Source organism: Dendropsophus ebraccatus, chromosome 1 (genome assembly GCF_027789765.1).
Source record: "Dendropsophus ebraccatus isolate aDenEbr1 chromosome 1, aDenEbr1.pat, whole genome shotgun sequence".
In the NCBI taxonomy this organism is placed as follows: domain Eukaryota; kingdom Metazoa; phylum Chordata; class Amphibia; order Anura; family Hylidae; genus Dendropsophus; species Dendropsophus ebraccatus.
In genome coordinates, this window is record NC_091454.1 from 203,148,426 (window position 1) to 203,257,521 (window position 109,096).

The following is a 109,096-nucleotide window of genomic DNA, read 5'->3' on the forward strand; positions in this document are numbered from 1 at the left end:
GGCGGAGCTCTCTGCTGCAGGAGCCCTCCTACCTCAGTGTCAAACAGTGTCCCTATGAAAGGGCTCAAGCGTCTCTGCTTCCTCCGCTCTCCGCTTAAAGAATTGGCATGTCACCACTTTTGCTCAGTGTGATCATACCCTTAGGTGTCTATTACACATTTCCTACCATTTTCTTCCTACAGCTCCTATGCAGCACTATGTGTCTCCATGGTAACAGACAACAAACAAGCTCTGTGTAGTCTGTTCCTACAGCTGTACTCACGTCTATCTGTCCACAGCTCCAGGCCAACCTACCAAATGCATATTACTGCTATAATAAGGGGCAAATGGAAGAAAGTGGAAAATGGAAACACAGAAACTGTTGTCTGTTACCATGGAGATGCATAGGTTAGCATAGGAGCTGTTTAAAACCTATGTATATTTTAGATTATATTAGGGCATTAAAAAGTTAGTCGAGTGGACAGTCCTCAGATGCTGAATCAGCAGATCTTCCACACTCCACATAATAAATGCCACGACCACCACCACCACCATGCACGCCTGATGCTATGAGTTCCTACTGCAAAATGTTGTGTTTGCTTTATACCAGACATAATGGGATCTGTGTTACTGACTCATCTGTCCATACAGTTATGTAAAACAGCTGGAGATCATTTAGGCATATGGGTCCACCACGGAAATTTGAGTTTTGTTTTTTTTTTTTATTATTTTATCTAAGCAGCCGGGTTACAGGCCATGATGGCAGAGGTTACAGTACATAAAGTAGTTTTTTTTTTTATTGAATTCAGCCAGTGATCAGGTTATGAACATTCACCGATCAGTTGTGATCACCAGAGGAAACTCTTAGCTCTAGCTAGACATAGTTTTCTCTGACAGCGGCCACTACAGGAGAGATGTGGTATTACACAGTGACCATTCACTGTTTGCAGGATACTACCTCTTTAAGACATTCGGATTTCCTACATTATTATCACAGCTTGACTGTAAAGACAAACACATACCAGTCATGCTTATGGCGTAGTATTGTTTTCTTTTCATCATGGCTTCTGTACAGATTTCCCGCTGAGTAATTTATATTAATTATTTGTTGGCAGTGGGGGTGATTGGGGGGTTACCCGGCGAGGGTTGGGGTCATCCATTTTTTATTTTGCAATGCTATTTTTCCTACTTAGTATTAATCCTGTAAATTATGAAATAAATGGGGGAGTAATACATGTTAGGTCCGAATTACGGTCATCCAGGCCAGACTGCAGTCCGGCTGTGGCTTATAGCTGTAATATGGATATAAAAATGCAGTGTTATTACTATGGTTAACATAAAAACCTCTATTTGTAGCAACCTGGGTAAATATGTGTTAAGCAGGGGACACACCTTCAAAAACTGACAGCCGATCAATTGTTCAGCCATCAGTTTTCTTTTCTGTCCGGCCCCCATCCTTTCAATACACAGCATGCTGAGCGTTCATGGGCTCCCTGACGGCAGTGCTGTGATAGCACACAGGTGTGATGTTAGTACTTGTTTGGTATATGGCCGGTTTATGTCCCCAAATGGTCGGTAACCACCGGGCTTGTTGTGGGTCCCTTGGGCTCTTGGAGTGGTGGTTGACCCACCTGGGATGTTGCTACCACCACCCACAGGGAGGGGAAAAATAACCCAAGGTGTACGGTGGTGTGTGTATAGGTGTGTGAGTCCCATGCGTTTTGTAAAAATATAACAGTTTACTGTAGAACTTTGGAAATTGACAGTACACGCTCTGTAGTGCAAATCTTGACACAGACTCAAGTGCTGACTTAGTGTTTTAGAAGTAGGTGCTTGGAAAGAGTGAGAGCTTTGGTAGAAGTAGTAGTAGTGCTTCTTAGAGTAAGAGAGAAGAGAAGAGGAGTTTGCCAGAGGGGCCCTCGCCCAATGTAGATACTGTACTCTGCCGGAACTGGAGTGTCGATATATAGGGGTAGATAAGTAATACTCGTAATGACGTTTAGACAATATCTTACCGCCTTCTGCCCCCTGGTATCGTAGAATCTGTCCCAGATGGGTAGCACAAGCCCCAGTCGTCGGTTATCTGGATGTCGCAGACTTCCAAGGTTACCCGGTTGTCTTGCACTGCGCAGTAGGATACCTAGACCTATTCTGGTAGCTTTGTCTTACTGGGGTCGATTCCTCCTATTTTCAGGAGATCGCCCTGCACGTTTTTGAGAAGTTCCTGGTGTGGACTAAGTGGCTGCTCTCCCCTACTGTAGCTTAGCACTGCATGGTAAAAGTAATAGCTTGGGTGAAAGTTACCTCCGTTAGAGCTGGTCTCTTACACATCTGTCCCCTTGGACCTTCAACAACTAACTTCCCATACATTCTCCCACATGGAGTTAACTCCTCCTACAGGGCTGAGTGTTTGTAAGAGAGGACAGATAGGATAGGACAGAGAGAAAGAGAACCTACTAGTGGTCTACACATAAACACATAACATAAAGCAGTTAACCCATTACTTCAGCTGTGTATAGGAAAGACATATAAACAGTGGAGACATCTAGTGGGAAAACTAAATACTTCATCACTCTCTTTAACCTGGGTGAGAACTTTAGGACAGGTGCACCAGAAAAACACCAGTGGTGGGATACCACACTCCTCATCGTAGCCTATAGTGGTGCACAGCTGGACAGCTTTAGTACCTTTCTCTATCTCCAGTAACTTGGTTCTAACCAGGACGGTATAGAGAACTAGACCAGAGAGTTACTTTCCTCTCCTTATTCTAGGGAAATCTAGATATCTACTCATCACATAGGGTTACATACTGGTCAATACGAAAGACCTCTTGATTGTCTACAGGTCATAAAATGCATCTGTGCAATACATCTTGTTCGGCACAATGACCCTCTACCGTAATCTGATCCCTACCCCTTTTTCAACAATCTACTTAATATAAACATTTCTTCCAAATTTCGGGTGGAGCCTTACATTGCATCATCCTTTCCTGCTTATCAGAATGTTTTATTACTTTAAGACGTTGACACAGTAGGTGGCCAGTGAGAAGAATACACTGGGTACATGTCGCTGTAGCCAATGACAGAGGCTTTTTATAACCTCTTTCAAAATTCCATAGTCATAAAGAAAATTTCCTTCTAAAGTAAAATTGGTCTGGGCCTAGTGAGATTAGGAAGAACAAAACTGAGCAGCAATACCATATACAGCCTAGTGAGGAGAGTGGCACTGTTTCTAAAAAAGTACTATATGGAGCCATCGTGTAGGTATATTATGTCTGTTGTATTCCTATCACAGTATGGCGGTATTATTTCAGAAGTGTGAGACCCAGCACAAGTTACCAATTCTTATTCATGAATATATATTTGGTTTCTTGTCATATATACGGCTAAGACTATCCAGCAGCAAACTAAATATATTTTTCCTTTCTGTTTCTCATGGCTTCCGGTGTCCTATACTCCCTTCGCTTGCATTATGTCATCGGTCAGAGTTTCTACATTTCTGCAGGATTCTTGCTCGCTGCTCATGGTGACATCATCTGAAAGGTCAGACTCTATCCCCCATCTATCTGTTTCCTCCCTGGTGTGACGCAGCTCTCTGGGTCACTGTATGACAGTGGATGATGCCATGGACTGGGCATATAGGGATCCACCCTATGCATCATTCATACTTCCAGGGAAATCAGGAAATAGTGGTTTGATAGTTGGTATGGTACACATAAACTATTGTTCAGCACCATGTAAGAACAGCTTCCGCCTCTTCTACTGTTTTACGTGTTCCTGTTCTCTTAGTCTGCTTAATGTTTTATTAGTGAGAAGCAGAAGTTTGACCTTCAGAGCTGCTCTTCCTGTTGGAAGTTGGGTCAGGGAGTCAAACCGCAGTTTTGAAGGCCTGTGGGGGCTATTATTAGTCACCTGGTCACCCACCTGTATACAGAGCATACATATATGGTGTCCCACCATGGGTGTTTCTTGTCTTTACACCACACACAAAAGTCTGTACTCCAAAGTAAAAGTGGTAATGAAGTAGTACTTAAGTTTTGCCACTAGATGTCACTAGTATGTATATTGTGTACCTAAGTGTTGCACAGCTGTATGCAACTAAAGGGTTATTGTTTTTAGGATGTGTGCACCAATGGGAGTTCTTTTTCTTTTCTACCTTTCTCTGCCCTTCACTTTCTTTTGCACTCTCTTCCCACCCACTCACAGCACACCTTACAAATGCTGTAGAAGGAAGTCACATGGGGAGAGGAAGCATAGCCATACCTTAGGGAGTCTTGCTTTGGAAGAGGAAGGACGCAAGGCACAACGGTCCCTGTAATAGCCAAAGGAGGGCCCTGGCTTATGCCAGGTCCCCTGTGGACAGTGTTCTGGTTGGTCTCTGTAGAGAAAGGACGCACATGAGACACCTTAGCACTTGGTCCTTGAAAGCAGCGCTTCTACACACTGTGCAGTGCTAAACACCTACTTAGAGAGGACAAGTCAGGGATCACCCCAACCTACGCCGAGAACCAGTCTAAAAGTGCAGGACAGTATCCAACAGAAGAAAGGAACTGATCCGAATAGAGCAAATTTGCTAGAAGCCTACGTACTCTATCTCGCAGCGCAGGTGTCATCAGAGAAATCTGACCACTCTGCTCATCCCAGGTAACAAGGTCTGGGTCTTGTGTCACCCTTTAGGACGGGTTGCCCGACACTGGTGGGCAATATGTGGTGCAAAAACCAAAGAGTCAAAACACGGGCACAAGTATTCTCTCTACTCTCAAGTTTTCTACTTATTCTCCTTCTAAAGTTCCGGCAGAGCACACTTCTAACCTGGGTTCGGACTCTCTCGACATCCTCCTCTATGCTACTCTGAACCTCTTCTACCTCTCAGCACGATTATACCTCCCTCTAAACTCCCAGCACAGATCGGGTTGCTAAAGATTCAAGGACATTATCAGGCCAAGATCCTACTGTATATCACTGTATTTATACTTTCTGCAGTAAAGGAGAAGTTTTATTTATTTTTATTGGACTCAGTGGTTATTCCCTAAACACCTACACAGCCATTGCATCCTCCTTGGGTCATCATCCCTTTCTGAGGGTGGCAGTACTAATAGTCCGGATGGGTCATAACTCCACTTCAGACCACCGTGATAAGCACCCAAGGGACCCCCTCGTATCCCGGCAGGTTACTGACCACAGGGAAAAGGGTATAGCCAGCCTACTTAAACTAAAAGCAGGTGTGCCACCATACCTGTTTGACCAACCGGCACTGGCGTCACAACAACCTAAGATCTGGCTGAGCTATATTCCGAGCAACCACCATAGAAGTGGCGTCACACGTTACCAGCTAGCAAGTGACCGATCGAGCGTACACCACACATAGACTCTGCACTTATGTTATTTTGCATAGGTTTCTGTAGTCACACTGTCCTGCCTGCTTGGAATAACACATGCTGCCAAGAGTCACGATTCTGGTGGGAGAGGGAATAAGGAGAGGTTTATGGTAACCCTTCTCAAAAGTGGGTATTTTGTGGGTGTTCCCAACACTCTCATAGACAATACATAGAGTGGTAGGTCGCTTACCCACTCATCGCTCCATTCAGACATGAACTTCGTGGCGTCCTGTAGTCATGATTGCTGGGATCCCAGTGGTCATACGCTTATCCCCTATCCTGTTAGAGCCCTATTACATGGGGCTATTATTGGCCAAACAGTCACCCTGTGCAATAGACCCAGCCATCAGCCGACTAACAGTGAAATACTTCCCCATTAGTGTTGAGCGAACTGTTGGGGTTGGTCAACATTCTCCGAACTCAAACACTCGGCATTTGTCTCCCTGGGCCTAGGGCAGTTGGATGCCGCCCTATGGAGTATCCAACTTCTCCAGTTCCTGGACGCAAATGTCGAGTGTTTGGGTTCAGAGAACATTGCTGAACCCAAACAGTTCAGCAAGTTCACTCTACACTATGGTGCATTATCCTGTCTCAGGGTTTCAACGTGTTTTCGCTGTGTAATAGTGGACGTGCCATAAACAAATGATAGAAGTTAAAGGCTATATGAATAATCCAGTGATCGTCTATGTAGCTTTGCCCACACAATGACCAGGCCAGATAACAAACTCTTAATCAAGTGCTGATCTAGTTGATCAGTGCCCACATTAAGAAGAAATATTACCACTTAATACCACTCTAAGTGTTCATGGTGGAGAAGACCCATTAAAGAGTTTTTTCGTTTACAATTAACTTTTAATATCTTGAAACCTATCAATAGCCTATTGTTACCCTTCCACGCTCCCCTGGTGTCCTCTTACAGGTCTTCCGGTCCTAGCTAATTGATCCCGCCTCCACTTCCTTAACAGGCTCGTCTCGGTAGTGACAGCCCGCTCAGCCAATCACTGTCTGCTGCGCTGTCCTGTCTCGTCAGTGACTGGCTGAGTGGGCTGTCACTGCCAGACGAGTCTATCTCTGAAGTGACATGAAGATAACATAGGAGGACACAGAGGGAGCGTGAAAAGGTAAAAATTGGCTGATGTGTTGTGCTCTTACCAAGGGCAGTACCATAAAAAAATTTGAGTGTGATTCCTTCTTTAAAATTCTGAATTCACTAATTGTAGTGGGAGTGTCTGACTACGTAATGGGTATGGTTATAGTTATGGGGAGAAGAAGGATTGGGCATATTGGACATTGCTAGAAGGGTTTGCCAGTGCCTCGTGCCATTCTGTCTAATGAACTATACACATATACTTGATCAACAGCTAGGAATGACCATGGTGGAGTTGATGGGAATGGCAATTAAATAAATTGAAAATAAAACTACAGCCTATCCCTCAAGAAGGGAGTGTGAAAATCTTACACAAACTGCAAAGTGCACCAGGAAATCTTCATCATTGCTTTCTTCTTAGTCCCCAATTCCTTAAAAGGTCAATAAATATAAAAACATGACTGCTTTCTACTAGAAACAGCGCCATCACTGTCCCCAGTTTGTATTTAGAATTGCAACTTGTCTCTATTAAAGGGGTAGTGAATCAAAAAAGTTTTTCTTTCAAATCAACTGGTGCCAGAAAGTGCCAGAGATTCGTAATTTACTTCTATTAATAAATCTCAAGCCTTCCAGTACTTATTAGTTGCTGTATGTCCTGCAGGAAGTGGTATTATTTCCAGTCTGGAGAGCAGGAGAGGTTTTCTATGGGGATTTGCTACTTCTAACAGTCTCTGACATAGACAGAGGTGGCAGCAGAGAGCACTGTGTCAGACTGCAAAGAATGCACCATTTCCTGCAGGACGCACAGCAGCTGATAAGCACTGGAAGACTTGAGATTTTTTAATAGAAGTAAATTACATATCTATATAACTTTTTTTTTTTTGCTGAACTACCCCTTTAAGCAGAAGGGACACTTTAATTCCACATACAACCTGTGGACTAGAAGGCAGCCATTTTTTTCTGATTCTGGAAAACTTTGTTTGATCTTCATGTCTCATTATATAGAACTGTTGCTTTAGCTGGCTGGGGGATAGAAAAGCAGATTTCTTGTAAAAAGTTGCATAAGGAAAATTTCCCCTGAAAGCACCATGACACCTGCCCTGGGGGCCCACATTCACTTGGTTTCCCTGGCTAAGCTTCATTTGTTTTCCCAAAACGCGTCGGTTAACTGTTCAGTTGCCATGATGACAAGTTATTCAGTAAGACCCAGGGGGCCGGGGAGGTCAGCAATGGATTCGGTCATCGTCTGCTTGCAGGAAGGTGGAGTGCGGTGACATTGCTGATAGATGAGATGATTTCTTATGTGGTTTCATTCTGCCTAAATGGGAGAGAGACACAAAGTTGATGAATATTGCTGCGCAGGGTTAAAGGGGTTATCCAGCGCTACAAAAACACGGCCACTTTTCCCCCTTCTGTTGTCTCCAGTTCAGGTGTGGTTTGCAATTAAGCTCCATTTACTTCAATGGAACTGATTTTCAAAACCCCACCCAAACTGGAGACAACAGTTGGGGGAAAGTGGCCATGTTTTTGTAGCGCTGGATAACCCCTTTAAAACTGTGTTACCATGACTGATCTGCCACCATAGTACTTTCTTAAAGGGGAAATAGAGCCACAATTATTGTACACATTGGGGGAGATTTATCTAACATGGTGTAAAGTAAAACTGGCTCAGTTGCCCCTAGCAACCAATCAGATTCCACCTTTCATTTTCCAAAGAGTCTGTGAGGAATAAAAGGTGGAATCTGATTGGTTGCTAGGGGCAACTGAGCCAGTTTCACTTTACACCATGTTTAATAAATCTCCCCTGTTATTCACATACCTGATCGTCTTGAATGCAACCCTCCACGCATCATACATGTATATGATTTGATGGGAAAGGGGTCAGTAGCGAATTTTGGCACCGTATATGCAGTGGCCAAAAATAGCTGACCATGTAAAACAGGGATGGGAACCTTCGGCCCTCCAGCTGTTGCAAAACTACGATTCCCATCATGCCTGGACAGCAAAAGCTAAAGTTTTTGCTGTCCAGGCATGATGGGAATTGTAGTTTTGCAACAGCTGAAGGGCCGAAGTTTACCATCCCTGATGTAACACATGAATGGTCCTGCTTCGCTGTCATTTTAGGGACGAACTTGCTGCATGGTGACCACATGGATGTATAGGCCTTATAGAAAGTGTTGCCCCTTTAAAAGTTTGTATGTGTCTGATTGGATGAGGACTAATCACTGGTACCACCATCAATCTTCTCCATTTAAGGGGTATGCTAAAGAAAAGAAAAAATAGTGTCAGAAAATGATACAGATTTGTTAATTACGTCTATTAAAAAAATTCAAGTCTTGCAGTACTTATCAGCTCCTGTATGTCCTGCAGGAAGTGGTGTATTCTTTTCAGTCTGACACAGTGCTTTCTGCTGCCACCTTTGTCCATGTCAGGAAGAGGTTTTTGTATGAGGATTTGCTACTGCACTAGACAATTCCTGACATGGACAGAGGTGGCAGCAGAGAGCACTGTGTCAGCCTGAAAAGAATACACCACTTCCTGCAGGACATACAGCAGCTGATAAGTACTGTAAGACTTGAGATTTTTTAATAGAAGTAACTAACAAATCTGTATAATTTTCTGACACCAGTTGATTTGAATAAAAAATTTTTTCCTCCAGAGTATCCCTTTAACTCTCTATATGACTGATGGAAATAGCTGAATACAGAGCTCAGATGACCGACACAGGGAAATAAGGGTCCTCCATTCTCCTCATCAGCTGGACCTCTACTAATAAGATACTTATAGGTGACAGGTGATAAGTCGTAAGGATCTTAAGGATTAGGGTGACAAGCACTTTCGTTTTCACCACAAATACAATCCTAGGTTGTCACCGCCACACTCATGCCTGTTTTTTTCAGGGTCAGATGGCAGGGGATTAGGACAATGGTAAAGGAAGTGACTCATATTGGGTTAGTTTTTAGATACTTTACCAACTCCACCCAAAACCATGTTATCACTAAGGTGGATATAGTGGTATTTGTAACATACATTGACATGGTACTCATCATAGTCGCCCTGCCCTCCCCCAGTCATGAAATAAAAGAAATACTCAGGCAGGGACTATTATGTGTTACAGATGTGCACAGGACTTATCATATCTTTAGTGTTATTATTATTATTATTACTCATACTACTGCAGAAATGGCTTTTAAAGTGAAGCCCCACGTTAGTAGAAAATATTCAGAAAATCTTTAAAGGGGTACTCCAGCCCGGGGGTATTTTTAAGCTATGGCCGGGGAGGGGGTGGTTATGGACGGCTGAGGTCACTTGCCTCCCCGGTTCCAGCGCCGGGTCCCGCATCACGCCGCCCGGTACACCCGTCCTGCTTCGGTTGCTAAATGGCTGAGCTGCCTTGAGACATCAAGTCGCATGCAGCAGCTCAAACCAGGAAGCAGCCGCGGGATGGGTGTACCGGGCGACGCGACCCGGCGTTGGAACCGGGGAGGTAAGTGACCTCCGCCGTCCATAACCACCCCCTCCCCGGCCATAGCTTAAAAATACCCCTAGGCCGTAGTACCCCTTTAAGTAGCAGATCACCCAGTATGACGTTATAGTGCAACACTTCAGATTGCGGATTAAGACTTCTCTATTAAAGTTAATGGGGAAAACCCGCACTAACCTGTAGTGGGTTAGCACAACATAAATAGATGGGCTGCAGATTTTAAACCAGTTTTAAATCATCGCTGTCATTTGACACAACTCCCTTCCATGTGATGTAATTCCTACCATTTATATTACTTTACTAGTCAAAAAAAATTATTTCTTTCCACAGAAAAAAATGCTATCATCTTGGCCACTAGGTGTCTCCCTTCTCTGCAGTCTGTTGTCCACTGCCACTTGTTAAGCTCAGTCTGTCTCTAGTAACGGGTATCCCAGGACAGGACATCGGAAGTGGGGTTAGGGCTTAGCATGAGCTTTGTGCAGGACAGAGCCTGAGAAAGCCTGGGCTGGGTACCTGCAGAACTAAGCAAATTGACAGCCTGATTTGCACAATCATATCACCATAATAAAATATTCTAGTTGACCACACTCTGCAGGCACAGCCTATAGAAAATACTGTCGCTGTTTCTAGAAAAAAACAAGCATGTTTAAAGGGGTTATTAAAGGTTAGAAAAACATGGCTGTGTTTGTCCAAAAAGAGCTCCACCCCTGTCTTCAGGTTGTGTGTGGTATTACACCTCAGCTCCACTTCACTTCAATGGAGTTTAGCTGCAATACCTCTTCAAAACTAAGGATAAGAGTGGCGCTGTATCTGGAAGAAGGCTGCTATGTTTTTCTAATCGATGACATCCCTTTTTAATACAACCTCTTAAAGGGGTACTCCAGCAAAAAAAATATATATATATATATATATCAAATCAACTGGTGTCAGAAAGTTTTATGTAATTTACTTCTATTTAAAAATCTCTAGTCTTCCAGTACTTACCAGCTGCTGTATATCCTGCAGGAAGTGGGGTATTCTTTCCAGTCTGACACAGTGCTCTCTGCTGCCACCTCTGGCCATGGCAAGTATGGAAAGTAAATTACAAATCTATATAACTTTCTGAAACCAGTTGATTGATACTGTTAGGGTACGTTCACACTTACCGCAGCTGATTTTCTGCTGCGGATCCGCAGCATATCTCATTTAAATAACTGAACACAGCATGAAATCTGCACCATCAAATCTGCTGCGGATCCTGTAGGTGTGAACGCACCCTGAATGTAGTCACTGACTATTAGTTTTCTCTTACAGTAAGTAATTGAAGACTCCTTGTGAGATCATCTGGAAGGCCCGGATGACATAATACAGTCAGGTGCCTCACGGCTGAGCGCTCTGAGCGGCTGTATGTTACTAGGTGGCACGGCCTGGCATGATGTGGGAGAGGATGACAGGAAGGGATTCTTAGGATTCCTGGCATACACTCATCCGAGCGAGAGATACCATCTGCAGCCCTGTAATATCCTGCTGCTGGATACAGAACAGGTTAGGTCATCTGTGCGGAGCAGATAAACCATAGTGATGACCTAAGGATCATAAATTATCCCACACCACCATATTGTGGGAAAACGGTACCCTAAAACTGATGTGTCATAGAGAAAGGGGAGGGTCGCAGCAGGTGTCAGTCCTGGCTAATGGCTGCGGCTGATGGCAGTAAGGGAGGTAGCGATGGTCTTATAGAAAGTGGGGCCATCTGTTTTAGGAAGATGTTGTGTTATAACTATATTGAGAAGACCACCATTGCACTAAAAAAAAAAGTGGTGTTCTATGGGGTGGTTTAAAAAAAAAAAAAAAGGTTCTCTTGTTATTTAAAGTGGTTATCCAGTGAAAATCTTTTTTCTTTCAAATCAACTGGTTTAAAAAAAATTATATAGATTTGTAATTTACTTCTATTTAAAAATCTCAAGTCTTCCCATACTTATCAACTGCTGTATGTCCTGCACAAAGTTTTGTATTCTTTCCAGTCTGACACAGTGCTCTCTGCTGCCACCTTTGTCTGTGTCAGGAACTGTCCAGAGCAGTAGCGGTTTTCTATGGGTATTTGCTGCTGCTCTGGACAATTCCTGACATGGACAGAGGTGGCAGCAGAGAGCATTGTGTCAGACTGGAGAAAATACGGCACTTCCTGCAGGACATGCAGCATCTGATAAGTATGGAAAAACTAGAGATTTTTAAATAGAAGTAAATTACAAATTGGTATAACTTTCTGAAACCAATTGATGTGAAAGAAAAAGATTTTTCTGGGGTACCCCTTTAATAACTCCAGTATACTCTGTGGGCCCCTTAGTAGGAGTGATTTGAAGCTTTCCTAACTCTTAAAGCCACACCTTACTTTCCATGTAACAGCAAACACACTGAAACAATTATAGGATGCCAGGCCATCTATTTATGTAATCTACCAGCATGAGGGGCCTGAATTCTGGGAAAGCTCCCATTCCAAATGACAGGGTTCAGGCGGCAGAAACAGAGAACAGCACCGTCCTGGAAAACCGTGACACACGGTCGACTGCGCAGAACCGTAGGATGACTTGTTCTGATAGGATACGGATAAAAAAGGCCATCGTATGTGACCATGACTAAATGGTCAGCTCTGTAATAGTTTCCCCATATTTATTTTTAACCGGGCAGATAAGGGGGCAGAAATCCAGAGCTTTGATGTTCAGATTCCAGGACAACATAGTCTCTAACCTGCTGTTATGTTTCCATTGCATCAGGGACACTCAGAATTTCTTACCTTCATCCTCAGCACTGTTTTAGCTAACTCTTAACTTTAGGTAATATGCAAATTAGACAGCTTGGTGCACTGGGGGCGGGACTACCTTAGTTAGTGCACCAATATGCTCGCCAGCTGCCTCCCCTTGAATATTTATCTGGTACTCTGTAGTGATGAGCCCTGGAATAACGTATGAATATTCATGAAAAGGCATCAGTGCATCAGAGGGTGGCAGTTGCCTTAGCCCTGTTCTGAGCTGCTGCTTTCTGCTGAAAACACAAAAATCTGTGTGTGAGCTTTTCTCTATCTTTCTCCCCCCTCTTCCCACCTCCCTTCTGAGACAGCTGTTGTAAACAAGTCCCTGGCAGGCTTTATCTGTAACTTTGTAGCTTCTTTGTAATTCTGGGAGGATTATTCACAGTGAGTTCATTAACCCCTTAAGGACAGAGCCAATTTCGATTTTTGCGTTTTCGTTTTTTCCTCCTTGTGCATCAAAGGCCATAGCACTTGCATTTTTCCACCTAGAAACCTACATGACCCCTTATTTTTTGCGTCACTAATTGTACTTTGCAATGACAGGCTGAATTTTTGCATAAAGTACACTGCGAAACCAGAAAAAAATTCAAAGTGTGGTGAAATTGGAAAAAAAAAAGCATTTTGTTTATTTGGGGGAAATGTGTTTTTACGCCATTCGCCCTGGGGTAAAATTGACTTGTTATGCATGTTACACAAGTCGTTACGATTAAAACGATATATAACATGTATAACTTATACTGTATCGGATGGCCTGTAAAAAATTCAAACCATTGTCAACAAATATACGTCACTTAAAACCGCTCCATTCCCAGGCTTATAGCGCTTTTATTCTTGGGTCTATGGGGCTGTGTCAGGTGTCATTCTTTGCGCCATGATGTGATCTTTCTATCGGTACCTTGATTGCGCATATACGACTTTTTGATCGCTCTTTATTACAATTTTTCTGGATTTGATGCGACCAAAAATGCGCAATTTTGCACTTTGGGATTTTTTTGCGCTTACGCCATTTACCGTGCGAGATCAGGAATGTGATTAATTAATAGTTCGGGCGATTACGGACGCGGCGATAGCAAACATGTTTGTTTATTTATTTATTTACTTTATTTATAACCTGGGAAAAGGGGGGTGATTCAGACTTTTATTAGGGGAGGGGGCTTTTTATTGACAACAACACTATATATATTTTTTTTACACATATACTAGAAGCCCCCCTGGGGGACTTCTAGTATATATACTTTGATCTGTCATTGAGATCTCTGCAGCATAGATATGCTGCAGAGATCCATGAGATAGGCACTCGTTTACTTCCGGCTGTGGCAGCCGGAAGTAAACGAGTGTCGAGCCGGGGACGGCGCCATCTTGGACGAGTCCCCGGCTGGCATCAGACAGGGAGATCGCTCCTCCGGGATAACATCCCGGAGGAGCGATCTCCGCCACTAGACACCAGGGAGACGCTGGATACGGTAATCGGATGCAGCTGTCATGTTTGACAGCTGCATCTGATTACTGTATTAGCAGGCACGGCGATCGGACCGTGCCCGCTAATACCTACGGTCCCGGGCTACAAGCGGCACCCGGGACTGCCGCGGTTCAGAGCGGGGTCGCCGTGCGGCCCCACTCTGAACGCCCTTACTGGCAATAGGGCGTACCTATACACCCTTTGTCGTTAAGGGGTTAAAGGGGTACTCCAGCATGGGGGCTATTTTTGAATCTGGCCGGGGAGGAGGTGGCTGAGAGAAAAGACGTCCACTCACCTCTCCAGTTCCAGCGGTGGGTCCCGTATCGCGGTGCTCCGGTCCCCGGTTCCCGGCCGCTTTCTGGTGTCTGATGCGGGCTCGAGATGTGAAGTCTCAAGTCTGCTCAGCCAGTCAGTGGCAGAGGCGGATCTGAACGGACTTGAAACGGATGCCGCCTCTGTCACTGACTGGCTGAGCGGACTTGAGATGTCGCGTCTCGGGGCCGCGTCAGACACCAGGAAGCAGCCGGGAAGCGGAGACCGGAGCACCGCGATACAGGACGCGCCGCTGGAACCGGGGAGGTGAATGGATGTCTTTTCTCTCAGCCACCTCCTCCCCGGCCAGATCCAAAAATAGCCCCCGGACGGGATCCCATTCATCAATAGGCATTGTTCCTCTCTGCGGCGAGAACTACGGCCATATTTTTACGTAGTGTGAACGTAGCCTAAAAATAAAGAAGTAACAAACAAGTAAAAGGATACATAGATAAACAAAACCAAGGTCCATGTCCATGGGAGGACAGACACAATAGGTATTTTGTATAGACATCCATTTAGAAGAGGGATAAAGCAGCATTAGCCAGAATCTGATCCAACATATATATACAGTATAAAGTGCCCAGTGATGTGACCAGAGGAGCTAGCGGAGTCAGCGGCAGTGACCTCCAGAGAACAGGTGCAGCACTAGAGAAGTTCTATGGAAGGAAGCGATAGGGTGCAATACAGGATTAAAAAATGTCCTCTATTCATACAACGCTGGTGCCAAAGCAAATAATGACAGCAACAGTCACACTAACATAATAAAACGTCATCCTGGTTGTTGTAGTAGCTGACGTCACCCATTGAATCTGCTACTAGAGACAACATTGCTCAAACCTGGAGGACCCCCTTTAAGTGACAAAATGTGAGAATTGTGTCATCTGGGCAAAGTCCGGAGATTCTACGGGGGGTTAATTATTTGTCTCATTTATAGATCACATCCACAGTAATGTTTTCCATTGCGTTTCTTCATTGCTGTTTACACAGATGACGGCGTCCGTGATTTCCTTTGACGTCCAATGTTTATTTATCTGATTTCATGATGTCCACTATATTTCTTGTTCTCTATCCCTCTGTGATTACTCTCGTGATTTATACACATGCAGCAGATTTCTATTTAGCTGTTTATGCATACCATCCGGGTTATATAAGTAATAGATGACCTTAATCGTGACTTTTCTTCCTTTGTTTTTAAACTCCTTGCCTGCTTGTTGAGGGTTTTTATGTTGCAATAATTGTTTTGTTTTGTTACAATGCACAGGGAATACAGAGCTGAATATTACCTAAAAGTGGTAAAAAAACAGACAAACTGGTAATAAAAGTAAGAGTACATTACATATGAGCTTTCATGAGCTGGTAATACCTAGCCCTTTAATGATAGGCCTAGAAAGTAATACTGGCCCATAGCAGTGTAGCGTCCTATGGCCATAACCTTCGATTATACCTGTTACTCTTTAAGGCTATGTTCACACACAGTAAGAGACCGGTTGTTCCGCGACCCCATCCGGGTCACGGAACGGACGGTCTCTGCCTGGATCATCACCGGATGATCTGTCCGGCCGCAGAGCTCTGATGCGAGCGCATCAGTGTGCGCCCGCATCAAAGCTTCCCCCTGCACACAATGCTCCGGCCACTCGCTTCATAGTGTGAACTGACAGGGTTTCCCACGGCATGTCAGTTATTTGCGGGGCCGCACGGGATCCCGGCCGGAGCGTATACGATGTGTATATGCTCCGGCCGGGATCCCATTCAAACTAAGGCATTGTTCCACTACGGTCGTAGTTTTACATAGTGTGAACATAGCCTAAGGCCGCGCACAAAGACAGGCCTTTGTGTGTGCAGACACCATAGCCATTAGGCTCTACCCACTATCTCTTGAGGAACTAAAAAATTACTGATTTAACTTGCAGAACAGAAATCTGCAGAAAAAAGCCATATACAGTGGTACCTTGGTGTGAGAGTAACTTGGATTAAGAGCATTGCTTTGGTTTAAGAGCTCCCTGTACTGGACGGGGGGCGAGTGGAAGAGGGCAATGGTCTGCATTGCAGGGTTTACAGCCCTGTACTCTCACCAAGGAAGTCTCCTTCACCTTCCAAATCATAGCAGAGCCACTTCAGGCTGTGGCTTGCATCAGGGGATAGGACTGTGGAGGTAATCTCTGTAACCCCTCTCTGCCCGGACAGAGAGCACTGCATTTATGTGCCCACATATACCCTGCTCATTCCTTCATGCTCCCTGCTATCTCTGTCAGCCCTTGTGTTTTCCACCCTCTTTACTCCTGCCATAATCTGCCTGCACTCACACTCAGCTACACACTGCTGCTATAATGTGCCTTCACTTACAATCAGCTGTTTACACTGCTGCTATAATGTGCCTGCACTTACACTCAGCCATTCACACTGCTGTATAGAAAAGTTTCTGTCACTGTCCTCCTGCACAGCTCTGTGATTTTCACTTCCTGATTGGTCCATGCTGAACACACCCCCTTTCCCATTGCTGTCATGTGACCACACAGACCTCTGACAGCAGCCCTGCTTCTCTATTCTATCCTGTTGTACTACACTACTGCATTATGTGGATCTGCAGTTCCATCCTGTATCTACAAACTGCTGCTGTGTTTGCAGGTTTATGCACTTACTATACATTATACTCCACATGCTGATTGTTATACTGTACAGTAACTTATAATATCACATATTCTGCTGTTTCTGAATGTTTGTTTCATTTGTTCTTCATTTTATTCAGAATAATAAATCATTATTTTTGGGGTGTGGAACTAATTGTCTGCATTTCAGTGATTTCTTATGGGAAAATTTGCTTTGGTTTAAGAGTGGATTTGAATTACAAGCACAGTCCTGGAACAAATTATGCTCCTAATCCAAGGCACCACTGGATACGATAAATCCTGAAAAGTCAGCTAAAATGACAACTACATTACTCTAGTTCTTTAGCTTTTGTTCTTGGTTCCTGAAACATTTCTTGGTTCTTCTTTGTGTAATCTCGGTATTTCCTTCTGGAAGTTTCTGCAGTTTTGCTCCGTTTTTCTGGTTACAAGTTTCAGGTTTTTACTCGACTTTGTTTCTCTGGGTCCTAGAGACTTGTTTCTGTTTCCGCCGGGCAGAGTTAGTCCAGCATTTCATAGGAATATATAGGGAGGTACATTTTTTCTGGATATAGGTTAGAGTTCAGGGAATAGATATAGGAAAAGATTAGGGACAGCTAGCTAGGGTTAGCCCTTTGTGTCTCTCCTGTTTTGTCTTCTGCTTCATTCCTGCCCTCATCCTCTTTCATCTATTCCACCATCTATTGTTCTTGTTACCTATAGGGGTATGTCAGTGAAAAAAATTTTTCTTTCAAATCAACTGGTCCAAGAAAGTTTTAGAGATTTGTAATTTACTTCTAGTAAAATATCAAGTCTGCCAGTACTTATCAGCTGCTTTATGTCCTCCAGGAAGTGGTCTGACACAATGCTCTCTTCTGCCATCTCTGGAACTGTCCAGAGCAGTAGTAACTACCCATAGAAAACCTCTCCTGATGTCCAGACTGGAAAGAATACACTACTTCCCGCAGGACATACAGCAGCTGATAAGTACCGGAAGACTGAAGATTTTTTAAGCAAAGTAAATTACAAATCTCTGACACTTTCTGGCCCCAGTTGATGTGAATTTGTTTTCTGCTGGATTACCCCTTGTTTTTGTGACTTTTCTTCTGTAAATCCTGGGGTTATCTGAGATCCAGGAGTAACAGTGAGATTACTACAGACGAAGCTCAGTTATATATTCATTACAAATTTATATTTCGTGTGCATTTCTTTACACGGCTTTGGAATATGGGCACGAGCTGTGATTTATGGAGTTGTGCTGAATAATTACAAGAAAACGCTCAGTTTCTTCTTCAAGGACGCTGCTGATACAAGTAGCATTGTGTATGCGGCCACAAGGAGAAGAGGAATTTATCATTTGTGGAGATGATCAAGAACAAAGAAGGAAAGCGATCTCACTGAGTATACCAGCTGCTATAGAACTCGCATAATGGGTTCTGACTAGAGATGAGCGAACCTGGAGCATGCTCGAGTCGATCCGAACCCGATCATCCGGCATTTGATTAGCAGTGGCTGCTGAAGTTGGATAAAGCCCTAAGGCTATGTGGAAAACATGGATATAGTCATTGGCTGTATCCATGTTTTCCAGACAACCTTAGGGCTTTATCCAAGTTCAGCAGCCCCAGCTAATCAAATGCCGATCGTTAGGGTTCGGATGGACTCGAACCTGAATCCGGTTCGCTCATCTCTAGTTCTGACTGATAAATCGGGACTATGAGGCTGGGAATTATTTTAGAGGGGAATTCCACATAATACACAAAGCTCAAATGACAGCAGTACATGACATATGCTTTAATGTTCTAGTATAGATAACAGTGTCAGTCACGATTGTTCTCAGGCTCCCCCCCCCCCTCCTATACACACCAACAACCAGGCTACAATATATGTCTCAATAATACAAACTGCCCTGTACCATGAATAACACACAATGAAGGTAAGGAAAAAAACAGGAAAATGCACAGACATTACAATCTACGGCTATAATAACAATGGGGGCAGCAGAACAACAATGGCATTGGGTAGAAAAACACTAGAGAAATAGGCATGCTGGTCAATAGCAGTGATTGCAATAAGGCATTAAAGGGGTTCTCCAGTTATTTTTTTTTTTCTTTTGAATCAACTAGTGTAAAAAAGTTTAAGTGTAACTTGGTTTAAGAGCGTTTTGGTTTAAGAGCTCACAGTTTTTCAAAATTGTGACTTTGTTTAAGAGCATTGCTTTCGTTTAAGAACTTCCTGTATTGGATGGGAGCACGAGTTGAGGAGGGGCATGGTCTGCATATCAGGGTCTACAGCACTGTACTCTGACCCAGGAAGTCTCCCTCACCTTCCAAATCATAGCAGATCCACTTCAGGCTGGGGCTTGCATCAGGGGACAGGACTGTGGAGGTAATCTCTCCATAGCTGTAACCCCTCTCTCCCCGGACAGAGCACTGCATGTATGTGCCCACCAATGGCGGATTATAATGTAGGCGGTTTGGGCGGCCGCCCGGGGCCCGAGGCTCCGGGGGGGCCCATGCCTTGCCGCCCACATTATAATGCCGCCCGGGAGGCCCCCTCGCCACTGCACTCTTGTGACCGCAAGCATTGTTTCGCTTGCGGTCACAAGAGTCTCCAGCTGCCTCCGTCTGATGCGCGGCTGCCGGGGGTGTCCGGTCCTCTTCCCGGCAGCGCGCGCATCACACAGCTCCTAGTGCCGCCTGGGGCCCTGACTTCCGGTACTTGGAGCGCACGTACCGGAAGTCAGGGCCCAGGCGGCACTAGGAGCTGTGTGATGCGCGCGCTGCCGGGGAGAGGACCGGACACCCCCGGCAGCCGCGCATCAGACGGAGGCAGCCGGAGAGAGGATCGACGGGGGAACGCAGGGTAGGTGAGTTATATTTTGTTATTTTTGTGTTATTTACTCACCGGGGGGGCATCTATAAAGGGGGGGGGGGGGGGGGGAGAGGGGGACCATCTATAAGGAGGGGGGGGGGGAAAGGAGGACCAGCTATAAGGGGGGGGGGAAGAGGGGGACCATCTATAAGGGGGGAAAGAGGGGGACCATCTATAAGGGGGGGAAAGGAGGACCAGCTATAAGGGGGGAGAGGGAATAGGGGGACCAGCTATAAGGGGGGAGAGGGAAGAGGGGGACCAGCTATAAGGGGGGAGAGGGAAGAGGGGGACCAGCTATAAGGGGGGGGGGGGAAGAGGACCAGCTATAGAGGGGGAAAGGGAAGAGGGGGACCATCTATAGAGGGGGAAAGAGGGGGACCATCTATAGAGGGGGAAAGAGGGGGACCAGCTATAAAGAGGGAAAGAGGGGGACCATCTATAAGGGGGGAAGAGGGGGACCATCTATAAGGGGGGAAGAGGGGGAACATCTATAAAGGGGGAAAGAGGGGGACCATCTATAAGGGGGGAAAGAGGGGGACCATCTATAAGGGGGGAAAGGAGGACCAGCTATAAGGGGGGAGAGGGAATAGGGGGACCAGCTATAAGGGGGGAGAGGGAAGAGGGGGACCAGCTATAAGGGGGGGGGAGAGGGAAGAGGGGGACCAGCTATAAGGGGGGGTGGGAAAGAGGACCAGCTATAAGGGGGGAGAGGGAAGAGGTGGACCATCTATAGAGGGGGAAAGAGGGGGACCATCTATAGAGGGGGAAAGAGGGGGACCATCTATAAGGGGGGAAAGGAGGACCAGCTATAAGGGGGGAGAGGGAATAGGGGGACCAGCTATAAGGGGGGAGAGGGAAGAGGGGGACCAGCTATAAGGGGGGGGAGAGGGAAGAGGGGGACCAGCCATAAGGGGGGGTGGGAAAGAGGACCAGCTATAAGGGGGGAGAGGGAAGAGGGGGACCATCTATAGAGGGGGAAAGAGGGGGACCATCTATAGAGGGGGAAAGAGGGGGACCATCTATAGAGGGGGAAAGAGGGGGACCAGCTATAGAGGGGGAAAGAGGGGGACCAGCTATAAAGAGGGAAAGAGGGGGACCATCTATAGAAGGGGAAAGAGGGGGACCATCTATAAGGGGGGAAGAGGGGGACCATCTATAAGGGGGGAAAGAGGGGTCCATCTATAAGGGGGGAAAGAGGGGGACCATCTATAAGGGGGGAAAGAGGGGGACCATCTATAAGGGGGGAAAGAGGGGGGACCATCTATAGAGGGGGGAAGAGGGGGGACCATCTATAGAGGGGGAAAGAGGGAGACCATCTATAAAGGGGGACTATTTCCTATAGGATTAGCACCCTCCTCTCCTGACATCCTCTGTGCTGCTGGGACCTCCCCTATAGATCAACACCCTCCTCTCCTGACATCCTCTGTGCTGCTCGGTCCTCTCCTATAAGATCAGCACCCTCCTCTCCTGACATCCTCTGTGCTGCTGTGACCTTGGGGGGGGGCAACATCAGGGGACCAGGTGAGGTGGCAATATGTTTTTTGGGGGCAGTGGAGGTGGGGTGGGCAATGCTTACTGGGGGGTAGCAGCAAGGGACCAAACATTATGTTTATTGGGGCCAGCAGGGAGGGGAGGCAGGCAGTGTTTATTGGGGACAGTGGGGGGGGGGGGGGGGGGGTCGCAGTAGCAGATTATAATGTGGGCGAATTGACTGGGGGGGGGGGGCCCAGGTTGGGTGGACAGCCCGGGGCCCAGAGTACATTTAATCCGCCACTGGTGCCCACATCTGCCCTGCTCATTCCTTCATGCTCCCTGCAGTCTCTGTCCACCCTTGTGTTTCCCATCCTGTCCATTACTGTACAGTAACTTATAATATCACATATTCTGCTGTTTCTGAATGTTTGTTTCATCTGTTCTACATGTTATTCAGAATAATAAATCATTATTTTTGGGGTGTGGAACCAATTGTCTGCATTTCTATGATTTCTAATGGGAAAATTTGCTTTGGTATAAGAGCGGATTTGGATTACAAGCGCGGTCCCGGAACAAATTATCCTCATAATCCAAGGCACCACTGTATTTGTAATTTACTTCACTTTCACTACTTATCACTTCACTTATTTACTTCACTTTCACTACTTATCAGCTGCTGTATGTCCTGCAGAAAGTGGTGTATTCTTTCCAGTATGACACAGTGCTCTCTGCTGCCACCTCTGTCCATGTCAGGAACTGTCCAGAACAGTACAAAATCCCCATAGAAAACCTCTCTTGCTCTGGACAGTTCCTGACATGGACAGAGGTGGCAGTAGAGAGCACTGTGTCAGAATGGAAAGAAAACAACATTTCCTGCAGGATATACAGCAGCTGGTAAATACTGGAAGACTGGAGATTTTTGTAAACAGAAGTAAATTACAAATCTATGTAGCTTTCTGACACCAGTTGATTTGAAAGACATGTTTTTTTTTGTTTGTTTTTTATGCTGTTGTACTCCTTTAATGACATGGGTAGAGAAGAGGGTTGAGGAGGATTTGCACCAAACTTTCTGAAACTTTTCTGGGCATCCTTTATGTTTACAGACGGGCTATGCATGTCCACTTTTACCTGCATTATATACTTTTTATAGTCTTTACACACACAGGGGGGGATTTATCAAACATGGTGTAGTGTGAAACCGGCTCTGGTTGCCCGTAGCAACCAATCAGATTCCACCTTTCATTTTCCAAAGAGTCTGTGAGGAATGAAAGGTGGAATCTGATTGGTTGCTAGGGGCAACTGAGCCAGGTTCACTTTACACCATGTTTGATAAATCTCCCCCTGTGTGTATGAGCAATAGGATCCAACAGCTTATATATGAACAACTCCATATGAAATAAGTCCTATTGGGTAATTTTCCAATGGGGTTGTATTCGGCTGGACCAATAAGGCCCATGGAGTGGATTAGACGCCCAAACCCATCTGTACATAAGTGCCGATCTAGCTGATCGTTTACAGGGACTTCACAGTCGATCACTGGATGGGTCCATGAGCCATTACAACTATTACACACGGAGAGGCTGACTGACTCTGGGCCTGGTCAACCCTGGTCTGTTATATCCGCTAATGTAGGGAATGGGGAAAAATTCATTGACATATTCTTACCTATAGATGAGTACATGGCCCATCCATATGTGTGAGACATGCAGAACTTCATACTCAACATACTACCCAACATCAGCATGTAGGATTGATATTGCATCTGTTATTCAGGTTCCAAACTGCTGACCCTGTTAGATAGCTGTATGGTACCTGTCATATATCCATCTGTACTTCCATAGCATAGCAGAATTATACATACAGCTCTGGAATATAAACCAGACTCTACTCTGCATTAGAACAAAATACATAATATAACACAAACTTAAAGCCAATCTGTAACCAACCACTCCCAAAACCATTGTTTCCTGCTGTCGGGCTCAAATTGGTCCTGGTGCCTTCTTTGGGGTAAAAAAACACATTTGCAATCCAGGGGAGCAGTGTCAATGTGGCGGAGTCTAGAGAGTCCATGCCCCTTGTCCTCAGCAACACCCCCAGGCGGGATTTCTCCTCTGAGGAGCTGATCACTGTGGACAAGTGGGGTGGAGAGGAAGACGGAAGAGGCGTTGCAGGCCTAGGACACCGATGCTTTAGGCCCTGTCTCATTGTCCCCGCTTCTCCGGATTACAAATGTATTTTTTACCCCAAAAAAGACACCAGGACCAGTTTGAACCCTGCGACGGGACAGCAGTAAAGGGGTAGTCCAGATTCAGACATTTTTTTTCAGAAAAGCCAGGGAGGAGGTGGCTGAACATATTACAACATGCATCTACCTCCCCGACTCCAGTACTCCGCTCCAGTTTCTGGTCCTTCAGCCACTTCCTGGTCTAAGCAGGGACTCGGGTTGTCACTTGTCAGTCCCGCTCAGCCAGTCATCAGCCGTAGTCAGGGCCGCCGATAGGGCAGTACAACCGGTACTGCCGTATGGGGCCCGGACCCTGAGAGACATGGGGGGGGGCCCGGCGGGCCCGCCGGCCGCCGCCCCCCCGACCGCCGCCGCCGCCGCCGCCCCCCCCGACCGCTACGCTAGGGGGGCCCGCACGGCCCCCCTTGCCACCTGGGGGGGGGGGGGGTTGTGCCGCTTCGGTCCGGTGAGCTTCCGGCACACGCTGCCTCTATCACTGGCCGGAAGCTCACAGCTGCAGCCCTGCGGTCCTTCTCTCCTGCTCGGCAGCGGCGCACGTGACGTCATCGCGCCGAGCAGGAGAGAAGTTCCTGGACCGCGGGGCTGCAGCTGTGAGCTTCCGGCCAGTGATAGAGGCAGAGTGTGCCGGAAGCTCACCGGACCAAAGCTGCATGGGAAGGGGGGACCTGCCTCACCTGCCTCACCTGCCTCACCTGCCTCACCTGCCTCACCTGCCTCTGCACCCCCGGCCGCTCCCTCTTCCCCCAGCCTCTCCTTCTGTACCCCCCCCTCCAGTCTCTCCTCCTGTACCCCCCCAGCCTCTCCTCCTGTACCCCCCTCCAGCCTCTCCTTCTGTACCCCCCCCCTCCAGCCTCTCCCTCTGTACCCCCCCTCCAGCCTCTCCTCCTGTACCCCCCCCCTCCAGCCTCTACTCCTGTACCCCCCCCTCCAGCCTCTCCTCCTGTACCCCCCCTCCAGTCTCTCCTCCTGTACCCCCCCAGCCTCTCCTCCTGTACCCCCCTCCAGCCTCTCCTCCTGTACCCCCCCTCAGCCTCTCCTCCTGTACCCCCCCTCAGCCTCTCCTCCTGTACCCCCCCCTCCAGCCTCTCCTTCTGTACCCCCCCCTCCAGCCTCTCCTTCTGTACCCCCCCTCCAGCCTCTCCTCCTGTACCCCCCCCCTCCAGCCTCTACTCCTGTACCCCCCCCTCCAGCCTCTCCTCCTGTACCCCCCCTCCAGCCTCTCCTCCTGTACCCCCCCCTCCAGCCTCTCCTCCTGTACCCCCCCCTCCAGCCTCTCCTCCTGTACCCCCCTCCAGCCTCTCCTCCTGCACCCCACAGCCTCTCCCACAGCCTCTTCTCCTGCACCCCCAGCCTCTCCTCCAGTCTTTCCTCCTGCACCCCACAGCCTCTCCTCCTGCACCCCAAAGCCTCTCCTCCTGCACCCCACAACCTCTCCCCCTAGCCTATCCTCCTGCAACCCCAGCCTCTCCCCCAGCCTCTCTGTCAGCACCCCCCCAGCCTCTCTGTCAGCACCCCCCAGCCTCTCCACCAGCACCCCCAGCTGCTCTCCCTGCCCCTCAGCTGCTCCTCCTGCCCCCCATCTTCTCCCCCTGCCCCATCTGCTCCTCCGCCTGTCCCCCATCTTCTCCCCCTGCCACCCCAGCTGCCCAATCTTCTCCCTGCCACCCTAGCTGCCCCCTATCTGCTCCCCCTGCCTGCCACCCCAGCTGCTCCTCCTGCCCCCCATCTACTCCCCCTGCCACCCCAGCTGCTGCCCCCGAGCTGATCCCTCTGCCCTCCCCAGCTGCTCCCCCTGCCCCTCTCACCCCAGCTGCTCCCCCTGCCCCCATCTACTACCCCTGCCCCTCTCACCCCAGCTGCTCCCCCTGCCCCCCATCTGCTCCTCCTCTTGCCCCCATCTACTCCCCTGCCCCCAGCTGCTCCCTCTGCCTCCCCAGATTCTCCCCCTGCCACCCCTAGCTGCTCCCCCTTCCCGTCACCCCAGCTGCTCTCCTTCCCCCTGTCACCCCAGCTTCTCCCCTTCACCCCAGCGGCTTCCCCTGCCACCCCCAGCTGCCTCCCTTCCCCAGTCACCCCCAGCTGCCTGCTTGCAGACTAGTTGTGGTCGGAGAAGTCTTCTTCGCCAGATGGAGAAGAAAGCAAGAAGCGACGGCAATCGGAGAAGACGTCACCTGTGAGTCATTAGTAACTGCACTGTAATCACTTCTATAGTGTGCAGAGCCTGTGTACCATTGGGGTCTAAATGGGTCAGTGTATTGTTTGCGGTAGTGTACTGACACAGCCCCGCGGTCACTACAGTACACTAGCGCAAACTTTTAAACTAGGACCCAACTACAACAGCCGCAGGCACTACAACTCCCAGCATATGCTGAGGGCTGCAGACTGTCAGTACATGCTGGGAGTTGTAGTGCCTGCAGCTATTGTAGTTGGGTCCTAGGTGCATTATACACTGGAGGCTTTGTGGCATATAAGAATACAGAGATCTGTGGGGGCTCAGTGTAGGGAAGTGACCCCAGAACATCACTAATAGGGGATAGGGGGAGATGTTTTGTTCTATCCCCTATTAGTGATGTTCTGGGGTCACTTCCCTGCACTGAGCCCCCACAGATCTTTGTATTCTTGTATGCCACAAAGCATCCAGTGTATAGGACCCAACTACAACAGCTGCAGGCACTACAACTCCCAGCATGTACTGACAGTCTGCAGCCCTCAGAGTATGCTGGGAGTTGTAGTAAAGCGTAGACAGATGTATTGCTGGACCTTTAGGGCTGATGGTTGTCACCCACAGATTGCAGCCACCAGGAGCCTCTGCACACAGTGATTTATTACAGGGTTGTCCTCTCAGAGACTACAACTCCCAGCATACCCTGAGAGCTGTATAAATGTAGGGATTTGTCACAAATACAGATGAATTCAGGAAAGGAGCGGGTCAGCATGTCGTGTCTCACTGGTTGTATATTGGTGGCCCCAGGTGCCCCAGTCCGACACTGGACAGAAGCGGCCCCCAAACTAAGACGTCCCCGGCCTCCTTCCTTCCTCCATCACATTTGTTTGATGAGAACAGCGGGCATCAAGCAGAGCGACACCCAAGTGCCAGGGTATATACCATGCATGTACAGCAACGTGGGGGGGGGGGGGGCGCCGCAGCGTGCAAAGTGCCTAGGGCAGCATAAACTCTAAATACAGGCCTGGCTGCCGGCACTTCATACCAGCAGCCTATTGGAGGCCGGGCCGTGACCTCTCCGGCAGGCGTGATCATGTGACGTCATCACGCCTGCCGGAAGTCCCGTCCCTGCGGCTCGCAAGATGGAGCCCGAAGAGGAGGAAGAGCTGCTGCCTGCAGCTACACAGCGCGGATTAGGTGAGTAGGATGTTTGTTTTTTTAGGGGCACCTCTGGGGGCATTATTAGTTCATGAGGGCACCTCTGGGGGCATTATTAGTGTATGGGGGCACCTCTGGGGGCATTATTAGTATATGGGGGCACCTCTGGGGGCATTATTAGCATATGGGGGCACCTCTGGGGGCATTATTAGTTCATGGGGGGCACCTCTGGGGCCATTATTAGTATATGGGGGCACCTCTGGGGGCATTATTAGTATATGGGGGCACCTCTGGGGGCATTATTAGTTCATGGGGGGCACCTCTGGGGGCATTATTAGTATATGGGGGCACCTCTGGGGGCATTATTAGTATATGGGGGCACCTCTGGGGGCATTATTAGTATATGGGGGCACCTCTGGGGGCATTATTAGCTCATGGGGGCACCTCTGGGGGCATTATTAGCTCATGGGGGCACCTCTGGGGGCATTATTACTGTATGGGGGCACCTCTGGGGGCATTATTAGTATATGGGGGCACCTCTGGGGGCATTATTAGTATATGGGGGCACCTCTGGGGGCATTATTAGTTCATGGGGGCACCTCTGGGGGCATTATTAGTATATGGGGGCACCTCTGGGGGCATTATTAGTATATGGGGGCACCTCTGGGGGCATTATTAGTATATGGGGGCACCTCTGGGGGCATTATTAGCTCATGGGGGCACCTCTGGGGGCATTATTAGCTCATGGGGGCACCTCTGGGGGCATTATTAGTGTATGGGGGCACCTCTGGGGGCATTATTAGTGTATGGGGGCACCTCTGGGGGCATTATTAGTATATGGGGGCACCTCTGGGGGCATTATTAGTATATGGGGGCACCTCTGGGGGCATTATTAGCTCATGGGGGCACCTCTGGGGGCATTATTAGTATATGGGGGCACCTCTGGGGGCATTATTAGTTCATGGGGGCACCTCTGGGGGCATTATTAACTCATGGGGGCATCTCTGGGGGCATTATTAGTTCATGGGGGCCACCTCTGGGGGCATTATTAGTTCATGGGGGCACCTCTGGGGGCATTATTAGCTCATGGGGGCCACCTCTAGGGGCATTATTAGCTCATGGGGGCACAGCAGGGAATCCTACATACAGGGGGCACAGCAGGGGATCCTACATACAGGGGGCACAGCAGGGGATCCTACATACAGGGGGCACAGCAGGGAATCCTACATACAGGGGGCACAGCAGGGGATCCTACATACAGGGGGCATCCCACACAGCGCAGTTACTATGGAGCCTACAGGGGGGAGAAAGGGAAGGAAGTTGCTAGAAATGTGCGGAGCCTAAATTTTTTGTCTCGCAGGTTCTGAAAAGATGAAACATATCTGGAAGGAATCATCCTGGAGGTCTGGGCCGGATGGAGAGGAAAAGGGAAAGTGACGCCTCAGATCAAAGAAGACGTCACCTGTGAGTCACTGTATGACACTTTTCTTATTTTGTAGAACATCATTTAGTAGGGGCGCCCCGAGGTGACAGCTACTACATTATCTGTACTCAGAGATATCACTGTGTTATCTGTGCTGTTACATAGGACTGCAGGTGACAGCTACTACATTATCTGTACTCAGAGATATCACTGTGTAATCTGTGGTGTTACATAGGACTGCAGGTGAAATCTACTACATTATCTGTACTCAGAGATACCACTGTGTTATGTGGTGTTACATAGGACTGCAGGTGATATCAGGTGATTTCTCCAGGTTGCAGAAGTTCAAACTTTATTGTGCCCTGGTGTGCTGGTGTCTGTATACATGTGTGCTGGTGTCTGTATGTGTGTATACATGTGTGCTGGTGTCTGTATACATGTGTGCTGGTGTCTGTGTGTGAGATCAATTCTAGAGAACTGGCTCATATACCCCATTTTCCCCAGTGGCTTAAAATGTAACCTCTGTTATACAGTTATAAAATTGTAGAACCTAAATGTGAACAAGGTGCAATTCAAATAGACACTTGCTTGTATAGCTGCCTCTTGTGCTCTGTATGCAGTGCATTATATTCACCCCTGCAACGTACAATTTATAGCGTGTCTACAAGCCCAGCGGGGCTCATTATGATGGAGACTAAAACTTATACAGGAGTGGGGTAGGGGTTCCCCTGTATTCAGAATGCTGGTGAGTGCTAGGCAATGCCCCGTCTGGGATTATTGAATTTCGAGGGTCTATGCAGAGCAGGATAAAGGCACCTCTGCTGCACAAACAGGATCTCCTAGAAAGCGTTCTCACCGCCATGTATTCGCTATCACTGGCTTGGGTGAGCTAAACTAGTCTGCCTGGGGGGGTGTGATTTGTATATGCTCACTAACATGGAACAGCCTCATTATATTAGCCTTATCAACATATTCTATGTTAGTGAGCATACCGGGGGGGGGGGGGATATTGGTAAACATATACAAATCAAACAGCCCCCCAGACCCTCGAAATTCAATAATCCCAGACGGGGCATTGCCTAGTGCTCAACAGCATTCTGAATACAGGGGAACCCCTACCCCACTCTTGTATAAGTTTTAGTCTCCATCATAATGAGCCCCGCTGGGCTTGTAGACACGCTATAAATTGTACGTTGCAAGGGTGAATATAATGCACTGCATACAGAGCACAAGAGGCAGCTATACAAGTAAGTGTCTGTATGGTGACATTTACATTGCACCTTGTTCACATTTAGTTTCTACAATTTTATAACTGTATAACAGGTTACATTTTAAGCCACTGGGGAAAATGGAGAATATGAGCCAGTTCTCTAGAATTGATCGGAAACCAAATTATACCTCCCAGCAAGGCGTGGGTCGAACACACAATTTTTTTTTTTTATTAATGTGGGGGGCCCAGACACTTTGGTTGTATGGGGCCCCGAAATTCCTGATGGCGGCCCTGGCCGTAGTGGCGTCCTGCCTCGGCCGCTGACTGGCTGAGTGGGGCTGACACCCAGGTCCCTGCTCAAACCAGGAAGCAGTCAAGGGACCCGGAACAGGAGCAGGGGACAGCAGACCCCTGCACTGGAGCCACGGAGGTAAGTACATGTTGTGATGTTCAGCCACCTCCTGTCCGACTCTTCTGAATAAAATGTCCGACGCTAGACTTCCCCTTTAATGTCAGCTAATAAATAACCTGTTGTTTGGGGAGGTTGAGGTTGAGGTTGAGGTGGTTGAGGTTCACTCTATGTATAGAGACTGCATAACTGGGCCTTACATAGATCTATAAATAAGTATAATAAAATAAGTATTTGTGCTTGAAGACAACTAAATCACAGGGTCACGCAGGGAAAAGCTTTATAACTCATGGCTGTTTCCAGATTTATAGGAATTGATTATAATCATGGGTGACGCACATATGAAGCCCCGGTGAATAGGATGAGACTCAGGAATGATGCGGTCATTACACAGGGCCTGTATACATAAATATCCCCAATGTGCCGAAACATCAATTACCCTTTTAGAAATGTCACATATTTAGTTTTATAGGAACTTCCCCAACCAGCGACTGCTTAGAATGTCTTTGAATCCCCCTTCTGATCCTCTACCGGTCTCTGTGCACGTGACTTTAGTCATCTTATGCCAACATTGCTCAGTATTTTTCAACCAAAACCAGGACTGGATCGGAAACACAGAGAGGCTATGTTCACACACTTTTAAAATTGAGTGGATGGCCCCCATTTCACAGAAAATAGCGGCCAATGTTTAAAAATAATTATTATTATTGTCCATGAAATGGCGGCCATCCACTAAATTTTTACAGTGTTTGACCATATACTGGTTGACAAATACTGACCAAATTACTGTGTCTGAACATAGCCTCAAACTGACATGATTATTCTTCAGTTTCATTTATAGAGCTTTTGCTCCGTTTTACAACTTTCAATTTTTTTTACTCTCTTTCGGGTGCCTTCGCACGTACTGTATCGCTGTGTATGTATCGCTGCGAGTTTCTCGCACATAAATCCACAGTGATACTGATTGCTATCATGCCAATGTATGTGTATTCTCACTGCGTGTTTTTTTACATGCGAGTTTTGATTTTCACATAATTTTTACAGGCGAGTTTAACACCACAAAAAACGCAGTTACTTTCATTCGAGTTTGATGCGAGTTTTGTGCGAGAAATAAGCAGCGATACGGTACGTGTGAAGGCACCCTAAAATGAATCTACTTAAAGGGGTACTCCAGCGAAAATCTTTTTCTTTCAAATCAACTGATATCAGAAAGTTATATAGATTTGTAAATTACTTCTATTAAAAAATCTTTCTAGCTCAATAGCTACTAAATATCCTGCAGGAAATGTTTTATTTTCATTCTGACACAGTGCTCTCTGCTGCCACCTCTGTCCGACACAGGAACTCTGTCTCGGTTTTCTATAAATCCCCATAGAAAACCTCTGCTGCTCTGGACAATTCCTGTCTCGGCCAGAGATGGCAGCAGAGAGCACTGTGTCAGACTGAAAATAAAACAACATTTCCCGTATGACATTTAGTAGCTGATAAGTATGGGAAGACTTGAGATTTTTTAATAGAAGTAAATGACAAATGTATATAACTTTCTGACACCAGTTGATTTGAAAGAAAAAGATTTTTGCTGAACAGCCCCTTTAATCTGACATTGGGTATTGCTGATGTTTGTCATTGATGTTGAGTGTTGAGCTCTATTCATACAGTTCCATCATGTAAGCCGAATATCTCGATCACCTGTTTGCGAGTCGCTAGCCAAGTAGCTGCATGATTGTTATTTACTATACTGTCCTACCATGCATCCTGACAAGGATTTTCTACGGTCCCTGGGGCTTCATTCTAGCAGTCTTAGTTCTAGCAATGGCTCCGATGTAACAGCGCCATCTATTGTCTGTGGAAGGAAAAGCACTTACGTTCCAAAAAGTTTGGCATTACCAATTTCTGTTGAAATGAGTTATAACAGGAATCATTAGGGAAGTCTCTACACAAACAATAGCTCATTCTTAAAAGAAATGTGTCCCCTTAGAGGAAGTCCTATCCACAATGGAAGGCTTTATTATTGATGCATTCTATTAGACAATAAGTAAGTCTTGTCCTTATTTTCCATGGTGATCACTTCTAGATATTACGCCACTTGTCTTCATCATGATCAATGTGACCTCCTCAGTCTTCTCACAACTCTTCTCACCATCAATTGGACTTTCCCAGTGTAGTTATTTGCTCTATATACCTTGTTACATTGTACCTTGTAGGATGTTTATTTAGCTTTTACGCTTTTCTTTATTCCAAATAAAAAATTCTGAAACAGAATACCATCAGGGAGATTGTGGAAAGGGGAGTAAAAGCAGCATGTGTGCCTCACGGAAAGAAATTACCTATAATGATTTGCTTTATTATATAGGACACATCCCCAAAACATGACGTGTGAATACTAAATATTATATATCATCCCCTTTAGCATGCGAAAAATGAAGAGACAACAGAGCCTCTAAACATATATAGACCCAAGACCATACACTCTAGACACATACAGACCCCAGACTAGACCATCTAAACATACACAGACTCAAGACCAGACCCTCTAAACACATATAGACCACAGACCAGACCCTCTAAACACATACAGACCCCAGACCAGCATAACTGGGCCTTACATAGATCTATAAATAAGTATAATAAAATAAGTATTTGTGCTTGAAGACAACTAAATCACAGGGTCACGCAGGGAAAAGCTTTATAACACGTGGCTGACTTGTTTCCAGATTTATAGGAATTGATTATAATCATGGGTGACGCATATGAAGCCCCGGTGAATAGGATGAGACTCAGGAATGATGCGGTCATTACACAGGGCCTGTATACATAAATATCCCCAATGTGCCGAAACATCAATAACCCTTTCAGAATTGTCACATATTTAGTTTTATAGGGACTTCCCCAACCAGCGACTGCTTAGAATGTCTTTGAATCCCCCTTCTGATCCTCTACCGGTCTCTGTGTACGTGACTTTAGTCATCTTGTGCCCACAGTGACCAAAGCCTCTCTGTGTTTCCAATCCACTCGTGGTTTTGGTTGACAAATACTGAGTGTGAACATAGCCTCAAACTGACATGATTATTCTTCAGCTTAATTTATAGAACTTATGCTCTGTTTTACAACTTTTAACTTTTTTTTTTTTACTCTTTAAAATGAATCTACCTAATCTGACATTGGGTATTGCTGATGTTTGTCATTGATGTTGAGTGTTGAGCTCTAATCATACAGTTCCATCATGTAAGCCGAATATCTGGATCACCTGTTAGCGAGCCGCTAGCCAAGTGGTTGAATGATTGTTAGTCACTATACTGTCCTACCATGCATCCTGACAAGGACTGTCTAGCATCGCTGGGGCTTTATTCTAGCAGTCTTAGTTCTAGCAATGGCTCCGATGTAACAGCGCCATTTATTGTCTGTGGAAGGAAAAACACTCACGTTCCAAAAAGTTTGGCATTACCAATTTCTGTTGAAATGATTTATAACAGGAATCATTAGGGAAGTCTCTACACAAACAATAGCTCATTCTTAAAAGAAATCTGTCCCCTTACAGGAAGTCCTATCCACAACGGAAGGCTGTATTATTGATGCATTCTATTAGACAATAAGTAAGTCTTGTCCTTATTTTCCATGGTGATCACTTCTAGATATTACGCCACTTGTCTTCATCATGATCAATGTGACCTCCTCAGTCTTCTCACAACTCTTCTCACCATCAATTGGACTTTCCCAGTGTAGTTATTTGCTCTATATACCTTGTTAGGCTGCGTTCACACTACGTATATTTCAGTCAGTATATTTCAGTCAGTATTGCAACCAAAACCAGGAGTAGATTAAAAACACAGAAAGGATCTGTTCACACAATGGTGAAATTGAGTGGATGGCCGCCATTTAACAGTAAATAACGGCCATTATTTTTACAAATTCAATAGATCATCATTATTTAACAGTTAGGTGTATATACATTTTTCCCCAAAACCCCTGTGGGCACCAGTGTATAAGAAGGACACAGCTGAACTGGAGCGGGTGCAGAGGAGGGCAACAAAGGTCATTAAGGGAATGGGTGGGTTACAGAACCAGGATAGGTTATCAAGCTTGGGGTTATTTACACTAGAAAAAAGACGTCTTAGGGGCGATCTGATCACAATGTACAAATATATGAATGGACAGTACAGAGATCTTTGTAGTGATAGTTTTACTCCTAGGTCTGTAACCATGACAAGGGGGCCTCCTCTACATCTAGAGGTAAGAAGGTCCCACCATCAGCACAGATGTGGATTCTTTACTGTACGAGCGGTAAGACTGTGGAACTCTCTGCCACATGATTCTGTCATGGACGATTCATTAAATAAGTTCAAGGGAGGCCTGGATGCTTTTCTTGAACAACATAATATTATAAGTTATAGACATTAGATTTCCAGTGATACACTGATCCAGAAATTAGTCTGATTGCCATTGGAGTCGGGATGGAATTTTCTCCCTGTGATGGGGCGGGTTACGTCTGTGTCATAGGGGTTTTTGCCTTCCTCTGGATTAACACAGTAGGATTTCCCTAGGTTGAACCTGATGGACTATTGTCTTCTTTCAACCTTATTAACTATGTTACTATACAGAACCCAGACCAGACCATCTAAATACATACAGACCCCAGACCAGACACTCTAAACACATACAGACCCCAGACCCTCTAAACACATACAACCCTCAGACCAGACACTCTAAACACTTACAGAGCTTAGAACAAACCCTCTAAACACATAAAGACTGCAGATCAGTCCTCTAAACACATACAGATCTCGCACCAGACCCTCTAAACACATACAGCCTGGAGACCAGACCATCTAAACACATACAGACCCCAGACCATCTAACCACATACAGACCCCAGACCAGACCCTCTAAACACACACAGACCCCAGGCCAGACCCTCTAAACACACACAGACCCCGGGCTAGACCCTCTAAACACACACAGACCCCAGGCCAGACCCTCTAAACACACAGACCCCAGGCCAGACCCTCTAAACACACAGACCCCAGGCCAGACTCTTTAAACACACATAGACCCCAGACCAGACCCTCTAAACACATAGACGCCAGACCAGACCCTCTAAACACACATAGACCCCAGACCAGACCCTCTAAACATATACAGACCCCAGACCAGACCCTCTAAACACACAAAGACCCCGGGCCAGACCCTCTAAACACACACAGACCAAAGACCAGACCCTCTAAACACGTAAAGATTCCAGACCAGCCCTCTAAACAAATACAGACCCAAGACCAGACCCTCTAAACGCACAGACCCCAGACCAGATCCTCTAAACACACACAGACCCCAGGCCAGACCCTCTAAACACACACAGACCCCAGGCCAGACCCTCTAAACACACACAGACCCCAGACCAGACCCTCTAAACACATACAGACCCCAGACCAGACCCTCTAAACACACATAGACCCTAGACCAGACCCTCTAAACACATAAAGACCTCAGTCCAGACCATCTAAACACAAAGAGCTTAGAACAGACCCTCTAAACATGTAAAGACTCCAGATCAGCCCTCTAAACAAATACAGACCCAAGACCAGACACTTTTTTTTTTTTTATTGTATTTTTATTGGAAATTTTTTATACATTAGCCGGTACGGCAAATAACATGTTCATCACCAATATACAATGTGCTAACTCGTACAACACAGTAAAGTAGTAAGGCCAAAGCCTATAATTAGGTGTATAAAAAGATGATAATGTTGCCTATGTTACTTCTGACATAAAACCAAAAGAAAAAGTTTCACAGGTGCAACATTGAAAAGGTAGAAAACAGGGTCCAGTGCGATCTCAATGCCCGCTACTTCCCTGATCAGATCCTTCACCATCGCCCAGTAAGGGGCAATTAGGGGGCAAGACCAGTAAATGTGTTGAAGGGAGCCTACACCCCCCTGACATCTCCAGATTAGGTAGTGTGGGATTCATGGCGTGGAGGAATTCGGGCGTGTGATACCACAACAACATCAGCTTGTATTGATTTTCTTTATAAGTGGTGCATATGGAGGTCTTAGCAGCCCTCTCCAATATTACACCCCATACAGACTGGGGGAGCTGTCTACCAAATAGTGCCTCCTAGCGTGACATGTAGGGGTATCTCACCTCTTCGTCAGGGGGAGGGCTCTTCAAAATACAATATATATCAGAGATAAGGCCCTTGGTGGAAACTCCTGCTTTACACAAACTCTCAAAGTCTGTGGGAAGAGAAACCGTAGTAGAAGAGAAGAGGGTAAGCATAAAGTGCTTTATCTGCAGATACTGATACTGCGCTGTGGGAGGTAGGTCATACTGGGCAGCCAAAGACGAGTAGGGTAAGAGGGTCCGGTCTCTAGGGTTAACAATGTCTGCAAATCGAAACAGCTTGTTAGCGTGCCAAACTCTAGACATACCACTCGTCAGGCTATCTGGGCCAGACCAGACACTCTAAACATACACAGACCCCAGACCAGGCACTCTAAATATACACAGACCCCAGACCAGACACTCTAAACATACACAGACCCCAGACCAGACACTCTAAACATACACAGACTCCAGACCAGACACTCTAAACATACACAGACTCCAGACCAGACACTCTAAACATACACAGACCCCAGACCAGGCACTCTAAACATACACAGACCCCAGACCAGGCACTCTAAACATACACAGACCCCAGACCAGGCACTCTAAACATACACAGACCCCAGACACTCTAAACATACACAGACCCCAGACCAGGCACTCTAAACATACACAGACCCCAGACCAGGCACTCTAAACATACACAGACCCCAGGCACTCTAAACATACACAGACTCCAGACCAGGCACTCTAAACATACACAGACCCCAGACCAGGCACTCTAAACATACACAGACCCCAGACCAGACACTCTAAACATACACAGACCCCAGACCAGACACTCTAAACATACACAGACTCCAGACCAGACACTCTAAACATACACAGACCCCAGACCAGGCACTCTAAACATACACAGACCCCAGACCAGGCACTCTAAACATACACAGACCCCAGACCAGACCCTCTAAACATACACAGACCCCAGACCAGACCCTCTAAACATACACAGACCCCAGACACTCTAAACATACACAGACCCCAGACCAGGCACTCTAAACATACACAGACCCCAGACCAGACACTCTAAACATACACAGACCCCAGACCAGACACTCTAAACATACACAGACTCCAGACCAGACACTCTAAACATACACAGACCCCAGACCAGGCACTCTAAACATACACAGACCCCAGACCAGGCACTCTAAACATACACAGACCCCAGACCAGGCACTCTAAACATACACAGACCCCAGACACTCTAAACATACACAGACCCCAGACCAGGCACTCTAAACATACACAGACCCCAGACACTCTAAACATGCACAGACTCCAGACCAGGCACTCTAAACATACACAGACCCCAGACACTCTAAACATACACAGACTCCAGACCAGACACTGTAAACTTACACAGACCCCAGACCAGGCACTCTAAACATACACAGACCCCAGACCAGACACTCTAAACATACACAGACTCCAGACCAGGCACTCTAAACATACACAGACCCCAGACCAGGCACTCTAAACATACACAGACCCCAGACCAGGCACTCTAAACATACACAGACCCCAGACCAGACACTCTAAACATATACAGACCCCAGACCAGACCCTCTAAACATACACAGACTTCCCTGCTGGGAAGACTGGGGTCAGGTCAGGGTAGGTTGTGTCTCCATCCAGAGATAAGCGCCCTTAGTGATGTCTGGCAGCCACTTCTCCCCGGCAGTAACACGCATGCGCAGTACACGTTTAGGGAGGTGGAGTCAGAAGTGCCTGCAGGCGGCACACGTGACAGAGCTGTAGTGTTGTCTGATACCAGGGTCAGCTGACACCTAGAAGAGGTCGCATTATAACGTTACTGTCTTTTTAAAACGGGGACACGCCCCCCGATGACGTCAGACCAGGAAGTGAATGAGGAAGTGTGATGTACACAGAGCGCGGCGCGGCACTGCTCTCCTCCGTCCTCTATCAGCCCCGCTATTACCGAGCACACCACGTGACCCCGGCTCATGACCCACCAGGTAGGACGAGGCCTGACCCCACCCGTGTACTCGGTGCTGTGCGGCCTCTATCACAAGGGACATGGATCGTACACTGCACTGCCCTGCCCATATGTACTGCCCTATCCATATATAATGTACTGACCATATACACTGTACTGTATATATACACACTGTACTGACCATATACACTGTACTGTATATATACACACTGTACTGACCATATACACTGTACTGTATATATACACACTGTACTGACCATATACACTGTACTGTATATATACACACTGTACTGACCATATACACTGTACTGTATATATACACACTGTACTGACCATATACACTGTACTGTATATATACACACTGTACTGACCATATACACTGTACTGTATATATACCATGTACTGTACTGACCATATACACTGTACTGTATATATACACTGTACTGACCATATACACTGTACTGTATATATACACTGTACTGTACTGACCATATACACTGTACTGTATATATACAATGTACTGTACTGACCATATACACTGTACTGACCATATACTCTGTACTGTATATATACACTGTACTGACCATATACACTGTACTGTATATATACAATGTACTGTACTGACCATATACACTGTACTGTACTGACCATATACACTGTCCTGTATATATACCATGTACTGTACTGACCATATACACTGTACTGTATATATACAATGTACTGTACTGACCATATACACTGTACTGTACTGACCATATACACTGTCCTGTATATATACCATGTACTGTACTGACCATATACACTTTACTGTATGTATACAATGTACTGTACTGCCCATATACACTGTACTGTATATCTACCATGTACTGTACTGACCATATACACTGTACTGTATATCTACCATGTAATGTACTGACCATATACACTGTACTGTATATAGACAATGTACTGTACTGACCATATACACTTTACTGTATATATACAATTTACTGTACTGTCCATATACACTGTACTCTATATATACACTGTACTGACCATATACACTGTATTGTATATATACACTGTACTGTACTGCCCTATCCATATACAATGTACTGACCATATACACTGTAGTGTACTGACCATATACTCTGTCTTGTATATATACAATGTACTGTACTGACCATATACACTGTACTGTATATATACAATGTACTGTACTGACCATATACACTGTACTGTATATATACAATGTACTGTACTGACCATATACACTGTCCTGTATATATACACTGTACTGTACTGACCATATGCACTGTACTGTATATATACTGTACTGTACTGACCATATATACTGTACTGTATATATACACTGTACTGCCCTATCCATATACAATGTACTGACCATATACACTGTACTGTACTAACCATATACAATGTACTGACCATATACACTGTACTGTACTGACCATATATACTGTCCTGTATATATACAATGTACTGTACTGACCATATACACTGTACTGTATATATACATTGTAATGTACTGACCATATACACTGTACTGTATATATACACTTTACTGTACTGACCATATACACTGTACTGACCATATACACTGTCCTGTATATATACACTGTACTGTACTGACCATATACACTGTACTGTGCTGACCATATACACTGTACTGTGCTGACTATATACACTGTACTGACCATATACATTGTACTGTATTGACTATACACACTGTACTGTATATATACACTGTACTGCACTGACCATATGCACTGTACTGTGCTGACCATATACACTGTACTGTATATATACTGTACTGTACTGACCATATACACTGTACTGTATATTTACACTGTACTGCCCTAACCATACACACTGTACTGACCATACACACTGTACTGACCATATACACTGTACTGTATATATACACTGTAGTGTACTGACCATATATACTGTAATGTACTGACCATATACAATGTACTGTACTGACCATATACAATGTACTGACTATATGCACTGTACTGTATATATACACTGTACTGTACTGACCATATACACTGTACTGTGCTGACTATATACACTGTATTGACTATACACACTGTACTGTATATATACACTGTACTGACCATATACACTGTACTGTATATATACACTGTACTGACCATATACACTGTACTGTATATATACACTGTACTGACCATATACACTGTACTGTATATATACACAATACTGACCATATACACTGTACTGTATTGACTATATACACTGTACTGACCATATACAATGCACTGACCATATGCACTGTACTGTATATATACACTGTACTGACCATATACACTGTACTGTACTGACCATATACACTGTACTGTCTTGACTACATACAATGTACTGTACTGACCATATACACTGTCCTGTATATATACACTGTACTGTACTGACCATATAGACTACTGTGCTGACTATATACACTGTACTGATCATATACACTGTACTGACCATATAGACTACTGTGCTGACTATATACACTGTACTGATCATATACACTGTACTGACCATATACACTGTACTGTACTGCCCATATGCACTGTACTGTACTGCCCATATACACTGTACTGTATATATACCATGTACTGTACTGCCCATATACACTGTACTGTATATATACCATGTACTGTACTGACCATATGCACTGTACTGTATAAATACACTGTACTGTACTGACCATATGCACTGTATATATACACTGTACTGTATATATACACTGTACTGTACTGCCCATATACACTGTACTGTATATATACAATGTAGTGTACTGACCATATACACTGTACTGTTCTATGCACAGTGTATATACTGTACTGTCCATGTGCATTGTTCTTCACACATACATTGTACTAACTGTATACAGGACACTGTGCTGTCCATTATACTGTGTATGTCCGTGTCATACACCATATACACTGCACTGTGTATGCTGTACTGCCCATATACTCTGTACTGACTGTATGTGCTGTACTGCCCATATACTCTGTGCTTACTGTATACACTGTGCCGTACTGCCCATATACTCTGTACTGACTGTATACATTGTGCCGTACTGCCCATATACTCTGTACTGACTGTATACACTGTGCCGTACTGCCCATATACTATGTACTGACTGTATACACTGTGCTGTACTGCCCACATACTCTGTCCTGACTGTATACGCTGTGCTGTACTGCCCATATACTCTGTACTGACTGTATACACTGTGCCGTACTGCCCATATACTCTGTACTGACTGTATACACTGTGCCGTACTGCCCATATACTCTGTACTGACTGTATACACTGTGCTGTACTGCCCACATACTCTGTCCGGACTGTATACGCTGTGCTGTACTGCCCATATACTCTGTACTGACTGTATACACTGTGCCGTACTGCCCATATACTCTGTACTGACTGTATACACTGTGCTGTACTGCCCATATACTCTGTACTGACTGTATACACTGTGCTGTACTGCCCACATACTCTGTCCTGACTGTATACGCTGTGCTGTACTGCCCATATACTCTGTACTGACTGTATACACTGTGCCGTACTGCCCATATACTCTCTACTGACTGTATACACTGTTCTGTACTGTGTCTTTGTCATATATATAATCTGCCAGAATACACAACTCTCTGGTTCTGCCCACAGCAGCCAATCACAGTTCAGCTTCCTATCATAACGAGCGGTAGTAAAATGAAAGCTGAGCTGTGATTGGCTGCTGTGTGCAGAACCATAGAGTTGTGTATTCAGGTAGATTGATACATCTGGGCCGTTGTGTCATTTGGACCATGTAGTCAGTGCTGTACTGATCTCCATAGGTGCCCAGCCATTCCTCATGTGGGAGCCGCGCTGTCACCCTGTGCCACCTGCAGTCCTAATAAAAGGGTTCGGCTCTGTTTACCTAATCAGATGGCCGCCTGATACCAGCGCTGTTATGGGCCGCGGTTTATTGCCAGGAGACGTCACACAGCCCAGTTATTGGGAGTGACAGCCGCACAGTCATTCATGCTGCCCGTCACTTACATCATGGTCAGTCACACATCCCTGTATACATGGGGCAATGTGCAACCAATGGACAGTGATTCTGGGGGCCGCACAATCCCACTGATCAGTGGTTGTAACTATTACTGGGTATATTACACAGGGTAATAATCGTCCTGTTCACCCGCTAACAGCCCCATGTAAAATACCCTACATTTACATATGTTCTAGAATATGAGGGGCCTTGTTCCCTGAAGAGCTGACCCAGACGAGTATCACATTATAGTACCCACACTGCCAGCTGTACAGCCCCCCCCCCCGAACACTGCAAGCTGTACAGCCGCCCCCCCCCCCAGAACATTGCAAGCTGTACAGCCGCCCCCCCCCCCAGAACATTGCAAGCTGTACAGCCCCCCCCCCCCCAGAACATTGCAAGCTGTACAGCCGCCCCCCCCCCCCCCAGAACACTGCAAGCTGTACAGCCGCCCCACCAAAACACTGCAAGCTGTACAGCCGCCCCACCAAAACACTGCAAGCTGTACAGCCGCCCCACCAGAACACTGCAAGCTGTACAGCCGCCCCACCAGAACACTGCAAGCTGTACAGCCCCCCACCAGAACACTGCAAGCTGTACAGCCGCCCTACCAGAACATTGCCAGCCATACAGCCCTCCCCAGAACACTGCCAGCCGCACAGCCCCCCCCCCCCAGTACACTGACATTCACTCAGCCCCCCAGAGCACTGCCAGCCATACAGCCCCCCCAGAACACTGCCAGCCATACAGCCCTCCCCAGAACACTGCCAGCCATACAGCCCTCCCCAGAACACTGCCAGCCATATAGCCCTCCCCAGAACACTGCCAGCCATAGAGCCCCCCAGTACACTGACAGTCACTCAGCCCTCCCCAGAACACTGCCAGCCGCCCAGCCCTCCCCAGAACACTGCCAGCCGCCCAGCCCTCCCCAGAACACTGCCAGCCGCCCAGCCCTCCCCAGAACCCTGCCAGCCGCCCAGCCCTCCCCAGAACCCTGCCAGCCGCCCAGCCCTCCCCAGAACCTTGCCAGCCGCCCAGCCCTCCCCAGAACCCTGCCAGCCGCCCAGCCCTCCCCAGAACCCTGCCAGCCGCCCAGCCCTCCCCAGAACCCTGCCAGCCGCCCAGCCCTCCCCAGAACCCTGCCAGCCGCCCAGCCCTCCCCAGAACACTGCCATCCACACAGCCCCCCCCCCCAGATTATGCTTTTCTGTGTGAGCAGGGACGGGAGGCCTCGCAGGTCCAGTATATTATGTGAAGCTTCTCAGATACAATTCTGCTGTAAGAATAATTCCATTATATTCCATAATTCCATAATATTCCATAATATTCCTTTCTCTCCCATAGGATGTCCCCGCGTGTCGGAACAGCTGGCCGCCCTCAGCACACACCCAGAGCTGTGGTTCCTGGGAGATGAAGGAGCGGCTGGGCACTGGAGGCTTCGGCTATGTCCTCCGCTGGCTCAACAAGGTGAGGAGCAGCCCCTGTGTGCCTGTATATGTGTATCGCCATAGGATGATCTCCATCTCTTCTGTCTCCTCAGGAAACGCAAGAGGAAGTGGCCATTAAACAATGTCGGCAGGAGCTGAGCCCCAAGAACCGGGAGAGATGGTCCCTGGAAATACAGATCATGAAGAAGTAAGGACTGTGTGAAATGGAGACAAGATGGAGGCTTATCACCTGTCTGTCTCCTGTAAGGACGTCTGTAGTTTACTGCTGTGTTGGTATTTTTTGGTACAGATTAAATCACAAGAACGTGGTGTCGGCCCGGGAGGTCCCAGAGGGGCTGCAGAAGCTGGCACCCAACGATCTTCCATTGCTTGCTATGGAGTTCTGCTTAGGAGGTGATCTGCGGAAGGTGCGAAATATACTCTTCTACTGACTATATCATGGTTTATTACAAAGCTGCCCAACTGGTGGCTCCCAAGCTGTTGCAAAGCTACATCCCCCACGGCTGTCAGGGCATGCTGGGAGTTGTAGTTTAGGGAGCCGTCAGTTTAGGAGCGTTGGTTTCTAAATATATAACATCTGGTGTGCTGAGGTTTTCACCCGTCATGAAACGGCCTTTGATGCTCATGGTCATGTAGGTTAATGGTCGGGTGCACATACTTTTGGCCATATAGGGGGGAGATTTATCAAACTGGTGTAAAGTAGAGCTGGCCCAGTTGCCGCTAGCAACCAGTCAGATTCCACATTCCTCACAGATTCTTTGAAAAATGAAAGGTGGAATCTGATTAGTTGCTAGGGGCAACTAAGACAATTCTACTTTACACCAGTTTGATAAATCTACCCTATAGGGGGAGATTTATCAAACATGGTGTAAAGTGAAACTGGCTCAGTTGCCCCTAGCAACCAACCAGATTCCACCTTTCATTTTCCAAAGAGTCTGTGAGGAATGAAAAGTGGAATCTGATTTGTTGCTAGGGGCAACTGGGCCAGCTCTACTTTACACCAGTTTGATAAATCTCCCCGTATAGTGTATATATTTCTATACTGTATATAAGACTTCTTCTTTGTACTCTAAAATTACCGCCTTCTCTGTGCAGCATCTAAACCACTATGAAAACTGCTGCGGACTGAAGGAAGGGCCCATCCTGAGCCTGCTGTCCGATATCTGTGAGTATCGCTCCATATTACACATCACCTGCTGAGATAGATAGATATATATATATATACTTTTGTTTTCCCTTCAGCCTCAGCTCTTCGCTATCTCCATGAGAACCGGATCATACACAGAGACTTGAAACCGGAGAACATTGTCTTACAGCAGGAAGAGCACAGGGTAAGCTAAGGACTATAGGCAAAGCAGACTAGAATGTAATTGGTAGAACAGGTGTAGGATATGTGGACAGGACTCCACGGCAGCCGAAGTTCCCCCAGGCCTGCCATGTATGCCTGAGTACCCGCCGTGTCTGCAGCATTAGCCATGTACATCAGTGTTATGCGGATAGGCAGGATACACTGCACTAGAGGGCTACAGCAATCTATCACAGCAGTGACCTCTAGTATATGCTTTTCTTCAAAAATATAATATTACAAGTTATGGGCATTAGATTATATGTGATCCAGGGATTATTCTGATTGGAGACGGGAAGGAATTGTCACCCTGTGATGGTACAATTGGCATCTGCCTCATATGTTTGTTTTTTTGCCTTCCTCTAGATCAGGGATGTCAAGCTCAGGCCCACTAGCTGCTCCAAAATTACAATTCCTATCATGATGGGAATTGTAGTTTTGGAACAGCTGGAGGGCCTGAGTTTGACACCTGTGCTCTAGATCAGGGATGGGGAACCTTTGGTACTCCAGCTGTTGCAATACTAGGATTCCCATCAATTCCTATCAAAACTTCACATCCCTTCGGCTGTCCAGGCATGATGGGAATAGTAGTTTTGCAACAGCTAGAGGGCCAAAGGTTCCCAATCTGATCTAGATCAATACAGTTGGCTTTTTGTAGGTTGAACTTGATGATTTTTTTCCCCAACCTTATTAACTATGTTACAAGTAAAGTTTTAAAAAAATAAAATGTAACTTCCACCCCCCCCCCCCCTCCTCTAGGGATGCTAAATTATATTACACTAATTGTTCATTTGTGGCCGATCAATATCTAGGTTATAACTTTCTATGTTTTTCTCAGTTCATCCACAAGATAATCGATCTGGGATATGCCAAGGAGCTGGATCAGGGCAGCCTGTGCACCTCCTTTGTGGGCACCCTGCAGTATCTGGTGAGTAGTCAGGCAGTCAGGCAGCGGACGTGTTGCACGTGTTCAGGATTTATCTAGGCCTCTTATGATACATCCTATGATCTTATTTTCCTTGGCAGGAGCTGCCTGGCATTTTTCCATCTACTTTCAGTTTCAGTTTTGCCTTGTAGTTCTTGTCTCAGTTTCTCTGCTGTCTTATGTGCCTCAGGCCCCGGAGTTACTGGAGCAGCAGAAGTACACGGTGACTGTAGACTACTGGAGTTTCGGCACACTGGCCTTCGAGTGTATAACAGGATTTCGGCCTTTTCTTCCTAACTGGCAGCCGGTGCAGTGGTGAGGCACATGTATATCACTTTACTGCAGGGATGGGGAACCTACGGCCCTCCAGCTGCTGCAAAACTACAACTCCCATGATGGGAATTGTAGTTTCGCAACAGCTGGAAGGACAAAGTTTCCCCATCACTGCTTTACTGCTTGACATCCTTTTCTATCCCTGTATTCTTACCTGTGATATGTGTGTTCTCTGGGTGCAGGCACAACAAGGTACGTGAGAAGAGTAATGAACACATCATGGTGTATGAGGACCTCTCAGGGCTGCCAAAATTCTCAAGCGTCCTGCCAATGCCCAATCACCTCAGCGGGTAAGAAACGCTTTCCTCATGTCATTTACACCAGTGAAGCTTATAAATTCCCTATTGAGAGATCACAAATTTTATATATATATATATATAATATATATATATATATATATATATATATATATATATATATATATATATATATATAGTAATAGCTGTCAGAAGCACCAAGCACTGATATAGTCAGTGTGCACTGAGAGGATGGTGGTGTGTGTGTGGCGTTCATGTTACTGGAAATACTTCTATAACTCTTACAGTAATAGGAATGTTCCTCTTTTATAGGAGCCGCGGGACATATGTAAATATATGTACAGTGTTATAGAACACTTCTTTTTTCAAAAACCATTTACAGTTTGATGACTTATGGGACTTCACACATAATAAAATAAGCCAAATATAGCACGGACACACTGGTATCTATTAGAGATGAGCGTGGCTCCAGCCTGCTTGAGTCGGATGTATGTGCGTTCATCAGCTGATCGCATTAACCTCTATGGATTCCGGGCCAGACTGTATACACACTGTACACACTCCAGACAGGATTCCATGCGGCCGCACAGAAAACTCACATGTCTATTTTGTGTGGCCACTACTCATTGAATAGCAGCCACACAAAATAGACTGTGCAGACAATGTAAAGTGCGGCTCACAGAACGGCTGCTGTTTTACAGCATGTGAACATGGCCTCAATATTGATTTTGGATAGGCACACTTATTAGAGTTTCTCTTGGCAAACTAATAGTATATTAATTCCTTAAAGGGATAGTTCACCCAAAAAAACTAATGCCTATGGGGATTTGCTACTGCTCTGGACAATTCATGACACGGATAGAGGTGGCAGCAGAGAGCACTGTGTCAGACTGGAAAGAATACACCACTTCCTGCAGGACATACAGCAGCTGATGAGTACCGGAAGACTGGAGATTTTTTTTTTTTAAGTCAATTACAAATCTCTGGCACTAGCTGATGCCTTTAAAGGCATTGTCTCACCTCAGCCATTGAGGGGTGTATTGCTAGGCTTTATGTGTAATAGGAGCTGTAAGCAGTAACCTCCTATGCTACTTCTTGCAGCGGCTTCAGAAAGCTAAACTTGTATCATGCATGCATAACCTCGCTCCGATACGTAGGTAAAGAAAGAAATCAGTCAGCACAGATTGGACCTTTTTAGGTGAATGGCTGTTCCGGGATGGCGTTGCAGGCTGAGATTTCCCCTTTGCACATGAGTAGTAGATTTCTTGTATCTCTGGTTATTTGCACTGACTACAGAAGTAATCTTAGGTGTCCATTTCTCCTCTTGAGGTATAGATGGTAATGTTGTTGTCTTTGCCTTAGGATCTTGGCTGGTAAATTAGAGCGCTGGCTACAGTGTATGCTAATGTGGCACCCAAGGCAAAGGGGCACAGATCCACAGAATCCAGAAATCGGCTGCTTTCAGGCACTGGACGCCATTCTTAGCCTTAAGGTAAGTCAACATCACAAAAATCTGGGATGGGAAGATCCCCAACTGGATCTGGTGTCACTTTTAGAGGATAGGAAGAAATCTGACATGGTCTAGTTATCTACCCCGCCATAGGGAATGCTAGACATCCTATTACACCAGGGGTAGGGAACCTTGGCTCTCCAGCTGTTGCAGAACTACAACTCCCATCATGACTGGACAGCCAAAGCTTTAGCTCCCTACCCCTGTATTACACTTGTCAGCAGATAACAAGATCCTGTTATTATATATGTTACATGATTTTTACAGCCTACCATTGTTCTCTTTGTACATTTGTCGGCAGCTGCTGACGGTGCTGAACATGGTGACCGGTCGGGTACACACATACCCAGTGACGGAAGGTGAGACCCTGCAGTCTCTGAAGAGCCGCCTGCAGCAAGATACTGCAATACCAGAGGAGGATCAGGAGTTAATACAAGCATCAGGCCTGGCCTTAAATCCCCACCAGCCGCTCATACAATACGTGTCCGACAACATGGTGAGAATATGCACCTATTCACTCTAGTCAGCCGTAATATTAACACCTTGCTGTCATTTGCTGTAACGTCTTACATGTCCTACATATCCTTACATATCGCTCCTGAGACTCTGTGATCCTGAAGTTTAGCTGGGAGAGTGAACAGCAACGCTCTTCTCTCCTTGGCTGTCAATCAAATCCAGTTTCACTAGAGTTTATGGAGCAAACAAGTCGGATCTCCCTGTTGTCCAAGTGCACTGGCCTAAATTCCCCCTGGCTGTGTTTAAGGAATGTAGCGGTTCTCAGGAGTGAGACCCGGAGCAATCAGTAACTTTTGACTTGTCTGATGAAAAGCGGTTAAGAATTGAAATGCTAGCTGGTCTTACTCACCAAGTCCCCCTGAATATTTTAAGCTGTCTCCTGTCTTTCTAGCTGCTGCCATTCCTTAGAAATTTTTCTTGGAATTTTTAGGAAACTGCATCTCCCTGATTGGTCCATTTGTGTACTCGCCCCCTCAGCTTTCTTTCATGCCCACTGCTGTCATTACTATTGCACAGTAACCACAGGACTGTTTTTTTTTTCACTGATTCTGCATCACATTACCCCAGTATGTATTCCATACTAGCTGATGATGTAGCAGAGCTGACGCGCGCATGGTGTAGCTATGTGCTGCATTACAGGAATCTGTTTGCTGGGGGTGTAGTGTAGGTTTAGATCTCTGCTTGCTGACTGGGAATGAAACCATTTTAGTTCCATCCAGACTCTAAGAACATCCATAACACTTACAATATACAGAGCTGTGACATAGACGGGTACATATGACTGCATTCACTGACAGCAAGCAGAGATCGAACTAGAACTTTTCATATTACAGAAACCTAGGCTCAGGGATATATGTAAGTCTATGGAAGAAGCACAGGTGCATGGAGATGATGCAGATGATGTCTCCAGGGGGCCCCCAGAGAGGAGATTTCCTGTGTCTACAAAACGAGAAGAGGAAAGAGGGACATTGTCAGAGAGGACACAGAGAACATAAATTTAGACATCCAGAGCAGGTAAATATGAGCGAAAACAGGGAAGACCTCTGCAGGTATAACATTGTAGCCATTTCTTATTGCTTTAGTGGATCTAAAATAACAATTAAAGGGGCACTCCAGCGATTTTTTTTTTCTTTGAAATCAGCTGGTGCAAGAAAGTTTTATATATACTTGTATTTAAAAATTTCCAGTCTTCCAGTACTTTTCAGCTGCCGTATGTCCTGCAGGAAGTGGTGTATTCTTTCAAGTCTGACACAGTGCTCTCTGCTGCCACCTCTGGCCATGACAGGAACTGTACAGAGCAGTAGAGGTTTTCTATGGGGGGGGGGGTATGTAGGTTGTTACCATGGTGACACATAGATTTACTCAGGAAATATAGACAGAAATTGGTAAATTTTTAATTTTTTATGATGATGATATAAGATGCATTTAAACAATAAAATTAATTGCTGACGGATCTTTGTAGGGGGCTTCATGTTGATGGCTCCTTCACCACTTCAGGTCTCAAGAAGTGTATGTCATGAGCTGCCTGGAAACCAGTCTTCTCCGCTTGCCCATTCATAGCTATGGGAATGCAGGAGGCATAAGTTGCTTATTGCCAGGCCAGTCTTCATCTGAGTCTCGGACCAATAATGGGAATTGCACTTTACATTGGTCAGTTCTAATTCCTGCCGTTTTATTCTTTGTCTCAGATCAATGATGGCCGCCAAGTAGAGAGTGACCTCATATTTCTCTTTGATAATCGGAAAACGGTGTATGAGCCCCAGATTTCGCTTCGTCCCCATCCTGAAGGCGTCGCATTTGTTTGTAAGTATTCTTTTACAGCAGGAGAAATGGCACCAACCCGGTTAGGCCTCATGCACATGGCTGCAGTATGACTGTATGGGGCAGGGGCCTTATAGGGCCCCCAGTAAGAAGCATGGCACCTTCTCCTATTTTATATCATGGGCTTTTCCTCTTGGAATCCAACTGAAAAACCTCTATTATGTATTAAGTATTGTTTCCAGTAGAGAATATCTCCTATATACACTGAGTGGTGCACGACTAGAAAGCATTAGGCCTTCAGGGCATGATGGGAATTGTAGTTTTGCAGTAGCTGAAGAGCCACGAGTTGGGGAACAGTTACAGTGACAAATAGGCAGCTGCTATGGTATCTGTTGTATGCATTACCATTAAAGGGGTATTCCGCTCAAACTAACAATTCTTTCCATACTTGGTATTATCTATTCAGTCTCCTTCCCCCAGTTCTAACCTGCTGCTTTCTGCTGAAGACACAAAAATTTGTGTGTGAGCTTTTCTCTCCATCTCCCACTCCTCCCCCCTCCCTTCTGAGACAGCTGATGTAAACAAGTCTTTGACTGGCTGAAGCTGCAACTTTGTATTTTCTTAGTAATGCTGGGAGGGTTAATTTGGGGTCAAGTTGCTAATGAACTCACTGTGATTAACCCTCCCGGCATTACAAATAGGCTACAGTGTTGCCGATAAAGCCAGTCAGGGACTTGTTTACATCAGCTGTCTCAGAAGGGAGGGGGAGACAGAGAGAGAGGCTCACACACAGATTTTTATGTCTTTATCAGAAAGCAACAGCTCTGAACTGGGGGAAGGAGACTGAATAGATAATAACAAGTATCGAATGAATTATTAGTATTATCATGGGCAGATAGAGAACTCTCACATCCTGACCAATCTGAACTTTTGACATGTCAAAGTTTTTTTTTTTTTTAAGTGACAGGTACACATTTAGGGCGCCTTCACACGTACCGTATCCGGTCCCATTCATCCCTATGATAGCACAAACTTGCAGTTAGAAAGACATCTCGCTGCCAGTATGCCCTTTAACCCCCTGCTGCCCGCTGCCCCGCAGCCAACATCTCCGCCGCCCCCATCTGCCCCGCCGCCTGCAGTCCGCATCTCGCCCGCCCGCCTGATTGCCGTACCCCCGCAGCCCGATCGGTGGGTTTGTGTGATCAGGCTGCGGGGGGTACGGCGATCGGGCGGGCGAGATGCAGACTGCAGGCGGCGGGGCAGATGGGGGCAGCGGGCAGCAGGGGGTTAAAGCACATACTGGCAGCGAGATGTCAATCTCGCTGCGAGTTTGTGCTATCACAGGGATGAATGGGACCGGATCCGCAGCAGAATTCGCTGCAAATTCGCAGCGTAAAAATCCGCTGCTGATCCGGTACGTGTGAAGGCACCTTAAGGAATATTGCTTTCTCTTTTTTAACAGCAAAATATTGTTTTTGCCCTTCCTTTCCAGTGCAGGACCCCAAGCATCCTTTGACATATGTTCATCTCCGAAGGGTGTGGGGACAGATATGGCAGACAATACGCACATTGAAGGAGGATTGTGCCCGGCTGCAGATGGGGCAGCGTGCTACCATGTGAGTGAGGCTGGATTAGCTGACATTCTAGTCTTATAGCATTATAGCAGTTCTGTACTGCAAACAGTGGGAGAATTATCAGACTGTCTGGATTATGTAATGTCGCAGTTATTATTTTATATTTCAGGGTGAACCTGCTGCGATACAACACTGAACTGTCCAAAAAGAAGAACCTGATGACCTCAGAGTGCGAGCAGCTGAAGGCCAAGCTGGATTTTTTCCGGAGCAGCATCCAGATCGACCTGGAAAAATACAGCGAGCAGATGGAGTTTGGAATCAGTATGTTCTCTTGTTATGGTGCGTTTACACGGAACCATTATCGTTCGAATTTTCGCAATAACGATCGCATTTGAGCGATAATCGTTCCGTGTAAACACAGCAAGCGACGAGCGAAAAATCGTTCATTTTGATCTTTCAACATGTTCACAAATCGTCAGTCGTTCTCTAAAAATTCGCAGATCGCTTCATGTAAACAGTCTTTTAAAGATTCACCCTATGTGTGAGATAGGCTTAAGCGATCTTAAAAACGATCGCAATAATGATTTTTCTTACGAATTATTTTACGATTTTTCTAACTATTTATTCGTCTAAATGCTGATCGTTATAAAAGCCAAATCGTTTCTTCAAAATCGTTAAACGATTGATTGGGCGAATTATCGCATTGTGTAAACGCACCATTAGAGGGACTCATTCCTATAACTGTAGTCTGCTCTCTCCTTATAGTCTGATAAACATTTCAGCTGGCCACTTCTATCAGGGATGGGGGCGCTGTTGCATTTATGTCTATGAAAAGAATCTGTCTCTTGCAGTGGTGAAAAGCGGTACTGCAGGTGGCAGAAACAACTGAAATGTTAGTGGAACAACTACCAAGTAAAAGCATAACAATGAATTCTAAGCAGTAAAACATATACTTTATATCTGGAACAAGAAAATTTTCTTAATGCACATTTTGTTTGCTATTGTCAGTGCGAAAGCCCTATGCGTGTGGGGGTTGTGCTATAATACTGCACCATCTGCTGTTGGTATGATGGATTCCATGATAGAGTACTCCAACTGTTAGATGACTACAACTCTCAGCATATCCCAGGTTGCCAGTGCATGCAGAGAGTTGTAGTTTTGCATCAGAGGGATTGATACAGGTTGTGAAAACACTGCCCTAGGGGATCAGGGGATTTTTCATTCCCTATGCTAATCTCAGCATGCATATTTATTGAGAATACAGGAACATAGCTGTTGGCAAAATGCAAATATATCATGTGGCTGGCGTAACCCTGTACACTTGTCTCTTTTTAGCTTCTGAAAAGCTGCTTTCAACATGGAAAGAGATGGAACAGGCAGTAAAAGAGTGCGGCAGAGTGAGTAACATCTTTTATCTCAGATTGGATGGTGTAGACCAGTGATTTTCAACCAGTGTGCCGCGACACATGGTCGGGTGTGCCGCGGGGAAAGTTCCCCAAACTATAGTGCCCCTATGTTTTGTTCCCCGGCAATGCGCAGCGATAAGTGGCCGATTATAATGTGGGCGGTTGCGTGCCGCAGCGCACCACGCTCCCGGTCTCCGCTGATTGGAGGAGCACGTCTGGGCCCTACGGGCGGCCAGTAGGTGAGGCGGACAGCAGCGGCGACCATCTCGGAGGAGGTGAGGAGGAAGGGGGGGAGAGAAACCTGGGGATGGGGGAGATAAACAGCAGAGAGAAGCAGGGGGGAGAGAAGTTTGGTGGAGAGAAGCACAGGAGAGAAGCATGGGGGAGAGAAGCACAGGAGAGAAACAGGGGGGAGAAGTATGGTGGAGAGAAGCACAGGAGATAAGTATGGTGGAGAGAAGCACAGGAGATAAGCATGGGGGAGAGAAGCACAGGAGAGAAGCATGGGGGAGAGAAGCACAGGAGAGAAGCAGGGGGGAGAAGTATGTGGAGAGAAGCACAGGAGAGAAGCAGGGGGGAGAAGTATGGTGGAGAGAAGCAGGGGGGAGAAGCATGGGGGAGAGAAGCGCAGGGGGGAGAAGTATGGTGGAGAGAAGCAGGGGGGAGAGAAGCACAGGAGAGAAGCAGGGGGGAGAAGTATGGTGGAGAGAAGCACAGGAGAGAAGCAGGGGGGAGAAGTATGGTGGAGAGAAGCACAGGAGAGAAGCTGGGGGGAGAGAAGCACAGGAGAGAAGCAGGGGGGGGGAAGTATGGTGGAGAGGAGCACAGGAGAGAAGTAGGGGGGAGAAGTATGCGGGAGAGAAGCACAGGAGAGAAGCATGGGGGAGAGAAGGACAGGTGAGAAGGAGGGGGGAGAAGCATGGTGGAGAGAAGCATGGGGGAGAAGTATGGTGGAGAGAAGCATGGGGGAGAGAAGCACAGGAGAGAAGCAGGGGGGAGAAGTATGGTGGAGAGAAGCACAGGGGGGAGAAGAAAACAGGCCCAGGTTTCACACTGAGTGAGTATAAATACATTTAGAATCTATATTAATAACTATATGTATAATATGTACTGTTTTAGTGTCATTTTGTGCCGTTTTGGTTGGTGGTGTGCCCTGGGATTTTTTTAAGTATAAAAAGTGTGCCGCGGCTCAAAAAAGGTTCAAAATCACTGGTGTAAACACCACTTAGCTGAAGTAGGCCTCAAAGGACTGTAGTCAAGAGAGTCAGCTATAACATGTATAAGGATGTCATATTTTGTATATTTAGTGAAGCCATTACAATATGGCACTGACCTCATACACTAGTAGAGATGTTTACATGCCTTAAAGTTTTATGTAAGTAAGTCTTTTCATACCTCAGCCAATGAAGTGCAGACATGAGCCTCAGCAGAAGAACACTGCCCCCAGGACATATATACTGGCTGCCATCTTTAAATAAAGGAAATCCACCTTAATCATCAGTGTGTCAGGGTGCTTGGTTCTCAGTGCACACTATAAACTATATAACTTGTAATTTGAAACACACAGTCAATATGACAGCACTCCTGAGGTGCTTCCATTTCATTTGTATGGTTGCACAGGGCACCACTGGCACTGATGGCCTGGGCAGTTCTTGCATGTCCGATGTTCCATACATTAAGGAGAGCCCTCCTGGGTTCTGCTGCCTCACTGGGTTAAGATGCCAAAAAGGACTAGGATGTTGTGTGTGTTGGTTCGCACAACATCTTGATGCTGTAGTAATCCGGCTGCCCCATAACAATTGCAATTCTTCTGCCATTAGTGTTAAAGCAAAAAAAAAAACAAAAACGCTTTAAGTAAGGTTTTATCAGACATTACAGGTGGGAAGGCACCAAATAGACTGGTTTTCTAAGAGGTTAAAGGTAAAAAGGTGAAACTAGCTGATCTTACTGATTATTTTGAGCCGTCTCCCGTCTTTCCAGCTGCTGCTGTTCCTGAGTTAGACGTTTTTCTAAAAGCTGGTCCGTATCCAAGATGATGCCAGTCGGGAATCTACATTTCCCAGCATACATTGCACCTCAGAGCCAACTGCCAAGTATCCGACTCATCTTGTATCTCCTAATCGCTGGCTCAGTCTGCTTCTGCTTTACACTGTAAGGGTACGTTCACACTTCCAGCAGCAGATCCACAGCAGATTTCATTTAAATAACTAAACACAGCATCAAATCTGCACCATCAAGTCTGCTGCGAATCTGCTGCAGATCTGCTGCGGGTCCTGTAGGTGTGAACGCACCCTAAACAGAATATCTGTCTGTCAATCTGTCTACATAGATTAGAAAGAAAGAGATTTAACAACTGTGTTTCCTTTACCCTATACTTCTCAGGAGGCTGTCACTATTCTGTTGCCCCTTGTCCAGGTACTCACTGATTGGTGTGATGGTCCGGGTTACAGATTAGTTGTTACAGCTTGCCTGGCAACAGAAAAAACTGAGGTCATGTGACTTTGGTCTCAGAAGGGAGGGGGAGCACAGAGGAGTGGAGACAGAGTGGACCAGGAAGTGATGATTTTTAGTAGCTTCAGGGTGTGAGTGGAGGATGTGCTGCAGACAAACGGACCAATTCATGTAGAATAACCTATTACAAACAAGCTTAGATTATGGGTGGGGACTGAACAGGGTTAAATCTTTTTTTTAGTGGAGTTCCCCTTTAATGGATATGTATGAATGGCATTGTGAGCTCTGCTATAAGATAGTATTTACGTAAAAAGTGCATTGTTACTCTGCTGTCATGAATGAAGTGCATGTAGTCATAGTTATCCTGTCCTGTACAGGAGCAGGAGGTGCAGCATTTAGTGGAGAAGATGATGGCTCTCCAGACAGACAGCGTGGATCTGCAGAGGAACCCTCTGGGCAGAAAGAGTCGGGGGACACTCGATGATATGTAAGTGAGCGCTGCACAGTCTGACTGATGCTCATATCTGTAGTCCAAGTTACTTGGGTTATATAGGATGCTCTGTGCTTTATTATACAGCGAGGAGCAAGCGAAAGATCTGTACCGGAGACTGCGAGAGCGGCCGAGAGGTAACTACAGCACTCTACAAGCCTTTCTCTATACTGCAGGATCTTGTTCTTATTTTGTATTACATGTCTATTTTGTTACAGATCAGAGGACAGGAGGGGACAGCCAAGAGATGGTACGACTACTTCTACAGGCAATCCAGAGCTTTGAGAAGAGAGTTGGGTTAATATATGATCAGCTAAGGTACATGTGTGCAGAGCCTATGGGCGACGTATCCCTATGTATACCTATACAGTGATGTACATTAGAGCTATACTATACTGGAGGTATACAGATCCTTACCGTGCAGTATCCTTCTCCCTTGCCTTATTTGTAGTGTATTCTCCTTTAAAGTGTACCTGTCGTTTAATTTTTTTTTGCAGAAATCAATAGTATAGGCGATTTTAAGAAACTTTGCAATTAGGTTTATTAGCTGAAAAATCCTTTTTTATTATGAAAAAGCAGTTTAAAGCTTTCCCCCCCATCTTAATTGTTCTCTATGGAGAGGGGAGGGGTGGAGGAAGATGGGGCACCAAAACAAAGACAACAAAGAGTTAATTTACAGCTACATCACTGGGCTATCTCCTCCTGAAGTCAGCACTGACCTCTGAATACCGCTTTTACACAATTTCCGCTGTATAATCCTTTGTTCTCTGCTCTCTGCTGCTGACTAATCTCCCCCCTCCCCTCTCCATAGAACAGACAGGGCCCGACTGTGTAAAAGAGTCGAGATTTCCTGATAATGAGCAGTGAATGAGAGAGAGGAGGGGGGGGGGGGGTGGACCTGGGTAAAGTATTTTTGAATGTAGATAATAGCATAAAAAACCCAAGTACAAAGTTTCTTAAAATCGCCTGGGCTATTGATTTCTGCAAAAAAAAAAAAAAAAAAAAAAAGGTGACAGTGACACCTTAAGTCTTCCTATTCTCTGCGCTACTTACACTCCCTCCTTACTTACACTATTTTTGCATGTTTTTTTTTTGTTCTTTGCAGCAAGACAGTTGCTTGCAAGAGGAAAGCCTTGGATCTCGCCCCACGTTTGAAGGAAGTCATGACCCTCATGAGAGAAGATGAGAAGATGGTGGTAAAGAGGCAAGAGAAGAGGCAGCAGGAGCTGTGGGACCTGCTGAGAATTGCCTGTGTAAGCATTGCTATACTTATATGCTACTGTTCATTCTTATACAGTCCCATACTCCTATAAATGGTTCTGAGACATCTAATGGATCATATTAGTACAGAAAAAACCCTGGCCACAGTAGAACACTGCTTCATCTACCCTTTAAAGTGACATTATGACATCTCTACACAGGTGTAATGGGTAAATTTAGCAGTTTTCATACCTTATTTTATATCCTACGTCATGGCGCTTGTTCAAGTAGAAAATGATGTTTTATCATCTGCGGATTGTGCTATCTGGGCAGGGCTTCAAAGGCGAAGCGCCACTTAGCCCCGCCTGTGACGTCATCGGTGCATAGGCCCCGCCCCTCAACGACCATTGGAACAGGCCAGCCTAAAGGTCTAGGCCCCACCCCCTCTAGGTCGGCCCATACCAATGGCCGCAGAGGGGATGGGGCTTCTGTGGCGATGACGTCACGGGGCGGGGCCAATGGTGGCATCGTAGGTGGGGCTAAGTGGCGCTTCAGCTGTGAAGCCCCACCCAGATAGCAGAATCTGCAGATGATAAAAGATCACTTTTTACTGGAACTAGCACCATGATATAAAATAAGGTATGAAAACTGCTAAATTTACCCTTTACACCGGAGTAGAGAAGTCAGAATGCAAAAAGGGGGTGACAGTGTCACTTTAAGTTGTGATTTTCCCTTTTTGGTGACTTTTTTTTTTTCTATTATTTTCCGCTCAGAGCAAAGTGCGGGGACCTGTAAGTGCTCCACCACTGCCGCAGCCTGCCGCCCTACCACTAAGTATAAGCCAGGATTACGTAAAGAAGAGGTATGTGACTGTGAGTGTAAAGCAGAACTAATCCGACATTCAACAGCTTATAAAGCTTATACACTTCCTGATGTTATGAGGGTCTTACACCTTCACTAGTTGTTTCATCAGTGCTAAGTAGTCCCATCCTCCCCACATACATACATGCATGCTTAGCTTCTCCAAGTGTACATTTATTCTTAATGGGAAGAGTGGAATAAGATGCTTCTAGATTCTTCTGGCAGCATCCTATCTCCAGAACTTTCTGGTGCTGAAATCCAGCATGGATAGGGGGAGAGACTCCCATATAGGTGGGTTCTCTATTGTACCTTTATTAGTGGACATCAAAGAGATCAAGTAGTGATGGAGGAGGCAATGATTTCTCTGGGCTCCCTGTCAATCATTTAGTTTGAATGGAACCAATGACTATGAAATGGCCCCTGCAGCTATAAATACATTGCTGTATAATCCCAAGCACTGTTTCCAGCTATATGAGTGTTACTTATATGGCCCGAAAACGCACTCTGTAAATCCTACCTATGGGCATTGAGGTGTTCATCCAGATATTACCAGCCAACCATGACTAGTTAGCAGCTGAGGACCCCCCCGATGACTACATGGGTAGGATTTACGGAGTGCGTTTTTGGCCATATAAGTAACGCTCATAGCGATTACTTATATGACTGAAAACAGTGCTGGGGTCCCTATAGTAATATGGTTATAGCTGCAGGGGGGATTTTATAGTGATTGGTTTCCTATAAAGCGTACCTGTCATTGTGCAGCCTTTCTTAATCGGATAACAATGGATCTGTCCATACCAGGTGAGTTTCTCTTCTGATTCAGCTGGGCTCATGCATAGGACTCATCCGGCATGATTACCCGATCTTCCGGCAGCAGGTGCAACTACATAGTGCTATACGCCATGCTATATATAGAGTATACTGTATATTGTACAGTAATTGTGATCATTCCTTGTAGTAGTGAAGACCTTCTGTCTGAGTCTCAGAGTCTGTGTGGACAGCTGGAGGTTTCCATGAAGAGTTTAATGACGGAACAAGACACCAGTCTAATGGTAAGTACTGTGTGACCGCCACCAATGGCTGACAGCGATAAGGGTAACACAATGCGTCCACCTGGCCACATGCAGCAGAGGAGGGCAGCATCAATGCATCACACACAGCAGGAAGGATATTGTATACAAGTGATCTGTATTGTGGTCCGATGCCCAGCACAGGCACAAGCTAATAGCAGGGGGATTTGGGTACCAAGGGCCATCAATGCCCAAAACGTGTTGGTGTTAGTGTGGTTGCATGACCTGTGCTCATTCATTTCCTCACTTTCTGGTATCTGCTTTAGGGCCCTATTACATGGAACAATAATCGTCCGAATCAGCCCTATCTGGCCGATTATCGCTCCGTGTAATAAACACAACGATCAGCCGATGACAACGATTATTGGCTGATCGTTGATATAGGTTCGAACCTATAATTGTCAGGCGCCGCCGCTCATTGCTACGTGTAACAGCGGTGCGGTAATGTATAGAGTTTAAGCAAGGGCTGCAAGGACATCGGTAACTATGTCCATGCAGCCCTTGTTAAGCGATTATCGAGCCGTGTAATAGGCCCAGTAAGATCGGAGCTTGTTTACAGTTATTATCGGGCCCCCATCTGCCTGTGTTATACCACCCTTACTATGTTCAACATCCTGTTCCAGTCCTAGGGAGGTGACATTGTGGTACTTTAGGTGGCTGACAGCAGTCACCTCTGACTAACCAATTCCCTAATCTCCATGGCCTCTCAGGTGGTGCACCCTGTAGCAACCACTATGTTCATGCCTCTGTGTATAATGCATTGACTCTTGGTGGTCATACAATCTCTGCTTCTCTTTTCCACAGTCACTAGACTGGTCTTGGCTGCCCCCACAAGAAGAGGAGTCAGGGGTCTGTCAGATACCAGCAACGTGAACCTGACGTGTAAATAATGGAGGATTAGGACGTGACGATGGTGCCTTCAACTCGATAGGATTTCATATTCAGCTGCGTTTTGGCCAAACCCATTATAACCGTTCATTAAGACTGGGCTTGTTTTAATTTAAAAGGGCACTGTCACTTTAAAAATGTGTTTTAAGAGTAATGAAACGTTTTGAGTCGTCTCCCGACAGATCACTAGAACACTTGGTTTTTAAAGTGACGCGTACGCTTCAAAGAAAATGGCTTCTCAAAGCACAAAGGTGAAATACCAGAAACTCCTGGTAGAGGGCGCTGTTGTCATTGCTTACAGAGAAGTTAGAAACAGGTATAGTGTCACCTACAGGCCGCTAGTGATACTGCAAGTTACTAGATCAGAGCCAGCTATACCTTTATAAATTGACTGTATACTATATACAGAAACAAAGCCATTTTAAAGCACATTGAGCTTTTTGATGAGTTAAGTTTTTAAAAACGTAAATTTTTTTTAAGAGTATTTTTTGTACTGGCTGAACAGTTCATATTATAAATAATTTTTTTTTTGCTTATGATGTGTGGTGAAATAAATGTATTTTATTATATTGTAATTGTGTGTTCATTCATCCATTACCTAGATAGGAACGTGAATGTCGCTGGTAGTTATTTGTTCATGCTTAAAGGAGTATTCTGCTCAAACATAATTTTTGACATGTTGCTGCCCATGGTGAGACTAACAATTCCTTCCATACTTGTCATTATCTATTTAGTCTCCTTTTCCCATTTCTGAGCTGCTGCTTTCTGCTAAAGACATAAAAAACAGGGTGTGAGCTTTTCTCTCCATCGCTCCCCCCTCCCTTCTGAGATGGCTAATGTAAACAAGTCCCTGACTGCAACTTTGTAATGGCGGGAGGGATAATCACAGTAAGTTCATCAGCAACTTGACCTCAGCATAACAAGGAAGCTAAAAAGTTACAGATACAGCCTGCCAGGGACTTCTTTAAATTAGCTGTCTCAGAAGGGAGGGGGGAGAAGGGGCAGACGGGGAGAAAAGCTTACACACAGATTTCTGTGTCTTCAGCTGATAACAGCATCTAAGAACTGGGGGAAGGAGACTGAATAGATAATAACAAGTATGGAAGGAATTGTTAGTGTCACCATGGGCAGCAACATATCAAAATTTATGTTTGAGCGGAATACCCCTTTAACCTTGAAACGATTGTCATACTTCGCTCATAAAAAAGTAGTAGAGAAAAAGAGCACGAAGCAAATGATTAACTTTGTTTTATGAGAAGTTTTTCACTAGTTTGTAACTACCTTGTAACTCTAAATAAGTTACAGTGTGACCAGTATCCCCATGGTGTCTGCAGGTCTTTATGTAGAACATTCTAGCTGTGCAGTCTTCCATCAAGACCAATACACTATGCTGAGCCAGAGGACGTCCTGAATAATTATCCAGGTCTTAAAGGCGACTTTCACCTTTGAAATTCTATTCTTAAATTGTGCTAAAGTGTTTAACAAAAATAAATTGAGCAGCTTTATGATTATTCTCAGTCTACATGCTCCTGCCGTTTTAAGTATACAGCTCCTATAGAGTGCTGCGGTTACAGACGACAAGCAAATCCTGACCACTTTTTGCTAACAGAGATACAAGCGGTAAGATGGAGGAGAGTACAACTGGAGGATCAGACTACGCTACTTCTTGTAGTCTGTTACCATGGAGACACATAGAAGCTGCACTATTCATGAGGAGTGGGGTTTTATCACTGTACAACTAAGCAGCTTTGCCATTTAGGAGTCTAAAAAAGCTGAGTGAAGTCCGAGTCAGGGACTGGAATGCATAGCATTTGTCTCCTTTAAAAATGACTGCTTGAAGTCTCAGGTCTCAGAATGTCAGACGGCTTGATTTTCTGGTTTCTGTGATGGATTACATAGTAAGAAAACGACATAAACACCATCACTATCAATCATAGTAACTAGCTCTGACATCACAATCACTATCTACTGATTGTAAAGCGAATGTACCACCTTACCTCCTATATGAAGTGTTACATACCACCAGATCTGTGCTTTAAATACCCTGCTGTGATCTTCTACCATCATCTGTGAGCAGTGGAGCCCTGAGGAACGTAAGGCAAAAATAGCCACTGCTGTGCTGACTCCATGACTGTAGGGACTAAACCTCATCTGGTATTAGAGCAGAATGAATCTAACCTGCTTCTATCTCCCTACAGTGCACTGGGGATGAAGCTATGTCTCTTACCTTCATCCTCAGCGCCTTTCCTGTGCAGTTGTAATGTAGTTCTCCGCCGGTACGGCCGTTTGGAGCACTGCTCCGCGCCCAGCATGCCCCGGCTAATGATTAGCAATGGAGCGGGTGGTCCAGATCAGAGGTCCGGACAGAGCACTTCATTACAACTGCACAGGAACGGCCCCAAGGACGACCATGCACTATAGGGGGCTAGCAGAAGGTTAGATTTGTCTGCAAACCAGGTATTCGGAATCTGCGGCTTTTCCACAAGAATTCCTTAGGGTCTATTTACACAGAAAGATTATCTGACAAAGATTTGAAGCCAAAGCCAGAAACAGACTATAAACAGAGATCAGGTTGTAAAGGAAAGCCTGAGATTTCTCCTCTTTTCAAATCCATTCCTGGCTTTGGCTTCAAATCTTTGGCAGATAATTTGTCAGATAATCTTTCTGTGTAAACGCACCATTAGGGCCATATTTTACACCAGTAGATTATCTGCCAGACTTTTTGAGCCAAAGCCAGGAATGGACTATAAACAGAGAACAGGTAATAAAGGAAAGACTGAGATTTCCCATCTTTTTAAATCCAGTCCTGGCTTTGGCTTACAAAAATCTGTCAGATAATCTGTTGGTGTAATAGGGCCCTTAGTGTGGATGTACCCTTATGGATCACACGTCTCTGTCTGATGGATGAGTCTGGTGAATACCAGGAGGACATTACCTACCTGACTGCACTGTGCCAGCTGTATGATGTTACAGTAGAGCTGTGGTTGAGCCTGCAGCAGTCATACAAGAATATGTCATAATATGATTTTATTTTTTATTTCACTCCTTGCAAACTATGGATTCTGCAGCAATAACGTATGAGAATTATATAAGCCACCCTTCCTTCAATGCTCTTAAAGGATTTTTAACCTAATTTACAATAAATTCTACATTTACACATAAGATACAACACTGTAAATAATTACATGCCCATATTATAATAATAGTCCCCCCCAGTAAGTATAGCCCCTCACTCCTAGTTTTTTTTCCTTCTCGTCGTGCGCTATTTTTTTTCCATAATTTTGGTATCTATACCATAGAGACCTAGCAGGGACGCTCTAGCCGGTAAGCAGCTCTATGGCGCTCACTGATCGGCAGACGAGCCGTTAGGTCCTCCAGCGCCTGCTGAGCCAATGACTGGATATTATTGTCTGCCTCCTCGCATTTGGGTGGGCGTGGCTGGGCGTGTCATGTGGACTTGGAGTAGTGGTGGTACATCCGCGCATGCGCCTGGGACACGGAGACGCAGAGGAGACCTTCAGCTGGGGACAGGTGACAGGGGCCGGGGCCGTGTGGGTGACCCGCCGGGTGTGGGGAGGCCGGGGAGGCGTATACATGGTGGGGGCACCTGGTGATGGAGCCGGGAGCAGGTGGGGACGGGGCTGTGAGGTGCTGAGCCGGGAGGTCACCCTCATGTGGTGTAGTGATGGAGGAGGATATACTGGGGAGGGGGCTGTGTGAGGGAGATAGGGAGAAAGCAAGATGGAGAGGGGATGGGCTGTGTGTGTGTGTAATACAGTGATGTGGGGAGGGGGTATCCTCATATATAATATAGGGAGGGGGTATCCTCATATATAATACAGTGATATACGGGAGGGGGTATCCTCATATATAATACAGTGATATACGGGAGGGGGTATCCTCATATATAATACAGTGATATATACCGGGAGGGGGTATCCTCATATATAATACAGTGATATACGGGAGGGAGTATCCTCATATATAATACAGTGATATAGGGGAGGGGGTATCCTCATATATAATACAGTGATATACGGGAGAGGGTATCCTCATATATAATACAGTGATATAGGGGAGGGGGTATCCTCATATATAATACAGTGATATAGGGGAGGGGGTATCCTCATATATAATACAGTGATATAGGGGAGGGGGTATCCTCATATATAATACAGTGATATATACTGGGAGGGGGTATCCTCATATATAATATAGTGATATACGGGAGGGGTATCCTCATATATAATACAGTGATATAGGGGAGGGGGTATCCTCATATATAATATAGTGATATAGGGGAGGGGGTATCCTCATATATAATACAGTGATATATACTGGGAGGGGGTATCCTCATATATAATATAGTGATATACGGGAGGGGTATCCTCATATATAATACAGTGATATAGGGGAGGGGGTATCCTCATATATAATACAGTGATATATACTGGGAGGGGGTATCCTCATATATAATACAGTGATATACGGGAGGGGTATCCTCATATATAATACAGTGATATAGGGGAGGGGGTATCCTCATATATAATACAGTGACATATACTGGGAGGGGGTATCCTCATATATAATATAGTGATATACGGGAGGGGTATCCTCATATATAATACAGTGATATAGGGGAGGGGGTATTCTCATATATAATACAGTGATATAGGGGAGGGGGTATTCTCATATAATACAGTGATATACGGGAGGGGGTATCCTCATATATAATACAGTGATATAGGGGAGGGGGTATCCTCATATATAATATAGTGATATACGGGAGATATCCTCATATATAATACACTGATCTACAGGAGGAGGTATCCTCATATATAATACAGTGATATATACCAGGAGGGGGTATCCTCATATATAATATAGGGAGGGGGTATCCTCATATATAATACAGTGATATATACCAGGAGGGGGTATCCTCATATATAATACAGTGATATACGGGGAGGGGGTATTCTCATATAATACAGTGATATACGGGAGGGGGTATCCTCATATATATAATACAGTGATATACGGGAGGGGGTATCCTCATATATATAATACAGTGATATAGGGGAGGGGGTATCCTCATATATATAATACAGTGATATACGGGAGGGGGTATCCTCATATATATAATACAGTGATATACGGGAGGGGGTATCCTCATATATAATACAGTGATATATACCGGGAGGGGGTATCCTCATATATAATACAGTGATATACGGGAGGGAGTATCCTCATATATAATACAGTGATATACGGGAGGGAGTATCCTCATATATAATACAGTGATATACGGGAGGGAGTATCCTCATATATAATACAGTGATATATACCGGGAGGGGGTATCCTCATATATAATATAGGGAGGGGGTATCCTCATATATAATACAGTGATATAGGGGAGGGGGTATCCTCATATATAATACAGTGATATACGGGAGGGGGTATCCTCATATATAATACAGTGATATAGGGGAGGGGGTATCCTCATATATAATATAGTGATATAGGGGAGGGGGTATCCTCATATATAATACAGTGATATACGGGAGGGGGTATCCTCATATATAATACAGTGATATATACCGGGAGGGGGTATCCTCATATATAATATAGGGAGGGGGTATCCTCATATATAATACAGTGATATAGGGGAGGGGGTATCCTCATATATAATACAGTGATATACGGGAGGGGGTATCCTCATATATAATACAGTGATATATACCGGGAGGGGGTATCCTCATATATAATATAGGGAGGGGGTATCCTCATATATAATATAGGGAGGGGATATCCTCATATATAATACAGTGATATACGGGGAGGGGGGATCTTCATATATAATACAGTGATATACGGGAGGGGGTATTCTCATATATAGTACAGTGATATACGGGAGGGGGTATCCTCATATATAATACAGTGATATACGGGAGGGGGTATCCTCATATATAATACAGTGATATATACCGGGAGGGGGTATCCTCATATATAATATAGGGAGGGGGTATCCTCATATATAATACAGTGATATACGGGGAGGGGGTATCTTCATATATAATATAGGGAGGGCGTATTTTCATATAATACATTGATATATAGGGAGGGGATATCCTCATAATACAGTGATATACGGGGAGGGGGTATCCTCATAATACAGTGATATACGGGGAGGGGGTATCCTCATATAATACAGTGATATACGGGGAGGGGGTATCCTCATATACAATACAGTGATATAGGGGAGGGGGTATCCTCATATAATACAGTGATATACGGGGAGGGGGTATCCTCATATAATACAGTGATATACGGGGAGGGGGTATCCTCATATAATACAGTGATATAGGGAAGGGGGTATCCTCATATAATACAGTGATATAGGGGAGGGGATATCCTCATAATACAGTGATATACGGGGAGGGGGTATCCTCATATATAATACAGTGATATACGGGAGGGGGTATTCTCATATATAATACAGTGATATACGGGAGGGGGTATCCTCATATATAATACAGTGATATACGGGGAGGGGGTATTCTCATATATAATATAGGGAGGGCGTATCCTCATATAATACATTGATATATAGGGAGGGGATATCCTCATATATAATACAGTGATATATAGGGAGGGGATATCCTCATAATACAGTGATATACGGGGAGGGGGTATCCTCATAATACAGTGATATAGGGGAGGGGGTATCCTCATATATAATACAGTGATATACGGGAGGGGATATCCTCATATAATACAGTGATCTAGGGGAGGGGATATCCTCATATAATACAGTGATCTAGGGGAGGGGGTATCCTCATATAATACAGTGATATACGGGAGGGGGTATCCTCATATATAATACAGAGATATACGGGGAGGGGGTATCCTCATATATATAATACAGTGATATAGGGTAGGGGGTATCCTCATATATAATACCCCCCTCCCTGTATATCACTGTATTATATATGAGGATACCCCCTCCCCGTATATCACTGTATTATATATGAGAATACCCCCTCCCCTATATCACTGTTTTATATATATGAGGATACCTCCTTCCCGTATATATCACTGTATTATATATATGAGAATACCCCCTCCCTGTATATCACTGTATTACATATGAGGATACCCCCTCCCCGTATATATCACTGTATCCTCATATAATACAGTGATATATACAGAGAAGGGGTATCCTCAAATATATATTACAGTGATATATACAGGGAAGGGGTATCCTCATATAATACAGTGATATATGGGGAGGGGGTATCCTCATATAATACAGTGATATATAGAATATACAAAATCTACCTACACTGACTAGGAATCCCCATACACAGTGTGAGGGTGCTGCTATATGAGGATACCCCCCTCCCTATATATCACTGTATTATATGAGAATACCCCCTTCCCTGTATATATCACTGTATTATATGAGAGTACCCCCCTCCCTGTATATATCACTGTATTATATGAGAATACCCCCTCCCTGTATATATCACTGTATTATATGAGAATACCCCCTCCCTGTATATATCACTGTATTGTATATGAGGATACCCCCCTCCCTGTATATATCACTGTATTATATGAGAATACCCCCTCCCTGTATATATCACTGTATTATATGAGGATACCCCCCTCCCTATATATCACTGTATTATATGAGAATACCCCCTCCCCGTATACCACTGTATTATATGAGAATACCCCCTCCCTGTATATATCACTGTATTATATGAGGATACCCCCCTCCCTATATATCACTGTATTATATGAGAATACCCCCTCCCTGTATATATCACTGTATTATATGAGGATACCCCCCTCCCTATATATCACTGTATTATATGAGAATACCCCCTCTCTGTATATATCACTGTATTATATGAGGATACCCCCCTCCCTATATATCACTGTATTATATGAGAATACCCCCTCCCTATATATCACTGTATTATATGAGAATACCCCCTCCCTGTATATATCATTGTATTATATGAGGATACCCCCCCCTCCCTGTATATATCACTGTATTATATGAGGATACCCCCCTCCCTGTATATATCACTGTATTATATGAGAATACCCCCCTCCCTGTTAGGGTGCTGCTATAAGAGTATACCCTCTATTAGGGCTCAGCGATAAGGCCAAAAAATAAAATTCTATTTTTTTTTTTAACATTTTTTGGGAAAATTTGATTTTAAATCTTGATTTTTTTTTCTTTTTGCTAAATAAACAGAACATTTTTCTCCCTGCAGCGTCAGATACCATTTTAATGACATTTGAGACAACAACTGTATTGCTTCCCAGTGTAACAGTGCTCCCCCTGTGCCCCTATGTAGTAGACAAGCCCCCTCTGTGCCCCACATAAATAGTTTTCCCAAATATGTGCCCTATGTACTCTGTGCCCTCATATAGTATAGGAGATCTTCTTTGTGCCTCCATCTAGGTAGAGTGTAGTAGTGGAGGTATAGTGGATATGGGGTGTAGTAGTACAGTTATAGATGAAGGGTGTAGTAGTACAGTTATAGATGAGGGGTGTAGTAGTAGTACATTTATAGATTAGGGGTGTAGTAGTATAGGTATAGATAAGGGGTGTAGTAGTAGTAGTATAGGTATAGATGAGGGGTGTAGTAGTAATAGTAGTATAGATGAGGGGTGTAGTAGTAGTATAGGTATAGATGAGGGGTGTAGTAGTAGTACAGTTATAGATTAGGAGTGTAGTAGTATAGGTATAGATGCGGGGTGTAGTAGTATAGATGAGGGGTGTAATAGTAGTACAGTTATAGATTAGGAGTGTAGTAGTATAGGTATAGATGAGGGGTGTAGTAGTATAGGTATAGATGAGGGGTGTAGTAGTATAGATGAGGGGTGTAGTAGTATAGGTATAGATGAGGGGTGTAGTAGTAGTATAGGTATAAATGAGGGGTGTAGTAGTATAGGTATAGATGTATAGATGAGGGGTGTAGTAGTATAGGTATAGATGAGGGGTGTAGTAGTAGTATAGGTGAGGGGTGTAGTAGTAGTATAGGTATAGATGAGGGGTGTAGTAGTATAGATGAGGGGTGTAGTAGTAGTACAGTTATAGATTAGGAGTGTAGTAGTATAGGTATAGATGAGGGGTGTAGTAGTACAGTTATAGATGAGGGGTGTAGTAGTATAGGTATAGATGTATAGATGAGGGGTGTAGTAGTATAGGTATAGATGAGGGGTGTAGTAGTAGTATAGGTATAGATGCGGGGTGTAGTAGTATAGATGAGGGGTGTAGTAGTAGTACAGTTATAGATTAGGAGTGTAGTAGTATAGGTATAGATGAGGGGTGTAGTAGTAGTATAGGTATAGATGAGGGGTGTAGTAGTAGTATAGATGAGGGGTGTAGTAGTAGTATAGGTATAGATGAGGGGTGTAGTAGTATAGATGAGGGGTGTAGTAGTAGTACAGTTATAGATTAGGAGTGTAGTAGTATAGGTATAGATGAGGGGTGTAGTAGTACAGTTATAGATGAGGGGTGTAGTAGTAGTATAGGTATAGATGAGATTGTAGTAGTAGTATAGGTATAGATTAGGGGTGTAGTAGTAGTAGTATAGATTTATAGATGAGGGGTGTTGTATTAGTATAGATGAGGGGTGTAGTAGTAGTAGTAGTATAGGTATAGATGAGGGGTGTAGTAGTATAGGTATAGATGAGGGGTGTAGTAGTAGTATAGGTATAAATGAGGGGTGTAGTAGTAGTAGTATAGGTATAGATGAGGGGTGTAGTAGTAGTAGTATAGGTATAGATGAGGGGTGTAGTAGTATAGGTATAGATGAGGGGTGTAGTAGTAGTCAGGGCTGTGGAGTCGGAGTCGTGGAGTTGGAGCTAGCTTTGGCTGGAGTCGGGGTCGGAAAAAAATGTACCGACTCCAGCTTTAAAAAAAATCTTTAAAAAATGTAGAATTGAATTGAAACAAGTTTTGCTCATGAATATATATTATAAGCAACATTCTAATAGGACACTGGCCCTATCAGATAAGGGTGGTCGGGGAATATATCAGTAATAGGACACTGGCCCTATTACATAAGGGTGGTCGGGGAATATATCAGTAATAGGACACTGGCCCTATTACATAAGGGTGGTCGGGGAATATATCAGTAATAGGACACTGGCCCTATTACATAAGGGTGGTCGGGGAATATATCAGTAATAGGACACTGGCTCTATTACATAAGGGTGGTCGGGGAATATATCAGTAATAGGACACAGGCCCTATTAGATAAGGGTGGTCAGGGAACAGTTGTCAGTCACTATTTGGTAGTTTGTTTCTGAGCTGGAAGAGTCCATTGTGTGGGGGGAGATCTGTGCTGTTCTCTTCCTGGATGCTGGATGACTGTATTTGAGCAGTAGTGTAATATGAAGATATCCGGTGTAATATAGAGGAGGAGGAGAAGACATAAGTAGTGTAGCAGTAACCTCAGTCCTCAGTGTGGTGTTTTCTCTCTGGGAGAAGATTGTGTGTTTTTCTTCAGTGTTCTATGGCTGCAGTAGGCTGTGTGTGTGTGTGCTATGACTACAGCAGGCTGTGTGTGTGTGCTATGGCTGCAGTAGGCTGTGTGTGTGTGTGCTATGGCTGCAGTAGGCTGTGTGTATGTGTGCTATGGCTGCAGTAGGCTGTGTGTATGTGTGCTATGACTACAGCAGGCTGTGTGTGTGTGTGCTATGGCTGCAGTAGGCTGTGTGTATGTGTGCTATGACTACAGCAGGCTGTGTATGTGTGCTATGGCTGCAGTAGGCTGTGTGTATGTGTGCTATGGCTGCAGCAAGCTGTGTGTGTGTATGTGTGCTATGGCCGCAGCAGGCTGTGTGTGTGTGGTGTGCGCTATGGCTGCAGCAAGCTGTGTGTGTGTGCTATGGCTGCAGTAGGCTGTGTGTGTGCTATGGCTGCAGCAGGCTGTGTGTGTGTATGTATGTGTGCTATGGCTGCAGCAGGCTGTGTGGGTGTGTGTGTATGCTATGGCTGCAGCAGGCTGTGTGTGTGTATGCTATGGCTGCAGCAGGCTGTGTGTGTGTATACTATGGCTGCAGCAGGCTGTGTGTGTATACTATGGCTGCAGCAGGCTGTGTGTGTGTATGCTATGGCTGCAGCAGGCTGTGTGCGTGTATACTATGGCTGCAGCAGGCTGTGTGTGTGTGTGTGCTATGGCTGCAGCAGGCTGTGTGGGTGTGTGTGTGTATGCTATGGCTGCTGCAGGCTGTGTGTGTGTATGCTATGGCTGCAGCAGGCTGTGTGTGTGTATACTATGGCTGCAGCAGGCTGTGTGTGTGTATACTATGGCTGCAGCAGGCTGTGTGTGTGTATGCTATGGCTGCAGCAGGCTGTGTGTGTGTATACTATGGCTGCAGCAGGCTGTGTGTGTGTGTGCTATGGCTGCAGTAGGCTGTGTGTGTGTGTGCTATGGCTGCAGTAGGCTGTGTGTATGTGTGCTATGACTACAGCAGGCTGTGTGTGTGCTATGGCTGCAGTAGGCTGTGTGTATGTGTGCTATGACTACAGCAGGCTGTGTATGTGTGCTATGGCTGCAGTAGGCTGTGTGTATGTGTGCTATGGCTGCAGCAAGCTGTGTGTGTGTATGTGTGCTATGGCCGCAGCAGGCTGTGTGTGTGTGGTGTGCGCTATGGCTGCAGCAAGCTGTGTGTGTGTGCTATGGCTGCAGTAGGCTGTGTGTGTGCTATGGCTGCAGCAGGCTGTGTGTGTGCTATGGCTGCAGCAGGCTGTGTGTGTGTGTGTATGTATGTGTGCTATGGCTGCAGCAGGCTGTGTGTGTGTATGCTATGGCTGCAGCAGGCTGTGTGTGTGTATACTATGGGTGCAGCAGGCTGTGTGTGTGTATGCTATGGCTGCAGCAGGCTGTGTGTGTGTATGCTATGGCTGCAGCAGGCTGTGTGTGTGTATACTATGGCTGCAGCAGGCTGTGTGTGTGTGTGCTATGGCTGCAGTAGGCTGTGTGTGTGTGTGCTATGACTACAGCAGGCTGTGTGTGTGTGCTATGGCTGCAGTAGGCTGTGTGTATGTGTGCTATGACTACAGCAGGCTGTGTGTGTGCTATGGCTGCAGTAGGCTGTGTGTATGTGTGCTATGACTACAGCAGGCTGTGTGTGTGTGCTATGGCTGCAGTAGGCTGTGTGTATGTGTGCTATGGCTGCAGCAAGCTGTGTGTGTGTATGTGTGCTATGGCCGCAGCAGGCTGTGTGTGTGTGGTGTGCGCTATGGCTGCAGCAAGCTGTGTGTGTGTATGCTATGGCTGCAGCAGGCTGTGTGTGTGTATACTATGGGTGCAGCAGGCTGTGTGTGTGTATACTATGGGTGCAGCAGGCTGTGTGTGTGTATGCTATGGCTGCAGCAGGCTGTGTGTGTGTATACTATGGGTGCAGCAGGCTGTGTGTGTGTATACTATGGCTGCAGCAGGCTGTGTGTGTGTATGCTATGGCTGCAGCAGGCTGTGTGTGTGTATACTATGGCTGCAGCAGGCTGTGTGTGTGTGTGCTATGGCTGCAGTAGGCTGTGTGTGTGTGTGCTATGACTACAGCAGGCTGTGTGTGTGTGCTATGGCTGCAGTAGGCTGTGTGTATGTGTGCTATGACTACAGCAGGCTGTGTGTGTGCTATGGCTGCAGTAGGCTGTGTGTATGTGTGCTATGACTACAGCAAGCTGTGTGTGTGTATGTGTGCTATGGCCGCAGCAGGCTGTGTGTGTGTGGTGTGCGCTATGGCTGCAGCAAGCTGTGTGTGTGTGCTATGGCTGCAGTAGGCTGTGTGTGTGCTATGGCTGCAGCAGGCTGTGTGTGTGCTATGGCTGCAGCAGGCTGTGTGTGTGTGTGTGTGTGTGTGTGTGTGTATGTATGTGTGCTATGGCTGCAGCAGGCTGTGTGTGTGTATGCTATGGGTGCAGCAGGCTGTGTGTGTGTATACTATGGGTGCAGCAGGCTGTGTGTGTGTATACTATGGCTGCAGCAGGCTGTGTGTGTGTATGCTACGGCTGCAGCAGGCTGTGTGTATGCTATGGCTGCAGCAGGCTGTGTGTGTATACTATGGCTGCAGCAGGCTGTGTGTGTGTGTGTGTATGCTATGGCTGCAGCAGGCTGTGTGTGTGTGTATGCTATGGCTGCAGCAGGCTGTGTGTGTGTATGCTATGGCTGCAGCAGGCTGTGTGTGTGTATGCTATGGCTGCAGCAGGCTGTGTGTGTGTGTATGCTATGGCTGCAGCAGGCTGTGTGTGTGTGTGTGTGCTATGGCTGAAGCAGGCTGTGTGTGTGTGTATACTATGGCTGCAGCAGGCTGTGTGTGTGTGTGTGTGTGCTATGGCTGAAGCAGCCTGTGTGGGTGTGTGTGTATGTATGCTATGGCTGCAGCAGGCTGTGTGTGTGTGTGCTATGGCTGCAGCAGGCTGTGTGGGTGTGTGTGTGTGTGTGTGTGTGTGTGTGTGTGTGTGTGCGTGCTATGGCTGAAGCAGGTTGTGTGTGTGTGTGCTATGGCTGAAGCAGGTTGTTAGTGTGTGTGTATGCTATGGCTGCAGCAGGCTGTGTGTGTGTGCGTGCTATTGCGTGACCCCACAGTGACCTTCTATATCACTATGTGTGACCCCTCACTATATCACTATGTGTGACCCCTCTATATCACTATGGCTGACCTCTATATTACAGGGATCTGGCATTGTTAGCAGTGTTTCTGTGTGTATGGTGAATAATTAGTCAGAAACACAGAAGAAGTCGCCCCAGGATCATGTAGGACATTAGGGAGAAGCTGCTGAGCAAGTGTGATAAATAACTCCCCTGGTATATGACTGGCCATTTATGAAGGAGCGAGAGTCGGTCCTGATAAAATTCAGGAGTCGGAGTTTGAGTCAGAGCTGTGGCTTACCGACTCCACAGCCCTGGTAGTAGTAGTATCGGTATAGATGTATAGATGAAGGGTGTAGTAGTAGTAGTATAGGTATAGATGAGGGGTGTAGTAGTAGTAGTATAGGTATAGATGAGGGGTGTAGTAGTATAGGTATAGATAAGGGGTGTAGTAGTAGAGGTATAGATGAGGGGTGTAGTAGTATAGGTATAGATAAGGGGTGTAGTAGTATAGGTATAGATAAGGGGTGTAGTAGTAGTAGTAGAGGTAGAGATAAGGGGTGTAGTAGTACAGTTATATTTTGGGGGTGACTGAGGCAGACTGAGGGGGACTGGGCAGCTGAGGGTGATTGGGGCAGGTGGGGGTCAATGGGGCAGCTGGAGATGGAGGCAGGAGGGCACATAGCCCTCCTCCTCTCCTCACCTCTGCACACACGCTCCCCTCCTGGCCAGACATGCAGGTCCCCGGTCTCTGGAGGAGGCCGCGGTGACTGTAGAATAAGGTGATAGCGTCGCTGCGGGTCCTTGAGCTGTACAGCAGTATCAGGGGGTGCAGTGTACCCCCCGATCCCGTTGTACAGCTCCATGACCCGCAGCGACGCTATCACCTTATTCTACAGTCACCGCGGCCTCCTCCAGAGACCGGGGACCTGCATGTCTGGCCAGGAGGGGAGCGGGACGTCATGTGTAAGGGACGGGGGGCAGGTCAGCCTGCTCTGTCAAGCAGCTGGAGGCCGTCATCCGGACCGGCCGCCCTCCCTGCAGCTCACCGCTCTGCCCGCTTGTCACTGTAATGCCCGCCCTGCAGCTCATCCTGCCTCGGCCACTGAATGGCTGAGCTGCCTTGAGACGTCACAGCGCGATCCGGGACTCGGCGCTGTGACTGGCAGCTTCTATATCCACCCCCTCCCCGGCCATAAACGAAAAATAACCCTGGCCCGGAGTACCTCTTTAATGGGTAACCAGTGCAGTGACTGGCACAGAAGGGAGATATCAGTATAACAGCTGGAGAGGAAGATGAGGATCACACTGGCTGGGATTCCCTGGGTTACTATACACAGTGTGAGGGTGCTGGTATATAAGGACACCCCCTATATACATACACCCCCTATATCACTGTATTATATGAGGATCACACTGGCCGGGATTCCCTGGGTTACTATACACAGTGTGAGGGTGCTGGTATATAAGGACACCCCCTATATACATACACCCCCTATATCACTGTATTATATGAGGATCACACTGGCCGGGATTACTGGGTTACTATACACAGTGTGAGGGTGCCGGACACCAGAAAGGTCATAGTGACGGCGACACCACATGACTGGTGGATTACACATACAGGACCCAGTGAGAGGGAGGGGGGGGGGCTGTATTTGAAGGGACACTGAAATCTAAACTCTGTTGCCTTCTGTTGTCAGCCATGTCAGGCTGTAGTGTTCCTCAGTGGGATTATTGCTCTCATATCTTTACATACATTTAATTACCAAGTGATGGTCCAGGACCCCAAGGTTCCCCAGGAGACCACCTATTGTCTGGTGTCCTTATTGGCAGACTGTCCCTTTATTTTTTGAATTTTTATATGGAAGGGGGGGGGGGGGGTTGCTGGTCCAGCTCTGCTACATCTGCAGTCCTTGTGCCCGCTATGGTGTAGAGTCTTCTAAGATACAAGACAGTATGAGGAGAGACGTGTATAGTAAAACCCCCCGGGGGGAGGAATGTCGCCCGTCTAGATCCGGCACGTTCTCTGCTGCCGACCCCTACAGCTGTCATGGCCTCTCCTGGATTCTGCTGCTATATTCCACTACAATTTATCCAGGTCTTCCATGAAGAGAACCAAAGCCGCAGTGTCTACTGACATCAGCACGTTCTATAGATGCACCACCACACTCACCTCATCGCTTTCTGGCTTTGCTGAAAACTACATGACACCTCCTGCAGGTGCTATGATGGTGAACGTCACCAGCGGAAATCCATAGGACGGAGGACCCCAACCGATAGCTCTTAAGCAACTGGAAAACTACAACTCCCATCATGCCCTGACAGTAGTTTGTAACGGCTAGTGAGCCATAGATTGGGAGTAGTAGATTTGCAATAGCTGGAAAGCGGCAGGATGGGAGTGGTAGTTTTGGCACACTGCTGTAGAGGACATCTGTCATGATTTATAGGCCGGCTCAGCTGCACATACTTTCCAGTAGGACTGGGAATATACTGGTGGGATCACGTGCCGCCCAGCCACTGATCTCCTTTCATACTGGCAGTAATAGCAGCTGGGTGGGCTTTAGATATGATGGGCAGCTGAAGACCCTCGGCTCTGCTATGTCAGCCTAGTGAATGCCTCCGGCTAGTGATCAGTAATGGTGACGGGTCATGTGTAATCCTCATAGAGCAGGACCTTAAAGGGGTCATCCAGCTAAAATCTTTTTCTTAAAAATGAACTGGTTTCAGAAAGTTATTTAGATTTGTAATTTACTTCTATTTAAAAATCTTCAGTCTTCCAGTACTTATCAGCTGCTGTATGCCCTGCAGGAAGTGGTATATTCCTTTCTGCTGCCACCTCTCTCCATGTCTTCAGCAGTGCCTGCAGATTGGGGGAGGAATGCTACCCTTCTGCTTCACCAGCTCCGGCCTGGTCTGCTCTTTTTCATATATTCCTTCCATTATTGCACTGATACACTGTAACAAACAATCAGCTGTGAACAGATGTGCATCTAGCTTAGCCTGGATATAATTGCAGCAAACCATTGGAGTATTCAGCCTCCTAGTGTTTTTCCCCATTCACTGACAGCAAGCGGAGAGCCTGAAAGTTCTCGGTATACAATGACTTGAGTCTGTGGAAGCCTGAGGATGAGCACTCTGGTTGTCCTCGCTAAGATTAGTATTTTAATGCTATTTAAAAATGTCCAGCCTTCCAGTACTTATCAGCTGCTGTATGTCCTGCAGGAAGTGGTGCATTCTTTCCAGTCTGACACAGTGCTCTCTGCTGCCACCTCTGTCTATGTCAGGAACTGTCCAGAGCAGGAGAGGTTTTCTATGGGGATTTGCTGCTTCTCTGGACAGTTCCTGACATGGACAGAGATGGCAGCAGAGAGCACTGTGTCAGACTGGAAAGAATACACCACTTCCTGCAGGACATATAGCAGCTGAAAAGTACTGGAAGACTGGATATTATCCAATAGAATTAAATTACAAATGAACACCAGTTGATCTAAAAGGGGAAAAAAATATTTCTCCAGAGTACTACTTTAAAGGGGTTATTCAGACTTAGAAAAACATGGGCACTTGTTCTCATGTTGTTTGTGGGTTTTGCAGCTCAGTTCCATTTAAGTGAATGGAGCTGAATTGTAATTCCATATACAACCAGAGAACAAGGGTGGCACTTTTTTTTTTTCATCTTTTTCTCATCCTTTAAATGTTGGGCTATTAGTTTGGCATGAGACTGTACTTGCCTTATTCCGGATTATCAGAGTTGGTAGATCAGGCCCTTCACCTGTAGTCCGGACGCCTCGCTTGTAGATCTGCATACGCTGTCTCTGCGGCCTCCTGTGTATTCTGATCTTTTAAAGAGATTAGATCATGAAATAAATAAGAGGCTTACAGGAGCCTGGCCCGCACCTCGGCTGTGAGAAGGGGATGAGCCCTCGTATCGCTGCAATGGATCACGTATCCTGTCACTGACTAGACAACACGCGTGGCTAAGCTGTGGTGTGAGCCTTCCCAGATGTCCGCAGTGTGGCTGCATATAGTCAGTGTGTGTATATGGCCGTCGCTGGGTAACAGTGAGACAAACGTCACAGATTGAAGAAGATGATGATACTAGTAAAGGATATCGAGCTGAGCTTTGTTCTCCATCTTCCCTTGTAGAGCCATGGCCGTGCCACCAAACTACGCAGACCTGGGCAAATCCGCCCGTGATGTTTTCAACAAAGGATACGGTGAGTGAGAGAGCCGACCGTACGTCATTCTCATTGTGTCCGTGACCCAGACCCTTGTGGTCACCATGACAGGATGTAATAGAGCACAGGCGTCAAACTCCCAGCCCTCCAACTACAATTCCCATCATGCCTGGACAGCCAAAGCTAAGGCTATGACTGTCCAGGCATGATGGGAATTGTAATTTTGGGCTGCGAGTAGACTTGTCCAGATAAGAAAAACATGGCTGCATTTGTCCCTAAAAACAGTGACGCATACTGTGTCCACAGGTTGTGTGTAGTATTGCAGCTCCAATAGAATTGAGCTGCAGTACCGGACATGGCCTGTAAACAGATGTGGTGCTGTTTCTGGAGAAAGCAGAGAGTTTTCTTCTTATTCTGGGCCATATACTCTTAGTTGTTCTCCCCCGGGATGCCTGCAGTAATGATGCTTTGTCTTCTTCTTATAGGGTTCGGGCTAGTAAAGTTGGACCTCAAAACAAAATCCTCCAGCGGAGTGGTAAGTCCTAGGGCAGCATCCATCTTCTACAGCTACTGGGAGTCAAGTGCCGATAGTTCCAGTTTTGCAGGAACCCAGACTTTAAAGGAGAACACAAATGTCATGAAGCATGGAGAGGGGGGGGGGGGGGGGGGGAATAATAAACTAACTATACTTACCTATCCTCGTGCCCTGTATCGCCGCTGCCGGGTTATGTTCACAGCAGCTGGTGACCTGCAGCTCTTCCAGCTGCAACATCATGTACCCGGCTCTTCCAGCTGCAACATTGCACACAGGCTGGCTTAGCAATTGCCCGCTCAGCTAGTCACTGGGGCAGTATCTGACCCCAGTCAATGATTGGCAATCACTCAGCCGGGTACATGACATTTATTGCAGCTGGAAGAGCCAGGTACGTTTCCAGCCAAAAATGACATTTGGGGCTGTCAGTGGAACCCAGTATTGATGCAACGGAGGCACAGGGTGGGGTGAGTTTAGGTTGTTTATTATTTTCCCGCACCCCCCTGCCTTCCTCCCTTTTATAGATTTGGAGGGACTTCTCCTTTAAGTTTGCTCATCTCTGTGATATGTGGAGATGCAGCAGAGCGGAGTTTATGCTGTGTTATTACATACATTGGCATGTTTCTCCATATCACGCATAATCTATTGTTATAGCTTTGTATGTTCTATCTACTAGATGCTAGTGTAAAATATTCTAGGCAGAGTGCTTTGCTGGACATAACAATGTTTTCTCTTGTCCCCCATGCTGCATGGGATCCTACAGATGGTAAGTCACTGGGACAGTATAGTGAGACACTACATTACATTTTGTTGCGATTATACAGTGGCTAAGGGTGCCCCCAAATATGTACATACCCCAACCTAAAGTGTCAGTGTGTATGCTAGCGGGGCAATGTAGACAACCCATTCTATTCCTCCTGTGTCCCCTATGGCTCTTCTCACAAGTTATTATAATTGCAGGAGTTCACAAGCAGCGGATCTTCAAACACCGATACAGGCAAAGCATCTGGAAGCCTGGAGACAAAGTACAAGATGAAGGAGGCAGGAATCACCTTCACCCAGAAGTGGAATACGGACAACACTTTGGGGACTGAGGTCGCCATAGAGGACAAGGTGAGAGGCGGCCGCAGTTCTGGACGTCTTACCCGAATCTAGTAGGAGGTGGGATACATTCTGCTTCTCTTTTTGTTTATGCAGCTGGCGACGGGCTTGAAGCTGGCGTTGGATACCACATTTGTACCTAATACTGGGTGAGTGGCCTTGCTCTTTATATCGATTAGTAGTTCATACGACATGGACAAGAGCTCAGCAGTTGCGTCATGTTTGATGACGTTCTATTGGTGGGATACTGTTGCCCTCTATGATAGCTGATATGTCAGGAGTATGGAAACAAGAAATTGAGGGACCATATGACATATGCTGATTTCTCATAGGCCACACAGCCTTAAAGGGGTTGTTCAGTGAAAAACTTTTCTTTCAAATCAACTGGCGTCAGAAAGTTATATAGATTTGTAATTTACTTCTATTAAAAAATCTCAAGTCATTCCATACTTATTAGCTGCTGTATGTCCTGCAGGAAATGTTGTTTTATTTTCATTCTGACACAGTGCTCTCTGTTGCCACCTCTGGACGAGACAGGAACTTTGTCTGGGTTTTCTATGAATCCCCATAGAAAACCTCTCCTGCTCTGGACAGTTCCTGTCTCGGCCAGAGATGTCAGCAGAGAGCACTGTGTCAGACTGAAAATAAAACACTTCCTGCAGGACATACAGTAGCTAATAAGTATAGGAAGACTTGACATTTTTTTTTAATAGTAGTAAATTACAAATCTATATCTTTCTGATACCAGTTGATTTGAAAGAAAACATTTTTTCGCTGGACAACCCCTTTAACATCCCTTATCCTAATAATGCATGTTTTATGGGACCCCCCCAAATTAATTCAGACCCAATGTACAGCTGCACAAGCTGAAGTAGAAAAACAAACATACTAGTGGTGGGTGGGGGGACGACATCTCTCCTTGTCACCCTGCCAGTGCATGTGGTTAAGTTGCCTTCACCTGTACCAGACACTCTGCCATGGATCCCAGTTTTGAAAATACTGATATAGATGTTTATTTTTTTCTGACAGTAAAAAGAGTGCCAAACTGAAGACTTCCTATAAGAGAGAGTATGCCAACCTGGGAGTGGATGTTGATCTGGATCTGGCTGGTCCCACTATATATGGCTGGGGCGTCCTGGGCTACCAAGGTTGGTTGGCTGGCTACCAGATGGCCTTTGACACTGCCAAGTCCAGACTGGCACAGAATAACTTTGCACTGGGCTACACAGCGGGAGACTTCCAGCTGCACACAAACGTGTAAGTACCTTATAGAACACCAATATCTCTATAATAATGGCAAGCCTTCTCTATCTACATGATGGGGTTGTGTCCTTTTTTTTTTTCTTTTTAGGAACGATGGCACAGAGTTTGGAGGTTCTATCTACCAGAAGGTCAATAAGGACGTGGAGACCTCAGTGAGCCTGGCGTGGAGTGCAGGCAGCAACAACACTCGCTTTGGTATTGGAGCCAAGTACCAGCTGGACTCAAACACCACACTGTCTGTAAGTATGCCATGGGGACAGCATCTACACACAGGGAGGAAAAAAGAATAGATCTTTACAATGGTTATAGATATTACCGCATTCTTTATAAAACACTGTTCAGTGACCGGAAAGCCAGTGCTTATCCAGCATTAGGAAAACATGGCCACTTTCTTCCAGAGACAGCACCACTCTTGTCTCCAGGTTGGGTGCAGGTTTTGCAACAATTTTTTTTTTTTAATGCTGGATGACTCTTTTATAGGGGATATCCAGAATTAGGGTTGACATTAAGGAATTTGCACAGAGAAGTTCCCAAGGATACCACTGCTCGCATCTCCGCTCATCCCATAGACTCCATTGTATGGTGAGGCGGATTCCACCCTCTGCGCAAAGAATTTACATGTCCATCCTTTGGGCAGACGGCGGAATCCACCTGACCATAAAATAGAGTCAATGGGATTGGCGGAGATGCGAGCAGTGGAATCTGCGGTTTCCTCAGTGTGAATGTATCTTTAGAGAAAAAACTAATTTCTTCCAAAAACTGTTGTCAGGTTGTGTGTGATATTACAGCTCAATTCTTCATAGGTTATTACTGTCCACCCTAACATGTATCAGCAATGCAGGGAACATCCGGATTGTTCTGTCCGCTTGCTGCAGATCCTTGCATCGCCACTATGAGACGTGTAAGGATGGACAGTAATAAACTCAATAGCTGCAGCCCTCTCGCTTCAAGCAGCTGGATGCTGGGGGTATCAGACATCCCCACTGATGTGCACCGATCCAGGTTAGATAATCCATTTAAAATTTGAGGTGGCAGGAGAACTTTGAGGTATACCTACTACAGGTAGCCATCTATAGGCATACAGTGGCATCTATCACTTTTATATACGCTTTTTTTTTTGCCTCCTGTATGGAATAATAAAGAATGCTGCACTGATACATAACAACACAAGGGACACTTGTAATAGCCTTGATCTGGTGTATAGAGGTCTATGGATTCATATGGGGGATTTTCCAGCACAACTGCAGTGTGACAGCAGATTAAATCCAGTATTCTTTTCAATAGATGTGTGTAGATTCTTGGCTAACCCCCCCCCCCCCCCCCCCTGTTCTTTCCCCTAGGCCAAAGTTAACAATGCCAGCCTGATTGGAGTCGGCTACACACAGACCCTGAGACCTGGTATGTGCCTCATCACCTGACTTCTACATATTGTAGCCCTAAATTCTGCTCTGTATGCTATCAGCCTCATTAGTTCACATTGTGTTTTTCCTGATCCAGCATAGAAATTTAGCTCATACCGCTGCTGCTCAGTGGACCTCACTGACTTGGTTCTGTCTGTGCTGCAATATTCTTCCTGTCAAATAAGATGGAATCAGTTGTCTAAACTATTATTGGGAAAGTCAGCCATATTGAAAGTAGTAACCAGTCACTGTACAGCTTTTATTTTACCAAAGCAGTTTACAAGCTGCAACCTGGACTGATTATTCTTTTAGTAACCAGATCTTTTTTGGAGGGGTCTTATTTGGTATGGTCAGCCTCCCCTATTTCCCTGCCTATTGTGTACATCCAGCCTTCTGCAAGCTGTAGCCTAAGACCTGGGGGCCATTCACATGTCCACAGTATACAGACTGTATACTGTGAATGGGACCTTAGAGCTCCCAGCATCATAATGAATGAAGTCAGGATCTTTGAAACGGTTTAAATAATTGCGCTACTGTACTGACACAGCATATCAGTACAGTAGTGCAAAAGTTTAAACAGTTCTGGACCTTTCCGACATAATCACGAATGATGAGTTTGGGACTTCTGAGGTTTGCTTCACAGTATACAGTCTGTACAGGGAACATATATTGCAGGTATGTGAATGGGCGCTTAATAGATGTGATTTTTCTCATTTACTGCTCTTCTTTCCAGGTGTGAAGTTGACTGTATCTGCTCTGGTCAATGCAAAGAGTTTCAGCACCGGAGGCCACAAGGTGGGGCTGGGCTTTGAGCTAGAAGCATAACATGGTAGTAGGTAGTCTATGAAGATCCACCAGCCCTGACCCTTCTTCCCTCCAGAGACTCCCACGAAACAGATGTGATATCACGTACACACAGAGCATGAGATGTACAAGCAGTGCTGAGACGTGTTCTGTCCCTTACAGAGCAGTCACATACATGGCTGCAGGAATGGACAACACTGCCCCCTGGTGGCCACCTCGACATCCTTCTCAGCAAGGGGCTGCAGGGGTGTTAAAATGATCATAAACCCCATTCAGACATCTTTTGTTTCCCCAGTCTGTTTCAGCAGCAATAGATCATTCAGTTCCCGCATACACTACATCCTACCCCGCCTAGTTTTCTGGACGTTTCTGTTTAGCTCCTCGGTGTATTTGGGCGATATTCTTGTCATTATAGACCACGACACCCTAGGTTCACTGCACTAATCCCCCTCCTCTCCCCCAAATAGCTGCTTTACCATGGAAGTTGTGTGTTCACATCAGGGTGGGGGAGGGTCCCAGGTCTTTACTGCTCACATACTAGTGAGGAACAGCAGTGTACACCCCACTGTCCAGAGTGTGCTCATCAAGTTACTGAATAAAGATGGCCACCCTTACATTGGATGGAGCATTTCTTGTCTGGTCTTGTTACTTCATGTATAAGTTTTATCTCCTTTTAGGATAGGGTGATAAATAAAGTCCACTATGTCAATCATAAAATGCTTGTTATAAGGAAGAGAACTTATAGAGCACGTGTTAACCCCAGGCCCTGTAACAAAACTGCAATTCCCATCATGCCTAGCCAAAGCTTTGGCTATCTAGGCATGATGTGAATTGTAGTTGCGTAACAGCTGGGGTGCCCCCTATTGTAGAGGAACAAGGATGTTCTACATCAACAGCAGCTGGAACTGTGGCTTTTATTGTCAGGCTGTAATGTTCCCTCTGTACAGTACATATATAGTCACTCATGATATAAATAACCCAATACTGAGCATTTACGCAGGAACCTGACCCAGACATAGCAGATGGTCTGCGGCCCTGGACTCATTAGAATACACTGTCGTTACTGGTAGTTGCTTGTGTTTCCCAGGAGGTTTATGTGCAAAATGAATGGTCCCAGCCTCTGCACGGCAATCTGAGCCTATGGACAATGGTACATGACCCCCTGCATTTACCATATTTATCAGGAGTTGCCTGGAGCATAATTGATCCTGCTTCCCACACCCCCAGTGACTGACAGCTGGACAGACCGTCATATAAGAAATGCTGTCTGTGACTGTGTGGGTGGAAGAAGCAGAATTCACAAGCTTTAAAAAAGGATTATCTAGGCTTAGAAAAACATGGCTGCTTTCTCAGTTTAATTGAAGTTAATGGAGCTGAATTGTAATACTGGACACAACCTGAGGACAGGGGTGGTGCTGTTATTGTAAGAAAGCAGCTGTGCTTTTTCTGATCCTGGTTAACACCTTTAACCATCCATGGACGGAGGAAGCAGGTCTCGTTGATGCTCTATGGATGGAGGGGGAAGCAGGACCTCTCTGTTCCATGGCAGAAGTTCAGCATTCTTTTACATGAAATAATGCATCAAAGACAGTGATATACCAACAGGCTCAACATCTTTTCCACTCTCCTTTGCTACCTTCAGATAGGAGAGCTGACACTTTCAATTCCTTGAAAACCCATTTAACTGTACAGCCAGCAATACATACTATATCACTTCAAAACAAACAAAACTTTACAATCTTGCTGCATGCAAAAAAAAAATAAAAAAATTCCATATGACCACATTTATCGCCACAGCAGATGTGAGAATTATTTTGTAAAAAGTAAATAAAATTTAAAGACGGGAAAGTCTTTTTCCCTATAAGAATGAACAATTTTACTTGTAACATTTCTTGTTGTGGCCGCCTGCATATTGTCAGCACTGCAAGTGCTGCAACCCACTTACATTTAATTAATGTAGACTTAGGGTGCGTTCACACCTACCGCATCCGCAGCTTATTTTTCCGCGGAAATCCGAAGATCTGGTAGTGCAGATTTCAACCTGCGAGAAATCCGCATATGTGTGCATTTTGCGTTTTTTCTGCAGCAAGTTTATCGCGACTGAAATGACAGTTTAGAATGAGAGACATTTTAAACTGACATTTCAGTTGCGATAAACTTGCTGCAGAAAAAACGCAAAACGCACACATATGCGGATTTCTCGCAGGTTGAAATCTGCACTACCAGACCTGCAGAAAAATAAGCTGCGGATGCGGTAGGTGTGAACGCACCCTTAAAGGGGGTTTTCCAGAATTAGAAAAAACACAGCTTTTTGCTAATTGTTTGCGGTTCATTGACTTCAATGGAACCAAGCTGCAAAACCCAGATGGAAGACAGGAAAGGTGCTGTTTCTGGAAGAAAGCGGACATGTTTTTTCTAAGCCTTGTTTATCCCTCTAATAGCGGTGTTATCACCAGCATTCTCCTATTTAAAAAAAAAAAACTAAAATAAAGCATAAGTTACTAAAAAAGAATGACCTAAAAATACACATTCAGCGACCACAAGTTGTCCACAGTTAGTCCGTTAAGGGGTCACATGATTTGGGTTGAAAGGCTTCCATGAGACATATTGGTGGTGGATTTCTTGTTAGTCTTGGAGCCCCATCACAGACGTTACATAACACAGTTCCCATGTAACAGCTTTCCATGCCTTGTACCTAACTACTAGCACTCACACAATGTCACTAACACACAGTACACGCTCCTCTAAGTCACACTGTGATCTGCATCACTACAGAAGAGGCGAGGACGTCACTGATCTTACAGTCGCAGCATAACCTTGTAGTGTGGAGGGGACAATATTCAGCTGCCGGTTGTTACTCGCTGCGATCCTTTGGTTCCCGGTATTTATACTGGATGTAATCAAAGATGTCTTTTTCACTGTCTATAGGGAGAGGTTCACCCGCCATTCCTAGGAAAGAGAGAGAGAGAGAGAGGAGGGAATTTATAAAGGCTAGGGCTAGGTTCACACTACGTATATTTCAGTCAGTATTGTGGTCCTCATATTGCAACCAAAACCAGGAGTGGATTAAAAACACAGAAAGACTCTGTCCACACAATGGTGAAATTGAGTGGATGGCCGCCATATAACAGCAAATATTTGCCATTATATATCGGCCATCCACTCAATTTCAACATTGTGTGAACAGAGCCTTTCTGTGTTTTTAATCCACTCCTGGTTTTGGTTGCAATATGAGGACCACAATACTGACTGAAATATACGTAGTGTGAACCCAGCCTTATACTGGAATGTACTTAGCGCTAACTATATGCATTCCAGAACATAGGCAACATAATACGGGAATCGTAAAAGAGTTAATAATACTGACCTGTGACCCCCAGCGGGCGCAGCGTGTACTCATTCAAGGTAAAGCCTTTATCCAGGGCATGGGCACGCATATTCTTATTAAAAATATCACTGCCGGTGAAATACAGCACCCCGCAATAGTACTGGTCCTTGGGAATCAACCTGGTGGAAAGACATACAAGTTATTTCTATATAATTTATTTCGGCCCAAGCTCATTCAGTATGGCCTAACATTACCAACAATTGTTTTGGTTGTCCAGGCATGATAGGGATGGGAAACCTTCGGCCCTCCAGGTGTTGCAAAACCACAATTCCCATCATGCCTGAGCAGCCAAAGCTTTAGCTGTCCAGACATGGTGGGAATTGTGGTTTTGCAACACCTAGAGGGCCAAGGATTCCCCCATCCCTGCTCAAAAGCATAGACTGAACCTTTACCTATAAGGGATACAGAGCGTTTCAATGCTGGTGATCTCTGTTACATATGTGTAAATGCTATTCTTTAATATAAAAGAAAACGTCACACAATCGATAACCCTTGAAGCATTGTGCGGCATCTGAAGCATTACCGTATATCAAGTCTGCGGAAGGGGAACTGTTTGCCTCCCTCGGACGGCAGCTGGCATACACCCTGCGGGGGAAACAAAGAAAAATTAGGTCTGGTGGAGAAGGAGATGATAATGGAGGGTTAGGGTTTTATTTAGTAATAGTAATTCACTGTATGAAGGGGACATATGCAACCTAAATATGCTTTGTACTTTAAGTGCTCACCATGTTACGATCTCTGTTATCAGTGACTGATTATTATATTGTGAGGGATATAACACAGATGTAATTCCATTCACTGACATAAAGCAGATATATTTTACTGCTATGGGGAATTCAAATGCAAGACAACTGGAAACAGAACATGGGAAGATTATTTTTTAAAGGGCTCCAGCGGAAAAACAAATGGTTTAATTAAACTGGAGTCAGAAAGTACCAAATTTGTAATTTACTTATATTTGAAAATCTCCAGTCTTCCAGTACTTATTAGCTGCTGAATAACCTGCAGGGGGTGATGTATTCTTTCCAGTCTGGACAGCAGGAGAGGTTTTCTATGGGGATTTGCATCTGCTGACATGAACAGAGGTGGCAGCAGAGAGCACTGTGTCAGACTGGAAAGAATACACCTTTTCTTGTAGGTCATACAGCAGCTAATAAGTACTGGAAGACTGGAGATTTTGAAATATAAGTAAAATTATACTGGTACTTTCTGAAACCAGTTGGTTTGAAAGAATTTTTTTTCCACTGGAGTACCCCTTTAATGGCGGGATAATCTGGATGTGCACTCAGTATTTCTGAGCCTTGCCCTGAAAAAGCAGAAAATGAAAGAGTAGGGATTACTGGACTAAATACGAGAGGGGGGCAATGTAACACGGTATTGACAGTGTCATTCAAGTGGATGTGTCTGGGACGGCAGCTTAGCTCCATTTCAGTAAATGCCAGTGACTGAGCTGCAGTACCAGATTCAGTCACATGGACAAGAGTGGCGCAATATTAAATAGAATGGATTTAACGCCTCTTACCATAAATTTGGTGTCTCCTTTAACCAGTGTGTCTGTAATAAACTTGCATTCTTCTAGGTTCTGGACCACCTGATGTAAGAGGTGAGGCTGAGGACACAAACACATGGATATAGTTATTGCCCCAGCACAATCCTTATCGCATTAATGGCTGTGAATGCTACAATGCGGAGGACCCCTATACCTCAGATTCCTTTCTATACTCAGGCACTTTGGCTGATGCAATGGAGTGTGAATGTAGAGCAGCGCTGTCAGGGAATATTGAAGCAGCTCTACATTCACAAACCATATTAGCAAAGTAAAAACAACATCACAAGAAGCCTTACTAAATATAAGAGTTACATTCTAGAACACAAAGTATTCATAAATTATTTATAACAAAGCCACTGCAGACTTCCTGTCCATGATGAGGATCACGTAGGAGACTCCCCCAAGGGAAACACGCCGTGACCTCTGCTCCACTACCTACTCCTGGGGGAGAGTCTCAGTACTATGTACTGTATGTATATATACACATCATGTGACATATACTGTACAATGGCATGTAAACCTAAACTGTTACAGACAGACACATAGCTAGACATCCTGGCTCAAGTATTTAATACTGACCTGTTTTGGAGAGTCTGACATGAAGTCTGGGTGGGTTAGTAGAATATCCATATCCCCACTGGACTCTGCGCCTGAAGATCAAGGAGAGAGAAAACAGCCCAGGTTACATAGAGTGAGAACATTTCAGGGAGCTCCAGCAGACCTCACTGGTCATTCAGTGACTAGCTGGCCTCTCCTCCAGCGGTCGCTGTAAGGGCCCTATTATTGCCCAAAAACGTGTTAATATTGTTCGAATTAGAACAATAATAGTTTTGAGTGAATGCAGGCAACGATCGAAAAATCTTTGTGTCGTTGATCGCATCTTTCGAGTTTGCTGTAATTCCACATTCGTGTGTTAATCATTCCGTGTAATTCCATATCATTCGTTCAATCGCTGATCGTAGTAACAATTGTAACTAACAAATATCGCTCTGTGTAAAATGGTAGCTCTTGTTTGCGTTTGTTTATCGCTAAAAATTGCTATGTCTGATAGGGCCCTAGAGGCTGAATTACACGGCCCGATGTAAAGGGGCAAGTGAGCGCCGACCTGTCATGTCAGTGCTCGCTTGCGCCTTGTTCTCTGCTCGCTATATGTGCCATGCGGGTGGCCCAAAGAAGATAGCGGTAGATCACTACCCGGCATTGTTGCCTTTTAACATGTTGAAAGACAATGATCAGACAACATGGTGCATGTCGGCTTATCGTTGCCTTTTAACATTACCGTAAAACCCGATAATCCCTCGGTGTATTAGGACCTATAGGCTATGTTCACACACCTCAGCTAGGATTTCTATTACATACTCCACTAAGGGATACATACAGATGACTGCAACCTTCCCCATAACACAGCAAAATTTAATCACTATGAATTGTTGTCAAAACCAAAGTGCAATGGGAGCAGTAGTTTAAACAACAGACTTAGGGCCGCACTCTCTCAGTGGAAAATTCCCCACACACTTGAATCTTCATCAAATCCAAGCAAAGACACATACAGTTTAATAAGGTGTGGTAAGGAATAATGCAAATATACCAGTACCTTAAAGGAGAAGTCCGGTGAAACTTTTTAGTATTATATTACCCCCCCCCCCCAGAAGTTATACAAATCCCCAATATACACTTATTACGGGAAATGCTTATAAAGTGCTTTTTTTTCCTGCACTTACTGCTGCATCAAGGCTTCACTTCCTGGATAACATGGTGATGTCACTTCCTGGATAACATGGTGATGTCACGACCCGACTCCCAGAGCTGTGTGAGCTGTGGCTGCTGGAGAGGATGATGGCAGGGGGACACAGGGCACTGGAGTGACACTGAGCATCCTCTCCCATCATACTCCCATCAGCTCTCGGAGTCAGGTCGTGACATCACCATTTTATGCAGGAAGTGAAACCTTGATGCAATAATAAGTGCAGGGAAAACACTTTATGTGCATTTCCCATAGTAAGTGTATATTGGTAATTTGTATAACTTTTGGGGGGCAATACAATATTTTAATAAAATTTTTCACCGGACTTCTCCTTTAAGGTACTGGTATATTCGCATTATTCCCTACCACACCTTACCAAACTGTATGGGAGCAGTAGTGCCTACTGTTGAGATCAACGTATTGCAGACCTCTGAATTATTAGATCAAAGACATTATTGAAAGACAGATGGTGCTGAGTGAACAAATACCTCGTCTAAAGCTGCCACACACTGTAGCGATGTACAGAGGATCCACGTTTTTCACATTTTCCAGGACGATTTCCTGGGGAAAACCATGAAAAAATATAAATAAAATAATGTTTAGGAAAAACAAGAAAGAGTGAGCATAAAAAGGCAAACATTCTGGGCGGTGAACACATCCCACCATTATTATAAGGGTACGTTCACATGGGTAAAACATCCAAAACAGTGCAGTGTCATTACCAGTCATCCCAGCCTAAATGGGTGCAGGGGAAACACAGTAAAAGGGATGGAAATATGGCTGATAGGGTTTTAACTTAAAGAGGATGTACTGTACCATCAGGTACATCCTCTTTAATCTGACCAAGGGATAGACCAGTGCCGCGGTCCGGTTTTTTGAACCACGGCCTGGTTTCCACGCACGGCGCTGTTCTATCCACGGGTACTGGGCTGCGGCTAAAGCACTGGAGGCGGCCGGCCCGCCCCCAGTGGGACGGAATTCCCTCCCCTATATGACGTGGCTTCATTAGAATCAATGGAGCCACATCATAGATGGGTAGGGGATTCCGGCCACTGGGGGGGCGGCCCGGCCGCCTCCAGTGCTTCAGCCCCAGCCCCGTACCCGTGCCCGTGCATAGAACGGTTAAAAAAACGGACCACAGCACCGGCTTCCCCGTGATGACGCCATTCTATCCCTGGGTCGGATTAAAGAGGATGTAACTGATGGTGCATCCTTTTTAAGCATACCCTAAAATGGGCTGTCAGTCTACTAAGGGGATATGCAAGTTCTACAAGGCTTTATAAATAAGTAAAAATGGCAAAGCGAATGTAAAAAGAAATGCACAGACATGTTAAATATTCACTTATATTACTTTTTTTGTTATTCACAATAACACATATATAATAATCCTGGCTGTTTAACCCCTTAGTTGCTGCAGGGGTGTGTGACAGTAAGGGGCTCCCCCGGTCACCCCTTTGCTGTGATCACAGTCAGAGGCCCGCCCTAATGTTACTGTAACGCTGACAGGCAATAATAATACTTATTCCAAAGCAGAAGTAATCGCAGCTACAGGTCCCCTAGAGAGGCCAAAAATAGAAAGCAGGCTTACATTTGCTGCTAACATCGCTGTCCAGAGTCTGGAGCATGGCTATAAGCCTTAGTGCTCAATAATAAATGATCAAACAGAGCCCTACCTGCATTTTCAGCATCTCCTCCCGTGGGATCCTCTTCTCAAAGTCTTCAAAGTATCTAGAGATAAAATAAGAACTGTCACCTATGTCTGTTCATACCTTTCATCTATACTAACTCACATACCATAGTTCTCAATTCTTATATCTAGAGCAGGAATGGGGAACCTGCGGCCCTCCACCTTTAGCTTTGGCTGCCGAGGCATGATGGGAATTGTAGTTCTGTAACAGTTGGAGGGGCAGCAGGTTCCCAATCACTGATCTAGAGTATCTGAACAGAAAGTATACAGGATCAGGGTCATTTCTTGTGGGACCTCAATCCTCTACACTGCACCAGATTGCTCTAGACGTCTCAAATGTACTGTATTTTCCGGCATATAAGACAAATTTGTAACCCTGAAAAATCTTCTTAGAAGTCGGGGGTCGTCTTATACGCCGGGTATGGTCGCCCCATACGGTCGGAGAGTTCAAAAATAGCCCAACCACCCCCGTATGGGGCGACCACTACAAAAAAAAAAAACAGTTAACTCACCCGGGGCCTGTTCCCGGCCTCAGCGCGCCTCTGGAAGTCCCCGAAGCCTTTGTCATTCTTCTGAAGCTCTCCCGACAGCCAAGCGTCTCCGATCTTCTCCAATGAGACGCGCGGCTGATCGGGAGAGCATCAGGGATCCCCGGCACAGTCAGTCTACGTCACACTGCCTGTGTCGGGAACAGGACAGGAGGCGCTCGGAGGCCGCGATCAGGCCCCAGGGCTGCGGTCAGGCAGGGGTTAACACTTTCCGGCGTATAAGACGAACCCCTGACAATCTTCTTGAAAGTCAGAGGTCGTCTTATACACCGGAAAATACGGTAACATGGACATTTCAAAGGAATATGTACCATGTGGGCGGAGTGCAGGGAGCTAAGATACTCACTTTAACCCAATCTTTTGATGATGATTCAGCTTGTGTTCATTGTTTTTTAGATCTAAAAAGAAATGAATGACATGTTATAGGTCTCTGAGATGTATGACAGCCTCTCTCTATGTCTGAAGATGGAATAAAACATACTGGCTAGGAAAGCACCAACAAGATAAACCTCCACATACAACAGCTCTCTAAACATGACAATAGCTTTCCACTGAAGTGAAGGCCTCTATGACACGAGACTTGACCCGCTGAACTGACTAACACTAGACTCTGCCTGACTGGGTATTTTCCTGTGTGTGATGACTAGGAGTGCACTGCAGAAGAAGCTGGGCAGGACAGGTTAAAGGGGAAAGTCAGTGGCAGTCATATTCTGAGACACGGGAGACGATACAATGGTGAAGTCTCGGACCTCCTCTAATTTCCCCCCAAAAATCTAGGAATCAATAAGTTTTAGGATACTGGAAACCTAACACCACACTGTACTGACACAGCCACCGGTGGGAATGACCGACACAAAAGGACTGAAAAACATAGGAACCTTACCATCTAATGTCTTGATTCCTTCATCTACCAGCTTCCGGGCAGCCGCCGGCCTGTAACATGAAACAATAGAAGAACATAGAAGATTGTCAGCAGAAAAAGCCCCCATGGTCCATCTCCTTCCCTTCTAATTATCCTAGGATAGATGTATGTTTATCCCAGGTGGGTTTACATTCACTTACTATAGATTTACCTACCACCTCAGCTGGAAGTTTGTTCCAAGCACCTACTACTCTTTCAGTAAAGTAATATTTTCTCACGTTGCTTCTGATCTTTCCCCCAACCAAACTCTTATGCCCCTATTCAACGAGTCGTTTGGAGGAGCAAATGAGCGCTATTAGTGCTCGTTTGCTCCTCGTTCCCCGCTCGCTGCCGCTGCTATTCAACGCGGCTGCAGCGAGCGGGTGAGTGCGGGAGGGGCTGCTTGGAGGATCGCTGATCGTCCGGGCAGCCCATAGGATATAGCAGCGTCTGCTGCCGATGCTCCTATTCAACGGAGCGCCGGCAGCAGATCGCTGCTATATCAGTCGCTTGTTTTTCAACATGTTGAAAAACAAGCGACTGCAACGATCAGCTGACATGAACGATGTCGGCTGATCGTTGCACTCTATTCCACGGGACGAATATCGTTCGTAGCGGCCGATATTGGCCGAATACGAACGATATTGCTCCTTTAAACGACCCGTGGAATAGGGGCTTAACTGTGTCCTCTTGTTCTCATCTTCAGTTCTTTTGTAAAGACACTTCCCACCTGAACCTTATTTAGTCAATTAACATACTTAAAGGTTTCAATCATGTCCCCCCTTTCTCTTCTTTCCCCCAGACTATACAGATTCTAAACCTAAAGTCTTTCCTGATATGTTTTATGCCTCACACCCTCCACCATTTTTGTAGCAGTCTTTGGACCCGTTCTATTTTATCAATATCTATTTTCCATATTACTGACGCCTCCAGGAATATTAACCCTATTGCACACTTATGTGTCATCAGCAAACAGACAAAACTTACCTACCAAATCTTCTCCTATATCACTATCCTTACCTACCAACCCTTCTCCAATATCACTATCCTTACCTACCAAACCTTCTCCTATGTCACTATCCTTACCTACCAACCCTTCTCCAATATCACTATCCTTACCTACCAACCCTTTTCCTATGTCACTATCCTTACCTACCAACCCTTCTCCAATATCACTATCCTTACCTACCAAACCTTCTCCTATGTCACTATCCTTACCTACCAAACCTTCTCCAATATCACTATCCTTACCTACCAAACCATCCCCTATGTCACTATCCTTACCTACCAAACCTTCTCCTATGTCACTATCCTTACCTACCAAACCTTCTCCTATGTCACTATTCTTACCTACCAAACCTTCTCCTATATCACTATGCTTACCTACCAAACCTTCTCCTATATCACTATCCTTACCTACCAACCCTTCTCCTATGTCACTATCCTTACCTACCAAACCTTCTCCTATGTCACTATCCTTACCTACCAAACCTTCTCCTATGTCACTATCCTTACCTACCAAACCTTCTCCTATGTCACTATCCTCACCTACCAACCCTTCTCCCATGTCACTAACCTTACCTTCCAACCCTTCTCCCATGTCACTAACCTTACCTACCAACCCTTCTCCTATGTCACTGTCCTTACCTACCAACCCTTCTCCTATGTCACTATCCTTACCTACCAAACCTTCTCCTATGTCACTATCCTTACCTACCAACCCTTCTCCTATGTCACTATCCTTACCTACCAAACCTTCTCCTATATCACTATCCTTACCTACCAACCCTTCTCCTATATCACTATCCTTACCTACCAACCCTTCTCCTATGTCACTATCCTTACCTACCAAACCTTCTCCTATATCACTATCCTTACCTACCAAACCTTCTCCTATGTCACTATCCTTACCTACCAAACCTTTTCCTATGTCCCTATCCTTACCTACCAAACCTTCTCCTATGTCACTATCCTTACCTACCAAACCTTCTCCTATATCACTATCCTTACCTACTAAACCAATCTCTTCAAAGGGATTGTCTTATGGCTCAGAGACCTCTCTCTATGACATCTGGATCTCTTAATATAGCACCTGGAAAGGTATTATCAGTCACCGTTGATATTATTGGATTTGTCTCATTACAATATAATCTGTGTTTTTCACATTTGCCAGTAAGGAAAGCATGTTTTTTTTGAATGTCCCTGTTTTTTTCCCCCATATATAAGTATGTGAAGTTTCTAGGTCACCAGTCCTTGTCACCAGTCTTTCTTCTCAGATCTGATCAGACAGAAGGTAACTCACCCTATTCCGGTGACCCGAGTTAGGAAATTGATAGAAGAGCTGGTGTCATCTTGGCGAATCTACAGACAGGAGAGGAGAGATGGGTCATTCACATGTAGGACAGCACAAGGACAGACAATCACTGACATAAGATAATCTATTATTTATTAGGATGGGGTCAGTTACCATACACAATGCGGTACTTTTATACTGCAGTGGGCTGTAATAGTCAGGCATGGTGTAACAGGCTCACAACAATGGCAAAGTTTGCTGGGCCCTTGGCTGCCATGGCTATTCACTGCATACCACTACTGTATCACATAGGCACCCATAAGTACACAGAGGGAGCCAACCCTTTGTTAAAGGGGTTATCCAGTGCTACAAAAACATGGCCACTTTCTTTCAGAGACAACACGAATCTGGTCTCCAGTTCAGGTGTGGTTGGCAATTAAGTTCCATTCACTTCAATGGAACTGAGCAGCAAAACCCAGCCCAAACTGAAGACAAGAGTGGTGCTGTCTCTGGAAGAAAGTGGCCATGTTTTTGTAGAACTGGATAACCCCTTTAAGATTTCTTCAATCCCAACAATAGGAGAAGGAGCTTGACTGTCATTAGAGAGCTGAGCACCTGCCCCAGCCAGCAAGGGACACAACTAGAGTGCCATTACTGTTCAATAAGGGGTTACAGCCTTATAGGGATTATCCAGGATGTGAGAAAACATAGCTACTGTTCTGCAAAAACAGCCCCGCCCCTGTCCTGAGGTTGTGTGTGGTATTACAATTCAGCTTCACTCTCAAACTGAGGCCTAGAGAGGTGTGTTTCTGGAAGTGGCCATGTTTTTCTAAGCCAGAAGAGCCCCTTGAAGGGAAACTATAACCTGGTGACAGCTCCCTGCAGCTGCATACCTCATCTTTCCAGCACTTGTCTTCTTTCCTTAGTTGGTCCCACGGTTTTCGATAACATTTTAATAAAAAAGAAATATATAAATTGTTCCTCGCCCCCCCAGGGCACTGTTTGGAAGGCCCGCAGCCTACTTCGGTCGTGCCTAGCTAAAGACAAGCCTTGCTTATACATAACTGAATGTGCATAGGTAGGCTTGACTGTAGGAGGTAGCAGGCAGAACAGTGCTCGGGGGTATCAAGGGACGCCCCCAGTGCTCCCAATGTTATAATTTACAGATTTCTGAGTAAAGTTATCGGAAAAAAAAAAAAGGAGGAAAGAAGACCGGTGCCGGAAAGATGAGGTATGCGGCTGCAGGGAGCAGTCAGCAGGTTTCCCTTTAAATGGATTATCCAGCACTACAAAAGCATGGTTACTTTCTTCCAGAGGCAGCACCACTCTTGTCTCCAGTTTGGATGTAGGTTTGTAACTCAGTTCTATTAAAGTGAATGGAGATTAAGCGGCCTATTCCACGGTTCAAATCTAAAATCATCGGGCACCGGCCGCGCATCGCTATGTGGAATAGCAATGAGTGGCGGGTGACCGACAATTTCACAAGCACCATACATTACCTAAACATGTTGCAGGTCTTCTCCTGCGCTCCTTCTTCCTCCCAGTCCCGTGCGCAGCAGCAGCTTCGGTGTGGCCTGTCATAGCTGACAGACCGCTCAACCAATCACTGGCCAGGACCGCCGCAGCCAGTGATTGGCTGAGCAACCTGTCAGCTCAGACAGGCTGCACCGAAGCTGCTGCTGCTGCGCACGGGACTGGGAGAAGGAAGGAGCACAGGAGAAGCCCTGCAACATGGAGGCAATGTATGGTGTTTAAACGATGTCCCTGCAACGCTCGTTAAACGATCTAGATCTAGCAGATTGGCGCTCGTTTACATTATTGATGGCGCTCGTATACATTAGGACCCTAAGTGCAAACCGCACCTGAACTGGAGACAAGAGTGGTGCTGTCTCTGGAAGAAAGTAACTATGTTTTTGTACCACCGGATAACCCCTTTAAGAACATCCTGAAACATGTAAGCTATGTATGTGTCTTGTCAAAACAGAGAGAAGATTTTATTCCCTATACCAATGCTGGAATCTTATAGAAAACGCTTGTGTGGTAGAATTAAGGCCGGAGTTGTTCCATAGACTCATGTACTCCCATGGGACGTCCTGCTCTGCAGTAGAGGAAGGATAACAGAAGGTTTTCATCACCTTCCACAGACAGAAATGATGGTTAGGTCACCTCAGTAGTTTTGCTGTCGATCTCAAACAACATATGGTAAGAGTGATGCTGTACATGTGCTGCGGATGGAGACAAACACAAAGCCGCCCCGAGAAACTGATCAAGAACATTTCTGACCTTTTCAAGTTTTCGTAATTTCCCAGTGGCCAAAAACTCATCGATTTTCTCGGCTATCTTGGCACCAACCCCTTCCTGAAGATGAGAAAGACACAGAATACAAGAGATATGAAAGAGACGCTGACTCATTAAAGGGGAACTCCAGCAAAAATCTTTTTCTTTCAAATAGACGGGTTTCTAAAAGTTATGTAGATTTGTAACTTACTTCTATTTAAAAATATAAAGTCTTACAGTACTTATCAGCTGCTGTATGTCCTGCAGGAAGTGGTGTAGTCTTTCCAGCCTGACACAGTGCTTCCTGTTGCCACCTCAGTCCATGTCATAAACTGTCCAGAGCAGCATCAAATCCCCATAGAAAACATCTCCTGCTCTGGACAGTTCCTGACATGGACAGAGGTGGCAGCAGAGAGCACTGTGTCAGACTGGAAAGAAGACACCCCTTCCTTCAGGACATATAGCAACTGATAAGTACTGGAAGACTGGAGATTTTGAAATAGAAGTAATATACAAATCTATATAACTTTCTGACACAAGTCGATTTGAAAGAAAATGATTTTCGCTGGAGTACCCCTTTAACAATTCCAGTGCTGATCTGCCCATAGTACATCTGTCCCTCCTGCATTATACTGTGTAATTGCTAAAAGAGAGGGGAGAGTATGTAACACTATATATATATATACACATACACACACACACATACTGTATATGTAATAGAAATCTACAGTGGATGTTATAAACTATTATGGATTTATGCGCAGTTTCCACAGTGGGTGTTACGGCCCAGCTGACTCAGACTCTGAATCAGCTCTCACCAGTTTTTTGGCTTCTGTTCCGCTCTTGATCTTTGTAGGGTACTTGGAAATCACAGAGGCGGCTTTCCTGCAATATGACAAGAGGAAACAAATCCCTGCATGGGTTACTCTTTATTTCCATCTATATAAAGTATATACAACAATGCTGTGCTAGGTAGTCTAAGTATAATGAGAGTCCAAGCAGAGCAAGTAGTGTTCTAGCAAATTCAACTTCGCCAGTGAAGTACAACTTTACAACTATAAAAACAGTAAGCAAATGCTTAACAGTACATTCACACACAGCATATGCCATACACACACACACACACACACACACACACACACACACACAATACACAAACACAAAGCATACACCATATACACAAACACAGAAAACATCATATACACAAACACAAAGCAAACACCATATACACACACAGAATATACACCATACACCCTAGTCCTCCCCCAAGCATGACATGAGTAAATCAGTGATGAACTGCAGAAGCCGAGGTCAGGTAACCAGTCAGACCAAATTTTTAAATGGGACAATTCTCTTGATGTATAGAGATCTGTACATGGGGCTATAGCTACTGACAGGGCTTTCCATTGTGAGAGTGGGGGAGTGTCAGTCAACTGCCTAGCCATACTTATAATTTTCCTGGCACAAAACAGGAGAACGCAGAAAGAGTCTTTTATATGTTGTTGTTGTGCTTTATCTCATCTTGGATAACCCCTGTAATTGCTTCATGTACTCTAAACTGTTCTATCTTACCGGAGGGAACAATCCAAAGATTCTAAACGACAATCTGATTGCTGAAATGTTTAGTGATCATCTGCTATGGCCGCTACTAGGGAAATGCACAATGTCTGTTTAAAGAAGAAGTATGGCAGGGGGGAAAAATGATTATGGGCAGGACGTGGGGAGAAAATAAAAAACACACTATGCTTACTGCTCCCAGACCCTGCTGACTGTCATCTCCTCCCTGGTTCTGGGTATGTCATGGACAGTATTTCAGCCAATCAGTAACTGCAGCAGTGTCCTACCCTAGTCACTGACTGGCTGCACAGGGCATCCGTTACCCGGGTCGTAACATAGCCAGCTTGGAGCTCAGAAGACAGCCAGTGGGGTCCAGGAGTGTGACATGGATCTGTGCGGGCACTGTGACAGGTGTGACTATAACTTGTTCCCCCCCCCCCACCACCACCACCTGCTTGTCATGTTTTTTTTACTTCCCCGATGGACCTCTCCTTTAAGTACATGTATCCAGCTTGCCACATATCTAAAGGGAATGAGCCAGCTATCACTCATGTCCAATCTGCTGGCACTGCTACATGCGGTTAGGACAAGGAGACACATGGTACGTTTCATCTATCTGGTGCCCCCCCCCCCCCCAGCATCAAATCTGAACCATCTGTTGGGGTAGCTTCTGAGGTACCGTATCGCAGTAAATTTTCTGCTGCGGATCCTCAGCAGATTTTACAGTGCGGATTTGATGCTGTGTTCATTCATTTAGTCAAATCTGCTGCGGATCTGTGGCAGAAAATTCACTGTGATACTGTACGTGTGAAGCCACCCTAACAGATGGGATCTAGCCTGGAGGTGCCAAGTCTTCAGGTATGACTCCTATAGCATGTCAGAGGAGGCACCTGCTGCAATATCTCCCTATGTGAATGATGATGGGGATGAAGGTATCGCTCTGACCTGTAGGCATTGTACTTGTGGATGGCTCTGTTCACGTTTCTCTCATAATTGGCCAATTCTGCAAATAAAAAAAAAAATACAAAAGGTATAAACATTATAGGAGAATATAAAATGGGCTGAAATTAAAAAAAAAAAAAAAAGCATTAGTCACAGTAGGTAGTATAAGATTAAAAAAAAAAAAACACTATGTACACTTGATCCATAGTTGTAGCGAGTAAATGCAGCCTTAGATGTAATGCCTGCAGCCACCACTGGGGGGAGTACAGCAGCCGACTGCTCCTGTACTCCCCCCAGTGGTGGCTGCCAACATTACATCTTAAGCTGCATTCACTTGATACAACTATGGATCAAGTGTACATAGTGTTTTTTTGTTTTTTTTTATATATATATATTTCTGATTACAAACAAATACAGATCAGCAGGCTGATGGAGTAAATACACAGAATAGAGGTGTACAGTTGGGGAAAAGGTGACACTACTTCATAATCCTCTTCACTGACACGTCTCCCCTAGAAAAGCTGGATGACAACCAATATGGCGGCCACTATAGCTCTAACAAGGGCGGTCACCCAGATCTCTGAACATCCTGAAATATGGTGGTACAATCACCTCTATAAGGTAATACCGGGATATGGGACCCTCTATAGGATAATACAGTGATATGGGACCCTCTATAGGATAATACAGTGATATAGTCACCTCTATAGGATAATACAGTGATATATAGTCACCTCTATAGGATAATACAGGGATATATAGTCACCTCTATAGGATAATACAGGGATATAGTCACCTCTATAGGATAATACAGTGATATATAGTCACCTCTATAGGATAATACAGTGATATAGTCACCTCTATAGGATAATACAGTGATATAGTCACCTCTATAGGATAATACAGTGATATATAGTCACCTCTATAGGATAATACAGTGATATAGTCCCCTCTATAGGATAATACAGTGATATATAGTCACCTCTATAGGATAATACAGTGATATATAGTCACCTCTATAGGATAATACAGGGATATAGTCACCTCTATAGGATAATACAGTGATATATAGTCACCTCTATAGGATAATACAGTGATATAGTCACCTCTATAGGATAATACAGTGATATAGTCACCTCTATAGGATAATACAGTGATATAGTCACCTCTATAGGATAATACAGTGATATATAGTCACCTCTATAGGATAATACAGTGATATAGTCCCCTCTATAGGATAATACAGTGATATATAGTCACCTCTATAGGATAATACAGTGATATATAGTCACCTCTATAGGATAATACAGGGATATAGTCACCTCTATAGGATAATACAGTGATATATAGTCACCTCTATAGGATAATACAGTGATATAGTCACCTCTATAGGATAATACAGTGATATAGTCACCTCTATAGGATAATACAGGGATATAGTCATCTCTATAGGATAATACAGGGATATAGTCACCTCTATAGGATAATACAGGGATATAGTCACCTCTATAGGATAATACAGTGATATATAGTCACCTCTATAGGATAATACAGTGATATATAGTCACCTCTATAGGATAATACAGGGATATAGTCACCTCTATAGGATAATACAGGGATATAGTCACCTCTATAGGATAATACAGTGATATAGTCACCTCTATAGGATAATACAGGGATATAGTCCCCTCTATAGGATAATACAGGGATATATAGTCACCTCTATAGGATAATACAGTGATATATAGTCACCTCTATAGGATAATACCGTGATATGGGACCCTCTATAGGATAATACAGGGATATGGGACCCTCTATAGGATAATACAGGGATATAGTCACCTCTATAGGATAATACAGGGATATATAGTCATCTCTATAGGATAATACAGGGATATATAGTCACCTCTATAGGATAATACAGTGATATAGTCACCTCTATAGGATAATACAGTGATATAGTCACCTCTATAGGATAATACAGGGATATAGTCACCTCTATAGGATAATACAGGGATATAGTCACCTCTATAGGATAATACAGGGATATAGTCACCTCTATAGGATAATACAGTGATATATAGTCACCTCTATAGGATAATACAGTGATATAGTCACCTCTATAGGATAATACAGTGATATAGTCACCTCTATAGGATAATACAGTGATATATAGTCACCTCTATAGGATAATACAGTGATATATAGTCACCTCTATAGGATAATACAGGGATATATAGTCACCTCTATAGGATAATACAGGGATATAGTCACCTCTATAGGATAATACAGGGATATAGTCACCTCTATAGGATAATACAGTGATATATAGTCACCTCTATAGGATAATACAGGGATATAGTCACCTCTATAGGATAATACAGTGATATAGTCACCTCTATAGGATAATACAGGGATATAGTCACCTCTATAGGATAATACAGGGGTATAGTCATCTCTATAGGATAATACAGTGATATAGTCACCTCTATAGGATAATACAGGGATATAGTCACCTCTATAGGATAATACAGGGATATAGTCACCTCTATAGGATAATACAGGGATATAGTCACCTCTATAGGATAATACAGTGATATAGTCACCTCTATAGGATAATACAGGGATATAGTCACCTCTATAGGATAATACAGGGGTATAGTCATCTCTATAGAATACAGTGATATAGTCACCTCTATAGGATAATACAGGGATATAGTCACCTCTATAGGATAATACAGGGATATAGTCACCTCTATAGGATAATACAGGGATATAGTCACCTCTATAGGATAATACAGTGATATATAGTCACCTCTATAGGATAATACAGTGATATATAGTCACCTCTATAGGATAATACAGTGATATATAGTCCCCTCTATAGGATAATACAGTGATATAGTCACCTCTATAGGATAATACAGTGATATAGTCACCTCTATAGGATAATACAGGGATATAGTCACCTCTATAGGATAATACAGGGATATATAGTCACCTCTATAGGATAATACAGGGATATAGTCACCTCTATAGGATAATACAGTGATATAGTCACCTCTATAGGATAATACAGGGATATAGTCACCTCTATAGGATAATACAGGGATATATAGTCACCTCTATAGGATAATACAGGGATATAGTCACCTCTATAGGATAATACAGTGATATATAGTCACCTCTATAGGATAATACAGTGATATATTCACCTCTATAGGATAATACAGTGATATAGTCACCTCTATAGGATAATACAGTGATATAGTCACCTCTATAGGATAATACAGTGATATAGTCACCTCTATAGGATAATACAGGGATATAGTCACCTCTATAGGATAATACAGGGATATAGTCACCTCTATAGGATAATACAGGGATATAGTCATCTCTATAGGATAATACAGTGATATAGTCCCCTCTATAGGATAATACAGTGATATATTCACCTCTATAGGATAATACAGGGATATATAGTCACCTCTATAGGATAATACAGTGATATAGTCACCTCTATAGGATAATACAGGGATATATAGTCACCTCTATAGGATAATACAGTGATATAGTCACCTCTATAGGATAATATGGATATAGTCACCTCTATAGGATAATACAGGGATATATAGTCACCTCTATAGGATAATACAGGGATATATAGTCACCTCTATAGAATAATACAGGGATATATAGTCACCTCTATAGGATAATACAGGGATATATAGTCCCCTCTATAGGATAATACAGTGATATATAGTCACCTCTATAGGATAATACAGTGATATAGTCACCTCTATAGGATAATATGGATATAGTCACCTCTATAGGATAATACAGTGATATAGTCACCTCTATAGGATAATACAGGGATATATAGTCACCTCTATAGGATAATACAGGGATATATAGTCACCTCTATAGGATAATACAGTGATATAGTCACCTCTATAGGATAATACAGGGATATATAGTCACCTCTATAGGATAATACAGTGATATAGTCACCTCTATAGGATAATACAGGGATATATAGTCACCTCTATAGGATAATACAGGGATATATAGTCACCTCTATAGGATAATACAGTGATATAGTCACCTCTATAGGATAATACAGGGATATAGTCACCTCTATAGGATAATACAGTGATATATTCACCTCTATAGGATAATACAGTGATATATTCACCTCTATAGGATAATACCGTGATATGGGACCCTCTATAGGATAATACAGGGATATAGTCACCTCTATAGGATAATACAGGGATATAGTCATCTCTATAGGATAATACAGTGATATATAGTCACCTCTATAGGATAATACAGGGATATATAGTCACCTCTATAGGATAATACCGTGATATAGTCACCTCTATAGGATAATACAGTGATATAGTCATCTCTATAGGATAATACAGGGATATAGTCATCTCTATAGGATAATACAGGGATATAGTCATCTCTATAGGATAATACAGGGATATATAGTCACCTCTATAGGATAATACCGTGATATATTCACCTCTATAGGATAATACAGTGATATAGTCACCTCTATAGGATAATACAGTGATATAGTCACCTCTATAGGATAATACAGTGATATAGTCACCTCTATAGGATAATACAGTGATATAGTCACCTCTATAGGATAATACAGGGATATAGTCACCTCTATAGGATAATACAGTGATATAGTCCCCTCTATAGGATAATACCGTGATATATAGTCACCTCTATAGGATAATACAGTGATATAGTCACCTCTATAGGATAATACAGGGATATATAGTCACCTCTATAGGATAATACAGGGATATAGTCACCTCTATAGGATAATACAGGGATATAGTCACCTCTATAGGATAATACAGGGATATAGTCACCTCTATAGGATAATACAGTGATATAGTCACCTCTATAGGATAATACAGGGATATAGTCACCTCTATAGGATAATACAGTGATATAGTCACCTCTATAGGATAATACAGGGATATAGTCATCTCTATAGGATAATATGTCACACTGTATAACAGGGATACCGCAGGGAGCTGTTAATACATATAGATATATACTATACAGTCAGCTGACCCCACGTGACCCCCTCCAGCAGCTCTATGCCCGTGTGTCCCCGGTTCCCGGCACACAATGAGCCCGCAGCCCCGGCTCTCTCCTCCCCGCCGCCCCCGCCTCTCTCACCGATCAGGAAGTCCGTTATCCCCTCGTTCAGAGACTCCTGCGGGGCTTTTCTTTTGCTCATTTTTTAGCCGGGTAAAGGCGACTCCGCACCGGCGCTGATTGTCACTTGAGGCCGGGGCTTCAGATCTCCATGCAGGCCACAGTACACCTCACACGTCACCAGCGTGCGTTAGTGCGACGAGACGCGCTGACGTCACAGCAAGGGCAGCGCCTCGGAACTGCCATGTTTGATGAGGGCACGGGGCTACGGTGGCTGAGAAGTCACAATTTTTACAACAATGTTTTTTTTTGTTGTTTTTAACTAATTTGAGATTGTACTAGTCTCTATAGGCAGTGCAGACTAATAAGGGATCTGCCTTATTTTTTCTCTGTTGATTTTGCTTACACACAGGCCCTTTGGGACAGTCTAAACAGGACGCTTCCAGTCAGCTTCTGCAGGCCATTGCATCTTTGAGATCCTCCAGCAGGAATCTTCTGAAGTGACCACCTGCCCCATATTGATCAGATATTGGTCAGGGTGATATGGATATAGCCCAAGAGGTTATAAGGCGAGCACCAAATCTGTCCCCCCATATTTCTACCATTATTAGAGGTATCATAAGAGGCGCAGTCGTCTATACCTTTATTTCCTCCCTATTTCAGTCAACTTGCTGATTTTCCTGGTTTTTCTTAGTAGTCCTCTACAGTCAAAATGATTGAACAGATATTTCAGTGATGGCAGTCACCTCTCCTATCATCTGCAAGGTATTCACGTTCTGCACTGTTCCAATTAGGTTCATACCTCTAAGGCTCCATTCACATGGAGTAAAACATGTCTTTTCTTCAGCGCAGAGAGGAACGCAAGCCTCCCATAGACTGCCATTATGACTCAGAAGCTGGCGGGATTCCACGGCGGAGAACTCGGCCAGCTTTACTCCGTGTGAAGGAAGCCTAATACGAATGTGCTGAGTCTAGTAGTTATTCACTTTGCCACCTTCTGGCCTCAGTCATTTCTTCCTGTGCTGCCAATCCTCAAAAGCAAGGCTTAACTAAGACAAGTCCCCAAAACTGATTAGGTAGAATCTATAGGAGCTTAATCCCTTAAGGCAGTGATTTTCAACCAGTGTGCCGCGGCACATGGTCAGGTGTGCCGCGGGGATAGTTCCCCAAACTATGGTGCCCCTGTGTTTTGTTCCCCGGCAATGCGCAGCGATCAGTGCCGGATTATAATGTGGGCGGTTTGGGCGGCCGCCCGGGGCCCGAGGCTCCGGGGGGGGGCCCATGCTGCCGCCCACATTATTAGTTTGCAGCACGTCACTTTTGGGGCCCCTGAGTGATGTGCTGGTGTGGTGTGCGCTGTCCCTGGAGTCCGGATGTCGCCTGCCCCACTCTTGCGAGCCAGATGCGGCTCTTTTGATGGCGGCATCTGGCTCGCAGATCGCCCCGCTGCTGCTGTCTGTCTCACCTACTGGCCGCCTGTAGCGCCCGGACGTGCTCCTCCTATCTAATCAGCGGAGACCGAGAGCGTGGTGCGCTGCGGCGTGATGGACGCATCCAATCAACGGCGGCACCACGCTCCCGGTCTCCGCTGATTGGAGGAGCACATCCGGGCCCTACAGGCGGCCAGTAGGTGAGGCAGACAGCAGCGTCGACCATCTCGGAGGAGGTGAGGAGGAAGGGGGGGGGGGGAGAGAAACAGGAGAAAACAATGGTGGAGAGAAACATGGGGATGGGGGAGAGAAACAGCGGAGAGAAGCAGGGGGGAGAGAAACATGGGGATGGGGGAGAGAAACAGCGGAGAGAAGCAGGGGGGAGAGAAACAGCGGAGAGAAGCAGGGGGGAGAGAAACATGGGGAGAGAAGCATGGGGGAGAGCAGCACAGGAGAGAAGCATGGGGGAGAAGCAGGGCCGCGTTAAGGTTGGTGGAGGCCCTGGGCAACAATTTTGTTGGGGGCCCCCCATTTTTTCCCCCCACAAATAAACCACACAGTGACATATACAGGTGGCTGATTACTGTAGGGGATTTGGCACCTACCCCTCCTCACTCCTGGCTGTATGGCTCAGCATCCTCCTCTGTTCTGCATATGATGGTCCCTAGAGGCTGCAGTCCAGAGGAAGATGCCAGGCCCTAGAGACAGGATGGGGGAGGGGTGAGCATTGCAGTGTGTTTCCACTTAATTCAATGTGAGAACACAGCACTCCAGCACTTTCTGTGCGCTCTTGCCCACTGTGTTAGCCACCACAGCTAGCATGTGCAGTTGTGAATCGCAGGCAGAACCTGGACTTGCAAGTCTAGGTCCCATCTTCAGTTCCCAACCATATAAACTACCTGAAGCAGTAAAGAGCAGAAAGTACTTAAAGGCTGTGTATAATCTATAGCGGATATGCTACATGTGAATATACCCTAAGGATCATGGCATATATAGCTGCACACAGGGTACATGTCATATGCTACACACAGGCTATATATACCATATGCTGCACACAGACTATATATCATACACTGCACACAGGCTATATACCATACACTGCACACAATCTATATATCATACACTGCACACAGTCTATATATCATACACTGCACACAGGCTATATATCATACACTGCACACAATCTATATATCATACACTGCACACAGGCTATATACCATACACTGCACACAGGCTATATGTCATATGCTGCACACAGGCTATATACCATACACTGCACACAGGCTATATATTATAGGCTGCACACAGGGCATATATCATATGCTGCACACAGGGCATATATCATATGCTGCACACAGGGCATATATCATATGCTGCACACAGGGCATATATCATAGGCTGCACACAGGCTATATACCATACACTGCACACAGGCAATATATCATTGGCTGCACACAGGTTACATGTCATATGCTGCACACAGGCTATATACCATACACTGCACACAGGCTATATACCATACACTGCACACAGGCTATATACCATACACTGCACACAGGCTATATACCATACACTGCACACAGGCTATATACTATACACTGCACACAGGCTATATATCATAGGCTGCACACGGGCTATATATCATACACTGCACACAGGCTACATGTCATATGCATATATATATATATATATATATATATATATATGCCCCTATAGTATATACCCCTGCTCTGATATATGCCCCCATAGTATATGCCCTCGGCTCTGATATATGCCCCTATAGTATATACCCCGGCTCTGATATATGCCCCTATAGTATATATCGCTGCTCTCATATATGCCTCTATAGTATATACCCCTGCTCTGATGTGCCAATACAAAACAAAACCTCATACTCACCTGATCTGGGCAGATGACAGGTCTTCTCTCTTCTGGCTCTTTTCTGTTCCTTCAGCCTGTCAGCCACTGTGACAGATGCTCCAGCATGCTTTATGATGTCACATCCCTGCTGGAGAGATCAGGTTTCCTTGCTAAGGTCCCACGCAGTCCTCTCCTCAGTGAGGGGGAGGGGAAAGGGGGAGTGAGGACCTCGGCAGGAGACAGGCACCCGGAAGCTTGACAGGAAGAATCCATTCAAAGACCCACCAGGGGGGAGTCTGAGCCTGCCGGGAGGTAGATGCTTACACAGGATTAACCCTGCAGTGTGGCCAGTGCTGTGTCCAGGTAGGGTTTCCACATGCTTTTTGCATGTGGGACTGGCTCCCAGACACCACTTCTGGGTTTGGGCTGGTGGAGGCCCCCTAGTGGTGGAGGCCCCTGGGCACCTGCCCCTTGTGCCCTCCCTTTAATCCGGCCCTGGGGAGAAGTATGGTGGAGAGAAGTATGGTGGAGAGAAGCACAGGAGAGAAGCACAGGAGAGAAGCATGGGGGAGAGAAG

At 45.3% G+C, this 109,096-nt stretch overlaps 3 protein-coding genes across 6 annotated transcripts; 2 read left to right on the forward strand and 1 right to left on the reverse strand.

Moving 5' to 3' along the window:
* The first annotated feature begins 38,039 nt into the window (after nucleotides 1-38,039).
* IKBKB (inhibitor of nuclear factor kappa B kinase subunit beta) lies at nucleotides 38,040-60,828 on the forward strand. 4 transcript variants are annotated; one of them, XM_069944941.1, is made up of 22 exons: nucleotides 38,040-38,186; nucleotides 43,563-43,685; nucleotides 43,759-43,853; nucleotides 43,956-44,073; nucleotides 44,762-44,831; nucleotides 44,909-44,997; nucleotides 45,850-45,939; nucleotides 46,127-46,251; nucleotides 46,452-46,559; nucleotides 47,889-48,018; nucleotides 48,338-48,532; nucleotides 50,241-50,355; nucleotides 51,806-51,929; nucleotides 52,057-52,226; nucleotides 53,223-53,284; nucleotides 56,122-56,231; nucleotides 56,322-56,371; nucleotides 56,453-56,552; nucleotides 57,340-57,487; nucleotides 58,208-58,296; nucleotides 59,254-59,347; nucleotides 60,170-60,828. In XM_069944941.1, exons 1-22 carry the CDS (start codon nucleotides 38,175-38,177, stop codon nucleotides 60,236-60,238), a joined length of 2,286 nt encoding a protein of 761 aa, XP_069801042.1. In that variant the 5' UTR covers nucleotides 38,040-38,174; the 3' UTR covers nucleotides 60,239-60,828. The 4 variants fall into 4 exon arrangements, with proteins under 4 accessions (XP_069801042.1, XP_069801048.1, XP_069801053.1 ...); XM_069944947.1 differs by having other exon boundaries at nucleotides 59,257-59,347; XM_069944952.1 differs by having other exon boundaries at nucleotides 52,057-52,208.
* Nucleotides 60,829-63,687: 2,859 nt separating this feature from the next.
* Nucleotides 63,688-83,774, forward strand: VDAC3 (voltage dependent anion channel 3). Its single transcript, XM_069944965.1, has 9 exons — nucleotides 63,688-63,784; nucleotides 78,022-78,092; nucleotides 78,539-78,588; nucleotides 79,546-79,698; nucleotides 79,783-79,835; nucleotides 80,716-80,943; nucleotides 81,038-81,188; nucleotides 82,290-82,347; nucleotides 83,083-83,774. Exons 2-9 carry the CDS (start codon nucleotides 78,026-78,028, stop codon nucleotides 83,172-83,174), a joined length of 852 nt encoding a protein of 283 aa, XP_069801066.1. The 5' UTR covers nucleotides 63,688-63,784; nucleotides 78,022-78,025; the 3' UTR covers nucleotides 83,175-83,774.
* Nucleotides 83,775-85,779: 2,005 nt separating this feature from the next.
* On the reverse strand, nucleotides 85,780-105,414 carry POLB (DNA polymerase beta). Its single transcript, XM_069966226.1, has 14 exons — nucleotides 105,251-105,414; nucleotides 100,043-100,100; nucleotides 98,359-98,425; nucleotides 97,547-97,621; nucleotides 95,273-95,331; nucleotides 92,953-93,002; nucleotides 92,416-92,467; nucleotides 91,508-91,562; nucleotides 90,323-90,395; nucleotides 88,670-88,740; nucleotides 88,064-88,150; nucleotides 87,065-87,126; nucleotides 86,521-86,660; nucleotides 85,780-86,102 (listed from the first exon to the last, which is right to left on the reverse strand). Exons 1-14 carry the CDS (start codon nucleotides 105,309-105,311, stop codon nucleotides 86,008-86,010), a joined length of 1,005 nt encoding a protein of 334 aa, XP_069822327.1. The 5' UTR covers nucleotides 105,312-105,414; the 3' UTR covers nucleotides 85,780-86,007.
* Between the last annotated feature and the right edge of the window lie 3,682 nt (nucleotides 105,415-109,096).

Bases quoted from the DNA above. Each gene is read 5' to 3' on its own strand.
- POLB (XM_069966226.1), bottom strand. From the start codon at position 105,311: ATGAGCAAAAGAAAAGCCCCGCAGGAGTCTCTGAACGAGGGGATAACG. The intron at 91,563-92,415 runs GTGAGTATCTTA...TTTTATCTCTAG, and splicing joins CATCAAAAGATTGGGTTAAA to ATACTTTGAAGACTTTGAGA. The intron at 86,661-87,064 runs GTAATGCTTCAG...TCTTTCCACCAG, and splicing joins TTCCGCAGACTTGATATACG to GTTGATTCCCAAGGACCAGT.
- IKBKB (XM_069944941.1), top strand. The intron at 46,252-46,451 runs GTGAGGCACATG...CTCTGGGTGCAG, and splicing joins AACTGGCAGCCGGTGCAGTG to GCACAACAAGGTACGTGAGA. The intron at 57,488-58,207 runs GTAAGCATTGCT...TTTTCCGCTCAG, and splicing joins ACCTGCTGAGAATTGCCTGT to AGCAAAGTGCGGGGACCTGT.
- VDAC3 (XM_069944965.1), top strand. From the start codon at position 78,026: ATGGCCGTGCCACCAAACTACGCAGACCTGGGCAAATCCGCCCGTGAT. The intron at 80,944-81,037 runs GTAAGTACCTTA...TTTTCTTTTTAG, and splicing joins TTCCAGCTGCACACAAACGT to GAACGATGGCACAGAGTTTG. The intron at 82,348-83,082 runs GTATGTGCCTCA...TCTTCTTTCCAG, and splicing joins CACACAGACCCTGAGACCTG to GTGTGAAGTTGACTGTATCT.